Source organism: Eulemur rufifrons, chromosome 5 (genome assembly GCF_041146395.1).
Source record: "Eulemur rufifrons isolate Redbay chromosome 5, OSU_ERuf_1, whole genome shotgun sequence".
Taxonomy (NCBI): domain Eukaryota; kingdom Metazoa; phylum Chordata; class Mammalia; order Primates; family Lemuridae; genus Eulemur; species Eulemur rufifrons.
Window position 1 is genome coordinate 36,013,666 of NC_090987.1, and position 144,179 is coordinate 36,157,844.

A 144,179-nucleotide genomic window follows, 5' to 3' on the forward strand; every position below is an offset into this window, starting at 1 on the left:
AGGATTAATCTCATCCACTCCAACTCTTCAATTACATCTGTCTCCTAGTAACTCCCAAATTTATATTTCCACCCCAGACTTTCATTTCTTCCTTACCTGTATATTGAATTCTATTGAATATCTTCCCTTCTATAGCTTGGGAACACGCACTCACAACATCCCTGAAGATGAATCCTCATCTTTTACTGCAAGCCTGTCTCATTTCCTAAGTTCCCTGTTTCAGAAATGGCCCCAACTTCCATTCAGTTATCCAAGCATGATATTTGGGTGCCCCATTTGATTTTTCCATTCCTTAAATCCTGTCAACACTACTTTCTTAATAGTTCTGAGTATCATTCATTCATCTCCATCAGCATAGCTTCAGATTACGCCATCAATTACTGATTTCTCTCATGAATGAAATATTTTTCTAATAGATGTTCCTCTCTATAGTCTTGTCCTTCTTTAATATCTCCAGTGGATCAGAGTGACACATCTAAATTCAAATCTGATTATGATAGTCACTCTATTAAACCTCTCAATGTTTGGGATATTTCCAAATTCCTTATCATGGCTTTTAAAGCCCTCCATGATCTCTCTCTAGTCTTCCTCATTATACCCCACTTGATATTCTATGCTCCAGCCATACTACTATAAATTACTGGCTATTCTCTAAATTACATGATTAATTTTTCTTTGGAGTCTCTGCACTACTGTTCCCTATGTCTAGAATGTGTTTCTCCCACCCAAGCTTTAACATTCCAGGTTAGATGTTAACACTTCCATAAGACATTTCTGACTCATTTGCCACCCTCTGCTTACAGAATTAAGTGCCCATCTTACGTGCCATTATCATAGCACTTAGTACAATAAATTTTAATTGCCTGTTAATTTTTCTGTCGGCAAGTAAGTTCTTTAAGAGAGAGATGGTGTCTTTTTATAATTTTGTTTCTAGAGCTCACCATAGTGTCTACCTCCAGATAGATGCTCTATCTACAATTGTTGGATGATTGATGTTGGGCAGCTGCCCAGAGAGTTGTGAGATAATAGAAAAAAGACAAGATATCAGGGAAGAATATTAGGCAGGTCAGAACAGCTGCATAATGAAATTAAATATAAATCAAAAAGTATTATTATAAGAGATATATTGCCCATATTTGATGAGAGATTATACTGCAATTATCTAGCTGACTGGGGATTTTTAGCAGTGCCATAACTCATCATCATGTTGATCCCAAAGCCACTACTCCATGTCAAATGGATAACTTCAGTGGCTCCTTCTCCACCTACTTCCAACAGTTTTAAAAGGGGGAAGAAAGTATCACATTTATTTATTGTAGTTTTGATTTTTATTAAACAAGCTAATTGATGAGATAGCTTGGACACATTCTGCTTACATTTGATTTTGCAAGTAAATCTAATAGTGCAAATAAATCCAATAGTAATTCTTAATTAGAGCTGGTGGTACAAAACCCATTTGATTGGTAAAGAGATGTTTCAGAATCATCTCCCAACATCACATTGACAAGGAAACATAGATCCCATCCATCATTATTGAGCCTCTCTGCCACAGAGAGCCGATGTTAGTAAGGGGAAGTGGATCAGATATCTAACACAGACATCTAACTATGCTGAGTGGTTGAGATTTACTGATTTAAATTTTATGGTTAGGTAGCATGTAATTAATTCTAGTTATAAAAAGCAAGGACAAATTAGCTTTTTTTCTTCTAAAAAGTAAAAATTATAGCCTCTAGTTATAAAATTCAGATTTTCACAAAAATTTATCATATAAGATATATTTATAAAATTATTTAATTCTAGTTCTAAGATGTATATTAGAGTTTACTACCTTAACAACTAAATCTAACAAAACACTTACTATGGGCTGATCACCTTTCTAAGTGTTTTTTGTGTATTTGCTCATTTCATTTTGAAAACAGCTAGATTCTATAATTAATTAGCCCCATTTCACACACACAAAGATTAATGCACAGAAAACTTACTCCAGAGTACATACTTAACAAGTAGCAGAGCCAGGATTTGAACCAGGATACTTGGTATCAGCATTTTTGTCTTAACCAGTATTCTATTTTCCCCTATTCACCCATATTTTATATATTAAGAGACTGTATTTCAGAAAGTTTAAACAAATTGCCCAAGAACTTTAATTCTCTATGTTATTCATTTCATATATGTATATCATTGTGCTTATTTGAATGATAAATATTTCTAACTCTAAAAAATGTTGCTACTTTCTTTGTGGGCTCCTTTGGAGAAGGTTTAAAATTACGTGTGCCTTAATAGACTTAAAGAGTTCATTCAACATTAAATTGTAATGTGAAAAATAACAATATCGTCTGATATTTTGAGCTCTTTTCACAATTATGGATAGCAATGGGAGGACTTTGAAAATTCAATTTCTTTATTCAGCTAACCAAGCTTGATAGCCTGCCATTTACATTACAAAGGGAAACATTTCACAGAAAATGTTTTCGCAATTTTATTACAGAAAATCTATGTCAAGTGCTCTAAAACTAGCCAGTCCTCTGTCCTAGACTGAGTAAAATAGGCTACAAGGAGAGGGGACTTGATAAAGTAGAAAGGTCACTGGTCTCAACATGAAGGTCAGGCCAGTAGTATCAGCTCACTTATTAATGAACTCAAACCTGGCTTACATTTTTTGAGTTTGCTGAGTTTTAGTTTCCTTACTGGTGAAACAAGTGAGGCCCCTGGAGTTGTATTAGAAGATTTAATAAACTTCTGACCTTCCTCCTCCGTAATGAGAGGTTAAGAGGCAAACAGCCACCAGCTTGCTCTACCATCCCATGACACACACAGCCCAGTGGAACTCCATATCAGGTCGTAAGACGTAATTCCAGCTTCCAACACAAAGACTAAAAAGAAAATTGAGAAAAGTAATTTCAAGGCTACCCAAAGACTTGAATTGACACTTACGGATATGACTTTTTTCGTAATAAGAGAGAGAGAAAGAGACAGTGTTTGATCCATTGAATGAGTCCAAAGCCCATTCTACAGAAATTCTAACAATGCCCAGGGAAATTCTTTGCTGAAAAACTCTCTGGAGAGTCAGACTGCCTCTGATTGAGGTTCTTTCAGACACAATGGCTGGGATCCCTGCCTCTCCTCATCACCTTCTTCTGTTGTGCTTCTGCAGCCTTGTGTGATCCTAGCAGGGATTTCATTGACCTCCTGATACCTGCCACTTGCCCAACCTGCATTCTGTTTACCTTTGTCCGCTAGGCCTCATCTGATCCATATCTACCTTTGCTTGACTAACTTTGAAGCTCCCCACTCATTTCCACTGGTATATTACCTGGTAGCTACTACAATCACTGCACCTTTCCCAGAGCATCTGGCCCAACTTTATTCTATATCTACACAGCAAAGTATTTCAACTCATTTTGTATTTATGTATGTCAGGGGGAAAACTGGGCATGGATTAAACATATTGTTCATGTGAAGATATGCTATGATTCGTCAGTTCTTTGGGAGCTAAATATGAAATTTAAATATGCATTAGTACATGTGTGCTCTCCTTACTTTTTCTTTCCGAGAGTAATGTGACTCAGCCAGCAATTGTGGCTGTGTGATTGATTGTAACGTGTCTGTGGCTCTCTGGGACCTTCCTGAAAATGAAATCGACCATCTTTGAGTGATAATGTCAGTGGGATAGAATGTGTCACTGGATAATGGTATCCGGCTGCTGCGTAAATGCCAAGGCAAGCCAAAGGTATTTATGGAGAAAAAGTTCATTCTAAGCTAAGATTTTTATTTTCAATTCAAAAGAAACTGACTCTGTGGTTAGCAATTGTTACTGTAGCTTATTATGCCATATACAGACATAAAGAATTCACATAATGGATGTTCAATTCACATGATGGAATTCACATAACTATGATAGTCAAGTCATCAATTCTTATGTGAATCCAGTATTCTGATTGGTTTAAAAACTTGAGTTCTTGTGCATTTAAGCAAACTCTAAATAAAATTAGTGTCTCAGAAATAAAACACTTCCCTAAATATGATTCTTTTACAATTAGCCAGATTCTCTTAGACTATTTTAGGCATTTTTAAAATCCATATTTTTTATAGACTGGAAGAAGTTAGATAAATAATATTCAGACATCTAGAAACTATATTTGCCAAATTATTCCATAATAAAAGGTATAAGATTTTAATAAGTCGATGAACACTACAACCTTTCAAATACAAAATAATTTGTATTATTTAAACTGTATCTTATGATAAATATGTACATATTGCAAATATTTAATAAAACTTTATGATTTATTGAGAAGACATTTCAAAAAAAATCTACTCAGAAGGCATATGTGATATATATTGGGTAGTATAGTGGCATTATCTATTTTTCTTTCCCTGAATCTGGCAGAAAACCTCATACTATTAGTTTTGTATTATACTACAACCTTCTAAGATTGGATTTGCTCTGTAGGGAAACCAGTAAAATGAAATATAGATCCATAACATAGAATATATTGGCCAATGAGAAGCAATGTGTAAGTCTAGGTAACACATTTCCTTAGAACATCCTAGAAGAAATTGCCCTGAAATGTGCCCACACAGAAGCTCATTCTGAATCTTTTGCTGGTGTCAGTCATTAAAGAAGAAATTGATATAATTTGTAACCAAAAATATAAGGCTATATTAAAAAAAACTATTTTTTGAACTGTCTGAAATAGGTTAGTGGAACTTAAAAGTAATATCCATACACATGTACCCGCACCACTGAGATGTCTGATTTTAAAACACCAATATTTCCAGCTTGGAAATAAAAGATAGCTCAAGCATCTATGCTAACCCTGGTGGTTTGAAGGTGGTTAGAAATGTGACAGGGAATGAAAATATCCATTATTGTTTTTGATCTTGTTTTTATTTTTGTGCAAAGGTCATTCTGTATGTGAATGCACTGATATCTGAAAAATCACTAAATTCTCCTGAAAATGATTTATAAATTGGCCTCCACCTATCATCCTAAAGATTTAGTTGGCATTTTAGATACAGACACCTTTCAATTAATAAAGGCAATAAATGGAGGAAGTCCCAAATAATCAAAATTCATAGTTAAAAAAGATTCTCAAACATGAAATGAATTGGAATGAACAAAAGCATATGTATTTAAAACAACATACAATTGTTAAGAGTTCATTTACTGTTCTATTTACCATTTTAGTAAAAACATAAATCTGGCACACTCATTTAAAAATACAAAAATCCTTTGCATTTTTAGGTAAAATGTCAAAAATTCTGTTAAAATAGTGCACTGCCTATTTTTGCATCTTAGCTGAGCTCTCCTTTTATATTACAGGACTTGATTGGGTAGAATCTCAGGCACAGGTGATCTTTGCTCTTGTCTTAACTTTTCTACCACCCATGCATCCTCGATCCTAAGTGTTAGATTTCATAGTCATACACTCTTTGTTATTTGATTGGTTACTACCTTGCTCTCAAAAAGGACTATCAGCATAAGACAATGTACACAAAGCTTGGATCAAATTAGGATCTATAGTCTAGATCTTATTTTAGAGGTTTAAAGGGCATTGTCAAACCCAGAGGTGCCCTTCCCAGAATCATCCCACCGTAACACTTGGCCTTCACCTCTGAAGTGATCATTAACAATCCTAAGAGAGAAATTCTGTGAGGACTACTGTTTTTGCTTAATTTATTTTACTGAAATTTTATTATTCTTAAGTTTGAATGAATAATCATTCATTTGAAATAAAACGTCCAAATAAATGAAAAGAGTAATTATGATTCTTTTGACATTACCTACCCACTTTTATGGCATGGCACTGTTAAATTATGAATCAGAACACTTGCACTATGTCCAATGCATAACTAATAACATAAATCAAGTTCAATAAACGTCTGCAGTCAGATGGAGTTGCACGGGTTTAAAGTGTTCTCCAGTTGTAAAATAAGGTTCTGCAAAGAAATATTGACTCTTTCAAATGAATAGTTGCATTTAAAATAATACTCTAGAAGAATAAGTAGACAAAAAATAAAATGCATCATTGAAATGTACCTGACTTACACTATGGTGACAGCATTGGTACAAGGGCCATCCCTATCCACAGGTAAAACAGCTGCCAATTTGGTGTGATTTGAAAAGTGTAGGAAGGACATCCATTGACCTGTCACTGATAACTGTGATTAATGAATCACTCCTTTAGGTTAAGAGTTTCTTTTTTCTCCAAATCTACTTTTAAAATGTAAATAAACATGTGGGGAATAGTATATTAAGTTACTAACATTTTAAAATCTGTTTATTTTATCAGATGTCTTTCTTCTGGACATTAACTATTGAGGGTGGCCTAGCACCCCTAACCCCTACATGTGGGTGAGGGACTAAGTAAGGGAGTGAGTCAGCAAAAAAAAGCAAAGTAAGTAAAGGATGAAAGGAAGCGCAGAATAGCAAGGTAATAGGGGCAAAGCTAAACCTCACAACTTCACAGTTTTATCATTAGTCCAATTCTCTTGGGTATCTCTGATGTTCATTTTTAAATATGCATATTTTTTAACAATAGCATTCTAAAACTGCATTTAGGAATTCATATGAGTTTTGCCTTTTCTAGGTGTTTTTAATAAGAAAAGTAGCAGAGATAAATATGAAAATAATGAATATAATAAATGTGAAAATATAAAAATAATAACATTATGCAAGACATAATTCCAAAGGCTAGAAGTGATTATTCGGCAATTATTTTAAGACTTTTATTTTGCAAAAAAATGGCTTATTAGGATATATCATACTGAAAAGTTCCTGGTATCTATTAACAGAGTACTTAACGTACAATAGGTTTTTTCTTTCTGGCCTAGATAAAGAAAAATCTAATTAACATTAATAAAAATAATAGTAGCTAATGTTTAATAAGCACTTACTTTGTTCCAATTACCATTTTAAGTTCTTTTTTTTTTTTTTTGTTTTATCTTTCTTGAAGCATAGATGTTTGAAACTGTTAATTTCATATAAAAATTATTTTTTAAAAAAATCCATGCAGGAGTGCCTCAATCCCTTCGTTGATGTAAAGTTGATAGGCCATTTAAATGATAAAGTATTTCTGTTAGTTGTACCTTGTGGATTTCTACACTTAAACTGCATATTCTAACACTTATGCTAAAGTCAAGCTGTTTCCATCTGTTTAGGCTACACATTGCATCACTTAGTAGTATAAAAAGAGCAGTTTTTCTTACACTCCTGGGACAAAATCACACAGAATTCATAAGAGATCCAACACATAAAAATTCATTTCCTGAGTGGAAGCACTGCAATGCCACGTAGCAAAAACTATTACTCTTCCATCGTGTTTATAATAAAGAAGTCAAGCAACCGGACCTTTCAGGGCTGGACACCTCATCACCTCACTTAAAGGCAGTCACAGCACTCAGCCATTGCGTGTGGAATTAATTACTCTGGGCATTGGGACACTGAGCCCCTGAATGACCCTATTTGTGACTCTTTGTACCACGTGCTGGGCTGAAGCAAATCATTTCCCTATCTACGCACTCAGGAACTCAGAATGAGGCAGTGGCTCCAGCATGTTGGAGGATGGTTCAGCTGCCATCTCAGAGGGACACTTCTTTTCCCAGGTAACCATTTGATAGGGACCGACAACAGTCTTCTGTTACTTACTGTCATTCTTCCAGTTCAGCTGGCTTCCCAACCCAAAGGTTATGGCCCCAGAGAGAATTTTAGCATCGTGATAGTTTCTCTAACACCTTGTGGGTTTGTTGTCTATGAAGCTGGGTCATTCCAAGAGCAATTTCTACAAGAATTGTGCAGCCGTGAAAACATGACACTGTGCAGTTCTGTGTGCACAGCAATCCTAGTGACTGTTATCTGCTGAATTGCAGGAGCTCACGCTTATTAAAATTCCCAGGAGTCACTCACTGACTAAAGGCTGCGTTTAACCCTTTCAAAAGTATTTTTCAGACACAGTCTTGTGGTAAAACAATCTTTATGCAGCAACAAAATGAGTGTGTAGGAAGCTGAGGCAAAATGTGAAGTGGATGAAATTTTCATAGGCCCATTCTTCCTTTCTCTTTTCTTACTTCCATCTCATCCCTCTGATAGAACTTTCTATCATCCCTGTGCCCCTGATCACGCAGGAGGAGATAATATGAGGAACCAACTGGTATGCAAATGTTAATGTCTTAATGTACTGTGATGCATTGAGCATCATTATGCAACTCTATTTTTATAATTCTTTTTATTTGTTGTTACAAAGCCTCTACAGTAGCCAATGAATGTTACAGAGAGAGAGAGGAAAGGAGAAGGGGGGGGAACAAAAGAAATGGATAAGGAGGAAAGGAAATACACAATGTACTGTATCAGCGAACCCCAATCTTTTTGGCACCAGGGAACAGTTTCATGAAAGAAAACTTTTCCATGGGACCGGGGGGAAGGGGTATGGTTTCGGGATGATTCAAGTGCATTACATTTATTGTGCAATCAAACCTCTCTGCTAATGATAATATGTATTTGCAGCCGCTCCCCAGCCCTAGCATCACCACCTTGGCTCCACCTCAGATCACCAGGCATTAGATTCTCATAAGGAGCTGCAACCTAGATCCCTGGAATGCAAATTTACAGTGGGGTTCATGCTCTTATGAGAATCTCATACAGCTGCTGATCTGACAGGAGGCAGAGCTTATGCGGTGATGCCAGCGATGGGGAGTGGCTATAAATACAGATGAAGCTTCACTGGCTCTGGCCACTCACCTCCTGCTGTGCCACAGACTGGTACCATTTCTCGGCCTGGATTTGGGGACTGCAGTACTATATGGTGCTGTTAGAATATGAAGCTAAAATGCTGGGTTTGAATTATGCTTTGCTTCTTGACAGTGGGCAAATTATTTAATCTTTAAGACCTCAATTCATGTCCCAGTACCTATAAAGTTAAATGTTTCTTTCAATTCTCTAATACTTGAAAAGCTTTTTGTCATATTCCTTTGGAAAAACGCAGTCAGAAGTACATTTTATCTAGAGAGATAAATCTAATTTTCAAATAGAGAATAGGGTTTATTTGTACATTATTCTAAGTATATAACAAAAGAAAGAAAGAATCTCATGTCTTTATTAGTATGTGATTTGGACAACTATACCAATAATTAGCTAAAATATTCATCAAAATTTGAGAGAATTCAATTGAAAAAGGTAACTTTTTTATTTTCAATTATGGAGAAAGAGAACGACTGCAGAAAAATTAGAAAAGACAAATGTTAATATATTTGTGTTAAAGTTAATACCATACAGAAACATAAAATATTTGATGTATTTTATGACTCAGAATAAGTAGTTATAATAAGCTACTTAAATCAAAGAAGAAATATAATTCAATATCAAATGGATTATGCAGGAGAAATGATGAGCATAGCTTAAAGCAGTTATTAAAAGCATTAATCTGAAGGATAAAGAAGGAAGAAAAGAATAATGTCAAGCAAGGTGATGAGAAAAGAGAAAAATATAGTCATATTTAGAATTTTCATCCCCTTTCAATCAAAATTTTGGAATGTGAATTCATTTATTTGTGGTCAAGTATATTATTATTCATCGACCATTCAGTCTCACTCTACTGATTATGAGTTTGACAATGTGACTTCTTAAGGCCAATAAAATGTATGTGCCAAGTCCAAGGTTAAACATTAAAAAGTGTGGCATCTTTTCATTTCACCTTTTGGGGAAGGGACCTTAATTTTCAAATATTGAGAAAGTTAGAAGATAATTCCCTCTAATGTCAAGTAATACATTCTCATATCTGTATATGTAAGTGATCTGGATAAATAAATCAAAATTATGTTGCAAAATAATCAGGTTAGTTTCAAGGCCGGGAAACCCTGAGTGGGGTATGTGGAAGATCCAATGTGCTGAACGTTTTTCCAAGTTGTGAGGATAGAAAACAAGGACATAGACACAGAATGAGTAATGAAACACATGTATGCTCTGCACTTTACTTAATAGGGTACGTATGTTATGATATGATATATTGGGCCTGAGAGATAAGCTATGTATTAGTTATCTATTGTTGTATAACAAATTACTCCAAAATTTAATGGCTTGGAACAATAAGTTCTAGAAATACTATTGTGTTACACTTTTCAAAATGTTTGTGAGGAAGGATTTATTGTGCTCCGAATCCTGCAAATGGTCCCGAATGATACACCCTTCATTGTTGACTACCATATTTAACATGCACATATATACAGACCTGTGTCAGTCTCATTGGTATGAGCATTGTGTAAAGAATAGCATTTAAAACCCAGGTATGGTCTTGAATGGTTCACAACTGCTATTAGCAAGCCTCTTAAAGGAAAATGAAACTTCAAACAAAAAATTGACAAACAAGAAGAGATCCGGACTTGTTAGTCTCAAGATGTCTTTTGGAAGAGCAGTTTCCATGGGGAAAAGCAGAAAATGGGACCATGTCACTCCCACATAATCCACAGGTCAAGTAACACATACATCAGTAATTAAACTTTTACCTGCTGGTGCTCCAAACCAGATGCATACTAAACAGCGACAATTCTTTCACACGTCCTGGGAAAGCAGTGAGCTGGAGGATGTCATATTCTATTGTGTGGCAGATGTGTTCCCACTCATCAGACGCTCTGTGGAACATTTTTTTCTTAACTTAGCAATTTTTCTATTTACTTCAATTTAAACTTTGCAATACCTCATGAGATTAGCAAGCTTCCTCCAAAGGGAAGAAAATTAACATGCTTACAGAGCTGGTTTTCCTAAGCTATCAGGGAACTAAAAGGCAGCTGCCAAATCCCCTGAAACAAAAGCAGCAGCAGCAGAATGGAGGAAAAATGGCACTTCAGAAAATCCTATATCTGTTAGCACCTTTCCTCCCAAACACAGAAACCTTAAGCATCAGAACAGACAACCATGAAGGTGACACTTTGAGAAAACTAAAAGAGGTGAGATCTCAAATAGTTTCAACTGAATTGTCCATTTAATGCATATTTGACCCAGACTAAAAGGAAAATATCAGGTTACCCTGACACAATTTCCCAAGTTGCTTGAATTTTCATTTAAAGGAATCTGAGAAACATGCATCTCCCTTAAGATGGTGCAGTAAATTTTTTGTGCAATGCTCAGACATTTAAAGGGCATCTGTACTATTAAATTTTTTTAAAAATAATTCTACACTGGTCATATGGAACCAGAGAAGACCTCGTATAGCAAAAGCAATCTTAAGCAAAAAGAACAAATTGAGAAGCATCAATTTACCAAACTTCAAGCTATACTACAAGGCTATAGTAATTAAAACAGCACAGTACTGGCACAAGTACAGAGACATAGACCAACTGAACAGAACTGAGAACCCAGATATAAAACCATCCTCATATAGCCATCTAATCTTTGACAAAGGAGATAAAAACATACACGGGGGAAACGAACCCTTATTCAATAAATGGTGCTGGGAAAATTGGATAGCCACATTAGGATCTACACCTTTCACCTCTCACAAAAATCAACTCACAGTGGATAAAAGACTTAAATCTAAGGCATGAAACTATAGGAATCCTAGAGGAAAATGTTGGAAAAACTCTTACAGACATTGGCCTAGGCAAAAAATTTATGAGGAAGACTCCAAAGGCAATCACAGCAACAACAAAAATAAATAAATAGGACCTGATCAAATTAAAAAGCTCTTGCACAACCAAGGAAACTATCATGAGAGCAAACAGACAACCTACAGAATGGGAGAAAATATTTGCATGCTACATATCCAAAAAAGGGCTGATAACTAGAATCTATATAGAATTCTGGACAATCAGCAAGAAAAAATCAAACAACCCCATTAAAAAGTGGGCAAAGGACATGTACAGAAACTTTTCAAAAGAAGACAGAAGAATAGCCAACAAACGTATGAAAAAATGCTCAACATCTCTAATCATCAGGGAAATGCAGATCAAAACCACAATGAGATATCACTTATCTCCAGTGAGAATGTCCGTTATCAAAAAGTCCCAAAACAATAAATGTTGGTGTGGATGCAAAGAGATAGGAACACTCATACACTACTGGTGAGACTGCAAACTAGTACAACCTCTATGGAAAGTAATATGGAGATACCTCAAAGAGATAAAAGTAGAACTACCGTTTGATCCAGCAATCCCATTATTGGACATCTACCCAAAAGAACAAAAGACATTCTATAAAAAAGACACCTGCACTAGAATGTTTATAGCAGCACAATTCACAATTGCAAAGATGTGGAAACAACCCAAATGCCTATCAATACATGGGTGGATTAATAAAATGTGGTGTATGTATACCATGGACTATTACTCAGCCACAGAAAACAATGGTGATCTAGCACCTCTTGTATCATACTGGATAGAGCTGGAGTATATTCTCCTATGAAGCACCACATGTACTCACCATAAAATTGGTATTAACTGATCAACACTTATGTGCACATACAGTAGTAACATTCATTGGTTGTTGGGCAGGTGGGAGGGGGGAGGAGGGGATGGGTATATTCACACCCAGTGAGTGCAGTGTGCACCGTCTGGGGGATGGACACGCTTGAGGCTCTCACTTGGGTGGGTCAAAGGCAATATATGGAATCTAAATATTTGTATCCCTGTAATATGCTGAAATAAGAAAAATTAATATTTGATATTAAATATATTATTTCCTAGTAATTATCCAAAAAGAAATCTGTATGTTTACAAGTAACATTGCCTTTATTTCTATTCCTCTTCTCAATTTCCCTACCTTAGTTGAGAAAGCTCAAGATTCTTGTCATTCATAACAGAATTTCTCTTTGAGCATTTTTCTGATTCTTTGTTTTCTCACAGTTTACAAACCAAAGCAATTGCCATTAATCTCTCTAGACAGAAGATCTGAAGGTCAGGTATTACTTCTATTAATATTGGTCACTATTTGGAAGAAGAAAAGTGTGTGCTAGAACATTTATACCAATGCATTTGCCACATTAATGACATAAATGGCAGAAGAAAAAGCTTCTACAATATAGAACAGGATTATGAGACAAATCATTCCATGTGTATGGATACAAGAGATAGAAAACTGACCAGTAACCTGTGAAATCCACATTACATTTAGTTAAGGCTCATGTGATGTACACATTATAGTGAATTTTCTGAAATTCTGTGCCAAATGCAAAGATGAGTTTTAAGGGCATGAACTTTCTTCATATAGGGCCCCAAGTTTACTGAAGAAACTAAAATATCCATATTAATATTCTTGTAATGTAAGAAAAAATAAAACTCAAAATTTGAAAAATTTGTCATACAAAAACTATCTCTTAAGATTGTACTCTTGTTTACACATGAACTAGAGTGAAAATGTATTAGCCTGTTTATATGTTTAACAAAGGCTGTGTATATTTTCCTAATATAGATGTGTATTCCATGTAAAAGTTGTGCCTGAGGTCTTAAATTCCTAGAGAAAACTATTTTAGTTTTTCTATATTGGACTATACATGAGAATATTGTTTTTCTTTTCCCATAGGACAGAGTATTTATGCAGGTATTTTTCTGGAAATAAACACATGCAACTTCTTCATAGCCAAAACTGAAACTGACTCCAATTACAAAATTGACTCTGCAATTACTCTACTTTGAATGTTTTGCATGCTTTATTTTGAAGCCAAGAAGCTGAAACTGTCATCCACACTTTGTATGCATATAGTCATAGTCCATGTATATCATACATGTTGAAAATACTGTAAGTCATCATTAAAGTTGAAATACTGTGATTTATAACATGCTCAGATGCCAATATTTAAATTGACACATGAATTTAACCTGATCTTATTGCATGTATGTATGGAACTATTTCAAATATAGAAGAGTTAACTCATCTAGCATGTAATATATACCTGAATGCTGTTATACTTGAAAAAGATTGGCTTTAACTCTGTTCTAGTCATCTATTAATGCATAAAAAACCACCTCAAACTTAGGATCTTAATACAACTAAAAGCACTTTTCTTTGCTCACCAGTCTGCAATTTAGGCAAGGCTTAGTGGGGAAAATTCATCTCTGCTTCATGTGGTATCAACTGGTGTAGCTCAAAGACTGGAAGCAAATTAATGACGGAGGCTAGAATTGTCTAAGGCCGTGATCCCCAACCATGGGGCTGTGGACCAGTAATGGTCCTTGGCCTGTTAGGAACCAGGTTTCAGGAGGAACCACAGCAGGAGGTGAGCAGCAGTGAGAACATGAAACTTCATCTGTATTTACAGCCTCTCCCCATCACTTGCATCACGACCTGAGCTCCTCATCCCAATCCCCACACTCCCGACTGCTCTGGTCCATGGAAAAATCATCTTCCATGAAACTGATCCCTGGTAGTTCGAAAAAGTTTGGGGACCACTGTTCTAAGGTACATGTAGGCAAACCCCAGCCCATAGACCAAATCTGGCCCACTATCTCTTTCTGAAAAAAGAAAATTTATGAGAACACAGCCTTGCTCATTTGATTATGTATTGTCCATAAGCATTTGTTTATATTCATGACTCCTTTTGCATGACAGCAGAATTGAGTAGCTGCAATAAAGACTGTATGGACCACAATGTAAATATGTACCCTCTAGTTCCTTTTATGGGAAAAAAAATTGCTGACCTACCCTCATCTCTTGAAAGGAAAAGTGTCAATGAATTTAGGCTATGTTTTAAAATCACAATGAACTCATCACATTTTAATGATATATATTCAAAATATTTATACCATAGAAATTAAATATTCTTCAATTATTAATATTTACAAAGCCCGTATAATGGAGAATACATCTATAAATAAAATTTATTTATGCACTTAAAGGAGCATATATTTTAGCATGGGTGAAAGATGAATAATCATGTAAATTCCAAAAAGTAAACATAATAATTTTAGAAACTAATAGGTATTACAATGAAGAGTGACTGGAAGGGATGAATGTGGTACTACTTTTCGATGGGGAGAGCTTTGCTCTATTGATGACATTTTAGCTGACAAGAAATAGTCAATCCTTAAAAGACATGATTGCCAAGCACAGCAGGCAGAAAGATTGAAAATGCAAACACCATTAAAAAAAAAAATCAGCTTGGAATATTCAAAGGGCAGAAATAAGACAAGTGTGACTAGAGCATAATTGGTAAGGAACTGAAAAGAGACCCAGTTAGAGAATTAGATGGGAATCAGACGAGACTGTAAAACTCTCACAAATTATGTGGGATTTATTCTAAGCCTAATGGGAAGTCATTGCAGTATTATAAGTGAGTGGCATGCTCTGATGTCTTTTTTAAAACTTACTCTGGCTGCTATGAGGAAAAGATTATGGGGTTGGAGGGGGGGCAGGTGAGGAGGGCAATTACTCTAGGCCATGGTGAAGACAAGAAAAGCAGTGAAACCACTTGAAATATAATTGCTATAATCAAAGCAAAAGATAATGGTGACTTTGGCTTGGGTGCCAACAGATGAGATGAAAATAAATTGAATAATATGAATTTGTCAAATAGAGCCAGCAACACCTAATGTGGGGGGTGTGGAGAAATAAGCAAGATTGTTTGGTGAATTACCTCTGAAACTCAGGTTTGCTTAGCTCTGACCTGGTCTGGGACTGGGGGGTTACTCATTTAGTAGTTGAAAGAGCTGCACCGAAACTGAGCTTCTCACTAGAAGGGACTTCCTTTCTCTACCAGCCAAAATCCAACAAAGCCAAAGGTGGTCCCAGCAGGACTTCTTAGAAAACTTCTTGATCAACAGGCATCTGAACCCAGACTGTGTGAAGTGTGAACTCTGACTCTTATTTCTTGCAAATGAGGCTATTCTCATGTGTGACTCAATGTAAAATGGAAGGACTCAGCGTCTCTTCCCCAGATGAGTGTCCCTAAGCATGTGACAGCAGAATTGTTAGGTAGATAGCCAGGGACCTCTAGCTATCCTAGGGACAAAGGCGGGCACCTGGCATTGGTGCTGCCTTGAGAAATTGCCCCACCTGGGGAAGAAGGACAAGGGCAGGAGCCCTGTTTGGTGCTGCCCCACTTTAATCCTGCCTCAAGCAATTGCCACACCTGGGGGAAGGAGGAAAGCCTTGCTAACAGGTAAAAGGTTGCAGAAAACCCCCCAGCCCACAGACCGTGCAGCCCAGGCACAATAGGATTTGGAAAGTAACCTAGAGTAACGTAAGAGTAATTATCATGTAATTACCTGTCCATCAAAGTGGCTCAGTGGTGACATCTGAATGATGAGGGCCCAATCCAGACACCATAAAACAAGACTCCAGACCAAAACAAGGGCCTCTTATTACGACGGGGGACCCGTCCGTCACCTGTGGCAAATGTGTCTTACTCTTGCTCTATAAAGCTATCTTGCCTTTACTCAATAAACTTTGTTTCATTCTTCCCTTGCTTTTGGTGTGTCCCATCATTCTTTAGTCAAGAGCACACCAAGAACTGAGGACTAATTGCCAACCCTCCAGAATCACAGCACTATGTGGTTGTCCGTGAGATGATAAAAACAAACAAACAAACAAACAAAACAAACAAACAACAACAACAACAAAAAAACGGGGTTTTGTTAAACCTTTGTCTCTAAAGGTCACTTGTAAAATGTATTCTTTAGGCCATACCAAATAATACTACTCTTAGCACAAAAAATGATGGAAAGGGGGTGATCAAGGTGACCCTCTGGTTTTTCTTTCGAGCCAAATGGAAAAGAGCAGCAGGTTCGATGTGTGTCTGTAGAAAGGGGGAAGCATATTGAGAATTAAGAATTTCATTTTGACCACATCAAGTTTGAGTTAGCTGTTACATATTTAAGTTGCAGATGGCAAGTGGAAAGTTATATTGAATCTCAGAAGCTCTCAAAGAGACTTAAAAAGGAACAAATTAAAAATAATCTTAATTCTCTCACAGATATACCAGCCATCAAATATCGTCCATTGACTGTGATGAGACTGAGAACTATTGGAATAGGCAGGGAAAGCCAGGCAAGTGAGCTCACTTCTGGATTTGAGAGTCTCTGATGGTCTTTGCTCTCTATGAGCTCCCACCTGATGGAGAGAAAGGCACAATTCCTATCATGAGCTTTGAAAAGTGGTAGCCTTAGAAATAAAAAAAAAAAAAAAAATTAAAAATAAAAGACTCAAAATACTGAGAATATTTCATAACTCCATTCTGCCACAGAAGCTGGGTTAGAACGATGAAAAATATACAGAAAATGTTCATGAACATTCCATCCAATTTGGTGAAATGCAGACTCACCCGAAGGGAAAAATGCAGATAACTCCTCAAGAGCAGAAGCCATTTCCTGTCACCTCATTTTTTTTCCAGTACTGTGAGGGAAGGCACAATGCTGGAGACCTACTTATCTCCTACAGAATTTAGACTTAGCAAAAGGGAAGACCAACAAGGAATGAAAGAATCTTGTAGTATTAAAATATAGGCAGGGGAAATTACAAAAGGTGCTTTGTAGCCTCTGTTGTGGTTTCCTTCTATCCACTATGAATTGACAATACTTGGGAAAATTCTTGGATTCCCGTGTATTTACCCTTCTTTATTCAGGAAGGAAATAAACCAAGGCCAAGATCTCACAGAATGGCAGGTGGAGATGGGCATATAAGTTCATATCCAGCAGTCTCCAAACTTTTCTGCTAAGAGTGTACTCCTCCCTTGAATTAGGAGAACCACATGGAAGCAAAAGATAAACTCCATGGAATAAGGCACACCCAACTATGATATATAATTCACATGCATGAATATATATCAAGTGATTATATATGAATTAAATAAAAATTCATTAAATAATGAATTATTTAACCTTCATTCACCTGAGTTAATGCACGGTCAAGTGCTTGGAACATTCTTGGGCACGCAGTAAATATGCAATGGGTGTTAGTGAACAATATTATTTCTATTTTAGAATTGCTGATAGGCTTGGCTTCTCTTATCCTTTCTGCTAACATTATTTCTTGACATTGAAGTAGGCATTTACAATGTAAAAACGGATGCTCTGGCTTGTGAGAATTTAGCCTCTCCTTTCCACTAGGAAGTCATTTTAGATCTGGCAAAACAAACCTCTCACATTAAAAAAGAAATGCTTGAAGACAAGAATTTGCACAATAAAAGACAGTTTATACATGTTTGAATTCAGCTTTTCCTCATCTCACTAAAAGTGGACACAACAAGTGCTGAAATAATACATTTGGATGCTTTACCCTGAATGCACTGTGTCAACATTTCAAGCGTTTTCAAAAATACTCTTTTTCTGCGTCAAGATATAGCTCCAAATTTTGATGATGAACAGAGATGCCAGTTCGCTTGCTTAGATTTTGATCTTCACATTTGCTGAACCATAACTAAATGAGTTTAGGAAGACACAATACAAATAGCCTTGCACAAAAGATTTCAAATCAAATGGTGCTGGTTCTATTTCCATCTGTCTACATATGCCTTTTTATAGTTTCATCAACTTCATTCTTCCTTTCTTAAAAAAGGAAGAGAGTCCAGCAGCCCTAATTCATAGTTCCTCAGGCCTCACACCAGCAATTTCTCTGCTCTAACCAAGACTGAAAATGACATTAGGACCTATACCAGTAGAATGTAAGTGAGCTGAAATACTAACCCTGGAGATATCATCTTCAATAGCCCAGGTGCCAGTAGGGCTTGCTTTGTGTGTAAGTGATACAGATCTTGGCCCATATTATGTGATTTCGGAGAAACTAAACATGACTTTTAGAAATTTCTCAAATCTCTTGCACATATTTTTTATGGGTTAAAATCTTTATTGTTTTTAAATTATACATTTTTAAGTAATATTTTGCTATTTAAATGACCTCTGAATAGTTTCTTCTACATGTTTTATGATCACAGAAATTTTACATAAAAGGAACAGAGACTTAGAGCTTACAATTAAAAATTATGATGGGAAATAAGAATGCACTTAAATTCACATTATGTCATATAATGCCATATATACCATATGTGTGTGTGTATGTATGTACAGTATATATCAATGCACATTGTTAGGGAGAGGCCCTATTATGTGTATAGGTAGACATATGATAGAGCCTCTCTCTAATAATGTACATTAGTCGGGGAGAGAAGGAAGCACAGGGGTCCCAAATCTCTGTGGAGAGGACAGCAGATTCCACACTGGGGTCTAAGGAAAGAAAGGGGAGAGGACCAAGAGGAGAGGTCAGGATCATAGAAAAAAAACATGGCCTTTGTACATTTTTTGACTGAAGACAAGGGCATTTAAAACAAAACATTTGTTGAGTAGCAGGTATTTTCATATCATACATGCTTACTACACAATTTTCCAACAATTTTATTTAGACTGAGGCTCAAAGAGATTATTTTTACTATGAGTAATTATAATATTTTCTGTCATTTATTGGGTGCCTTCATAACACCTATGCTTCTCATTATAATCTCAGAAGATTTCTGTGAAGTAGGAGTTATCATTCTCATTTTTCTCATGAGAATACAAAGCCCTAAAATATAAATAATCTGCACAAAAGAAAAGTACTGATAAGTAGTAGGTTTGGATTCATGTTCAAATTTGTGACTCTGAATTGAATGTTTTTTCCACGGTGGGGGAAACTCATTCACACTCATCATACTTCCACAGAGGAGAATGCATTTCCCTTCCAGTGCCCAGAAAGGAAACTTACAGGTGGGCATTTCTAGTTTTTCTCCATCCTCTCCTCACTCTCTTCAGGAATGAAGAAGTGGCTTACATGTTGGGTGATCTAGGCCAGCAATCCTCAACCTTTTTGGCACCAGGGACCAGTTTCATGGAAGATAATTTTTTCATGGACCAGGGTGGGGGGTGGTTTCAGGATGATTCAAGCACATTACATTTATTGTGCACTTTATTTCTATAATTATTACATTTTAATATATAATGAAATAATTATATAACTCACCATAATGCGGAGTCAGTGGGAGTCCTGAGCTTGTTTTTTTTTTTTTTTTTTTTTTTTTTTGTGACTAGATGGTCCCATTTGGGGGTGATAGGAGACAGTGATACCCCAAGCATGTTGCTCATGTCCAGTCTACTCCATAATCTCATTTTGGTTGCTGTTATTGCAGAAAATCCTGCTTCACAAATATAGGATGTTGGAAATGGAAGCACTCTTTTCAGTGCTTTTGTGGCAATCTCAGGGTGTTCCTCCTTGTCTTTAATCCAGAATGTATGCAGATTTGAAGTTGTCTCAAATATACTTGTAAGGCCACAGTCATTTGCAATCTCAAGCAGCTGATCCTTTTCTAGCAAGGACAAAGTTAACTCACCTGTCTTATTCACAAATGTGTTGCAGATGCATTCATTCCCAGTTTAGAGTTCTTTTGTGGTTGGGAAATAATGCTCAAACTCTTTTGAAAGCTGAGACAGGTGATCATGCACCAGCTGGGAGAAAGAAGGCCCTGGCTCAGTCTCTTTCAAAATCTCTGCTAATGTTTGAAACATGTAAAAAATCCCAGTGTTCACTCATGGCCCCCACACTTCCAGTTTGGCTTTGAAAGCAGCCACTTTATCTGCTGACTTGAACACAGTTGTCATTCACCCCTGAAGTGACAGATTGAGTTCATTGAGCAGGTTGAATATGTTACACAAGTAAGCAAGTTTTGCGACCCATTCTGTGTCACTGAAATGTGTTGCCAGTGGTGACTGGTTTTCTAAAAGAAATATCTGGGGTGGCTCTCATAACTCAAAAACCCTGACCAGTGATCTACCTTTAGAAAGTCATCTCACTGCTATGGGTAAGAGAAGACATTTGTGTTCTGCATCCACTTTCTCACAGAGCTTCACGAACAGACAAGAGCTAAAGGCATGTACTCTAATGCAGTTGATAATGTTAATCACATCTTGCAAAGTGTTGTTTAGTTCAGGTGACATTTTTTCAGCTAGCCAGCATTTCTCCATGGATGACACAGTGCGTAGACTCACATTCGGAAGCAACCTCCTTGACTAGAATAGTGAAACCAGAAAGCCATCTAGTCATGGCAGCCACTCTGTCAGTGCATATACCAACACAAAATGACCAGTTCAGTTTTCCTGATATGTAATCATTCAAAGACTTGAATAGTTCTGCAGCTGTGGTGTTGGTTGGCAACAAAAGTGCACTTAACGCATCCTCATGCACATCCTTCTCATGCATGATCACGTATCTCAGCATTCAAAAGAGTTTGAGCATTACATCCCAACCACAAAAGACCCCCAAACTGGGAATGAATGGATCTGCAACCCATTTGTGACTAAGACAGGTGACTTGACTTTGTCCTTGCTAGAAAAGGACCAAAGGGTCTCATTTGCTTGAGTTCGCAAATGACCGTGGCCTTACAAGTATGTTTGAGACAACTTTAAATCTGCATACATTCTGGATTAAAGACAGATGGGGATGAAAAATATATCACACAAATACAAGCATTGTTGCCTTTTTGTCAACACTGGTAGACTTGTCAACCTGGCTTGCATACCATGGTGACTCATTAATCCTCTCTAACAATTGTGCCTCAATATCCTCTGCTATTTCATCAATTCATCTAGTTATGGTGTTAGCCAAAAGAGGAACACATCCCACATTTTGAACTGCAGCCTCTCCTAAAAGGTTGCAGCAAATGTCCTTAGCAGCAGGCAGGATCAACTCTTCACCAGTAATCATAGTAAAGGGCTTCTTAGCTTTAGCAACATGGTTAGCCACTAAGAATGATGCTCTCAGTGCAGACACATTTGATGAAGTGGGGCCCTCACTAATTGCTTCTGTTCTTTGTGTTCATGTTTTTTCTTTTCTTTTCTTTCTTTTTTTTTTTAAACTCCAAAGTCTTGTCTTTCAATTCAGCATGGTTGGTCTCCATGTGGGGAAGCAGTTTTGAAGGTTTCATGGCTTTGCTGGATGGCCAGTCACCACATGTTATATAAAGCAGGCTCAGAAAATGTGAATCACCTGTTATAATGAACCCATAATTTAAGTAGGACTCTTGGTATTTTCCTTTAAACACAGCTTTCATTTTGTTGGCAGTCTTAGAGTCTTTTGCTGTCTCATTATTCCCTCATTCTCCCTTTTTCAAAGGAGCTGTCCAGAGACATTTGTTTTTTATGCATTTTTGCTATGGTTAGCTTGTGGGCTCACCAGAACTGTCACTGAGACAAGTGTACAGTGCAGGAAAGAGATGTAGGCAGAAGTGGTAAATAAAATAATGAGTGGGCCACCCATAGACTGAAATAAGTGTCAGATTCTGACTTAAAGCTTCCCACTATATGCAGCTGTACAATTGAAGTGCATCAACTCACTTGCCACTATAAAGCTTGCCACCAGATACGGCTTTACAAGTGAAGTAAGATGCTCACTTGCCACCATAAAGCCTGTCACAAGATGAAGCTTAATTGTCACTTGCCGCTCACTAATGGGGTTTTGATATGAGTCTGCAAGCAATTGATTTATTATGGTCTCTGTGGAGTCAAACATCTCTGCTAATGATAATCTGTATTTGCAGCTGCTCCCCAGCACTAGCATCACCGCCTCAGCTCCACCTCACATCATCAGGCATTAGATTCTCATAAGGACTGCACAACCTAGACCCATCGTGCACACAGTTTACAATAGGGTTTGCACTTCTATGAGAATCTAATGCCACTGTTGATCTGACAGGAGACGGAGCTCAAGCAGAGATGCAAGTGATGGGGAGCAGCTGTAAATACAAATGAAGAAAATATTTACAAGTTAGCACGAGAGTAGAGGGCTGAAATTTGAGATGTAATTGTGCTCCCGTAACAGGACGAACTCACACAGTTTCCAAGGAACAGATGCAGAGAGAGAGAGAGAGTGAGAGAGAGAGCGCGAGCATGAAACCACACTGAGTTTTGTGAAAATGACTTTTCCTAACATGGTGATGATATTCCTTCTAAGAAAGTCTGAGTGATCATGGGCTATCAAGAAAGCTTGAGCAGAGACAGAAGGCATAATTAGTTCTTTAAAAACAGCAGATGAAGAAACCCCAGGGATTTAGTATCTCTGAAAACCCCACAGAATGGCCCATGAGGGAAAATCAGCTTTAAAACATCCACTGTGGCCAGAATGATTAAAGCAAAATCTATGGCATCGATATTGGAACTTTCCAGCCTCCTAACCTTTCCTTGCTTCCTTGGGTATCCTCCTTTGGTCTTCAGAAATCCAGGTTTGCAAGACAAAATTGTAGAATTCCTGCTGCTGATTGCTGGCCCAAGTTAGTGGAGGCGAAGAATTATGACTGAAATTTAGAGTACTGATCACATTATACTAGACATGATAATTGTTAATCCAGGGCTACAAGGACTTGGAGACAAGTTATTATCTGAAAGTGACCACCGGGCCTGTCCTAGACTTAATCCAAGGGATTCAGGGAAACAAGCCCAACTGCAGAGATGTTAAGTAACTGTTATGAAGACAGAATAAGTTTGCTTTTCCCTCCTCCCTCAGAGTCTAATATTTTTTAACACAGAAGTCCCCGCTAATTCTGTCCCAGGCTTTGTTGCTGACAGTTCATTGCTACTCTTTTCCTGAAGTGGCAAACATGTGACCCATCTGAGGGCAGACTAGACAAGAGAGCTCTCTAAGGGAGAGGCAGCTGTCAGGGTGTGCATGGCTCAGCACCCAGGCTGAAGAGAAGGCCTAGGCATAGGCAGTGGCCTTGTGCAGCAGCTCACTGGGGCTGAGTAACCTCATATGGAAAAAAAAAATGTCTTCTTCACTGTAGCTTAAGGGATGTAGTTCAATGTAGGCTAAGGGAGACAGAGGGAGAAAGGATGGCAATATTAATTCTAAGGGTATCATGGAGAGATTCCACATTCTGAAAGAAACTGTGGAGTTTAATATCTTATCCCATAAAAGGGATATTAAACTGTGGAGTTTAATATCTTATCCCATCTTTGAATTAATGAGGATATTATTATACCATCTTTGAATCCAGCATTTACCACACTTTATCTATTGCAGACAGTTGCTTGGCTAGAAAGGACAAATGGACAGTTCAATGTCAGACGACATTTGCAATGGATCATAATGGAGTAAATGTAAATAGGTAGTTTGACATAAAAGTCAATTCCCATGCATCCCAGGGCAGTGTTCCTTGAAGGACAGAAACAGCCCAGGGAATGCCTTCTCTTCTCCTAAGTTGTAAAACTAAGGCTCTTTGAGTTCTAGAAAAATATCTCTGAAAACTCAACTTTATGAGTATGAGTCCATTATGTCTGCTCCAAGCAAGACAGGCCAATCTTCAGAAGTCAAGGGGCTTTTGCTTACTTTTTTTTTTTTTTTTAATTTGACTTGTCAGTCACGGACTAGCCTGCTGAGACTGAAGTCCCTCATCCAGTCTTCCCTTCCAGCTCAGCTTCTTATAAATCTGTATCCCTGCCTGGCCCACCAATGCTACCCAGTCCATCCTTCTCCAGCTTGTCCTGACCAACCTGGTAAATGCTAATTGCAGAAGTCACTCACACGGCAGCATGAGTCTGACAAGCTCACACTCTGGCCACAACTTCTGTCCCAGCCATGCCTATGAATAGAAGAACTGCCTGTCTATGGCCGTGGGGCCTCTTAGATTTGTACGTGTCTACTATAAAGACCGAACTGAAAAAGTTCAATCCTATGTGATTTCTAGAGGGAAAAAACCTAATCACATTTTTCCTGAACCAATTATCTTTTCACCAAGGCAGGAATCAGATTCATTGCCAGTGGGCCTAACATTTGCTGCCAAAAAGTATATTTTTTGTTCCACATAAATCTTAAAAGCAAACCTTGATTTTTCTGTGCAGACTCAGATTCACTGATCATGTGACATTGTCTATTACTGACAATGCTTTTATGGACAATGACTGATGTGGAACTAATCACTTGATCTCATAGGTGCTGGTCAAATGGGGTGATAACTTATCCTTCTTAGACGTCTACATTTCCATTGCTTTAGCTATGATATGTTATACACTTTACCTAATCAGAAATATAGCCATAGACGCAGCTTGTGGTTTGTGTTGATGTTTTTAAACAGCATTGACTCTTTTCAGGACTTATTCCGAGGGATCAAAAGTTCTTTTAATCAGATGGGGATTCATTTCCTCTCATTGGCACAAAACACAATTGACCTATCTTTAAAATACAACTTGGTCATTTTCTTTCATTTCCTCTTTCTACTTGTAAATATAGATACAACCAGATTATCACCATGACAAAGTTGAAACTACATTAATCTCTTCATCTAGCAAAACATCCCTTAGCGGGAAAATCTGGCTTGTCTCACTCATCTCACTGTCACCTGGTTCTAACATATCCAGCCTGCATATGAGCAAATTCTTGCTCTCGATAATTTCTTAAGGCATAAAAAAATGTACATTTTGAATCAAATGTAGTTAAACACAAACATGCATATAAAATGATGTTTTGATTTTATAGGAATTATTCCATTGACAAAAATAATCAAATCTCAAGATACTATAATAAATTGTAATAAATTAAACTACTGCCAAATTTTTATTCAGATAATTGTTTTTTATCTTAAAAACCTTCCTTAGATTGATTTTCCCAAAGAACAGGGATTTAAGTAATTTTCCATTAATTTAGGTGATATCTAGTGCATATATCTGTGGTTGTATAAACTTGAAAACAGTACATGTGTTAGGTGACAATAATCATGGTCAAATGCAAAACAAAATAGACCAGGTAGTATGCTTTCCATAAACGAGTGAGGAGACAGAGCAGACCAGCCTCAGCTTCAGGGCTGGCTGTCACATGAGTACAATGCCCGATCACATAGAGGGTATGACTTGAAAAGCCATGGGGAGGTGGCCCAGACCTAAAATACATTTTTCACCCATTAGTCACAATCTAAAAATTTTACTCTTTCAGATTAATTTGTTAACACCTATGATTTTTTCATATTCTCTTTTAAAAATGCAAATTTCTCTAAAAAAGATCAAAGATAAAACCTTTTGTCACACTTCAGGAAAAATGAATTTATTTAATATTGTTTCTCTTGACATAAGACACATGGCACAGCATAAGGTCACTAGCTGTCCCAGAGCATAAGTAGATTAGACAATGAAAGACCAGCCAAAGGCTGATGATAAACTTTGCTAGCTTCACAGTTTTTTGCAAGATTGTCCCCTATCCAGCGGACTATGTCTCTAAGGAAATATCACAAACTATAACCTGTCTCAGCCTATTTTTCTTTCTTGCAACCATGTTCTGTCTTGATCGCTGGGAAAGTTTATTCACGATTCTTAAATCCTAGTTGAGTTTTAAAAGTAGCCCCGACTTGTGTCAGACTGGATGGATTTGAATACCAGCTTTGCCACCTGAAGACTGTATGATTTTGAACAAGCTACTCAACCTTGCTGAACTCCAATTTCCTCAGGGATAATACTAGCAATCTCTCTGGACTGTTGTGAGGATTAAATAAAATGATGCCTCTACAGGGCTTAGCAGAGTCCCTGGCTCACGGCAAATGCTCACGAACTGTAGTAATTACGAGCTTTATCAGGGTCATGGACAGAGTGGAGAGCAGGCCAATGACAGAGGTCAGGACAGTGACCCATGAAATAAAGAAAGAAAGAAGGAGAAGGGACCCTGGAAAGAGGAGCAACCACATAGATCAGGCTTGTGATTGTCTTGTCTTAGGTTTGGTTTCAGTATGGAAAATGATCTGCCTGTCTTCCCATATCCAAGAACATCTTTAAAATTTCTTAAGAATAGAGAACATTAAAGAGGCTGACCTGAACATGGCATACAAACTAAAGGACCAAATGGAAGTGATTCTGTTACTGAGATATCTGTAGATACTGAGATGTGGTATTTTCCTCCTCAAGTGTCTCCTCTTCACCATGGAGACAACTGTTCCAAAACAATAATAGATCCTTAGCCCCTGACCTTACATTGCCACTGCAAGTCCCATTTGAAACACGATTGTAAAATAACTTTTTGATGTAATTTAAGAAAAAACCATAAAGACTAAAGTAATGATAAGGCAAATAAGAGTACCATATCAAAATAAAGGCCCCCACCAATTGAATTAATGAGAAATTTAATTCATCCAAATTGCAGGAATTCATATTTAAGGAAATCACGATTAATTTATATTTGCATGAATTTGGAATCTATAGAACAGTTAGGTCTTAAATAATTGCGTGATTATTCTTATCACTCTAAAAATTTCGGTTAAACCACAGCATCATGACTTTTAACGATGCTATTATTTTTCCATCTGTTTTGTTTGTTTTTATGTGGATACAAATGAAAAATATTTAATAGTTTCCACCAATATATTCTTTTCATAAGAAGGATCATCATGAGAATCAATGCCCTATGAATAATTTTGAAATAGAAATTATATAAGCAGTAAACTATGTAGATGGTGTGAAAATGGTGATATCTGGTTTTGGTGACCACAATATACAACACCAGAACAAAAACTTCCTGTTAGAAGGTGGAGAGGAGTTTAGGGGCCCAGGAAGTAGCAATTTCACAGGACAATCAACATCACTCTCATGTATAAATTGGCATTAATTGAAGTTATTATCTTTTCCCTTGATTTTGTAATACAGGCACATCTTGTTTTATTATACTTCACTTTATTGTGCTTTACAGATGTTGCATTTTTTACAAATTGAAGGTTTGTAGCAACCCTGTGTCTAGCAAATCTACAGAACAGCAAGTGCTCACTTCATGTCTCTGTGTCACATTTTTGTAATTTCTGCAATATTTCAAACTTTTTAATTATTATAATATCTGTTTTGGTAATCTGTGACCAGTGACCTTTAATGTTACTATTCTAATTGTTTTGGGGCACCACAACCACATCCATATAAGATGGACAACATGATAAATGTTTCATGCCATTCTGACGGCTTCACCAACCGGCTCTTTCCCCATCTCTTTCCTCCTTGGGTCTCCCTATTCCCTGAAACACAGCAATGTTGAAAAATGAGGCCAATTGATAATCCTACAATGGCCTCTCAGTGTTTAAGTAAAAGGAACAGTCACATATCTCTTACTTTAAATCAAAATCAAGAAACGATTAAGCTTAAGAGAAAGGCATGTTGAAAGCTGACATAGGCTGAAAGCTAGCCCTCTTGCACCAAGTGGTAAGCCAAGCTGTTAATGCAAAGGAAGAGTTCTTGAAGGAAATTAAAAGTGCTACTCCAGTGAACACATGAATGACAAGAAAGTGAAATAGCCATATTGCTGAAATGGAGAAAGTTTTAGTGGTCAGAATAGCAGAAATTTTATTGGGCTGGATAAAAGATTAAACAAGCAGTAACATACCCTTAGGCCAAAGCCTCCTCCAGAGCAAAATCCTAACTCTTTTCAATTCTATGGAGACTAAGAGAGGTGAGGAAGCTATAGGAGAAATGTTTAAAGTGAAAAGAGGTTGGTTCGTGAAATTTAAGGAAAACAACCATTTCTATAACATAAAAGTGCAAAATGAAGCAGCAGTTGCTGATGTAGAGGATGCAGCAATTTATTTAGAAGATCTAGGCCGGGCGCGGTGGCTCACGCCTGTAATCCTAGCACTCTGGGAGGCCGAGGCGGGTGGATTGCTCAAGGTCAGGAGTTCGAGACCAGCCTGAGCGAGACCCCGTCTCTATTAAAAAAAATAGAAAGACATTATATGGACACCTAAAAATCTATATAGAAAAAATTAGCCGGGCATAGTGGCGCATGCCTGTAGTCCCAGCTACTCGGGAGGCTGAGGCAGTAGGATCGCTTGAGCCCAGGAGTTTGAGGTTGCTGTGAGCTAAGCTGACGCCACGGCACTCACTCTAGCCTGGGCAACAAAGTGAGACTCTGTCTCAAAAAAAAAAAAAAAAAAGAAGATCTAGCTAAAATAATTGATGAAGGTGTATACATTAAACAACAGATTTACAACATAGAAGAAACAGAGTTATGTTGGAAGAAGATACCATCTAAGACTTTTTCAGAGAGAAGAAGGCAATGCCTGGCTTCAAAGCGTCAAAGGACTGGCTGACTCTCTTATTAGAGGCTAATGCTGTTGGTAACTTTCAGTTGAAGCCAATGTTTATTTACTATTAAAAAATCCTAAGTTTTTTTTTAAGAATTATGCTAAATCTACTCTGCCTATGCAGTGTAAATGAAACAACAAAGCCTAAATAACAGCAAATCTGTTATAGCATGGTATACTGACTATTTTAAGCCCACTGTTGAGATCTATTGCTCAAAAAGAAAGATTTCTTTCAAAATATTAGTGCACATTGACAATGCACCCAGTCACCCAAGACCTCTGATGGACATGTACAGGGAGACTAATGTTTTTCATCTCTACTAACACAGCACCTATTCTATAGCCCATGGATCAAAGAATAATTTCAACTTTCAAGTCCTATTATTTAAGACTTTTTGTAAGGCTGCCATAGACATGGATTCTTTTGATGGAATCTGGGCTAAGTAAACTGAAAACCTTCTTGAAAAGATTCACCATTCTCGATTCCATTAAGAACATTAGTGATTCAAAGGAGTAGATAAAAATACTAACATTAGCAGGAGTTTGGAAGAAGTTGATTCTGAGCCTCATGGTGATTTTGAGGGGTTCAAAACTTCAGTGGATTAAGTAACTACAGATGTGGTATAAACAGCAAGAGAACTAAAATTAGAAGTGGAGCCTGAAGATGTGATTGAATTGCTACAATCTCATGATAAAACTCATACAGATGAGGAGTTTTCTTATGGATGAGCAAAGAAAGTGTTTTCTTGAGATGGAATCTAATCCTGATGTAGACACTGTGAACATTGTTGAAATATAACAAAAGATTTAGAATATTACATAAACCTAGTGGATAAAGGAGTGGCAAGATTTGAGAGGAATGATTCCAATTTTGAAAGAAGGTCTTCTATGGATAAAATACTGTCAAACAGCATTGCAGGTCACAAAGAAATCTTCGATGAAAGGAAAAGACAATTAATGCAGCAAACTTCACTGTTGTCTTATTTTAAGAAATTGCCACAGCCACCTCAACTATCAGCAACCACCACCCTGATCAGTTAGCAGCTATCCACATCATGGCAAGACCTTCCACCAGCAAAAAGACTATGACTCACTAAAGGCTCAGATGCTTTTTAGCATTTTACAGCAATAAAGTATTTTCCTTAAGGTATGTAGATTGTTTTTTGTAGATGTAATGCTCTTGCACACTTGATAGATTATAGCATAGTGTAAACATAACTTTTATATGCACTGCGAAATCCCAAAATTTATGTGCCTCACTTCATTGAAGTATTTGTTTTATTGCCCTGATCTGTAACCATATTTCTTAGGTATGCCTGTAACTTGTTTTCCTTCCTGTTTCTCTGTTCATTTAATTCCATCTTCACACCAGGATTGCGCTAATTTTACAAATAATACATCTCTAATAATTTTATTTTCTGCTCAAAAATCTTGCACATCACATAAGTAATATGCCTTAATCTAACTACTTGGTTTCAAATATTCAAATATACTAAGTCATCAAATCAATTCAAATGACTTATTTTTCTTCATTGTGCCTGTTTTGCATTCTAGAGTACTCTCTCCACCTCACACTTCCACTAAGTAAAGTTATATGAAAAGACAGTATTAAAAAATAATTAATAGTGTGGTTTCTAGTGTCAGACAAATCTGAGGTCCAATAGAGGTTCTACCTATAATCTTTTAATCCTGGAGAAAGAAATTATACAAAAGGCTCTAGCACTTCTTAGAAGCATGAATTCTGGCAAGTAAAAATCTTTCTATCTATGCATCTGAGAAAATAACTTTGACTATTTATAAAAGTATAGGAAATATTAATGAGCTATGTCATATAAAGCTCTTGGTATAGTGCCTGCACATAGTAAGTTCTTTATAGATATCAGCCATCAATAATATTATTACTATCATAATTTATTTTGAGGCCCAAAAGAATGTCTTCTTAATATTTGACACTTAATTTACCCATCCTCATCTCAAAGTAGACAGGTAGACAAAGAAACATAGTTATCATGTTGAAGAGTTTAAACTTTTTCTTTATTTTGTTGTGAGTAAATAAGATTTTTGTGGTAAAGAGGGCCACAACCAAATCCATAATAATTAAAGACAATCAGAACAGGGAGAGATGGGATGAAGGCATAGCAGGTCATTAGAAAAGTAAAAGTAAATGGTAATTCATATCTCTCTGTTGGCAGTGACAGAGGACACAGTGGAAGTAGACTAGGAGTGAGACAAAGTGAAAAGAATAATATAATTTCTACATCTCAAGCACAAAAAGAAACAAAATGCTGAAGGATAAGGTGAGAGGTGGATAAGGTAAGAGGTTTGTATTTTATTACATTAGATTTCAGGAGCCTCAGATTATTGATAACAGAGATGTGCAGCCAGCGATTAGAAATAGGATTCTACAGCAGAAGAAATAAGACAGTGCTAGAGACAAAATGTCACATGGCCATATTATTTGAAGTTATAGAATTAAATAAACTCATTGAAAGAATACACTATTCCATTGATATGAAGAAGCCAAGGCACTGGTTACGACCATCTGGTTGTGGAAAAAAAAAAAAAAAAGAAGTGCAAAATATAGAAGCCAAGAGAAAATACATTTTTCAAGAAGGCACCGCAGAAACTTGCAGCTGCATCTCTAAAGCTGTGTGTTTCCTCTTCCTGGGCCACCAGCTAGAGTCCATTTCCCAGCCTCACCTTACAGTTAAATGGAGCGGTAGAAGTGATTTCTAGAGGATGGAGTGTGAGCAAACTAATATTCACCACTTCCACACGTGGGCCATAAAACCTCCCACCTGTGATTCTCGGTGTTTATCCAGCTGGATGGCAACTCTTAGAACAATCTTGGCAACTTGCTGAATAAGGTAAATACTGAAGATGGCAAAGCTGCTCTCAACCCAGACCCCAGAATAAAAGTGTGGAGCCACAGCCACCATTGCCATTTAAATGACTTAGGAATTAACTAGCACATCTTTGTGTCTTTGCTGAGCAAGTTTCACTTTCAAAATTTTCTCTGCTTCCACCCCCAATGATCAGCTGTGGAATACTTATTTATTTATTTTTTTTTATCTCCATGAGTCCATTACATGAATGAGAATTAAAATTCCACAGAGTTTAGCTACCACTGAAATTGTAGGGGTTGTTTGTCACAGCAGTGAGCCTTTCTGAACTAATACTAAAATGATATTTATAAGTCCTGGCTGAAGAAGATGAGAACTGAGAGGTCTTGAAATTTAATGTTCTTCAGGGAGCAGTTTAAGGAAAGTGTTGAGAAGAAAGCCATGTTTTTACAAGCTAAAGAATGATTGGGAAGGGCAGAAATGAAGGCAATATAATTTGGCAAGGGGCGGGGAGAGTAGGTTTCCATGCTGAATAGAAATAAAAAAGGGCACAATAACCTTATCAGAAAACAGAATCAAACAAGGCTTTTTATAAGGTTGTTGTTAAAGGCTGGACAGAAGGAAAGAGTCAGTGAAAATGGAGGATTGAAGATTCAAGAAAAAGACAGACTGATTGAGTTAGGTCACAAAAGGAGAAAAGAGAAGAATGAAAAAACTGATAGTGCATTTAGCCTTTTAAAATAAGTAGTGCCTTTCTAATTCTTTAATAGGAAGGAAGGTGATAATTTAAGGAGAAAGAGTGGGTAGACTAGAAGAGAGTTGAGGTTCACTGTGTGAATGTCAAGTGCCATCTAGCTTCTGGGGTTGTGGTGAAGAAAGGTTCTTCTGTGAAAACAATAGCACTGCAGACAGAAGTCATTGATTGTGAAGTCTATTAAAATTTATTTACATAGTACAATTTGACAAGTTTCACCTTGAGAATTCTTGGTTACTCCACAAATATTTTTTGAATGTCTACCACGTGCTAGGACTAGGGACACATTGGAGAAAGAGAAATAGCAAATAAGTGAATAAACAAATAGTTATCGATTATATATGGTATGAATGAAATTACAATTTAAAAGAGACTAAGAGGGGCTGTATGGGAGAAGATAATCTTTCAGTTTACCCACCATCTTGTATCAAGTATTCTACTTGTAAATTGGAAGATTATGAAAAAGGGTAAGGGAAGCTGTAAACATGTTAATATGTCCAACGTTATACCATTTTGACCATCGATCTTAATTTCTGGTCTCATCTTTAAAGCCGATTTAATTTCAGTTAGACCATGTTTGACCCTACATAGTTTCAGAAAACTTTTTTAAAATTCTAAAATAATTAATTTTCAGTATGTGTCTTAATAAGGTATCCTAACAGTATAATATTAAGGTGGTATCCCACTTATACAAGTGATAGTCTTATTTCAAGAATTTTATTTTGATAATGTGTTAAAATTATATGCATACACACATATATGCATTTATAATTTAAGCATGAGTATATGTTAGTATTTGATAGCAAATATAAACAACATATATAACAACAGCATTGTTTGGACTACTGTTTAGCATTCTTTATTTATCCTTGTGAAAAACTTCTTTCAAGAATGTGTGATAACAATAACTTATCTTCAAGTAAACTGCTCTCAATGTATGTGAATTTCTGAGAATATTCTTTAGAGAGCCAGGTTCATAATATATTTTTTACTTCATTTGCTGAAATAAATTATAAGACATAAATCACAACAAAGAAAATGTGAAATAAATAATATTCCATGTGTGATTGATTTACTTCTTATCACTAGAGGCATTATTTTTTCTTTATCTGCTGTGATAAAGCAGTATTATGGCCAGTAATATGAAGTGTTTATGGTTTTCTGTATTGGAATTACAATTTCTTGACCTATCTTATTCAGGCTAGATCCTTGTCACAGTTATTCATTTTAATGAATAGAGAAAACTTGTGTGAATGCTTAGATTCTGATTTCTCTTTTGCACTGGAACCTCAGAGAATTTGAAAAAAAAAAAAAAAATTCCTTTCCCAAACACAACCACAATTTTACATAAATTGTATTCATTTCCGTAAAAGAATAGAATACATTTCAAAGTAGCACTCTGATTCTCAATGGAATAAAATAATAACTTATTTTCAGAATATCTTCAATTTTTAATATCACAGACTTGAACTTCCTTACCCAGTCTTCCAAAATAACATATAAAGAATTGAGTATGTAAACTACTTCATTTGCTCTTTTCTTTTTCCTACAAGAATCTCCTTCTTGTTTTGAAATACTGTGGAGTTATGCACTGCATAACAACGTTTCAGTCCACGACAGACCACCTATATGACAGTGGTCCCATAAGATTATAATGAAGCTGAAAAATTCTTACCACCTAGTGACATTGTAGCCATCATAACATTGTAGGACATATTTCTGAAAATAGTGACACCTCCTCAAGAAGAACCTCAGCCAGGTCCTTCAGGAGGTTTTCCAGAAGAAAGCATTGCTATCAAAGGAGATGGCAGCTCCATGTGGGCTTTTGCCCCTGAAGACCTTCCAGTGAGACAAGATATGGAAGGGAGAGACAGTGATATTGATGATCTTGACCCTGTGTAGGTCTAGGCTAATGTGTATGTTTGCATCTCAGCTTTTAATAAAATGATGTAAAATGTAAAAAAATATATAAAAATAGGAAAATGTTTATAGAATAAGAATATGAAGAAAGAAACTATCTTTGTGTGGCTATACTGTACAATATATTTGTGTTTTAAGCTAAGTGTTATTACAGAAGAGTCAAAAAGTTAAAAAAAAATCAAGAAGTAAAAATGTTACAGTAAGCTAAAGTTAATTTATTATTAAATAATGAAAAATACTTTTATAAATTTAGTGTAGCCTAAGTGTACAGTGTTTATAAAATCTGCAGTGTACAGTAATATCCTAGACCTTCACATTCACTCAGCACTCATTCACTGACTCACCCAGAGCAACTTCTACTCCTGCAAGCCCCAATCATGGTTAGTGACCTATACAGATGTGTCATTTATTATCTTTTATACCAATTTTTACTGTATCTTTTCTATGTTTAGATACACAAATACTTACCACTGTATTCCAATAGCCTACAGTATTCAGTACAGTGATATGCTGTATTGGTTTGTAGTCTAGGAGCAATAGGCTATATCATGCATCCTAGGTGTGTAGTAGGCCACACCATCCAGGTTTGTGTAAATGCATTCTATAACATTAACACAACAACAAAATCTCCTAATGATGCATTTCTTAGAATATGTTCCTGTCGTCAAGTGATGCATGACTGTATTTGAAACAAATTATGCCAGATTTATTTGCTTACTATGTTTTATTATTTTCATTCTAAATGAGTTCTTAAAATAAATCATTTTACTTTGCTATATTTTTTGCTATAATTTCAATCTTGTCCAGTGCTAATTTAATATTCACACAATGACATATAATGAAAAAATCAAATAAACATTTTTACTAAGTCTCAGGTCATAAGAGCATGTGACAAAAACAATGTGCACAATTGTTATTGTACAATAACAAGTAATATGTGTTAATTCTCAATACACTTTGTCTTTTATAGCCCCAAATGTTATTTTTTATAAAATGTTCTTAACTGGGACAAAAAGAATGATTTACCATAGAAGATGGAAGGGAGTTATAAATTTCAATAAATATTGTATTTTTATTAGTAGTATCTTAAATTATTTTGTTTTAATTCTTACTACTCAAGCTGGAAAATATATATTATATACAATATGTGTATACTATATAGAAATGCATACAGTACATATTTTCATATACATTTATTATACCAATAGCAGAAACATAATCAAAACTAGGTAAGTTATGAACACAATTTGGAATCCCTCAATCAGATAAAACATCTGTAAGCTTTTCCTAGGGGAAATTAAGAGTCATTACACATAGAGCCCTCAAAAATGATGGGGAACTGTCTTATTATAACCTCTATAATTTTAGGACCAAAGCTGAATTTGAACTGAGGATTATCACACCTACTGAATTATTTTCACATTTTCCCCATTCACTGACCTGTTAATCATCACTGATGGTTATAAGCTAAAGTTCAAAAACACTTCATTAGCTGCCCAATGTATATGATATATAAATAAAATGCACATTTTGAAATAAAATCTTGGAAGCATTTCAAACTCTTCCATACATCTCAATGACAACTGTAGTAGCCTAGATCACTATTAAGAAATGCTTCCTTTACCCCCTGCACCCCATACTTCCCTGCTTCTCAACTTAGGGCTGGACCATATGATTTGCTTTAGCCAATGAAATATTATTACCAAGACTGAAATAAACTTGCATGGTTGAGCAAGTTTCTCTACAAAAAGACCATACTTCACATAGTTTGCTGGTCCCAGACTATTGAGAGACAGTTAAAATGAACCTGACCTTATTCCATAGCCCCAAGCCAAGTCTAGCCCAATCCAGCTTAGTTCCACTAAATCACAGCCAATCTGCAGAAATACAAGTGAGAAATAAATGCTTTATTTTGTATACCACTGAGAGTTTTGAGATCATTTATTATGCAGCAAGAGCTATTTAAAACAAGAACATTTGGGAAAAGGTGACTGAATCATAAATTTCAAAAAAGAAGAAAATAGCCAAACCTTATTATTGCTGAATTTCTAAGATCAGAAATTTACTTTCAAGTTGCCCATATGAATGTTTTTGTTTTGTATACATGTCACTGCCTCTATGAAGTAGAATATGTTTTTTCCTATGTTATCTCTAATCCTCACAAAAATACTTCACACAAGATGGCTAGACTCCCATTTCATAGAGGAGGATAATAGCTTGGAAAAGCTCAATGAATTGACCCAATGCAGCACTGTTGTCTCGACTGATTCAGATCACAATGGAAATGTATGTTACAAAGTTAAAAAGAGGGATCTAAGTAATATATGACAGTGAGGAAAGAAGAACACACTGGATAATAACTTTAAAACAGTATAGCTCAGACAAGCATCTGTAACCTGGCATTTATATTTTAATCTAGAATAACAAGTGAGAATATTTATTTAAATCACTTTAATGTTGATCATATAATCATTTTTCATAATATTGTCTGCATAATACTTTTTTTGATTTCAGAGAAATAAGAATAATGCAGTGTAGCATAAGAAAAATGATATTATTGCAAAGACACATGGGGGCAGAAAGCCAAAAGCACATAAGGCAGTTCTTATATCCACTGTATAAAATAAGAATATAAAGAAACCATTTCCGCATGGCTATACTGTACAATATGTTTGTGTTTTAAGCTAAGCGTTATTACAGAAGAGTCAAAAAGTTAAAAACATTAAAAAGTTTATAAAGTAAAAATGTTATAGTAAGCTAAAGTTAATTCATTATTAAAAGAGAAAAATATTTTTATAAATTTAGTGCAGTCTAAATTGTCTATCTACTTCTGTAATTGTCTATCTGAAGTTTTGCTCCTTTTTCCCAACTGTACAATCCATCTTGAATTCTGTAGTCTAAATTATGGAGGGATATATTCTGTTTGGTTTAGTAAATTGCTACTGTTTTAGAGATCAGAATTATTGTACTAGGGTATTTTACGAGTGGGATTCCATTCGGTCTAACCAGGTCCAATTAATGGCAACCCTAAGCTGCCTCCCTGAACAGGATGCTATGGGCAATGCAACCGAGAAGGCCTCCTGGACACCATAGATAGATATTGACCTATCTGTTTAGTAGGACCAGTTACAGCTTTACTAAAGAACAGATCAAACTGACAAGGAATAGGTGATGTTTATCCCCTTTCACCTACATGTGTTCAGATCTAAGTAGATTTCTCTAGCCTTGGGTACATTCTATATTTCTAAACACTGAATAGAGAAAATTGGAAAACAAATGCCTACTCCCATTAATTATAAAGAACACATGCAATGTATAAATCTTAGCTCTCGTAAAATTGGGATTTCAGAACAAAATAATTACTGCTCCCTTATGATTTTCAACAGCTTCAAAAGATGTATTTTCTCCAGAATCGAGATATCTTCCTCTACTCTACCAAACAGAACACTTAGATGGGCAGGAATCACCAACTGATAGGGAAGAGACTATGTATAGCAGTGATGTCTATGGTTCTGCCTGTTTCTTTAAGCCTTCTTCTGACAATGGAAGATTAATTTGCCTTCAGAGCAACTGACAAGCATTCATTTACCGATTAATAATTTTCTAAATTCATAATTTATCATGTTATATGATGTCACTAATTAGGTAAAGCTATAATTTACAAGGGTGGAAATTCTTTGCAGCTAATCACTGTCATTGGTTTGAGTAGTTGCAAGGGAAATGAATATTTCCCTATACAATGCAGCCTAGAATTTAGAGACTGGATTAAAAAAAAAAAAGCCAGGGTCCCTTATGTTCTTTCCATCATCATAAAAACTGCATTATAAAGGACTTATTTATAAATATGAGGCCATAAGGAATATTAAGGAAAATATAAATGTGACCCATATGGGTATTGGGAGACAGTACATAAACGTTGTGAAATATGCTCTAAGAAGTCAAGATATATAAGAACAAAAATAATAAAACAAAGAATGTTGTGAAAAGCCAATTCAGAAGAGAAATTGGAGTGGTATTTTATCTAAAAGCATTTTAATATGTCCACAGCTCGTGGTTCATCATATTCATAGTGTACCTTTTAAAACTAGAGAGAAAATGCAGTATGCTAAGAAATCTAATAACCAATTTTTATAAAAGTAAATCTCAACCGAGACTAAGCGTGGCCTTTGCATAGTGAAAAAGTTCTCAGTTTTAGGAACTTTTTTTTTTAATATACTAGTTTTCTGAGAATAAAATCAAAAGATGCCACCTCCAAAGAGCATACGCTGAGTTTACCTTCCTGTCGTCATGGGAAGCGAAGATCATACTAGTACTGATGCTGACTTTCTGATAAAACAGTAAAGCAACACTAAAAGATGTCTGAGAGCATTTTAAAGGCCAAGTGAAAGAATATGATTGATATGTTAACAAAAGAATCTTTTTCTATTTTATTTATATATGCCAATTCCCATTTAAGAGAGGAAAAGACGCTACAGTTTTTCTTCCAATTGCTGGAAAATAGATTATTTTTTGAGCTGCTATGTTAACATTTGTGTCTGTGGACATTTCCTGAATAATAAACTCCAAATCCATGACATTTACCTAAGTATATAGGTAAGGGCAAGCGGGAATTATTTAATTCAATCAAAATATTATATTATCAAATTAATTTGATTCTTTAGAACCAGACGGCTTATATTATTGGTGACATGATTCTGTGGAATAGTTGGTAAATTTTAATCAACCTGTTTAATGGGACTTTAATATGCTGCCAAAAGGTACTTGAGCTTTATATGGCTAGTTCATTCTTCTCTGCAGCCCTGAGCATTTTCAATATGTTTAGAATATAATGCACCCTATGCTGAGAACTATAGTACACTTAAACATATTGGAGATATTTCTCACCTGAAAAAAATGTGTTTACCTTTTATATTCTCTAATTAGTACTAAGAAAACAACACTTTTCCCAAATATGTATCATACTGATAAATTGCAGAAGCTGCACTTATCACTTATATTGTGATATTCTTCTGTTTTCTCCAAGAAGGTTTAACTTCACAGTTGAAAATCACTGCTTGAAGCAATGTGTAATGTGAAAGCTCCATTTGACTGAAGATCATTTATTCATAACACTTCTAGACTCTTGGCCATTTTCTAGAGTCAAATTATATAGCATTGGTGAATCAATTAACTACAAACTGTTCCTGGGTGCACACGCTGCAATAAGTTCTATTCAGAAAGCAAAATGATACTGGGAAGTGCATCATCCACTAAATCTGGTGAGGAAAAGATACCTAAACAAATAATTATAGTGCCACATAATGCATCTTAGAGAAAAGGTGGATATAAATCATTTTAGAACCCAAAGTTGAAAGCTTTTAATTCTATTGAGGTGGAAAGGGGAGATTCTTAGGAAAACTTTACAAAAAAAAAAATGGCATTTTTAGCTGAGTTAGAAAGAGTAGTTGTAGTTTATTAGATAGAAAAGAAGTTTGGAGGAAGAAGAAATTCTGGGAAAAAAGAATAGTGCCTGGAAAGGCACAAAGGCATAGGGGATATGAGCATAGAGTTTGGAGGAGAAAGATTTAAATTTCATTCTAGCCTTGTCCACTTATTCTTTTTGCCACATTGGGCAGCTTATGTAGCCTCTCAAAACTCTATTTTTTTTTTTCATTTTAAAATGAAGATATGATTATACTTCCCTCTTAAAGTTGAGCAAAGATTAAATGAGATAAAAATGTAAAATATTTGATATATCCCCTCATGAATCTAGCATCCAAATACTCTTTTCAGTTCCCATGGAGGTAATGAAGCAAGTAATGTAAACGGAAAACTACGGGATAGTTCAGTATAGCATGGGTCGTGTGAGAAATGAGCTGGTGCTCATTTCATGATAAAATGAATTGGTTGTTTGTGGTAATGAACAGGAATGCCTAGGGAAGCCTTCAGTCAGAGAAGAGATGAGATCAGATTTTTGTTCCAGAAATCTATTAATAACATCACTGGCAGTGTGAAAAAAGAACAAATGGTGAGGGGTAAGTAAAGGCAAGGACACTATCAAAAATAGTGAGAAAAATGAATGAAGGAGATACACATTAGAGTAGAATGAGGTAGAATCTTCATGGGACTTTATGAACAATTGTGTAGGGAAAGAGAAAAGAGTGGGAAGATGTCAGGGAAAGTTAGTCCAAAAGAACTCCCAGATGTTGAATTCTAACAACTCAGTAAAATAGGGAACAAATAATTTTACAAGAAAAAGTATTTTAAACTGCAGACTCTTATGTTGTTCAATCTACTAGGGCTATAGGACTCAGAGCTGAAAGTGGTTCATGAAAACTAGATGACCTCAGAGGAGAAGATGATTCTGAGTTGAGCCTGACATATAAATAAGATGCACATTGATGACTAGTGAAATCCAATTGTAAAATGAACTCACAGCATGAATACGCTAAGCTGGATTAACAAAACTGCGTAGGATATGTCATCAGGTATTTTTTATGTGTTTTTAAAAATATATTTATTTATATTGTGCCAGATTTCACAGAGGACTGAAGACTCCTAGTTGTTTCTGTATACCAAACCACAGTTGGAAAGAGCAAAGGTTAACTTAAAAATACTCTGAGCAAAGTGTGTATTAAAACACAAATTCAAATAATACAATATAGCAGTCCAAAGTTTGCCAACAAGTTGGAAAATAACTTGTTTTTTGCAGATCATTTTGAGCTAAGACACTGGGCAACTTGGAAGCAACAAAGCAGGGCTTTGAACAGATAACAGGTTTTTGAATAACAAATTTACTTAATCAATGAGTTCTATCATACTCAAATTAGAATGATGGAGCTATTATTTCAAATGGAATCATCTATAGACACATTATTTTTCCAAGTGTTTTATTTAGCATGACAGTGGACATTAAATCACCTTTCACAAGGAGTCATGTTTATTATTTTTGCTATTCTTTCCGGTTAAATCTAATTATATTTTCACTAATAGACATCCTGTGTGGAACTACAGTGCTTGTAAGTTAAATGTTAACTGATCAAGTAAACATTCAATCCAGTCAACAGCAATAAAAGTAATATGATTTTAGTCTACATCATGAAAACTGGAAGGAGGAGGGCCTCAAATGCAATATGATGAATCATGAAGCAACTACAGATATTGCACTCAGGCAGAATTTACAAGGGGACATAGTATTACAGTTGTCCTCACATACTCAATATTATTTCATCAGAAATTGAAATTAGATGCTTTCTATGACCCCAAACAGTAAAATAAGTTTGTGTTTGGATGTTATAGATTGGTTTGTTTCAATAAAATATGTAGAAGAATTTTTAAAAAATAATATGGATGGAATGATTTTCATCATGTTATATTCATGTCCACAATCCTGAAAGCTCAAGAAAAATTGAATGGTCCTTTTTGAACTTCTTATTCTTTGTAAAATTGCAATAGTACCACATATCCTGCAGGGGCATTGTGAAGCATATATATGATTAAAAAATCAGAATCTGCCAATACACAATAGTTAACACATAATAGTTGAATGTGAACCTGAAAAATTCAACTGGTTTTACAACAGGCACCACAGTTAGAAGATAGCTCAAGGAATAAAGCAGTCAGGTTTGGAAATATCTATTAACACACTTGCAGATAAAGAAATTCATGTAGGCCTTCTTTTATATCTTTCATCAAACTTTATAGTTATATATACACTTGCAGACACCAATCTATCCCCACCACCACAGAAATATAGAATAGAAAGGGTATTGTACCAGTAAGCATTAGTTCACCTGCATACAGCAACAATAACAAAATAATTAAATAAGGTAGTAGTTTATTTCTCTCTTAGATAAGAAGAAAGCCTGAGAAGAAAATCCATTTCTGGTGTGGCAGCTCCTTGTTTATCAGGGTACCAGCCTCTTTCTCTCTTGTTGTTCTAATCATCTTTAGTGTGCTGTCTCATGGTTCAGTGTTCATTTTCCAGTCATACTTTTTTTGCATTTCAGAAGGAACAACAACAATAGAATTCAAGAAGCTGACACAGTCAGGCATCATTTAACAGTGGGGAGACATTCTGCGAAATGCATCTCTAGGTGATTTTGTCATTGCACAAATGTCGTAGGATGTCCTTACAGTACAAACCTAGACGATACATATGTTTTATTTCTATATATTTTTTCGTACGGAAAACCAAATGTTCCAGCACAATTACTGAATATCAATATTTTCCCTTTTGTAATCAAAATGTGCCTAATACATAATAGTTAACACGTGATAGATGAATGTGAATCTGAAAAATTCAACTGGTTTTATGACAGGGATGTCCTTTTTGTGACATTGATCTGCAGTGCCCATAGCAAATGCCATATATCAGGTTATGTACATGCTCCATTATAATCTTACGGGACCACCGATGTAGATGTATTTCCTTCATTTACTGAAACGTTCTCATGTGGTGCGTGACTGTAGTTTAGAAATTGCATACAATGTTTTCAATTACATCTCATTGGCCAAAACATGGTCATTGATTATGTCTACCTGCAAGTGATGCTGGGAAACAGTCTTTGAGATCCTTGGCAAAATATCCACTTGAAAATTGAGGTCCTTGTTGGAAAGAAGGGACAAAGAATGTTGAATTAGCACTTCCGCCACAGGTGAATACACTCAAATATAGAATTTTCTTAAGAAAGTAACTTTGGACCTGTTTCCATATCTGAGCAAATGTAGGCTTTAATTTCAAGTTTTATGTCATAAAGTATGGCCAAAATTGTTTTCCCCTGGAAAATGTTCAAAAGTTATCACTAGTTCAAGGAGATGGTAGAAAATGTCAAAAGACTCCCAGTCTATCAGATACTTAGAACTATGATTTTCCACCATACCCACCAAGATGAACTAACTTCAAATATCACAGCCTCACCTGAATTGACTTGCTAGTAGGGTTATTAGATATAAATCATTTGGTTCTTGGAAACTATCCATCAAATATAATTCTCTTAGTTTTAGAATAGTGATTTTTTTTCTAGCAGTATTTAATAAATAGGATCAAATATTTACATGTGGTCTATTTCTTATTTTTAAGAAAATCATGTCACCACCTTACAGAACATATTTATTCTTATATATTTGGTTAGAGGATAGTTCATTTTAAAATAATTTCAGGCCGGGCGCGGTGGCTCACGCCTGTAATCCTAGCACTCTGGGAGGCCGAGGCGGGTGGATCGCTGGAGGTCAGGAGTTCGAGACCAGCCTGAGCGAGACCCCGTCTCTACTAAAAATAGAAAGAAATTATATAGACAACTAAAATATATATATACAAAAAAAAAATTAGCCGGGCATGGTGGCGCATGCCTGTAGTCCCAGCTACTCGGGAGGCTGAGGCAGTAGGATCGCTTAAGCCCAGGAGTTTGAGGTTGCTGTGAGCTAGACTGACGCCACGGCACTCACTCTAGCCCGGGCAACAAAGCGAGACTCTGTCTCCAAAAAAAAAAATAAATAAATAAAAAATAAAATAATTTCAATTGAAGTATTTGTAACATGAAGGATGATCCAAGATACAGCACCATTTTATAGGGATCAAGATAGCCATCCTGTATATTTAGGTAATAGTTTTTCTTACTGTGACTCTTCTGCTAAATGTCAAAGTTACAATGAAGTCATATTCATGATTATCAAGTAAAAATTAAATTTTAGCTGTATCCTCCAAAAGTAATGGTTTTTAAACAAAAGAAAACATTTTACTGTATCTGTTTTCAAAAACAGATACAAAAATTTCAAACATTTCAGTTAAAAGGATTTTTTAAAAATAACTCACAAGAATTTAGATGATATCACTCATGTAAAAGTTTATTAATTAAAAAGCTACCAAGTCTTGATTTTTTCTCTAAGCATTACTTCACAATTTATTTTAACAAACAGATTTATGCCATACTACAATTTTTCTTGTCCAATACAATTTAAGAAATATTTATAAAGTACAAAATATCTTATTTAAAATGATAAACATTTTTAACTTCACTCAAACTAATAAGGTAACCATTCACATTGATGAACACATAATTTTAGATTTCTGTCCAGTTATCTCCTTTATTACACACTTATTTTAATTTAATTGGAATACAAATTTTCACAGTGTAGAAAGATAACTTTAGAGGTGCTGAAACATATCCATTATCTGAGATATGGAAATATCTAGGAACAAAAATAAATTTTCGAAGAGGCTTTAGAAACATGCTTAACATAAATGGTTGTTAAATCTATATTGAATTCAGTGTTATCAGCAAATGATAAAACTCTAAAATTAACTATATTGTCATCTGCTTAAAATGTGGGAGAATTCTTAAGCACTCACAGCTCCCATTCTTTGACTTTAATGCAATACAGTGAGAATTTCATTATAATGTAATGTTCAAAACATATCGCTGATTTTAAAAATAAATTCGTTTTACTGTGAAGCTGACATTACAGTTTATAAACAATTTCAGATGGGAATTCTTGAAGTTTTTAATGGTATCCATCTTTAAAATATCTACTGTTTATTTCATTGAAAGTGAATTATGTTTCAAAATCTAAAATTAACCAATTTAAATATTTACAATTAACAACATAAATACACTTCTTCAATCAGAAGCTCATCTTTCAAGACTTTAATAACAGCTCCTAATGGATCTCCTATGCCAAACTCCCTTCACCCACAAAAAAAAGAAAAAGTGTGCTGTTAGGGTACAAATTTAGGACATTCTAATGTAATGTTTATTTGACTATGCCAAGTTAGCCAAAACAATTTTGAGTTATGAAAAAGAAGTCATTTATTCATATGCATCTTTACTTACTACATAGAAATTCTAAGCAGAGAAAATAAAATTGCCATCATTTATTGAGAATATACTAAATTCTGCTTTCTGTATTAATCACTTTGCATACATCATCTCACCTTTTTCTTATAAGATTCATATAAGAAAGTCATTGGTCTTCTGAGACAGAACCCTGGAGAAGTTATTAGCCTGGCCTAAATTTTCACTACCGATAATAATTGTCTGAGCTGTGATTCAAGACTAAATTTATGTTCCAAATGGTATTCTCTTGACCATTATATTCTACTGCTTTGCAGACATTCTTGACAAATACAAAGAATAAAAATCAATTATTTAAATCTATTTGCATATTCTGCTTATAACAAGATTTTTTGGCTTTCTTTTTAATTTTGTATTTAATATTTCCAACCATGAGAAACATGTAAGATATAAGTAAAATGGAGCTAAATCTGAACTTGTTTTGCTTAAAGCAACTAAGTTCCACATGGTTAAGACACATAGATGCTGTCACAAAATGAGAATCACTTGAAAAATATATTAAACCAATTAAGATGATATAAATATTTTGTTAACAAACTGAGTTGTTCTCATTACCATATAGCTTCCTCTGACAGATACATTTTGCACCAATCCTATACCTTTAAGAGGTTGACTGACCAACATATCAAGCAGCTGAGAGCTTATAAAAACAAGACTTGGGTTCCTAGTATGTTGAAAGCAGCATTACTACCTTTCTCTGCTCATATTGTCCCACTGTGAACCATTTGCTGTTTGTTAGTGTCGATAAGTACTGCTGATATTTGCCAAAAAAAACTAGTCATGGCCAAAACTATCCTCCATCTGTATGTCCCCTCATTTGAATTCTTGAGAAAGTAGCACAAGCAAGGAGTAATGACAATTTGGGAGACATATGTACAAAGTTATCACTACTCAAGTACACATAATACTCAATTCACAGCTCTATAATAAAGCTTGATAGAGCATACAACCTGGACTTAAGTGAGGAACATTAAAGCACAATGTAATGAAATTTACCAATAAAGTTACAAACTCCTCTTACTTTTCCCTCTCTCCTCAGCTCCCTCTCTTCTTCTTTCCTTTCTCTTTTCCTCCCTTCCTTCTTTTTACCAGGTGCTTGTAAGATAAGCAGATATTTGAATATTGATCGTGCTGCTTCTTAATGTCATTCTGCTCTTGATACCCTGTTCACTATGCATTTTCCCTTGAAGGTTTCACTTATTTCCTTTATCTAGATAGATCCAATATTTATTTCTCTAGCCCTGAATTCTTTCCTGAGGTATGATCTTGCATTTCCTTTGCCTTCTTGATGTAGCTTCCCTGATGGGTTTACAGTACCCTGAATTTCACATGTTGAAAACTGAAACCATAATTGTCCACCAAAACCAGCTTCTCCAATTAACTTTCTTATTTCTATTGATGTCACTTTTATAATCACTTGCCTATGTTCAAAACATAAGAGTCATTTACTATTCATTGTCTCCTCTTCTCTTGTTGAATCCCACTGATCCAATCCTTTTTCAGGTTTTCTTTATTTTTTTTTCTTGACTAAGATCATCCCTCTTGACTGGCTTCCCTATTCCTATTCCATGTTTCTCTCTTTCTCAGTTCAACTTCCTTATTGTCATACTAATCTTTCCAAAGTTTAGGTCAAAACCTATTATTCAAAAGACTCAAAGACTTTCAGATTTATCTTGCTTTAGTCTTCAGAACATTTCCCTGAGTTCAGACACAAGGGACTGGTTAATGTTCTCCAAATTTCTATAACTCAAGTTTTACCTTTTCTGTTCATGCTGTTTCTTCCCTTCTCCCTCAGTCTTGCTGTCTTCCTTTAAGATCTTTTTCAGAATCATTTCTGCATGATTTTTTTTTTCCATCAGAAACTATAATCTCTATCTTCTCTAAACCCTCATATGCATTTAATAAATGTGTACCTTTATGGTACTTATAGTCTATTCTGTAATTTAGTTATTGAAAAGTTTTTTTAATTTGTTTGTTTGTTTAGAGATGGGATTTCACTTTGTCTCCCAAACTGGAGTGCCAAGAGCTGAGGAAAGGGAAATGGGGAGCTGTTGTTCAGTGGGGATAGAGTTTCAGTTGGAAATTGGTTGTATAACAATGTGAATATACTTAACCCTACTGAACCATACACTTAAAAAATGGTAAGGATTTAAATTTCATGTAATGTGTATTTTACCATACTATTTAAAAAAAAAAAGAAAAAAGAAGGATAGGTGAAAATATATCCTCTGTGAGCCAGAACCAAGACTAGAAAAGAATGTCTGAAAGCAAGAAAGAGGTTGGAAAAATCAAATGTTTAATGACAGAAATAAAAATTCAACAAAAGGCCGGGCACGGTGGCTCATGCCTGTAATCCTAGCACTCTGAGAGGCTGAGGTGGGAGGATCGCTTGAGCTTGGGAGGTCGAGACCAGCCTGAGCAAGAGCAAGACCCCCATTTCTACCAAAAATAGAAAAATTAGCCAGGTGTGGTGGTGTGCACCTGTAGTCCCAGCTACTCGGGAGGCTGAGGCAGGAGGATTGCTTGAGCCCAGGAGTTTGAGGTTGCTGTGAGCTAGGCTGACAACATGGCACTCTACTCAGGGCAACAGAATGAGACTCTGTCTCAAAAAAAAAAAAAAAAAAAAAAAATCAACAAAAGAGTGGGAGGATAGAATTGAGGAAATCTCCCAGAAAGAACAAAAAAGATGAAAAATTAAAAAAATAAAAAAAAAAATCAGTCTAATGTTCAAATTTTCAGAAAACATGAATTGGAGAAAGAGAAAATGGAGAGGAGCAAATTGTTACAAAAATATAATAATTCATGGAATCTTATCAAACTGAAGAATGTGGAACTTCAGAATGAATGTCTCCAAGAAGTAGCTAACAAAATAAGTGGGAAAAGACTCACAATTAGGTGACAGTGTTACAAAACTTTCGAATCCCTGGAATAAAATGAATATCTTAATGGCTTTACAAAAGTGAAGCAGAGAAAAACAGGTAACAGAGAAAGGATCAGGATATGGAATTTCAATGCACTTTGTGTCAGAATCACTGTAATCCATAGTAATGCCTTTAAAATTGTGATGGAAAATGATTCTAACCTCGAATTTTCCATACAGACTGCCAATCAAGTGTGAAGGATGAAGAATGAGATTTTCTGATACATAAAGCTTGAAAAAATTTCCCTTTGATATACTACCGGAGCAACTGGAGCATTGCTGCAGTTAATTTATTTGCAGTTAAAATAATTAAACAAAGGAAGAAGGACACACATGACATAGATAAGATGGAATCCAGTACAGGACATACTCAAAGGGAGCTGAAATGAACTTAGTGAAGGAAAATCTCAAGAGGACGATTGTAAAGCAGGTCTAGAGAACAATCAGTCCAGATAGAACAAGGAGGGCCGTGGCCTCCAAGGGGGATATTGCCAAGAACATAGTGATAATAACAGAGTCACTGATGTGTATCAGTGGCCTTTCTAGATCATCCCTAATGTCAAAGAGCTTGGCGATTGATGAATACAGGAAACAGAACACATAAACAAATCATGGCAGTCATTAATTCACTCCAGGGCAAATAAAACATTGCAGAAGAAAAGGATTTGTAATCAGAGTGCAATACTCCCCTTCACTGTAAATAATGTTTGCAATGTCATGAACTGATGAATATTAAACGTTGACTCAACCAAAAAGACTGATACATCAACAACTTTAGGAGCTTGAAGGGAGGAAAAGTCCTGCCCTCAAAAAGTGATAAACACATATCTTTCATAATAGAAAGTTATTAAATAGTATTTAAAACAGTAAGATCAAGAAATAATAAGAATGGTATTTACAAATATGGAGGCAATTAGCAGAAAGAACAGTTCAAAGGGTTTAAAGTATGGCCTGAATGGATTAGAAATCAATAAAAGGGACAATAGGAAATATTATGTTTTCGTTGTATGCTTCCATAGTAAAACTATTTGATTTTTTAACTTATATACATGTGTAATTTTACTTAAATTAGTAATTAAAGAAAGAAAAGATTCTTTGTGCTTCCAGGAAAAAATAAACAGAACTGGCTGATGGAAGAAAGGCTAAAATCTGCAAAGAATTAAGAAGCAAAAGTGTGACCTAAGACCAGTATACAGCCAAGTCCTGATTTCATTTAAGTAAACAACCGGGCATTTTTAAACATTCCAGCCTTCAGAGAATTCACCATATATAGGAGCTTCTTAGAAAAGTAAATAAATATACTAAAACCATTTGAATATAAAATTTAGCCAATCAAAAGATGAATGTAAAAAAGAAAAAAAAAATGCAGAAATTGTGTTTATGGAACAAAATACAAAGGTATCATATTTGACAGTTAGAATATAAGTCAACTTTTAAAAATTAAAATGCATGGGAGTGAAGGTGGGAGAATATGTAAGGGGGTTAAATGTTTTCCAAAGCCTGTCTAAAATTCAAATAGGTGTTCTAAAAAATAAAAGTGATTACAACCTTTTAGTCTTTCTCATAGTTTTTCCATAAATTTAGAGGGATTTATAGAAAATATTTATCAAAATATTTATCAACATATTTACAATTTCTTCAGATGCTTTCTTTTGATAATCAAGTCAAAATAAATTGAATAACTTTTTAGATTACCACTCATTGTATAGTATCATAGTTACCCTATTTTATAACATTTTTTCTCCCTCTCAAACCATCTTTTTTATCTGTGTACTCTTCTAACTTCATTTGTGCAGAGAAGGACATCTGAATGTTGTTAGCCTAATGTTAACAATAGTTATTTTGGGGGTGTTGTTTATTTCCTTCTTTGTATTCTCATTTATTGTTTTAATTCTTTATAATGAGGCTGAATCATATAAGTGTTTATTTTTTAAAAAATGATAAAAGAAATACAAAAGCTGGTAACCGAAAACTTCTAAGAAAAAGAAGAAACACAAATACTCATCAATGTCAATGAGGAGAGGTCAGTCCAAGTTTTCTATTACACAGGTTGGCAGACGTTTTCCAGAATGTCTGGAATCTGTGACTATCTTGTCTGCTTAGTCTAAAGAAGCCTCACTACCCCAGGTGTTTATCTTCACTTTTACCACCTTGAGTCCCCTCTGCACGTGACAGGGAGCTCTGTAAGTCTGACAGAAGATCATCTCTCCCTCTCTGTATGATTTGATTTTCATTTTCTCAAGATGTTTTAACTTCATTTTCTCCTTAATTGGTTTCTAGCTTTATCCCATGAAGCCAAATCTGATCAGGTGCTTGGAGTGTTCCAGGCACTTTAAATTTATCCATGGCAGTCTCCAATATTTATCCCGACAAGCACACTTCGCCCCTTCCAATTCACTGTATCCTTGTCCTATTCTTTCTGGTATTGTTGTCTGTCAGCCAATAGCCAAATCTGGTCACATTGACCAACCCTAAAGGCCCCCTTTGCTCTAACCAGCAGTGTGATCTGCTTCTTGGCATGTGCCACTGACTTGATTGTGGTGTTTGTCCTATTTCTCTGCACTGGGGAAGCTGGACTGCTCTACATCCCTGCTCACTACGCCCTCTGGCATAAGACACTGGAGGGTAGTTCCTCAGGGGCCTGTGTGCCAGATAAAGATCAAACAAGATGCTATTCAGAAAGCTGTCTGAAGCATTAATAATCAAAGACAAAAGCAGTAGCCAGGAATAAAGCAGGGGGCCAGATGTAAAGATGGCAAACCAACAGAGCGAAAGGAATAAATAGAAGATAAGTGGATAAGTCTCTCCTCTAATGAGGGAGATGGTAAAAAAATAGAATGACAAATGATTTCTAAAGTGGTTAAGATCCAGGTGGTTAAGAATCTAAATTGAGGGATTGTTTTAAGCAGGCCAATCCTAAAAGGAGTTAAATATGTCCTTGTAGGAGTACAGAATCCTTCACATATGCAGGGCTAATAGTGTGAACCAGCTTCACATCCAGCTCCTGTAGCTCTGGGTGTTGCTTAAGGCAGGGGTCCCCAACCTATGGTGAGCTGTATAATTATTTCATTATATATTGCAATGTAATAATAATAGAAATAAAGTGCACAATAAATTATAATATGCTTGAATCATCCTGAAACCACCCCCTTCCTCCCCATTCCATGGAAAAATTGTCTTCCATGAAAACGGTCCCTGGTGCCAAAAAGGTTGGGGACTGCTGGCTTAAGGTACTGGAATCCTTACCTAGAACCAATTCTGACGTCTGATGTAACCTCTAAAATACACAAGATGTCTGCTATAGAAAGAAGCATATTGGAATAAGCATGATGCTTACCCTTCAGTCTTTCTTCCGCTAGTTAGGATCTCAGAGCTCCTATGACATCCAAGATGGGGCAGCCAAGGATCAAATTCTAACTTTTGTGTCTGGCTTATTTTCTTGAGATACACGGCATGCCCATTTAAGGAAATTCTGGAGAAGCACAATGTTCCTCTCAGCCTTATTCTCTCTGTGGATGCTTTAAGGACCAGTGTATGCACCTCTCTGTTGGTTCTGCTCGCGATTGGTTCCTAACACTTAAAGCAGCACACAGAGCTCCTTCTATATAGGAAGAGCTTTATTCAACGTCTATGACATGCCAAGGATACAGTCCAGGAAAGGAGTAGGGACTTCATCTTTCCTTGACACTGCTCCGAATATAGCTCATAGATGCCAAGAACACAAGTAAGTGTACATCTCTCTCCCTCTCTCCCTCTCTTTTCTCTCTATCCTGAATCCAAAATGAGGGAAGGGTCTTCAACTGTCAGGTGACATAAAAACCACTGTCACTAAAACAAATGGAACTTTGTGTGAGCTGGTTTCTAGTTTCTCTGTGTAGATATGACATTCTTGTTCTTTCATTCAAAAGACTGCTGCATCCCACCTGTGGGCTATTTGTGCCATTTACTGCAATTCTTTCTCTGATTTCCAGAAGGTAAAGATGAAAAAAACCCTTCTTGGTGGCAGGGAAGAAAACTCCACAAGGCAGAAGGCTTGAAGGGGACCAGGTAAGTAGGCAGTCAGGAGCAGGGTTTGCCAAGCTGATATAGCTTCCACTTATCTCTGAAGCAAAAAGCAGACCGGATTCTGGGACAGGCAGACCGAGCTTAAGCAGCACACACAAATGCTCATCTTTCTTGACACCACTAACTAACCATACAGTGCATTATTTAGCTTAAGTGGTTAAGAGTACAAGCTCAGAAATGAGACTGACTCTACCACTCACTAGCTGTGTGAACATGAGCTAATTTAAATTTTCTGTGCCTGTTTCCTTGTCGGTAAAATGGAGCTAATTATACTATCAACTTCTGGGTATAAAAGCACGCTAAATTAGAAATTTATGCAAAGACAAATGGAGGTGCAATCAAAAATATTCAGCAGAAGAATCACAGAAAACTCACAAGTATCCTGTAAAAGAGTAGGTTGTATATACCAGCCACTCCCAGAGAGCATGAAGCCAGTACTGAGACAGTAAGAATTATCATAATGTCCTTACTTTTTCCCCTTACCCGAACCAAGGAGTGATCACAAAACAAACTAGGGAGCAGTGGAAATAATTCAGGATCACAGGAACATCCAATTAAACCTCCCTCCCTAAAGGCAGGCAGCTCACCTACAACTGGCCTTAGCTTTAATTGAGGAATGAAGTGTTGATTAACATATTGGAACTGCCATTCCAATTCTAAGAGGGATTTCATTACCTGAAAGTACCAGAAAATGATGGGAGTTGGGAATATTTGTACTTTAAGTGCACAGTGCCTGATAAAATACTGGTGTTTCAATGGTCTAGAAGGCCTAGGGAGAACTGGTCTCCCTGAACTTGTGCTCATTCTTCCCTGGCCACAGAGAAAGATGAAATCACGTCACTTCTGCTCAAAACCTTCCTGTTTTCTTGTCTCATTCTGAATAAAAGTTAAAATTCTTGCAGTGGCCTATGAGACCACAGGATCTGCCTTTGGATAGCATGATCTGCCATTATAATCACTCCATCTACACATGTTCAACTCCTTTTTCCCCCTCCCTCCATGATATTAGACAGGTAAACTTCAACTCCAAGGAAAACCAGCTTTCTGTTGATTCCATGACTGTTCCTAGAAAATTGAACACAGCTGAATAACACCATTACGCTGACTGGAACACAAACCTCAAACAGCTACACCCAACATTCTTAATAGAAGGCCCTAGTCAGTTTTCTTTCCCCTTCTCTATATATCTCCTTGATGTGTCTCATCTCTCCTCAAACCATCAACAACATTTGGCCTCTCATCACTGTCGGTAACCAAAAAGGAACCTCCTTACCCTTCCCACCATCATGTCTACCAGTATGTATCTATAAACATCCATCCGTCTGCCATCCCTTCAGTTATAACAGATGAATTGCTAATGGTCTAAACCCACCTTTCTACTGGATTATATCCCCACTCAGTTTCTCAGGTTCCTCTGCATCATCTCCATAAGAACAAATGTGTACTGCAGTTTCTGCAACGTTAAACAAAAATATCTGATCCCACGTCCCCATCTAGCTCTGAAATAGACCTGCATTCCTACATAGCAAAATGCCTCATAAAAATTGCTTACATAGATAGTTTTCATATTCTCATCTCACTTTCTTCCATGGAACTAATCTAATCAGGATTTTGTCCTCGAAACCCCACAGAAAACCTTTTCCTCAAGGTCACTAATATCTTCATATTGGCAAATATAATAGTCGAGGAGCACAACTGCATGTTTTAAGACCTCCAGGGAGTTACTTTTTCCAAGAAATTTGATGTGAAGGGTGCCCTCAGAATGTTTACAACACAGTGGCCCCTGGTATAATTTTCTAGGACCTAATTTTTATAGTCAATATTATTCTATGTTTTATCAATATTATTGCAGCTAAGCAGGTGTACTTCATCTATTTCACTATTGAATAATATTTTACTATGTGAAAATAGGTGTTATACATTCTTTTATTGATTGCAATTTTCTTAGTTTTCTATCAAAGATATCTCTAATAAACATTCTTGTGCATGACTCCTAGTGTCTATGTGTAATATTTTCTCTTGGGTATATTTAAGGAATTTGATTCTATAATCATTTTTCATGTGAATGATCATCTATATAAGATGTCAAAATACTCTTTAAGTGATTACTTAGAGCAATCTACCATAATTTTTTAAACCACACTTTCTCCAACATTTCATAGCATCAGACTAATCAATTTTCGCAAATGGAATAGGTATGAAATAGTGTCTGTTTACCATCTTTATTTGCATTTCTCTAATTTCAAATGAGGTAGAACATCTCTCTGCCTGTTTACTGGCCTCATGCTATTTACTTTCTGTGAAATGCATGTTCACATCTTTTGCCCGTTTTTCTAGTGAACTGTTGTTTATTTTTTCATTAACTTAAAGACTTCATATTGTATATTCTTGACTTAATGTTTTGTTGATGATATAAATTACAAATATATTATCTCAGCTTATAAATTATCTTTTCACGTTCTTTGAGATGTCATGATAAATAATCCAAAATTTAGAAAAAATGCAAAAATATGGGCAGCATAATCTTCCAATATCACTCAAGGGAAAGACCACTCAATGGTTATCTTGGAGAATATACTCAGTTAAACCCACCACTTACTACTATTTAAAGGTCATAGATGTCAAGAGGTTTGATGTTAACTTGTAGATGTTCATTTTGCAGGGATAAAAATAATTTTATCTTGATATAAGTGATAACTACAAAGGTTACAGTTTATCACCCTCTTGGACATTATTCAATTTTGTAACTAATTCTTCGATTATCCTAACACATCTTTATAAAGTTTCATATTATATTAGTTAGGTTCAACCGGAGAAGAACAATCAGTAGATTATAAATACATATATTTTAATATGTTATATATTAACATTGAATATTTAACATTATATATGCACATATACATTTATAATGTTTACAAGGAATTGTCTTATACAAGTGCACAGGATAGCTAAGTAGGCCTGAAGTCTTTAGGACGTAGTGAACAGAAAACAAAGATCACAATAGGGTTTGACCTCTACAGGCATGGGCTGAAGTTTCTTGTCCACAGGTGTTAGTTATAAAGGAAGTTCCCTGGGGAAGGAAGAGTAACTGCAGATCCAGGTGCTCTTTGAAGGGTCTAAGCTGGGGGAAGGCCTACATCCTCTTATAAAGTTCTTCAAACTGATTGTCAGCCCCACCCAAGATAATTTGTCTTTTAATTAACTTAACGTCAACTGATAGAAAGGATTTTAATTGCATCTGCAAAACACCTTTACAGGAATATCTAGATTACTGTTTGATTGGATAACTAGGAGGAATAAGTGCTACAAAATATTCATGACCTCCCTTGTCCTTCAACTCTCTCAAAGGGATATCCCTTGTAACCCACATTAACAAGAAACACACTATAAAAGAATTCTAGCAACTGAAGTTTACCCTGGTCAATTTAACACCTCAAAAAAATGATCATATAGATGACATATATATTAATATAGATATAGATGGATATGTAGATATATAAACACACAGACATGCATGCACACACATACCTACACATAGACCTATATACAAATACTTGTCTATTTTCTTAAATTCTCTTTTGATTGGTTTTAATGTTGTAATGCTTTCCTCATTATTTAATAAGTTAAATAAAATTTCTGAATTGTAGTTATTTTATAGTGACATAAAAGTCATGATTTTATCATCTAAAAATTGTTCTTTATTCTGTTTTTTTTTTTTTTTTTTTTTTTCAGCTTCCACTGAGATTTGCAAATGAATTCACACCGGGCCAAGATAAGTAAAATCTCTTGCCAAAGAAGTGCATATATGCTAAGACCAGGTAGGCATTTTTTGGCTTCCCATAGTTAACTCCAAGCAGTAAAAGAACTTTAGCTATGTCTTTCTAGTTTTGTTTTTAAGTGGGATCTTGTGTTTTATTTATATTTTTGATTCACATATGCAATAAATTATTCCCCATTTGTGGCAACAATAATTAAGGATTTGGTTTTACAGATGACCATTTGATGATATCTGTTAGATGATTGAAACTGAATTCCCCAAAGCAAGAAATGACAGAGAATCTGTTTAGTCATTTTGTTTGTCTATACATCAATTTATGATCTCAAATCAATTAAAATTTTATGTTCACTTGGAACAACAGTCTTTGAGAAAATTTTTGAGATCTTTGAAGAGTTTTTTTGAGTTTATGTTTACTTTTGTGGCTAAAATTATAGAACTTAAAGTATGAAGTCTTTTCCATAATATAGAGAAGACCATATCTCAGTGTGTGAATATAAAATGATTTTCTCTCTCTGGATAAGATTAATAAAATAGATAATTTATAATGTCTCTTACAATAAAGGTGTTCTTTTGAAATTGCCTTTCAAGTTAAAATATGTATATAAACCCAATAGATCAAAAATCAGAGAAAATACAGGAACTCATCTATTACTGTAAGTGTTGTATTAGTCAGAGTTCTCCAAAACACACACACACACACACACACACACACACAGAACCAATAAGATATATATATATATATAGATATAGATATAGATAGGTAGATATATAAGAGGAGATTTATTATGGGAATTGGCTCACACAATTATGGAAGAAATAAGTTCTACCATCTGCCATCTGCAAGCTGGAGATTTAGGAAGCTGGTGATACATACAATTCAGTCTGAGTCTGAAGTCCTGAAAACCAAGAGAGCTGATGATGTAACTTGCAGGCCAAAGCCCAAGGCCTGAGAACTGAGTTGGTGCCACTAGTGTAAGTGCTGGAGTCCCAATGCCTGAAGCCCTCAATGGATTGGAAGATGCCAGTCTACATTGGTAAGAGTAGATCTTTACTCAGTCTACAAATCCAAGAGTTAATCTCTTCCAGAAACCCCACACAGACACATTCAGAAATAATGTTTTACCAATGATCTGGGTATCCTTTAACCAAGGCAAGTTGAAAAATGAAATTAGCACAAGAGTCCTAGAATTTCAAGGAAAAAAAATCTTTCTTATGGAAACTGGTAGCTTAGAAACATTGTAAGTACCTACGTTCACACAATTAGAGCAAGTCTTTGAACAAATCAGACTCCTTCAATAATTATGGGTTAAAAAAGAAAAAAGCAGCTATATATTTTTTGTCTTATTTATCAGTATTAGCTATAATATAAACATACATTGTATTTTTATAAAATTATGGGCTTGTTTTCTCATGAAGAAACTAATACAAGCTTCCTAAATTCCCTCTATTGGTTTAAAACATATACTCTACATAACACTAAATATTATAGAAATGTAAATTTAGGTTCAACTAAATTAAATCATATTTTCAAAAAATGTTTTTATAAGAGTAATGATGTTTTGTGTCAACTGAAGCATAATTTCTACAATCTTAAACTTAAAAACTTGAATGAATATTAAATCAATTTAATAATGAATAAGCTTTGGATATTTGAATAATTTCTAAGTAAGCTAGAGCAGTGAAATCATGATGGCTAAGCATAATTCCAGCTTTTATAATAGCTCTTTGCTTATACTGCTTACCTGCTGTAGAGTGGTTATGTCTTTGGGTCATATTAATAAACATAATGATAAAATATTAATAAAAACATTCATTTTTATCATTTTAAGAGGATAAAAAATAATGTGGTTGTCCATAGAAAGTTGTGATCTATATAATGAGTTTTGCTAATCTGCAAAACTGCACCCACATATGATATGAGACTGTTTTCTCTGATTCATCTCCTAGTTTTCTCTTTCAAATATAATTTCTTTGATTAAAAATTATGGTTAACACAGGTGTTTTTGACTACACTAGGAACTCCAGTGAGTAGAAATATAATTGTGTGTACAAGGTGATGTGATAAGGTTTTGTTTCTCAAGGGAAAAAGAGAGTAGTAGTAGTACACTGTAGCAAAGGGTCAGTTTCTTCTACGATATGGCTAGTTAGGGACTTTAGGAAACTTTAGAAACTTTAGGAAGTTTTAGAAGGTATTAGGAAAGGGAATTCTATGTGCCTTAGTTTGCATTTGCTGAGTCTGAAAAAAAAGCTATAAAAGACATTAGAAATTCACCAAAATTCATTCCATATTAAGGGTCATTTATAAGATAATTTTTTATGGAGAATCCATAAACCTGTAACGTCAAATAATATTATGATGCAAAACTGGAATTTGGCTTTTTCTTCTTAAAAGAATAAATTGGTTTTAGAGCTCTTAATGAAGAATACTAAAGGTTTATATTTTAACCTTCTATATAATTTGGCTCAGAGAATAGAGATTCCATATTTCACAAGAATAATCTTTACTGCTTTTTGTTGACTGTATCATGTACTTGGTTAATTAAAAAGAAATAGCTCCTTACTTATGTAAGAGCTAAAGTTCCTTACAATTGTGTTTTCTTCTTCTGTGTTTAATTTTAAAATTTACTGATTTTAATTAATCATTAACTATAGTATTGTTTCTCTGGCATTTGTAAACTTGACCTCATCAAGTGACCAAGTCAATGGGCAACTCTTTAGATTTTGCTTTCCAAGAGTGGATTGAAGAAAAATAAAATTTTAGAATAACTTTCGTGCTTCAAACTATTTTTGAGATTTCCCATAACAATCACAGAAAAAGAATCATGCTAGAAATATTAGAAAAATTTCTCCATATTTTTTTTAATTAGCTTCATATTATTATATATGATGCATGGGAAGATTTTGTTTTAAAGACATACTCAAACTTCCTAGGTTAAGTTTGTATACTCCATGGGAAGGCCTTGGAGATTCATTGAGATTTGTTAAACTCTATTGTCCATAATATGTCGTCATCTTCAGGATATACATTGATCAAACTATTATGAAATAGTTATGTCTTGTACCCAAATAGAAATTTTACTCTCCTCAATTCTAGGATTATTGTTTACTGTAGAAATTAACTGGATTTTCAGTCTCATTATAAAATGTATCTGCTTCCCTCTGATATTTGCCTGAAGGATCTGCAAAAAGCTATAGGCTAGAATTGTGTCTCAAAACTTGTGAAAAGTATCATACCAGGTACTGTGAATTATTGATACTTCAAAAAAAAATAGACTCTTGGGTAGAAACTTACCAGCTGTCATCCCTTAGACAACTTTTAGATCAAACCAGTGGATTGATTAAAAATTTTCAGTATTCTTTTTAGTCTATGACAGATCTAATTCATGAACGTATATTGTTAACTTGAAATCCAGCAGAAAAATATGAATTGCATAGGATTAAATAAACTGATGCAGGAAGTTTAACTGTGAATTTATTTGAATAACATTGATATTTTTAATTTTTTTATTAATAGCTTTATTGAAGTAGAATTCACATATGATAAACTACATAAATTTAATTTGTATTTACCTAATAATCAACTAATGATTTTGGGAAAGTGTTCATGTACTTATTTGCCATCCACGTATGATATTTGAAGTGTTAATCCAAATTTTCTGCCTATTTTTTAATTGTATTTTTTCTTATTGGGTTTTGAAATTTCTATACATATTACATATAGAAGTCATTTATCAAATGCTTTGGAAATATCATCTTAAAATCTGGGGCTTGTCTTTTCATTCTCATAACACTGATTTCAAAAACCAAAACTGTTTCATTTGATGAAGTTCAATTTATTATTTCTTTCTTTTATAGATTTTGCTGTTGGTGTCATATGTAAAAATCCTTAGCTGGATGTGATGATGGTATAACAGCTGAATTCTAAAAGACCTACAAAGAAGAACTGGCACCTATCCTATTGAAACTGTTCCATAACATTGAGAAGGAAGGGATCCTTGCTAACTCATTCTATGAAGCCAGTAGTACCCTGATACTAAAGCTGGGGAAAAAAATACAACAAAAAAAGAAAATTACAGACCAATATCCCTTATGAACATAGATGCAAATATACTCAACAAAATACTAGTAAATCAAATCCAACAGCACATCAAAAAGATAATTCATCTTATCAAGTGGGTTTCATCCTAGGGATACAGGGATGGTTCAACATATGTAAATAAATAAATGTGATTCACTACATAAACCAAATTAAAAACAAAAACTGTATGATCATCTCAATAGATGAAGTAAAAGTATTTGATAAAATCCATCACCCTTTCATGATAAAAACCCTCAACAAACTAAGCATAGAAGGAACATACCACAAAATAATAAAAGCCATATGTGACAAACCCATAGCCAACATCATATCGAATGTGGGAAAGTTAAAATCTTTCCCCCTGGAATTTTTAAAGGTTTAAGTTTTACATCCAGGTCTATAATCCATTTTGAATAAATTTTTATATTGTGCATGATGGATCAAATATCTTTTTTTTTGCACATGGATGTTTAATTATTCCAGGAGCGTTTATGGAAGAGTGACCTTCTCCAATGAATTGGCTTTGCATTTTGTTATATTATAATTTGTCCATATATTTTTGAACAAATGTGGGCCCTATTTCTGTACTGTCTCTTCTGTTCTACTGATGTATTTACCTACCTTTATGCCAATACTACACTGACATAATTATCTTATAATAAATTTTGAATCATCAGGTGGTGTTTTCCCTTCAACTTTGTTTATCTTTTCAAAGTTGTCTTGGTTATTCTAGGTACTTTGCCTTTCTATATGAAGTTTAAACACAGCTTGTGAGTTTGTACAAAAAACAAAACAAAACAGAAAACCTGTGAGGATTTAGACTGAGATTATTTGAGTCTGTAGATTCATTTGGGAAGAACTGACATTTTAACAATATTTAGCCCTAAAATCCATAACAATCATCCATCTCTCCATTTATGTAAGTCCTTTTGAATGTCTCTCAGTGATGATTTGTAGTTTTCAGTATACAGGACATGTGTATCTTTTGTCAGATTTATCTCTAGGTATTTGATATTGTTTCAGGCTATGTAAATGATATTGCTTTTTAATTTCACTTTCCAGTAATTCATTGCTAGAAATGCAATGAATAAAATGCAAAAATGCAATTGTTTCTTTTAGTATGTTGTTAAACTCGCTTATTTGATCTAGTGGCTTTCCTATAGATTCCACGAGATTTTCTTTTTTTTTTTTTTTTTTTTGAGACAGAGTCTCACTCTGTTGCCCAGGATAGAGTGAGTGCCGTGGCGTCAGCCTAGCTCACAGCAACCTCAAACTCCTGAGCTCAAGGGATCCTCCTGTCTCAGCCTCCCGAGTAGCTGGGACTACAGGCATGCGCCACCATGCCCGGCTTATTTTTTCAATATATATTTTTAGCTGTCCATATAATTTCTTTCTATTTTTAGTAGAGGTGGGGTCTCGCTCTTGCTCAGGCTGGTCTCGAACTCCTGAGCTCAAACGATCCGTCCACCTCGGCCTCCCAGAGTGCTAGGATTACAGGCGTGAGCCACCGCGCCCGGCCGAGATTTTCTATATAAGTGAATATTCATCTGTGAATAAATACAGTTTTACTTCTTCCTTTAATATCTGGATGCCTTTTAGTTCTTTACCTCACCTCATTCTACTGGATTCAGAACAATGGGAGGTAGAAGTGTTAAGAGTGGACTTTGTTTCACTCATGATCTTAAAGGTAAATTATTCATTCTTTCACTGGTGAATATAATGTTCACTGTAAGTTTCCCATAGATCTCTTTTATCAGGATTAGGACATTTTATTTAATTAAACAATTCTTTCAGTCTCATATGTAAGTCATGTCTGACACAGATGGGCAGCACATGGGCATGGAACATCTAACTCTAAAATCTTTACCACATTGGATTTAATCCAGTGTTTTTCTCTATCTATTGAAATGATCATATGGTTTTTCTTTTATTTTTTACTTTGTTAATTGGTGAATTATATTGATTTTTTAAATGTTGACCAACTTTTAATTCTGAGGATAGACCTCACTTTGTGATGATGTTTTATCCTTTTTATATATTCCTGTGTTTGACTTGAGGTTAGTTTATAATTTTTGTATAAGTGTTTATGAGGGACATCAACCTGCAGATTTATGTTTTTCTAAAGCTTTTAACTGGTATTATATCAAGGTAATGCTGGCCTCATAACATGAGCTAGAAAGTATTCCCTTTTCCATTTTCTGGAACAGTTTTTATAGTATCAGAATTATCTCTTCCTTAAGTATACTGTAGAATTCACTAATAATGGCATCTGGACCTATAGCTTACTTTTTACAATGGTTTTCCATTTATTTGATAGATATAGGGTTATTCAGGTTATATATTTCCTCTGGAGAGAGGTTTGTTAATTGTGTCTTTTGTGAAACTTGTTAATTTCATATATATTTTCAAATTTGTTGGTATAAAATTGTTAATAATTTGCCTTTATTACCATTTTCTTAATTTACTGAATCTTTTATTTACAAAAGCCACATAACATTTTGAGAGCCAATAAAATAAACTTTTGGTACTATTTTTGTGTTAAAATGACCACAAACATACTTAGAGGAAAAGACATTTATTGAAATTTAATTAATAAAAAAAGTTTTCTTTTCTTGACAGTAGTGCAATAAGTCCTCACTTAATTTCATCAATAGATTCTTGGAAAGTGCAACTTTAAGTAAAATGATGTACAAGGAAACCATTTTTTTTGTCATCAACATTATAACAAAACGATATTGAACAAAACAATGTTATTTGAGGATCTGCTATACCTCGTTTTGCTTAAAGTTGTAGTTTCCAAGAACCTATCAAAGATGTTAAATGGGGACTTACTGTACTTATTTCTTAACACAGTTACTTATGTATGCATGTGTAATACATAATCCTTATATATTCAGTACTTGTTGCATAAGAAATTAAAAGAATAAATTAGATAAGAAATTAAATGCTAAGTCTATTCTCTGTGCACACTCCTCTACATTCCACTCCACAAGTGCATGTCTCAATATTGATGAGAACATCTTAGCATGCTGAAGATTAATCTAGTGTATAAAAATGCACATTTTTTATAAAGCATGACCCCTACACATCACCCACCTTTTTTTGGTGCTCAGCTAATGAGTCGTGATTGACTCTCCAACAGGACTTTCAAAAGAATCATCAAGAGGACTGGATGGCTCCTAGCATAGCTCAGACTGGTTACTCAGCTTTCTCTGAGATCCCATGGACATAGTTAACAAGGCTCCTGCACAAGCTCCAATTCTAGGGTCACCAAAGTGTCCCCATGCTCCCACAGAGGAACTTACAGAAAATTGTTCAGTCTCTTCAAATTGTATTTTTTGTCTTTAAGTATGCTTTGTAATTTTTTGTTGACAGTGGAAAAGATGCACTAGGTAAAAAGAATTATAGTAAACAGACCTTTGGTGACATAATGGTAAGACATGGGGGGAAGGGAAGCATTCTAGAGCCCAGTGATTGGGTCTCAGATTTTTGTGAGCCTGTACCCCTGGACTGTGAACTTCACTGGTAATTCTACCTCCTCCTCCCTCTCATTAGATGGCATAGCATGGCTGGCGGGGGACTGAAATCATGTGTTTCCCTTCTCCCAGGTAAGTTAGACTGTGATAAAACCTCTGGTAAAATAGTATCTCCTAGGACAGGCCTTGTTAAAAACAGAATGTTCTGGTATATTTCAAAATGATTTCTTTTTTTTTTTTTTTTCATTCCCCTGCTGAAAGCATGAGGGGATATTTCCTAATATCCACTGTAAGGACCTGGTAGAGCTCCTAGAGGTAGAATTCAAAAAGGTATAGGGGCCTCCCTATGACTGGGTCCCACAGGGCATTTTAACTCACAGAGTTGCTCATTCTGAGCCTCTAGAAACTTGTCAATTAGAGTTCAGGTTTTCATACCCCAGCACTTGTTCCCTCAGAGTCTTGTGCTTGTGGGTTTATGCTTCCCTAAATTGAGATTCTCTGTAATCAGCCTCTTTCTCTGTCCAATTTGGCAGGCAGTGGTTTGCCCTGTGACCTTACTTCTCTGATATGTCTAAGCAGAGCTATTGATTTTTCAGTCTGTTCATATTTTTACTTGTTAGGATGAAATGACAACTTCTAAGCTTCTTACATACCGAACTAAAAACTGGAAGTTTTTATTATAATTTTAATATCTGTATTATCTGTAGTGATGCCACCTCTCTTATTTTTGGCACTGGTAATTTGTGTGTGTGTGCATGAACTTTCCTTTTTAATTTCAGAATGTCACAGGGGTGCAGATGTTTTGGTTGCATGAATTGTTTCCGTACTCCTTGAGACAAAGTTTTAAGTGTGCCCATCACCCAAATAGTGTACATTGTACCATTAGGTATGATTTCACCCAATTCCTCCTACCCCTTCCCACCTGTTTGACTTCCATTGAGTTTGACTTCTATCTGTGCACATGAGTGCTGTTCAGTTAGTTCCAATTTAATAGTGAATACATGTGGTGTTTGTTTTTCCATTCTTGCAATACTTCACTTAGGAGAATGGTTTCCATTTCCAGCCAGATTGTTACAAAAGATAATAATTCATTCTATTTATGGCTGAGTAGTACTCTATGCTATTTACCCAAAGGAAAAAAAAGTCATTCTATGAAAAAGACACTTGCACTCGAATGTTTATAGCAGCACAATTTACTGTCTCAAAGATGTGGAATCAACCCAAGTGCCCATCGATACATGAGTGGATTAATGAAATGTGGTATAGGGTACTGATCATTTTTGTCTTACCGCTTTTCTTCCTAATCAGAATAGTTAGATATTTTCCTATTTTATCAATTTTCTTAAAGAACTAGCTTGTGTTTTCATTAATTTTCTCCACTTTTTTTTTTTTCCTGTTTCATTGATTTCTACTCTGATCTTTATTATTTCCATTTCTCTGATTACATTGGGTTTAGTTTGCTCTTTTTTTCTATTTGTTTAAGGCAGGTCCTATCCACTTTCACAGAACACCACTTAGCCAAACGGCCATTCTACATTTGGATAAGGCTATGTCCATGATAGTATTCTTTAGATTTTTTAAACCAATGTAGAACTAACTTGAAAGCAAACTAATTCCTAAGTGAAGTCTATGGCTTCTCAGTTTGAAAAGTAAACCTTGCCCTCCTGTGAGTATAGGTAAAATCTTAGACAAAATTTAAAGCATCCCTGCTTAGAACTGGAATGAGATACGTTTGCCCACTATCTCCACTTCTATTCAACATAGTGCTGGAAATCTTGCCAGAACAATCAGACAAGAGTGGGGAATCAAGGATGTCCAAATGCGGGCAGAAGAGGTCAAACTCTCACTGTTTGCTGACAATATGCTCTTGTATCTAGAAAGCACCAAAGATTCAACCAAGTGGATCCTGGAATTGATAAATGAATTCAGTAAAGTCTCAGGATACAAAATCAATGCACACAAATCAGTGGCATTCATATACGCCAATAACAGTCAAGCTAAAAATCAAATCAAAGTCGCAACTCCTTTCACAATAGCATCAAAGAAAATTAAATATTTAGGAAAATATTTAGCTAAGGAAGTGAAAGACCTATATAAGGAGAAATATGAGTAAACTCAGAAATAATGGGTGTGGCGTGCACTGTATGGGGGATTGACATGCTTGTAGTTCTGGCTTGGGCGATGCAAAGGCATTATATATAACCAAAATATTTGTACCCCCGTAATATTCTGAAATTTAATTAATTAATTAACTAATTGGGTGAAAAATAAACACCTTAGACAAATTTCTTCCCAACTGAAATGAAGGTGAAACAAAATGTTAAATACCTTCTAACAGGCCGGGCGTGGTGGCTCACGCCTGTAATCCTAGCACTCTGGGAGGCCGAGGCGGGTGGATCGCTCAAGGTCAGGAGTTCGAGACCAGCCTTAGCAAGAGCGAGACCCCGTCTCTACTAAAAATAGAAAAGTTAAAAATAATGATTGTGTTAAGACCAGAAAGCTAATTCCTCAATGTTCCACAAAGAATATCTATGGAGAACAGGTACTCTAGGGAATTATTTTCTCCCAAACATATTTATACTTATTTTAATATTCTATGCAGATGATTCTCTTTCAAAATACAGGCCATTAGATTCTAAAATTTCTAGGGAGTTTACAGTTTATTACTTGTGCCTTCCATCTACCCAAGTCTTCTTCTTTACACGAAGAACTCAATAAATGTAGGCCATGGTACCTAGTTTCCAATCATAGCTCCCAACAATTCTTCCCCATCTTATGTGTGCAAACCACTCCTGACATCAAGCAGTCCAGCTTGTTTCTCCTCTCCTTGATTCCGGGCTGGCCTCAAAACTTGCTTTGGTAACTAGAATGCAGTGAAAGTAATGTTTTGATAGTTCCAAGTCTAGGCCTTAAGAGAACTGGAATTTTGCATTTTCTGCTTTTTGGAAGCTGATCGACAACTGCAAGAAGCCCAGGTCACAGGGAAATGCCACAAGGAGGAGAATCAAAGCACTCCTGTTGACAGATCCCACTGAGCACCCAGCACCAATTGCACCCCATGTGAAGAGCCGTCTTTGACCTTTTAACTCAATTGATTCCCCAGATGACTTGAAGCAGAAGAACCATCCAGCTGAGTTCAGTCAACCCGCAGAATTAGAAAAGACACAAAAATAGATGTTACTTTAAGCCACTTGAATGACTAGGATTATTATGTAGCTCAAGGAAATTAAAATATAAACTGACAATATGTGATTTTAAATTTTCTTATTATCAGGGGGGCTTGAAATAGACATTCTGAAAATTCTGTTTCCCCCATAAAATAAATATAAAACTATTTTGATATTTTTGACAGGTCAAAACTGGGAGATTATTTATGAACAGTTTATTATTTGTTATGATTATCTGTGCTTTGCAAGGACTGTAGGACCAAGATGAAAGAAGAGAGAAAGTTCCATAAAATAAGACAAAAACTTTTGGCTGCTGTGAAAGTAGTTTTGTTGCCCAGGAAAGTAGATAATATATTTTCATGTATACAGTAGCAAAATATGTTTAGGGCTTTTGGTGTCTTTTCTAATATAATCATCACACTTATTACTAAGATGAATCAAAGTTATATGTCAAAATTTAGAATTATTTCATCTATTTTAGTCAAGGAATAATGAGCAGGAAATAAACCTCAAATATTAGAATGGACTGAGTTTTTGCAAAAATATTACATACTAATAAAGTATTCAAAATTTATAATACTTATTATAGTTAAAATTGGCAATTTACTGGAAGAACTTGAGCAAGAAGAAGTCATGCCATGTGGAACATAGAACATTTTGGATAACACCAGGAAATTATAAAATAGCCCAACATTAACTAAATAGAACTGAAAACATCCATCTAATTCTGTTACACTGTTCATAATATTATAAAATAACGTGACTTTGAAAATTCTAGTGTGATTTTTAAGAGATAGTCAATATTAAGTTAATATCAAGTCCACAGAAAGGAAACAGGGTCAAAATTGACTTATGATCATTTCCTTTAGACTTGCTGTATACACCAAATTTACTTAGTTAAACAATTCGTCACCCTCATGTGTAAGTCGTTTCTGACATAGACTAGCAGAACATGGGCATGAAACATCCGATCCTAAAATCTTTTGGCTCATAGTTCAGGTGGGGAGATAAGTGAAGGTTACCAAAGCAGTAAATTATCATTAAGCTAGAGGGGATATGAATCTAAACAACAAAAAAGGCAGATTCATAGTGAGCACAGTGAAGTGCTGTATGGCATAGATGAGAAATGTTAGAATAAACAAACAGCATGCCCATCCATTTGGGCAGTGCTATATTTGGAGAAAATTATCAAAGAGCTTGTGAGAAAAATTGGCAGAGCTGTGCAAAGGGCCTCCAAACCACTGTTCAGTGTAAATCGAAGATAAAAGATTGTGTTTAGCTTAGCTAATCAAAATTTTTTAAATGTACAAACATTTTGACGCACATCTTCTATTTCAAGAAATTTACCCCAAAGGTATACAGGCAAAAACTTTTCAGGATGTCTGGATAAAGATATTTATTGCAACATTTTTGTAATAATATTTTTTAAAAATCATAACAAAGTGTCCATCAGTAAGGAAGTTTAAAAATAAATTATAGTGTGTATATATAAAATGGAAAAATATAGATCATAAAATAATGAGGTAGAGTTATGTGTGTTAATATGGAAAGATATCTGAAATATTAATTTCAAGGGGAAAAGCAAGAGACATAGAATATAATCCTTTGTGAGGAGAATGAGGGAAATGCAAATTAAAACCACAATGAGATATCACCTTACCCTTGTTAGAATGGCTTTTATTAAAAAGTCCAAATGCAATAGATGCAGGCAAGGATACAGAGAGAAAGGAACACTTATATACTGTTGGGGAGACTGCAAATTAGTACAACCTCTATGGAAAAGAGTATGAAAATTTATCAAAGAACTAAAAATAGACCTACTATTCTATCCAGCAATCCCACTACTGGGTATTTACCCAAAGGAAAAGAAGTCATTTTATCAAAAAGACACTGCACTCAGAAGTTTATTGCAATGCAATTCACAATTGCAAAGATGTGGAATCAACCTAAGTACTCATTAATTCATGTGTGAATTAACAAAATGTGATACACAAACACACACACACACACGCACACCATGGAATACTACTCAGCCATAAAAAGAAATGAATCAATGTCTTTTGCAGCAATTTGGATGTAACTGGATGATTATCCTAAGTGAAGTATTTAAAGAATGGGAAAACAAATACCACGTGTACTCTCTAATAATTTGGAACTAATTGATGGGCACACATGGGTATAGAAAGAAGTAAGAATGGTTAGAAATCCAGAAGGGAAGAGAGGGAGGAAGGAAGGAAGGAGTAAAACCTACCTAACAGGTACAATGAACACTGTGTGATGGGCACACTTACAGCCCTGACTAAAGCATTATAAAAGCTACCCATGTAACAAAAATATGTGTGCCCCTTAATATTTTGAAATACAAATAAATAAAAGTACATGAACAGATGCATATATTTGGGCATACATATTAATTTTATAAATGGAAAGTAAAAATTTCCTAATGGTGGTTACCCTTGGGGAGGAGAAATAGACAAGATTAAGGAGACAGGTGGAATAGAAAAGTCATCACTTTTCATTTTATACTTGCATATATTGGTTCAGTATTTTAACTTTTTACTTTGTTAGTTTTTTAATCAGTAAAAGCTATCTGGTGGGGAATAGGGACCTCGTTTCTTGTTTTAAATTAACTATATTAAAAATACTGTGTTAAATTAAATATACAAATAATGCTTCATATTTTAAAAGTTGTCTCAAAATAATTTTGTAGTCTTAATTGTGATTTTTCCTATGAAAGTATAATACCATATATTTTAATTAGGCTGGCTTCAGAATATATGATTTCCTTAAGTAGGCTTCATTTGACATGACTCTCTATGGAGATGTTGAGCAAGGCTTCAATAAAAAGTTTCTCCCATCTTTTCAAACATTTATTAAATATCTACTATGGATAAAGCACTAAGTAAGCATTAGATAAAACATTTCATCAAGGTTTTTAAGACACAAGTGCATTTTCTAGGAGGTAAATGTGAGGGAGATCATTCTAAGCAAAATCAGTGTCATGAAAGGGCATTCCAGCTTCAAGGAACAATGCAGTTGGTATAATTATACAGGGTGTGTGGTCATGAGTGAGGAAACCAATAAGGTAGCTTAAGATCACATTGTTAAGTGTTGGCAATGCAATTTTTAAAACCTTTGGACTTCTTCATTTTGTTATTGATTCATTCATTCAATAAATATGTATTAATATTTTGTACTTATCTCAGTTTTGGTTTCCCAGAACATAGACTTTGAGACAAAGTAGTTTATTAGAATATGATTCCAGGGGATACTTCAAAGAAGTGAGGAAATGAAACAGTGAAGAGTGGAGAGCCAACAAAGCATGTGATGATCTCTGGTGACCTCGTCGGTGATGGCTGTGAACAACTGGGCTCAATTTCTCTTAGGAACCCTTAAACAGACCATATGTGGAGCACACCCAGAACTGTCCCACTGAAAGAGTAGAAAGCTGTGGAACTTAAATATTTGTAGTTTGAAAAAAGAAAATATAAATGGGTGTAGTGAACAATAAATAATAAGTAAATACATGGGAATGATTTTTATTTTGAGAGAGAAAGGAGAATAAAAAATAGGAGAACGAGTAATAAAATTACAGAGAATGCTAAAATGTAAGGGGTACACTGAGGACACAGTGCCTGTAAAGAAGATAAAGAAGATCATAAACATGGAAGAACATGGAGAATGCAGTGTTAGGGAAGTCTGGAGGGATTTCAAGAAGAATGTGATCAATAACAATTGACATTAATGTAACAAACATTTGTTAAATGGTCACTATGTTTTAGGCATTGTTGCAGCGATTATGAATATAATTAAAAGCAAGTCATGGTTCCCTCTTTATAGATTTTACTGGGAGGATGTACCAGATATACAGGCATATGAGGGAACACAGACCTTGAAGTAGAGCATCTCAGAAGACCAAATAGTGAATCCGGCTGCTCTAGGGAAAGTTAATAATCAGAAAGGAGCCAATAATTTGAAGAAAAAGGAGGGACCACAGTTCTGGATATCTTTATAAGATCAAAGACCCGTTGGATTTCTAATGTTGAGATAGTTGAAAGACCACAAGCAGTAACGGAATTTATTCATTCATTTTTTGTTCACATAATTGACTATCTTCTATTAACCAGGAACCATACTAAACAGAGCTGTTTAGATTCTTTGCTGTTGAGAAAAATAACAGCAAAGAACCTCACAGACTCAATTTCTCCCTAAGAATGTTTTCAGAAACAAATTATGAGAATTATCAGCATTAATCAGGATATGATGATCATTAACCTGTTCAAAAAATCCTTAATACTTACTTAGCACCTGGAGTATAATTTTCAAATGATTTAGCATAAATTTTATTGATTAGTATAGCCTTCTCCATTAATACCTCAAGCTAATCATTCTCCTGTATTCTACATTTCTGTAGAATGCACTGTAATCCACATCCCATGGATTCCATATGATCAAATGTGATGTCATTCTGTTTAAAATAATAACAATTATCTTACAAAATAATTGTTGAATAACTATTGTGTGCCCCAAAGTGTGCTAAGCATTGAAGCTTACAAGCAAACCAAATAAAATTTATTCTTCAAGGTGTTTAGACATTGATCTGTAACAGACATCTTCAGACCTCAAAATATCTTTTAACCTGGCTCTTTACATATGAAATTACCTCCACCAGAAATGTTAGAGACTGTCTTTCAAATGTTTAGATAAGTAGGAGAAAAGAAGGAAAAGGAGAAAGGGGGTGGCGGGAAGGCAGGCAGACAGGCAGGCAGAAAGGAAAGGAAGAAGAAAGGGAGGGATAATGAAGTAAGATCTTTGTGAAACTACAAAGCTATGAGAACGAGAAGATTTTAAGATTTGCAAATAATAATGTTTAGGCAGACTGTGGAGTTTTAAATGAAGCAATGAAAGCCAGAAGATAAAGAATCCTTTCTAAAATATGTTGGGGCAAAATAAGTTTCAATCTAAAACTGTATATACTGTGATAATATCTTTCAGGATCAAAGTTAAATAAAGACATTTCAGACCTAGAAAAACTGCATTTACTACCAAGAGATTTCTAAAATTCTACTTCAGAAAGATAAAAAATGGACATAAAATAAAGTCTGAGATACAATGACTAGTAAACAGGTTTGTGAGCCTAAAGTACATGGACTGTATAAAACAAGACTAATCACACAAAATTAGGTTGGTTTGCTGTCAAGAGGGAGCCAAAACGCTAGGATACAAGAGAATGTATGATGGCAAGAGGCGATTACAATAGTGTTGTTCTAAGATCCCCGAATTCTTTGAAAAATGAGTAGTAGTTTGGATTATGTCATAATTTAAGACAATTGTGCATTTTACAATGTAACCAATAAAAGGATATAAATAGAATATTTGTCATACAAAAACAAAGAAAATTGCATGAAAGATATTCCATTTGTACAAAAGTATGTAAAAAGGGAGTAAAGAAGCATAACAAACAAATACAAAATAGAAAGTACAAAACAAGAGTGTCCAATGGTTGGCCGGGCGCGGTGGCTCACGCCTGTAATCCTAGCACTCTGGGAGGCCGAGGTGGGCGGATCGTTTCAGCTCAGGAGTTCGAGACCAGCCTGAGCAAGAGTGAGACCCCATCTCTACTAAAAATAGAAAGAAGTTATATGGACAGTTAAAAATATATATAGAAAAAATTAGCCGGGCATGGTGGCGCATGCCTGTAGTCCCAGCTACTCGGGAGGCTGAGACAGGAGGATCGCTTGAGCTCAGGAGTTTGAGGTTGCTGTGAGCTAGGCTAACGCCACGGCACTCACTCTAGCCTGGGCAACAGAGTGAGACTCTGTCTCAAAAAAAAACAAAAAAAACAAAAAAAAAAAAAAAAAGAGTGTCCAATGGTGTCAATTCTTGTTATGCTGCCTTTACTGTTACTAGTCACAGTAAAGATAGTGTAACTGCATTCATCAATTAGACAGAGGTTTGTAGGCCAGATTAAAATTAAAGCAAAACTTTATTCTTATGCTATTCACAAAAGACATCTAAAAAGGAAATACAAAGAAAGATTAAAAGTAAGTGGATACAAAAGAAATGAAAAGCAGATACCAATAAACTGGTTAATAAATGCTGGGCCAAATAGACTTCAAGAATACAGGTATTATTGGAGATAAAGAATGTTATTACATAATGATAAAAGTTTCAGTTCTCCATAAAGACATAACCATTCTAAATGTAAACATAGCCTTCAAATATATAAAGTAAAACTTTAACAAAAGTAAAGTCATTATAAAGATGTACATAAGACCAAAAACATAATTTTCAGGACCTAGTACAAAATGAAATTGTGTGGCACCTCATTCAAAATTTTTAAGAATTTCAATTTTGGTGAGCGGTGAGAAGTATGCATTCTGTTTCAGTCTTCTACATGTGGCTGTCCAATTTTCCCAGCATTATGTATTGAATAGGGATTCTTTGCCCCAGTGTATATTGTTGTATATACACTGTTGTGTACTATCATATATACGTTGTTGTATAGTGTGTGTATGTATATGTCTGTGTCTATATGTATGTTTTACCACAAAACTATCTCAAAATTGTTGATCAGTTTTCATGATTAAGGTCATATTGAGTACATACTACCTTCCTGGCATTACTTAAATTATTTCTCATTTCTAACTCACAACATCATGTGAATAGGAACTATTAAATACTTGTATCAATGGAAAAACTGAGGCCCAGAGAGTGGAATAACTTGCTCAAGGTTACTCAGTACATTGTTTGTATTTATTAAAGGTCTTTCTGACTTCAGTGTCCAATATTTTAAATACCAGAGAGACTTCTGGTTAAAAATATAAATTCACAAAATGATTTTAATTTGATATGTTTTAAATTATTGTTTGTTACTTGGTGGATTCTACATCTGGATAATCCTATCATCTGTCGTGAAAAATTATCTGTAATTTTATTGATCACAATTTGGCAGTTAACCAAGATAACATTATGTAAATAGCAAACATTTAGCAATCAAAGTACTAAATAAAATGTTAAGAACCCAAAAATAGAATTAAGAAAATGTGTTTTGAGTTTCAAGGTAAAGCTGTGGATCATCGAAAACTAACATTATATTTTGATCTTTCAGTGAAGCATTTACAATAACGTATGACATGATATCATTAAGAAATACACATAGAGTTACTTATTTTACTATTTGTAGGGTTACTAGAGTAGGGTTATAGTAGGTTACTATTGCAGGGTTCTATTTTTCCCTAGATGGTGAATTATCTTCTTTTCTCATTCACATTCAAACAGTTCTTTCTTCAACATCCTTTTGACAAAAATTCCTATGTTGTTAGTTCATACTCTCAGTTTCTTCACTGCCAGAGATATCTTACAAATCATAGTGGAAGTCGGATTTATTCACTTGTGCAATACTGCACAGCACAGCTTTGAATCTAAGAAGCTATTCACCAGTTGTGTGACAGTAGCGTTCATCTCCCAGTATTTCTCATGTGTTTATTTGGGTTTCCTCCAAGATCCTGCTGCCCACGCTGCACTCTGCAGCATCCAGGGCCGCCTAGGTCTAGGCCATTGCCTTGCACTCTCCAGTCTAGGAGCAGAGCACCCATGCAAAATACTAATTCATCTTCTGGGGAATTCACTTCTATATGTGTCTTCAGCATCATCATGGGCTATATATATATTTTTTAAGTGTTCATGGTGATTTTTAAAAAAAATTTCCATGTTATACTATTCCCAAGGCATGCTATTTACTTTATAAAATTCTATGTAAATTGTAAGATATTTTTAGGTTAAACAGTTAAGAGGAGAGCCAGATTTGAACTGTGACCTAGCGACCTTACCTTAATGCACGGATTATTGTGTGGCCAAATGAGTTATTTTGCCTACCTCCGCAAGCAGCCTAAGGTCCCTCATGGTTATTTTGCCCTTAGAGACTGAAATTGATTGTGAAAACAGCTGAAGTTTTTCAGTCATTCTGCCTGCAAACTAGCCTATGACTTATTACTGTAGTCATAAATGCTGTAGGTCCTAACAGTTCACGAATAATCAACTGTTTCTCCAGCAGCAAATATGTATGATGGTTAGATAGTGAGACTATCTAGTGTCTAAGTGCCTGTGTTGTATAGAACACCAGACAGGACACTACTATGCAAATCTTAAAAAGGTGAGTAAGAAAAATATAAAGACAGATAAAGACACAATACCTATCTTTCAGTGTCATCTCATTGACAGCTAGCTGTATCAGTCTATTTTACCAAGTAGCCCGAAAACAACTTATCTATCTCTATATAATTTCCCATGATTCTGAAGCTTCACCTGTTACTTTTATCTAAATAAAAAGTGTCAATAACTGGAGTCTTTATGCATTCTGTATGTGTGTTTACATAGGGCCCACACTATCATAAATGATGTGTGGTTATACTAATTTCATTTTTTCTATTTTTTGAAATTTTGAGTTGAAGAGTTCATATCATGCAGTGGAAAATTAGACTGAATCAGATATAAATAAGGAACACTTACTTTTTGCTTTTGTGTTTTTGTTAGTCAAATTTAATAAAGCCTGCTTTCACAATGGAGACTTTCAGGAAACTCAACTTAAATAATTAAATAAAATATGTGTACAATTAAAGTTACTGGCTGATTAATCCTGTGGGACAACAGGCTAATAATATTTTTATGGCAAATATCAGATGAGCAATGAGGTTGGAGTTGTTTGGTAAACCTTTAAGCCTTACCAATTTACCTATTATTATGTGGCAAATATTTAGAGCAAACACATTTTTAAAAATAATAATAATTCACATATGGACTGAAACAGAGGCTCCAGTAGATTGCATTTGGCTGAGAATCACATGTTGATTGCAAATCTAGGGCTTATGGACATTACTTAAGTTTTGTTAATTTATAGATTGGCTGCTTCTATTAATATATTTTTTGTTTCAATTACAACTTTGTTCAAAACAAGAGCCAAGGTACAAAAAGGATAAAAAGGAGGATGTTCAAAGTCGATTTCCTCCCCATTGATTCTACAATAAATAGGTAGGATAAATTAAGGGAAAGTAATTTGCAATAATCTATATATTTGCATTATTCAAGCCATTTCCTTAGTCTCCAACACAGGAGATAATTACGTATAGAGCATTATAAATTCCACCTCCATAAGTAGCCTCTCCTATTTTTTTTTTTCTACTGAAACAGAAGATTCATCCAAACAAGGTAGGATGACACCACTGCCCAGGGACTGACTCTGTCTCTGAGATCTTAGGGCCTAAAAGATACTAAGGATGCTGCATAGTATTACTATGTCTCATTGATTTCTTGACTACAAGATCTGTCAATACTGATAGAGGGGTGTTGAAGTCTCCAACTACAATAGTGGATTCATCGGTTTCTCTTTGTGGTTCTACTGGTTTTTGCCTCATGTATTTTGACATTTCTGCTGTTTGGGGAACACATGTTAATAATTGTTATATCTTCTTGGAGAATTAAGTCTTTTATCATTAAGCAATTTCCCTATTTATTCATGATAGGTTTTCTTGCTCTGAAGTTGACTTTGTCTGAAATTCATATAGCTACTTCAACTTTCTTTTTATTTAGTATCTCTTTTCCATTTATTGCCTTCTCTGATCTTAATTGAATATTTTATATGATCCTATTTTCTCTCAGTATATCAAATAGATTCTTTTTTAGTTTTGGTTTTTTTTTTTTTAGTGGTTTCCCTAGAATTTTCAATATACATTTGCAATTAATGTATGATTGTCTTGATGTACCATTTCACAGGTAATGCAGGTACTTTATGACGTCCCAACCTCTAAAATAGTGCTGTCACCCATTTCACATGTCCATATGTTATAATTCCCCAACATATTCTGCTTTGAATAGTCACCTAGTAGATCAGGTAAGACTAAGAAAAATAAAAATTTTATATTATCTTTATTTATTTATTCTCTGATATTCTCCCTTTATGTAGATCCTTATTTATGATTTATTTCATTTTCCTTCTCTCAGAACTTATTTTAACATTTCTTTCAAAGCAGGTCTGCTGGCAACAAATTACCTTAGTTTCTGTTTGAGAAAATCTTTATATTTCTATTCACTTTGAAGGATAATTTCAATGAATAAAATTTGAAGTTGGTGGATTTCTTCTTTTAACGCTTTAAATGTTTTATTCCAATCTCTTCTGCTTTTATGTTTTCTATCAAGAAATCTGATATCATTCTTATTCTCATTCCTCTAGGGGTAAGGTGTTTTATCCTCTTGATTTTTAAAGGATTTGTTTTTGGTTTGGTTTCCATCATTAATTTTGGAGAACTCTCAGACATTATTACTTTAAATGTTTTTTTCTGCTCCTTTCTCTTTTGCTTCACCTTCTGGTATTCTCATTATGGGTATGTTGCATCCTCTGTAATTGTTTCATGCTGCTTCTGTTTTTTTTCCCCATTCCTTTTTCTCTTTATTATTTCAGTTTGGGAAGCTTTTATTTACATATTTTCAAGCTCCTTGATTCTTTGGCTATGACCACTCTACTAATGAGCCCACCAAAGTCATTCTTCATGTCTGTCGGTGTTTTTGATTTTCAGCTACTTCTTCTGATTCTTTATTAGAGTTTCATCTCTCTTTGTATTACCCATCAGTTTTTGCATAGTGTCCATTTTGTCAATTAAATACCTTAACATAGTAACCATAGTTGTTTTGAAATTCCTAGTCTGATCATTCCAATATATCTGCCATGTCTGAATCTAGTTTTATTGTTTGCTGTGTCTCGTCAGATTGTGTTTTTCTTGCCTTTTATCATGTTCATACTTTTTGTTGAAAATTGGACATATTGTATTGAGTAATAGGAACTAAAGTAGCTAGGCTGTTGGTGTGAGGTGTTAAGTTTATCTGGCTAGAAATCAGGCTGGGTTTACTGTGAGCTGTGAGCTGTGAGCTGTATCTGTCAGAGGCTTCATTTTCTCTAATGTCCTTATTTTTGTCTTCACTGTCATCTTTGGGGCTTTCCCTAAATAGAATCTGAGACTTTCAGTTCTTTCAGATATAAATCTATTGTTATTTTACAGAAGCTCTATTGACATGGGAGTAAAGCGTGGTGAGATATTAGATGTCAGTCTTTTAGTGGGTGTGTGTACCTGGGCTGTGACTTTCCTAAGTGCTTCCCAGAATCCTCCTCTCCTCCTTGGGTAAGACAAGAAGACTAACAGAGGCTGGAATTGGATAATTTACCTTCTTTCATGTCAGAAGTCATCAGGCTCTAATAAAGTCTTTTGCCTTGCTTGGTGGGCCTTTGTTGTAGACAATGCTCTAAGATTTTGACAAAATTCTTATGTTTTTCTCTCTCTGGTCAAACATGACTGAGTTTTTCTCTGATCTTGACCTGAGAATCTAGAGGGGCTCCTAGAGACAAAATTTAGGAAAATCCAAGAGTATCCCTAGACTGGGCCTCTCGGGGAGATTTAAACTCTCAAGTTAATTCATACACACCCTCCAGAAGTCTTTGATGTTACTGTTTAAGTGTTCCAATGACTTCTGCTTCTGGTAAGCCAATCTGTATTTGACACATTCACCTGTTTCTTCAGTTTTCAGAGACACATTTGCCCTATGGCCTCAATTTTCTAACGGACCTAAGAACAATCATCATTTTGGGCTTGTTCAGATATTTTCGTGTTATGAAGATGGGAGTGATGACTTGCAAGCTCTTCATGGATTAGAGTGGAAATTGGAAGTTGTATTATTGTGTCTGAAAGTTATCTTCTCCAAAATGTCATGCTCTTCCATTCTACCCACATCAATGATTATTTACCATGGGTTGAGAATTTGCAATCTATTTAATGAATGAAGAACAATCTTGACTACTTCATTCATTATAATAACTCAAAATTGAGGTTATTATTCATCATAATAACTCATAATAACTCTGAATACTCGCATAGAATAAAAATACGTACACATAAGATCAGTTCAAGAGTGAGGTCCAGCATATAGTTTACACTGGCCTAAATAAAGAGACTCAGAACACTGAACATAATGATCAGAATTAATTAAAACATATCAAATATATTTTAAAAGTTATAAAGTTATCAATAAAAAAGAAAGATGGATGAAAAAAATTGGTGGGGAATAAGGGGAAAGAGAAGGGAAAGAGAGAAAAGAAAAACTCAGTTGGAGATTACTAGGGACACCAACAGATAATCCTGAAAATTTATAAGAAAACGAATATATATAAGCCTCTATGTTGCCTTTGCAGGATTAATAATATTTTAGGCTAACCAAATAGCCTTAGTAGATGGAAGAAATTTCTCCTATGTATTAGTAGCATATTCCAAGAAAATAAATAAAAATAAAGAAAAGAATTAAAAAAGTGTCACTTTGCAATTTCTAATAAAATAACTGCCTCAAGGACCCAAGCAATGGTCATCAATGGATGGCACACCACTGGGGGAAAGTTGGCGGGAAACAACAGCAAAGCTGTCTTAAGCACAAAACCATGTGGAGTAATACTTTTGATGGTTTTAAGTATGGTGATAAAATTGCTTCTACCTGGTATAAATTCCAGAGCAGTATACTCAGATGCTTCTAAGACAAATAAATTGCATCATCAGATGCAGCAAGGGTTTTATGTCACCTCACTACTTTGGTGCCAGTGTAGCTCTTTGAGAAGCACAGCTGCAGCATACTCCATATGTACCCAACCTCCATCATTACATCTTTTAAAAAAACCATTTTTAGCTATATTGTTAAGAAACTAAATGTAAAAATATGAATTAATTTGGTAGGATTTGTGCTTTATGCTATTACAAAACTATACCTTGATATCTTTGAGATATTTTCAAAATACTTTCATAATCATGTTAAACGATACAGTTCTCAGTATAAAATTTAAGTGGGCAGATTTTTTTCTCTGCCTGGTCACTACTATTATTCTGCTACTATGATGGTCCTTTTTCAAATTGCAAGATCAAGTATGAGATTGGAACAGACTGATAGAGATATCCCAAGATTTGCAGGGAGAAAATTACTTTACCTAAAATTTTATAACTTATTTTGCTCATAAAATTCAGTGAAATTTTGATTAAAAATGGTGTCCCATTTACCTTCCTATAAGAAAAGGTCTCCTTTAAAATATTAATTTAGCAAATATTTATTGAGTAACCAGTAGCCTTTCTTTAACAGTGATGATGAGTAATATGTTCATATAAATGGCACATCAGCCCTCCTACTTTAGAGAAATATTACTATACTGCTCAAATAAATAAATATTTCCATTTCATTGAAAGGGCATTGGAGTTAGAAAAACTATAGTTTATTTTGATCATTTAAATGATGAAATTATTCTTAATTAAAATTATAATTATTTAAGATAAGACATTACCTAGTAGATCTTGCCATTAAAGTTGTTGCCCTGTTAGTTCATTGATTAAAAGCATGGACCTTCTTTTAATCTAGGTATAGTAAAATTTTTTAAATTTTGTTATTTAAGTGGATGGTCTAATTGACTGGAACTAGTTCAATGTAAATAGCTTTAAAGTAGCTTACCAAGACAGTTATTATTTAAAAAAATAATCTAATGTGGAAGAACAGAATTTCCCCAAAGAATGCCATAATATTTTCATTTCAACTCAAAATATGTATAACCAATTGATTATGTGGCTCATTAGAACTTTTAATAAACAATACAATAATTAGTGAGTGCTGTAGAAATTTCAGTCACATATTTATATAATATTAGCATATAATGGTTTAATGGTGCTCCGTGAGCTGAGTATCAGATACCTATTTTTAAATGGTGTAATCACAGTTTTATAAAACAGAGTCTAATGACACTAATCAATTGTGTGCATGCTGGTTGGATTACTTTAAGAGCTATTATAAATACACATATACTGATAATTCAGGCAAAGGAAGTTTGATAACATAAAAGGCCTAGAAAATCTCAAAAAAGACAGGTTATTATGACATGAAGTTAAAATTCTCAGTACTTCTCTATTTGCAACTCCTCTGATATTATTTTGAATTGGACTTATAATGGCATGAAGTAGAAAATTATTTTTATCCAATCATATTTTTTATGAAATATTTGCCATATCACTTAGATGTTATATTCTGTGGCTTTATATTTAAAAACTGTACACCATCAATCAATACAGCTTACTCAATTTACCTGAGACACAAATGGAAATGTCTTACTGACTGATGGATGTAGATTTGTCAAATCTTCTTTCTTCTATTTATAGAGGGATCCAAAAAATCAAAATTTGAGTTTCACCAATTTTTATATAATTTGGACAATGAATAGTTAGAGTTCATGTCGTGGGACATGAATCAAGTATGGCTCAAGAAATTTTAACCATAAAAATGGCATAAGGAACCCACATATTTCAACAAACTTAGCAGCTATTAATTGAACACTTTTACTGGGAAATGCCTCTGCTAAAAAGGTACAATAAATTTTATTTTCATGATTTTAAAATAATTAAATTCAGTTCTATAAATAATATAGCAGAATTCCCTGGTAGATAATACTCAGGTTTTGGAATCAGCCAAACACACAGGTTTTGATAATTAGTAGCTCCTAACCTTGCAAATAATAAATCTCTTTCAGACTCAGTTTCTTGATCAGAAATTTGGGTTATTAATAGTCTCTAACTGGTATGGCTGTCATGAGGATTACTTACATGTGCTTAAAGCATATAAAGTACTTATCACAGTTACTGGCATAGTAAACCCTCAGAGATATTATTGCCTATTATATGATTTGATGCTGTTATCTTTATGCACTTTCTAAAGAGCAGGACAAATAAGGTGTGAAGAAAATTCATAATATAATTTTTTCTATCAAGCATTAGTAGCCTTATATAAAAATGGCACAAGTGAGAAAATCCACAATTGAATTTTCACCCACTTAGTTTATTGTGCCCTCATGTGGACTGGTTATTTAACCCTGAAGTGGCACCAGCCAAATGACTGAATTCATGCCCAGGTTCCAAGAGGGGAAGAATGCATCGTTACTAAGAACTATGACACGCAGCTGCTTATCCCAACTCTTGCTATCTCTTTGCTGTTCCATACAATGGAACACCAGTCGCTTCGAGGTTTAAACCTCCCTCCCCCCTGAGGATCTTATTCATCATTCCTGGGGAGAAATACTGTGGAACTAACTGTGCTGGGGGAACATGCTTGGAAGAGAGAGATTAATCCCGACTGGTTAGATTGGGAAATGCTGCCTAAAGACGTGACTCATGTCACATCTTGAACAAGGGCAGGATTTCAAAAGAAGATAATAGGTGGGAAAAGAAAAAAATCACATTAGGGAGAGTATTTTGAGTAAAGGAAAGAAGACAATATGTATGCAGAATGGGGAAAGAACTTTAGTGTAGCTAAACGATGGAAATGATGAGAGAGTGGAGAAACAAAGGCTAGAAAATTAAGTTTAAGGAGATTTGAGAATTTCTGTATTTGATTAATAGTAGAGTATGTTGGAAAGATTTCCATCAGCAATGGTAAGTCCCTCAGAGAGTAGGAGACCTGTGGTCACCTGTTCTCCACCAGAATGTATGCTCCAAAATAATATAAAATGGTTAATTTATACCCCAGAGTGAATTAACTCACTATATTACTTTAATTGGGAGATGAAAGCTCCATTTGCCTGTTAGGGTAAAAGCATTATGAGAAGAATTTTTGTTTAATCAAAGACTTTCACAAACTAATAGCTAATATTTCTGAGATTTGTATGCAATTTGTGAATTGTGTTAAGATTTTTTTATGCATATTGTCTTATTTAGTTCTTACAATAACCCCATGAAGTATTATTTTTATTCTATCATCAGCTGAAAAAACTGAGGTTTAGAGAGGTAATCTAACTTTCCGAAAGTTATCAGCTAATAGTGGCAAAACCATACCTCAAACTTGACCTTGTCAGAGGCCAGAGTCATTTACTCATTATGTTTTCTACTTAGTAGAGATTTTTCATTAGAAGTTTGTTTACAAGTGGGTTAAGTAGTTTGGGTTTAGAATATTTGTAAGCTCCTGTAATCAGAACTGAGAGTGTGGTAATTTTCACCAATTGACATTTGCTACTTAATACCTAATACAAGAGTTTGGTGGTATTAATTCTAAAGCTTTATATACCTTTTCTCAATGTACTATAAAATAAGCAACATACATTATTTTTAAATAAATTATTTTAAAGAAGTAATAATTTAAAGAAAAGTTGAAACACTAGAAAGAGTTTTATCAACATCACCTAGATTCCCCCACTGGCAATATTTCACTTAATTTGTTCTTTCCCTCTCCCAACTCTATTATTAGTATTATTATTAGAACCAAATGAAAGCAAGCCATGGATATGATGCATGATGCACTGTTCAAATATTCCTCTGTATATTTTCCAGAGACAAAGACACTCTTTTCTTAACCCTCTATAACCTTCAAGCTAGAAAGTCAACACTCATACAACATCGCTATCCAAACCATAGACTCCATTTAAATTTCAACAACTTTGACAAAAATGTCTGTCTTTCTTTTCTGTTCTGGGATCCCATCCAAGAAATTGCATATCATGTTGATTGTGTTTCCTCTAATCTGGCACAGTTTAACCATCTTTCCCCTGTTTCCTATCCTTGACAGTTGTAAAGAGTACGGCCCATACATTTTGTAGGATGACCTTTTATATCTTTCTCATCATTCCAAAAATGCAGTCATTCTCAACTGTGACAAATTTCTTCAAAGGAGTCATTTGGCTTGTCTGGAGACATTTCTGGGCTATCATAACTGTGGGTGCAGGAGGAGGTGCTGCTGACATTTAGTGAGTAGAAGCCAAGGATGCTGCTAAACAGGACAGCCCCAACAACAAAAAATTATCTGGTCCGCATGGCCAATAACACTGAGGTTGAGAAACCCTTCCTAGCATCATATTCATACACAAATCTGCAAGGAGAGTAAGAGAAAGAAAAATTATAATACAATTGCATTATAAACATAGATACGAAATTTAAAGTATAATGTCAGTAAATCAAATCCAAGGATAAATAAGACTTCATGACCAAGTTGAGTTTCTCCTAGAAGACCAAAGTTAATTTAACTTTAAGAAATCTATAACTTCATAATTAGTAAAAAATATTTGGATGGCATTAACAACAGATTAGACACATTTAAAGAACATAGTAATGAACTGTAAAATAATTTGGGAGAAATTATCCAGAATAAAGCCCACACAGAGAGGAAAAAGGAGCTGGAAAACATTGAAAGATGTTAAGGAATATAGATATAGAGGATGAAATGACAAGGCTTCACACGTCTAATCAAAGTTTTAGAAAGAGAGAAAAGTTTTTGTGTGAAAATATCGTGGTTGAAAAATGTCCAGAAATGATGAAAGACACTTACATTTAAGAAGCCAAACAAATCCCAGAAAGGTTAAGTGAAAAGTAATTCACAACTAACCACTGCAGAACACCAAATAAAAGATCCCTAATAGCATCCTGAGAGAAAAAAGAGATAACCTTTCAAGGAGCGGCAATTAGACTGACTGCTGACTTTTTAACAACAACAATGGAACCTTCAGTGGACTAAAAGAAAATGATTGTCAACCAAGAATTCAATAGCTGGAAAGAAATCTTGTAAGTACACGGGCAAATGGGGACAGTTTCAGTCAAACAAAAAAACACTTCCCTGAAGAAGAAACTGAAATGGTAAATAAACATATGAAAAGATGCTCAGCCTCATGGGTAATCGGGAAAATATAAACCAAGAACAATGTGAGATACCTTGGTATATGCACTGGTTTAAGATAAATAAAAACTATCTGACCATGTATCAATGAAGATATAAAGAAAAAAAAAACAGGACGTTTATGCTCATCTGGTGAAGGATGAATATATGTAAACACTTGGGAAAAATTTAGCATTATTTTATATAAGTGAAGATGCATATACTGCATGAGCCTATGATTAACTATGTTGATAAAATAGAAAAAATCTTGCATATGAGCAAAAGTGGAAAAGTATAAATGTTTGTAAATATGCTAAGAGCAAAAAAATAGAAACATCCAAATTAAACATGAATAATAGAATGAATAAATGAATTCTGAGCTCTTCCTTAATGAAATAACAAACAATGATGAAAATGAATGAATTATAGCTACACATAACATCACTGAATTACAGAAAAATTTTATTGAGAAAAAATAAACATGTAGAAAAATACCTGAGTATGCATGATTCCATTTAAATAAACTTCAAAATAATTCAAAAAAATTACTCAATACATTACTATGGAATGTAAACATATGTGGAAAAACTATAAAGAAAAGCAAAAATATAATAAAGACAAAATTCAGGATAGTAGTTATCTCTGAGCAGAATGAGGGGCAAGGTATGGGATCGGGGATGGTACAAGTGATGATTTCAAATTGAAGGGTAGCATTCCTTGTTCTTAGATGTGTGTATGTAGGCATTCATTATATTTTGGTACTTTATACTATGCAAATATAGTATAAACTTTATTTATATCCATTTAATTTCTGATTTATGTATAAAATAGGTGGTATTTATTAAGCAATCCCTGGGCAAGGCTTTGTATACGTAGCACTCCACTTGATTTTTATAATCCTGTCATTGTTCTCTCTTCTCAAAACTCTCTTGGCTGAATTGTTTTTCTAATCCATACAAATATGAAAACTATCTTCTGAAATATCATTAAAAATTTTGCTTACATCACAATTCACATTTCATTAACAAAATTGATTTAGGGGGAATTGACATTCTTACAGGATAAGTCTTCTCGTGTTTCTGTCAGAAAATGTCTGATTTTTTCTTGCCATTTAAATAAATGCATTGATACCTGTCCCTTTGATAAGCTTGTCATTCCTCAGCTCCAATTCTAAAATAGCTAGATAGAAAAGACAAGGAGTCCTCCTATAGTTTGGCTGCTTGCATCAAATAAGATGCTGCAACTTAATATTTCTGACCAAAAGTCTCTTGTTTGATCTTATGGAACTCTCACTTATGAGAAACAAATTCTTTGATCCTGTTGGAGCATGGAAAAATAGTTGGAATTGTCTCTTTGTGGGGGATCCCAAAGATTTTTCACGCTGAGAGTAATGCCCCAGAGGGAGATTCAGAGTGAGAAAGAACCTTGGTTTCCGGAGCCAGTTCCTCCTGGCTCACCAATTGTTCAATTTTCAGAAATTTTGCAAGGCAATCATTGAATACAGCCATTACTAAAAAATTAAATTATGTTATGCTATAATTAAATAAAGTATAAGTAAGGCAATAATTATTTAAAACTATCCTTTTTCATTATTTTACTCATTACTATCTACTTGAGGTTATTCATGCTTATTGTGTCTCTGTAGAAGAAATGCTATATAATACTTGCCACTGTGCTTCTCTTCCCCACTCTCTGTTCAGTGACTTCATTATGTTTGTAATAAACTTGTGTGCTTTTTAATCTCTCTCTACCATTAATCATTTTTTTAGTCTACCGAATGTGTCAGATTCTGAAAGATGTCTTGAATTTCCTCAATATCACTATTATCACATTTTTCTTACATTATCAGTCTTTGCTTCATATATTTTGATGCTGTGTTGTTTTGTAAATAATGATTAATGACAAGTAAAACTTTTGCTAAATTATAATAATTATTAGTGTGACTATAACTCTTTGTCTTCTTTGATATTTTCACTTTAAATTTTACTTTCTCTAATATTAATATTTTGATTTGATATCTCTCTTAAATATTATGTGGCATACATTGTCTTTTATAAATGACATACAGCTAGATTTACTTTTTCTTAGTATAAAGAATCTCCATCCTTTAATAGAAAATGTACTTTTACATATATTTTCCTTCCTAATATGTTTGATTTAATTTCTGCATCTATAATTTTGCTGCACTATGTTTTCAAATTATTATTTTGAAGTCCTTTTCAAGCTCTCTCTCCAGTAGATGTTGTCAAACTAGAATAAGTTTCCTCATTATACATTAATTATTATTGTGAACCATCAAGAAGCAAAACAGATATTTTCTCATCTTGAAAACACATCTTGAAATAGAACGACATTTTTAATTAACAGCAGAGCCCAAGTATCAATAATCCTGCAGAAAGCCTTCAGTCCCAACAATGATTGCCACCAAGGGATTAACTACTACTGCTTAGGTCAATTCCGAAACTCTGGCAGTCTGAAATCTGGCAATCTTGAAAGTAAAAAGAACTCTTTCTTCACCAATGCAAACCTTTCAGAGACATGTCATCAAATACAGTTTCCACAGCACCATTAAAGCAGTAATGTCCCTATCATTTGAACTGCAATAGCTCATATATGTTTTGAGGATATTGTCACTCCTTTGAGCTTTCCCGTAGTTTAATATGTAATCTATATTCTGAGTCTTGTCAAAGACACTTTTTTCTATAAACACGAGGTTAATCTCACTGCTCTCTGTGGATGTATTATAACGGGCAGCATGAATTATATATTTAATCCTGTGAGCCAATAGTATTAATTAGCATTACATTTTAATTCACACATCGAGAAAATACCTGTGCTGAGAAAAGCTTTCATGCCTAGGGTGCAGAAGGCTATCCTTCATAAACTAAAATTAAAGCTAGTTTAACACTGAAAGATTGTTTTTCCTTCTCATGCTATAAATGTATTGTTATGCATACAGTTTATTACTGCTGCATTTCCATAGGCCCTTTGTGTTAGGAATATATATTGTTCAACAATAAACTGACTAGCAGAAATCCTGGCATATACTCCCACTGGGTTATTGGATAACAATGTGACACCAGGAAATCACAAATTGAAAACACCACACCCACATCTCCAAAATGTATTGATTCTTCAAGGGATACTAAGGTTTTCAGGACTCAAAGCACTTTCTCTCTCCCAAACTTTCACATATGCTTCTCTCTGCACCTGGCAAAACCTCCACCTCTTCACTTATCTAGATGATTCCCATTGATCTCTGGAGCCTCTACACAAATATTTACCTCCTCTCTGAAGCCTTTCCTTGCTCATACAGAAAGTGCTTGATTGACAGCCTGTTTCTTGTGTAAAGCTGGTAGCTCCTCCCAGATAGGTAGAGGATTCTCACTTTGACAGACTTGGGGTCTAGCCTAATGCTTCAAATAGAGAGGACACTTAAAAGTATGTATTTAATGATATATCACTGAATCAATGTATATACACATATACATGAATACCTTGCATTAGGAGCATGTGACTAGGAAATAATTTTGGTTTGATCTCTTTTTTTCTACATACAGAAAAAGTCACTCAGTGGGCAATCAGAGTTCATTTTACATTTATGTAGGTTTGAGAGAACATACAGCTGTGATGCCCACACACTGGGTTTAGAATTACTACCTAAACACTAAACTTGTGCTGAAGAGAAAGGAAATATTTTTCTTTAAATTAACATGGCGTAGGACTCAGCCTTTAGAGAAATGGAAAGACAATTACGCTTGGATCCATGCATTCTGAGCTTCTTCTCTTGTTCTGTAGGAAACATAATGATTGGCCAATTTTTTGCCAATCTCTGATAAAATGCAAAGAGAAAACTAAGTTCTTTAGTGCAAAGAGATTAAGAAAGTATTTACATTTTAATTAGCAAAATGACCTAAAGCCTTCAGTATAAAAAGAAAAGGCACTTTAATGGAGAAATGACAGCTACTAGGTTATCATTTTGCATCCAGGAACTTGCCAGAAACACCTCACAACTGAACACATAGTCTGGCTGACTCAGTGCAGTGTGGCTTCTAACCCAGACACAGGTGGTCATTCTCCGTATCCTGGGAACGCTTCAGGGACAAAAATATCCCATGCATTATTTGACAACAATATGATGTACTGAATTACCTTGAGACTATGTCTATGTCTATAACAAGGGATAAATGTCCAAAGAAAAATATTTTATCCAAATAAAATATTTTTGTTATAGTTTTGTTATTTTTGTTATTGATGTGATCTCTCTTAATGAGCTATACCACAACTAAATCATAACATGGGTAATTAAAATAATTTTAAAAGCATCTCATTTTTGTGATAACTTTTAGTTCAAGTATGCAGAACAATTTTAATTAGTAGAGATGGATTCAACTTACTTGATATTTATAAGACATGTTAAAAGATAAAAGTGATATGTTGAGAGTAGTATTTCTGATTATTTTATGATCTTTTTGCATAGTAAAGAGGCTCATTAAATATATGTAACAATTTTAAATGTATATCAATGAACACATTGATAAAATGAGAAAAATACGTAACATACAAAGAAACTGTGATTATCAATGTTGACAGATCCAATATAGATCTTCCTATGTATGGTAATATCATTATGAATTCTGATTTTTATTCCAAGGCATATTAATATTGTTATTAGAATTAACAATTTTACAGCCCCACAGGAGATGAGAAAATTATACAGACTAACAATATGTAATAGAAAACACTATTGTCATGTTGATATCAATGGCAATATCAAATTAAAGTTACTTCTGGAATTTGTAATTAATATATTGTTCACATTTTTGGCAATTAGAATTCCAATTAACTGATGTTAATAATTTAACATTGAAATAATCAACACAGTTTACTAATTACAACCTGAAAACTTGATTGAGGGGCATATTAAGAAAAGAAAATTAACTTTTTTTTAATTTGGAAAGCATAAAATTGGTGTTTTACAGGAATCTTCATTCCCAAATTGTTATTGCTATCTTCAGAAGTTTTTCTTCAAATACTAGCACGGTATTTGAGTAGCTAGAGGACAAACAAGTTAAAGGATAAACACCAAGTGATTCTGTGTTATCCTCCATATATTGGGATTGTGGGTTATTTTTATGTCCTTTACTTATTTTTGGAAAGTCGTATTTTTCTACAATGACCATGTATCATCTTCTCTTATAAACAAAGCATCTTAAAATAGCTTTTAGAAATCTTGAAAGGCTAAGTGCTCTTGAATTTTTTTCCCCTAGTTTCATTGTGCCTGGGAAGTTGTGGAGGATGTTTCTTCTTAGGCCACCTCTGGCCTAAGTTGATATAACCCCACTGAAGATTCCACGATTCTGGTCATCTCTTTCTGCACTCACTTCATATTACATTTTAATTATAATTATTTTAAATATGTACTAATCTAGCAAAGTTGTTCCTTATAACTCATTAGCTGCTCAGAGTCCCATGATCAGACACCAATTAAAAAAAAAAAAACCAAAACATAGAGTTAATTCCCATTGCTGTTTTTACTAGCTAGTAGGTATTCATTCACCCAACCAAGCCAGCAGTTTCATTTGATCACAAGCAGGAACAGCAAAAATGAGGAGTAACCATTTTTTCCAGGAACTGGGCCAAATCTAGCAGAAGCACTGTGCTTCTGGCTTGTCAAAAAGAAACCTTAGAGAAACACCCACAACCACCAGAGGTGGGATCTTAAGTCATTGTGCTAGTCATGTATGCTGCGCTAAGTCGAGAACAGGAGACACTTGGTTTGGATTACATTTTCCCCACAGTTGAGTATAAACCCTTCTCTCTTCCACTGTAATTACTGCACCACTGTTTATAGCTCTTAGTTACAAAGATTATTTGTGGCAAGTGTATATGCAACAACATGATGCAGGTGTACTCTCTTTGTTTGCTGTGATTTCATTTGCTTTAGGGACAAAATAGATATGATTAAACGCCTGCTTCAAACCAACACAGATTGTATCCTCACAGAGCCAATTTTGGTGAGTCTGACCTAAGCTTCTGCATAAATAAATAAAAATGTAATCTATTTTCTTGCTATTTATTACTCACTAATATGATCACAAGTGAAATAAAATGCCTCAGCATTTCTCACATTGGGATTTTTTTTAAAGTTGCCATTTACTCAATTATGAGATTGAGACCCGAGCACGATCAGTCTGATATTCTTTTCTCAGAAGGGTTTTGTTTTCCTCCCATCTTTGGTAATAACTTCTGATTCTATTTCATAATGGAATTGAAAGGAAGCAACTATATAAGCTGAGAGCGAATAATTGTATTATTCTTTAAATGAGCCCATTGAAATGGCAAGGAAGGGATATTATAAATCTTTTTTACTGGGATATATATTGAGTTTTTATAGGCCTAAGTTTGTGAAATGCTACACCATATTACCATTTTCAGGATCCCACTGAGGGATACCACAGTAATAGTAATCACAATAATTATAAACGCAGATAGCAACTATTTTCTAATCAGTCAGCTGTCTCCAAGCAACCAGGTTTAACAAGGCTAACAATTGCCACCTCATATATTCACGTAAAAGTGAAACTCTCAGAATTTAGTCATTACACAACTGATGCTCTAAGCCACCCCTGCACCGCCCCCCCCCCCCCGACCTCTAATGGATTTGTCATTTATCTGCAATGTCTGGAATCTAAACTAGCTCTTCTAACTCATAGTGATGATCATTTGTTTCCTTTGTACCAAATACTTGATGGTTAATCCGAATGTAACTTTTTCTAAAATCAGATGCAGGGCTTATTAGCTTCATAACAAATTATTCTTACCAATCTCAAGATTTTTATCGGGAGTTAGAATTTATATAGCCATATATCATAGCATGGATGTCATCTGACACAAGTCACACCTTAGGATTTTAAGCCATAGGGATCTAGTCTTTATGTCATGTTTCTGTATAACTCCTTCAGCAGTTTTGACTAAATTAACAGGACAGTTAACCAAAAATTTTAAAAGAATGCCATTTTAGACAAAGTCTGTGAGGAAGTTGTTAGCATATCGCTGACCAAGTACCTTCTGTTCTTTAAAATCCGGGATCAGAGCAATTAACCCCAGAAACTATAAGCATATTCTTTAATATCAGCTGACCTTGCATTTGTATAATGCTTTATTTCTTTTTCTAGCTTTTTCACATGCAGAATCTCATCTGATTTTTAATCAACCCCCGAAATTAAACAGGGCAAGATCTTTAATCTGAATTTTCAGGTAAGAAAAATGAGACACTAAGAGGTCATTTAGTATACCCAAGGTCAGCGTGGCAGGACTAGGACAAGCATCCAGGCACATTCCTTTTCTGGAAATATCCCATTGATTTATCTGCTGTACAGCCAGGGGTCATCAGCAGGGATAGGGGGGGAGGGAAGGGAGCAGAGTCTATGCTCTTTGAATTCACTAGGAAGTATTGCTTTTATTATTCAATGCTCATGCATAATCTCACTTGGTCTCAGCAGCCTGTATATCTGATAGGAAAACTCACGATTTGCTAGTACTGTGCCTGTAAGAGCCCTCCCTTTCAGCTACAAGAAGTCTACCTGGTATTGTATTAGGTAGTGTCTATGAAATTTTTCATTGTTTAGTTAATTTGGACAAGTCTGTAGAGACCTCGCTTCTCATTACAACGCTCACTCACTGGGAAACTAAGTCTTTCCAATTGTGCTGCACTGTTCATGGTCTATTTAAGTAATAGTGACATTTGGTGGAAAGAAAAGCTGTCCTTTGGATCACTCTTCCCTCTACCAATACAACTGTATATACACAAAGGAAGCAAAAACGTGGGATTTATGCTGTCCTCTACCCTCCCTTTTTACTGTTGAACCATCTCAAATATAATAGCTGCAGTGGTCACAGCCGCAGGCATGTCCCACTGTTGTCTATATAATTAAATCTATTCAGACTGAGTACACCAGGAAATGTGCTGATGGTCCACTTTATGTTCGCAGATCTACAATAGGTCCCAGGCCACGCCCGACTGTTAGAGAGACGCAGCCTGTCTGCAGTGCTCCTTTTGTGAACCTTCTACTCTGCCCAAACAGGGCTTCACTGGTGGCCAGTGCTTTTGGATTTCTCCTACCCTATAATGGCAAATAGAGGACTTTTAAGGGATTTATTACACTCTGCTACCTTACCTCATCCTCACTGAAGTATTAATGATATTTTCAGTGAAATAGTAGAGGTTTGGGAGCTTAATCCTAAAATATGATCCCCGATGATAGAAATTTTCATTCATGACGCTACAAATGTCACATAGGTTGGGGCACAGTTGGACTTTCATCCCTCACACGTAATATCAGGGAGGTAGCTCCTTAATGCACCTATGCTAAGAATAATATTAAACCTCTATATTGTTATAAAACAAAAGTTTCTCGATGACATGGAAGAGAAGCATATACATTCTAGCTGAGTATAGAATCAGAGAATGGTAAACTATTACTTCTCTAAAGAAACTTTCTTTAAAGTTGTTTACCTGCTTCCTAATCCACTTGTTCTTGTATAGATATTATGGGCTTCAAAATTTTGGCCAAGTTAACCCACCATCCATTTTCCTACCCCTCTTTTATTTCTCTTTCATAGCTGTATTCAGTAGTTAAGGCAATTTCCTTTGAAGTGACAATTAAGGTAGTCAAATGCCTCCCCCAGCATCACCCAACTATCAAAGAATATCGCATATACACACCTAACAGAATCCTGGATCACATTTGGGGTCCTCAGATACACATACTATTGTGGTATAGAAGCAGCCTGAGTTTTTCTTTCAAGCGAAAAGTTTTGCATATCCTCAGCTTCGTTGCTGAGTCTTGCCTTTAATCTCATTCCATTGCACTGTCTCCAAGGTAGTGAATTCAGCAATTAATCATTTATTTAGTAACCATGGGAGGTACTTTTGTGTGTTAGGTCCTTTGGGTATAAAATATGTGCAAAATATGTACCTGGCCTCCTAATAACATTGAGCACTCACAGTGAGCATCCATAGGAAAATATGACAAGTGAATTATGAGTCCCTTTGTCCTAGATTATGGACAAGAGGAACTTGGCACAGAAGAATATCTATAATTTCACCATACAGAGAAAATAAATGAGAAAAACAGGCGGAGGGAATAAGGTAAGGAAAAGCATAGATATGCGGAAGTGCATTAAAAGTGAAATGGCTCCCAAACCTGGAATCCATTAAAATTACCCAGGGAGCTTTTTTAAATTTATATTTTTGGGCTCTACCCCAAAAGCACTGAATCAGAAACTTAGAAATACAGGGTTCACAAATCCATATTTAATGGAAATTATACTGCTGTCCTGGCCAGTTTTGGGAACTAATGATCTGGTTTGTTGAGCACATTCATTCTTTCACAAATTATTTTTTCACCCCTAATATGTATCAAACATAGTTTTAGACAAAGTAGACAAAGACCCTATTTTTGTGTTATTTGCATTCTGGTAGTGTGAGATACCATTCTGAGTGTAATACATGGATTAACCAAATGCTTCTGTACTAAAACCCTATCAGGTCTTCATTTCCCATATGAGGAAAGCTAAGGCACAAAGAGTTTAAATAATTAATCTAAGGTTACATAAGAAGCAGGAGGGGGACTTGGAATTCTCAAATGCAATCTGACTCCAGAACTCTCATGCATGGTTGGCAACATAATTTGCAAGGCTCAATGTAAAATGAAAATGCAACACCACTTGTTCAATCGGCAAGAAAGAGTACTGTTAAAGGAATTAAAATATAAAGTATTTTCCTTTCTTCTATGGTCTTTCTATCAACTTGTGATGTTTTTATTTGCTACAAGATGTCATTCTAAGGAAGAAAAAATGAATTTTAAATGATTAGCATGGCTTTTGCCATTTGCCCTTATATTGTACAATACTGAGTTTAAATGCAAATATAAGAGCATTTAGCTCAAATACAGGATTGATGAAGTTACACAATTTGTATTTCATAGCTTGCACATGCATATGTATTTCATTCTTACCAAACAATAGAAGAAACACTTCACAAAACCAACTCGATTGTTTTTATTTTACTTCTTGATAGACACACATAGTCTCTCAACACTCTCTACCTTCTACTTACAGATGAGCAAGAAGAACTTAAAGAAAAAGAAACTCTGTTTTGCCTTTTCATTCCCTTACTTTCTACATCATCATTTGTAGTGTCAGTGTTTGGCTAATACAGGGCAAGTAATATGAATAAGAAAGGCTATGACAAGTTGTTTTGTCATCTTGTGTCTTGAAATCATTGCCTTCTTTCTGTAATTGAAGAAAGTTCTGGTTCACGTGGAAAGTATATCCTCTCTTACATGACAGCATTTGCACACATACAGTTGTGGACATAAGTGACATGCTTATCTTTTACTCACTTTGAGCGTGCCTGAAATTTCATGTCTCGTAAGTTTACCAGATTTCTGAGCTCATGGCACATTACAAATGCCACGTGGAAAGGATCAGTGGACATGTGTATTTTACATGTCTTCTTTCCTCACACACAGGCTGTTTTCCCACAGGACTTTAATAAAAACACCAGTACAAAGATGGAATTATTTAGAGTTTCACAATGGCCACAGAAGAGCAGAAAATCAAGCATGGTGTGCTCATGAGTCCTACCAGAGAACTGCATGGGTCACATGACCATGTCAGTTCTGTCCTAGTACTTAACCATTACTCTATACTGCATCTGATATGAGGTGGCTTCATCTGACCCTCCATCCTTGTCATTCTTGCCTAGGTTCATTCCTGTGTGTAAATGTAGTGTAATGATTGTGATTGATCATAATACTCTAGATTTGGTGTTCTCTGAACAGAGAGCATTATTTCCTCACTGAGACACTCATACTGCATGTATCCTAAGCTTCCTAGTTTGCACATTTGCAGTGTTCCAACTCATTCTCCTTCTTTCACTATTTATCTCCTCTACTTACCATAATACCATGGCATTACTATGTGCCAGGTACTCTTCAAAGTGCTTTACAGAATGCTTCCTTTAATCCCCACAGCAATGCTATGATGTATACAATATACCGTTTGTGGTACTATCAGGTCCAGCTTCTTGGCAGACTATTGTCCTTGTTCTTTGTCTCCTCGCTTGGCAAATTCACAAGCAGGGCCAGTGCGACAGATAGACCACAGACAGGAAGCAATTCCACACAAACAGCTTTTATTGCTGAAAAGAAGGGAGCTATACAAAGCAAAAGTCTGGTCCAGAGAGGAACAGGTCAGTCTCCATGAGTGGAGAAAGACGATGAGGACGCCCAGGTGATTTCCTTTTATTGGCCTGGTCCAGGGGAGGGCTTACGGGAGGTGTGGGATGTTACCAGATGATTGACATACATGATTGACAGGTGTTCTTATAAGAAAAGTTGCAGCTCTACAGATGTGTATGCCTCAAAACCTCAAGTTCCTGCCTGGTCTTTGCGGTTGTTAGCTGCATTTTCTTGTAGCCCCTTCCCCGGCTTCTCTGCCCCTAGGAACTGCCCTCCTGGCCTGTATCTGTCACCTGCACATTTGGTCCCTAAGAGTAGGAAGAATAATGGCCCCTTAAAATGTTCACGTCTTAATCTCTGGAACCTGTGAATATATTACATTACATAGCAAGGGGGAATTAAGGTTGCAGATGGAATTAAAGTTGCTAATTAGATGATCTGAAAATAGGAAGATTTACTCTAGATTATCTGGGTGGGCTCAATGTAATCACAAGGAACTTTAAAAGTGAAAGAGAGAGACAGAAGAAGTGGTTGGAGAGATTCCTTGCTACCAATACTCAACCCATCATAGCTGGTTTGGAAGATGGAAGGGAGCCATGAGCCAAGGAGTATTGGCAGCCTCTAGAAGCTGGAAAGACAAATACATAGATTCTGCCCTAGAGCCTGCAGAAAGTAATGCAGCCCTGCCAATACCCAGATTTTAGCCCAGTGAGTCCTGCATCCGACTTCTGCCTCCTGAACAAATGCCTTACATTTATGGTTCGTGTTATATTTCTATTGTATACAGCTGATACAGCACATTGCTTTACAAATAGTCATTTAATAAATGTTTTAAAATAAATATACCTTCAGAAAATAATAGTCTCTTCTGTGAAGTGTTTGTAATGTGATGATCTCAATATTTAACACACACCCCTGTTTCCACTAAGGAAAAGTAACTAGAGAGCATGAACCAAATCATATTTTTGTAAAAAGTAAAGAACCTAGCAGTAACCTCAGACAAACAGCTTTCTTGGACATTTTGCATTCCCCATCTGTCATTTTTTTTTTTTTGTAAATTGTGCTCCAAGAAGATGTTGCATTTATCATTCTAAAATGTGAAAAATATATGTCAAAGCTTGTCTCTGTCAAGAGACCACATACGTCTTGAAGACATTTATTTGCCAACATTCCATACATTATTGCCTTTCTGATGCATTGCTGGCAATTTTTTTAAAGAAAGAAAATAGAGGATCTAAGTAAGCCTTTTTATTGCTTGTAAAGAAAACATCAACTAAGAGCTGTTAACTTTATTGTGGACCAAGCAATTAGCTGAAGTTGTTAATTATTTAAGAAGCTTCCTATTATACCTGCCAACATAGTAGCCCAGATCCCAGGTTAAAGGAAATGTATGTCTTCTCTAAATTTCACTCTCAGGCTGCAGGTTTATATTTTGCAGTCTTCCATTATCCTGTGCAATACACATGATTTTTTACGTCTCTTGTTTCTTCATTGCGTGCTCGCTAATTCCTCTCAGCACAGCTCTCACCTCTGCCAGGCCCTGGAAGCGAATACGCAGTTTTCACTACAAAGAAGCTACCAATCCAATATTCCCTGCATAATTTATGTGTGCAGCAGGGGAAAATTACCAACATAATTCCACTGTGTCATTTACACAGTTATACTCACAGTTATACTCATGAACCGCCATTTTTTTTCAAACATTACCTTTTCTGCCCATGTCTTTCATCCTCTCCTTATGTATTGAGTTATATCCCCATACCAAGGAGGTCCATCTGAAAGCCTTTTTGAACTGGTCCTTGATGTTTGGTCTTAGTTTGTTGGGATATCACAGGCTCATATGAAACACAAAAGAAAACATGCTTTTCTTACCTTTAATCTTTGCTTTGTATGAAAAATCACAAAATATGTAGGCTCTAAATTGTATTCTGAAAGATAGTTTTATTTTTATCCATCATCAATAGCTTTGACTTTAGACATTCATTTTAAAAATAAATCCCTTTAGCTAATTTTCATTTTATAATTAAATTTAAATGAAATTCGATCTACACATAACTGATTCCATTGCCCCTGTCTGTTAAAATCCTTCCAATCTAAACACTCTTCTCTGTGTAATCTTTCTGGTACCCCCAAACCTCATCACCTTCCGTCTCTCCACCTTCCCATTTTCCTTCAGGTTTCCTTATTCTACTTCAAACACAGTCGTAAGTGTACTTAGGTAATTATTTTGTTTGGAAGGCTCAATATTTTTATTCATATACATGAAGTTGTATTATTTCTTCCTGTAGTTCAACCAAACTTCCCTCTATCCAATTCCCCTTTCTCATTAATTAGTGGGTCTGTTAATTATCTTTTGCAAGATGCCATATGTTTTTAGTTACTGTCATTACAGCAGCAGAGGCTTATTGTGGTATTCAAGACTCAATTCTGTTTGTTTATTTAATAAAAACTTCTACCTATAACAATAGTCAAGTTCAAATCCTCCTTCCCACAACACAGGCTGATGCACTGAGCCCCACTTCCTGGTGAAGAGGAAGAGACAGGCATGGCTTGGCTCTGAGCAAACTCCTCCCCCTTTCCTCTCTCTGGCAGTAATCCCTCTAGGGTCAGAGACCTGAAATCAGTATGGTGGCAGCAGAGGTGCACTTACTTGACCACAGGGACTGGCTGAAGGGAGTGTCCCTGGCCTCACTCTACTTCTGGCAAGTTTAACCTCATACTGGTGAGTTGTGCTGATGTGGACTTCTCTGGCAGGTGCAGCGTCATGGAAAAGCTACCTGTGCAGTTGCATAGGATCCATGCTTACAAAGGCGCTGCACTTGATTAAGTGTTCTGCTGTCACCATCTTGAAATTCTTAATTTTTGAACAAAGGGCCCCACATTTTCATTTTACCCTGGGATGAATGAATTATGTAGCTGTTCCTGGTTTTTGGGTAGGTAGTAGCTTTTCCCGAATGCTATTCAAGTCCATAAGACACCATGCTTTATTAAGGTTTCCCCTTAGAGGGGAAATGCTCTCTCATTGCCTGTGCAGCCATAGCACCCCATCACTCCCCCTGGGCCGGGCATTCCATCGCTCAGCCTGGGTAGCCATGAGGTTATTGCACCCTATGAAGGTTTCTTCACAGCCACTGAAACTGACCAGATCATTTTCCATTATTTCTAAGAATCACGAAGAACTAGAATGGATGCGGGTTGCCACTATCCTCTTTCCAGACACAATATAATGTAATTCCTTCATTTTAATAAGAAATAAGAAACTTAATCAACATAGACAAGTATTTAGGGGTTGAAAGAATTATATTATGGCAATTTCACCAAATTATTTTTATTCCTTGCTAGTTTTGTGCCAAAAAATCATACCAATGTTCTATCAGCCACAATTATTTAATAATCTATCAAATGACAACTGGTTATAAGTTCTCCTTTCATTTAGTTGAAAGTGAAGAATTGGAAACAATTTCACTTGGAAACAGATGTTAGCTGTTTATTAGATTCATTCCCTTTTTAAAAGTTTTTCAATAATATTTCAGTTTGTTTCTTTGGTACCACAGAGAAATTTGGTACCCAAAACAATACGCCTAAGATGCACAATACGTAAAAGATAGGCTGTAAATTTGAGAAGGATGATTGTAAAGAGATAAAAGGCTAGAATAATATTAACTTAGGAAAGAATACAGTTGGCATATTGCTGAATCAATCCCCTTCCGCCATATAAAACAAAAATGAGGTCAATAAAGAGGAAGGTACTTCTGAAGATTCCATAACTACTTGAACTCGTCCAACATGAAATTAATATTTAGTGAACTCCTAACACATCAGGAGATGGGGATTCAGAGATGAACAAGATACATTTCCTGCATCCATAGAACTTATAGTCTAACACTAGATGTTGATTCCTTAACCCAGACTTTTATTTTGCCATGAAGGTCAAAGAGAAATTATGGTCTATGATCTGAGGCTCTTTGAAGCAATTGGTAATACAAAATGGAGAGGCGGACTGGAAACAGAATAGAATCAGAGTAATAAAATCATAGCACCAGAAGAAATTTTTGTTAGCTTTCTACTTATTGTTCTCAATGTATCAATTTTTATTTGGAATAAATGAAAGAAAAATGAACAGATGTAAATGAATAAGATAATAAGATGAGAAAAAAAACAATGTGGCTTTTTAATTCATTAACAAGTGAACAAGATAATAAGATGAGAGAAAAAAACCACAATACACTGTGGGTCTGATCCTTCTTCCAGAAGGGATGATCCTTATTCTAAACATGCTGGGAAGGATATTTGACTTGGGCTGGCTTGCATCATTATCTGAAAAATTATTCCTTATATTTGTACAAAATATTTATTTTGCCGTCATAAACATACTACAGAGAGAAACCTGTGGAATAATCTCCAGAGAAGTGAGAATCCAAATTTCTGGTTATCCTTACTTAAAATAGTTGTACTCATTCTTTTCAGCTAAAAACCTACCACTAAGTTGGTATTAGAGATTTCCTAATTTCTTGCTATAGTTGTTGATGGACAGGGAAAACACTATAGCTGTTGATGGATAGAGAAATCACCTGATGTGTTTGCATGTGACATGCAAATGAAGAGTAGGGGTTAGATGCAATTGCTTAAATGATCAAAGCCCCAGTATTTTAAGATAAAGTGACTTACCAAAAGTGGCTTATGGGGCTTAAAAGCAACCAAGAGAAATTTATAACCCATGTTTCTAACATAATAACCAAAGCCTTTCTTGTCATTTTGTAAGATTCCAGCTATTCACTGTTTAAAATGATTTACGAAATAAAGAACATGGTTAAAGTCCATAATGCAAATATAGGCTGTACATATTTATATCTCTCATTTCCCATATGTGTTTTGTCCCTTAGATTTCATAAGCTATATTCACCCTTTTTCTCACTGAAATGCTAGTTTTATTTAAGATCCTCATGGGCTAAACTTCCTGTGTACACTGTAACCCTATTTTCCTGAGATGCTATCTTTTTTACCATACATGCACTTCATGTCTAGCCATTATGGTGAAATGTAGCATGCATTCTAGGTCTAATCCCACAAACCTGCAAGCCCTGAAAAGAACTTCTGCAATTTAACACACAATTGATATGCCCCAAACAGAATCTCCCTGGATCTGACACCACTGATAGCTGCAAAATCATTTTAGTTTTTTAATCAATTACTGCTTCTGTGCCATGGATCATCACAGTTAGTCTCTCTTCCTCTAATTGATTCCCTGGTAGCTAATTCGACACATCACAGATTCAAGACATTAAAGAACATCTTAAGTTTTGGACTTAAAAGTAAGAGATAACTTGGGATACAGAAAAAATCTGTCAAAATACTCTTTAAAACTATCCTCTCTGTATCCTCAAATTTGTTGTAAAATTGGGAGTAGATATTTTGTAATATCCTGGAATATCCCCCAAATTCCAAACCCAATGCAATTTGAGTTGGCAGGAGTATAAAATAAAATGAATGAAACCATTGAATTCACAAGAAGAGAGAAGAATTAAAAATGGGTAGTATATAGTTAACATATTTAGATAACCTAAATACATTTTCTATCACTGGGCTTAGACATTTACAATTTTTTTTAACTTTTAAAGATTTCAAATATTAAAGATAGTCATAGCTAATGAAAAATAAATACCTTTGAAGAGACCCATGAGCTACATCAAATGTTAACATTTTTTCAAATTTGCTTCAGACTTTCAAGTCATAAAATACTACATGAGAAATTTAAGTCCCTGAATCACTCTCCCTGATCTCATGCAATTTCCGTCCTGCACATGGTAACCATTCCCCTAAAATTTTATGGAAACAATTCCCTTGCTTTTATTTCACTCCTATTGTTTAAAAAATCATGCAAAAAATATTTACTGAGTACTTATGGAATGATGCTTTATGTCCTCAGCAGTAAACAAAACATTTGACTACCAATGAAAATGTAATATTTTAATGTTTTTGATGTTAACATTTTGAGCATGTAATTTCATGACTTTCTGTTTCCACTCAGCATTATGTTTTTGAGATTAATATATGCCAATAACTACTCCTCTGCTTCATTTATATGAATGGCTGTACAGTATGCTACTCTGTAAATATATGACAATTTATATATTCTCCCGCTGACAAGTCATTTCCAAAGTTTCATTATAAAAAAATGCTTTGAATGTTTACATTTCTCCTTGCACACATGTGCAAAAGAAGATATATACCTTAAATCAGAGTCTTTGAAATGAAGATTATTTATATCTTGAAATCTAATAGGCACTGCTGATTCATTCTCCAGAGTAGATGTAAGAATTTACCCTACAAAGCTAGCATTTGAGCATTCAATTTGCTATAGTTGAGACTATTTGCCTAATAATGGCGAAATGGTATCCATTATTTGAACTTACATTTTTCTTATTACTACCAACGGTGAGCATAGATTATACATAAAATATATTATTGCCTATTCAGTTTTCTTCTTTTTAAATTTCTTTGTGACTACTTTGCCATTTTCTTTAGCTGTGTTAGAATTTGTTTTTTTGTTTGTTTTTCTCATTGATTGTATAAGTTTATAAGTATTGATTATATAATTTAAATATAATTTCTCTTGTGGTAATATATATGGAAAATATCTTCTCCTTATTGGATTTGATTATCTATTAAATTCTGCTTATTGTATATTTTGTTGAATAGAAAATTTAATATTAATTTAGCCAAATCTATCAAACTATTTCCTTCTGCTTCTTGTAGTTTGTTTAATATATTTTTCCATATCTGAAGCTTATTAACAAATGATCCCAAATTTTCTCCTAAGGTTTTTACATTTGAATTTTCATATGTGAATCTTCAATGCACCTGAAATCTGTTTTTGTAAAGGATGCTGACCCATCATGGTTTATTATTAAGCATTCCATTTTTCCCAGCAACATTTAAGTGTTCCTCTTACATGTCAAGTTTCCATAGATGTGGAAATGTCATTTGTCATTTTCTGATCTCCCTAACCAGTTTGGTAAGGCTATGTGTCTATCAGTATCATATCATCTTCATTAGATTCACTTTTTAATGAGTCTTAATATCTGTTTGAATCCTCTGGCCTTATTCTTGTTCAATTTTTCTAGTACCTGTCCTTTGTTCTTACATAGTAAATTTAGAATAAGCTGGTCATATTTAGAAAGCAATTAGTTAACAATGTTGATTAAAACTTACCAAGTTTAAAAATTAATTTTGGAAATTTGCTATTTTGAAAATATTGTCATCTTTTCCATGAACATTGCATTGTTCATCTCATTTTATTCAGGCATTCCTTAATGTCTCAGAAAAGGGCTTTGTAGTGTTCTTATAAGGAGTTTGCACATCTATTACTACATTTATTCCTGAGTATACTACAGTTTTAATTGATATGGTTGCTTTTGTTGCACTGTCATAGAAGCACTAATTATTTTATTATCTTGTGTAGGCAATCATGTATTACTTGCACTTAAAAATAATTTTACCTTTTTCTTTTTAATTCATATCACTCTACTCCTTTTTATTATTTTACTTTGCTGGCTAAGACCTCCAGAGCAATGCAGAATAAAAAGCAATATCAGAGAATCTTCCTGTATTTTTCCTAAATTTATGAGACAGCTTCTAATGTTATTCCATGAGTTTTATTTGCATATAATATTTCTAAAAATTGATATTTTTATCAGAGTATGGAGAATTCCTTCTTTCCCAGTTTTCTAAGTATTATTACATTTTTTAATCTTCCTTTATATCTATACATGTATCTATATATGTTATGCTCCCATTCTATCATTAAATGTTGCATTAAGTGAGCCATGACACCAGCTCAATGCTGATGTTCTCTATGAAAACACTGGTCCCAGAAACTATAATTACTACTGAGTATATAAAGAGGCCTAATCCTAGCAATTTGTTACCCACATCAATGGTAAGCATGTTGCTAACTGACCCAAAGAAAGGCCTTAATAATCTGTAGAGGTAAATAAATATGATCCTTAGCATTAGTAATGCAGTTTTGTTTTCCTCAGCATTATCAGGGAAGTTTTGTGATATATTCTATTTCCAGGAACTTTTCTAAGCTTATGTGAAACAAAAAGCAATTTTTTTTCCAGCTTAGAATTCATGTCCAAGTTAGAAAATGTTGAAGCAATAATGACTTAAAACTTAATCCACTGGGTCAAAACTATATGCATATAATCATCAAAGGAACTTAGAATTAGCAAGCTAGCATCATCTAATAACTATAATTTATTATATAAGTAACTCAAAGAATATAATTATTGGCCTTATTAAAAAAACTGGTGAAAACAACACACTAGTAGGCTGTCATTATGGAATTATTGCTTATGTTCTTGCAAATACTATTGACAATACAGGAGTCTTTTATCTCAGTCAAGCAAAGATGTTAATTTATATTTTATTAATGAAAGGGGTAATTTGATTCCTTGGATTAATAAAGGGATTCAGTATTTCAGGTTAATATCAGTCTGCAATATTTCTTTGAGAAAACTCTCTGCAGACTGCCAAGAGAACCTCATTTGAGTAAACTGAGTATGTGAATGCCCTACAGAGCCATTATGGGGAAAGAGGTAATTTCCCTTTGCCCTTTTCCACTACTCTTTTTATTATAGCTTTATGGAATGTTATAATATTCCTAAAGACAGAGAAAGATGGTCTGCATAGCTTGAATTACTGGGCACATAAAGATTTAAAGGTTATCCTTGAGGGACATTATTATACTTTGGGTCAATAAGACCTACTAACCTTTCGCATATCTATTGGAAATAAATAAAAGTTCCACAATACTGAATTTTGCTCTAACTAAAAGTTTCTGGAAAGTCTGCTTTGAGGTTCAGAGCTTGGGAAAGTGTTCCCAGGAGGATTTTATATAAGAAGACCAAGAGCATATGGGAAGCCAGCAGTTTCCCTTACAATGTCTCTGGCTTCAATTTAGAAAGAAGGTGCTGATAAGGCTTTTTTCTCCCAGTGAAATTTTCAAGGATAACTAAGCTGCCAGACTCGTTCCTGTCGCCTTTTAAAGCGGTCTGTTTTGGAATAGGCTGTTGATAAAACTGCTCATTTTATGGCTTTTTTGAAAGATAGTTTTAATAAAAAGGGATGTTATGGTAGCTCTGATGAGCTCTTCTCTCCTCTGTTCCAAGAAGCTAGCAAACAAGCCATGTCCTGTCTAACAACAATGTGAATTACTTTAATAATTATGAAGTCACGTCAGCCTCAACACAAGCTGTGAAAGCTACACCAAGCAGAGGGTCTCAGTGCTGCCCAAAGGCAACAGCATTGATTAGGCGGAAGAGTTAAGGACTCTGTTCCTCCTTCAATTGGTCACCAGCTCTGGGCCATGTAGGGCCTTAATTTCCTCCTTGGTAAAGCATGATTGCAGATAAAAGAATTCATACAGCATCCTTTCACTTAAATAAAGTATAAAAACATACAAAACTAAATGGTGCATTGTATAAAAAGACATTCATTGTGTTTGAAATAAAAAATGAAAAACAAAATTATAAGCAAAAAAGGATTATGGTTACCTCCAGGGATGATAGAGGATGAGGGATTCGGAGAGAAAAACACACAAGGGTTCCCAAGGGATGACTACCAATCTATCAGAACCTTTATATATAATTTGCAATGGACTATAAATAAATAAATGGACAATAAATTGATTATAGGTGGACAGATGAAAGGTGGTTGACTCCAAATCTAATGCAGTCACCATTACATTGGATTGATTTTATAGCATGTTAGATTTTATACAGATTATTAAAATGAAAAATATTTTCTTTCTTTAAAACCACAATAATAATGTTATATTCCCCTTTCTTGAGTGTTATATACCATTCAGGATGGAAAGGACATTATAAGCATCAACTCTAATCTTAACATCAAAACTGCAAGGCAGGTATTGCAAGTCAGTTAGAATTTGCTCCAGATATCACAGATAGTAAGTGGCTTGATTGATTGTCTTTCATATACCTAAATTTATCAGTTCTAAATAATATGTCATTTCAAATGTACAATTTTAGTGTATTTTAAGACATAAGTGCCAGATTTGCATAATACTTGAAATCCTTAATTTTTTTGAAATATCAATCAAACTATATTCATGGGCTACAGGGATTTATAAAAACAAAAAGGATTGACATTGGAGTTCAACACTTGGCTGCATTTGTTCTGATCTAGTCTCCGTTCTGTTCATTATAAAGGAACTCTTAATTATCTCTACTAGTTCAGGTGAAAAACTGCAAACAATCTAAAATAATTAATATTTGGTTGTAGAATGTAACCTTGATTTGGAGTCATGTCAGCCTCTCAATGAATTCTTCTTAACTCCCAACTGAAATCTGAAATGTAGCTGAGGCCAGGCGCGGTGGCTCACGCCTGTAATCCTAGCACTCTGGGAGGCCGAGGCTGGTGGATTGTTTGAGCGCAGGAGTTTGAAACCAACCTGAGCAAGAGCAAGACCCCCTACCCATCTCTACTAAAAATATGGACAGCTAAAAATATATATAGAAAAATTAGACAGGCATGGTGGCACATGCTTGTAGTCCCAGCTACTCAGGAGGCTGAGGCAGGAGGATCGCTTGAGCCCAGGAGTTTGAGGTTGCTGTGAGCTAGGCTGATGCCATGGCACTCTAGCCTGGGCAACAGAGTGAGACTCTGTCTCAGAAAAATAAATAAATAAATGAAATGAAGCTGAGAAAGTGTGTCATTTCGGCATTCACACAATCACTCGGCCAATCATGGAGCTCTGAACCACAGTATAAATTCAGAAATACAAAATTTGTGAAGCTAAATGTGGCTTCTTCTCAAGCCTTTCTTGGAGAAGTTTTGGTGGTTAAGCTTTTGGGCTCCAAAGGACATCCCTGTGGGAACACAGTCTGTAAGCAAAAGAGGGAAAAAGAGAGAAAGAATGCACTTACCAATTCTCTTCTTGTGAATTCCTCCTGTGTGTCAGGTAATCAGCCAGAAGTTTCCCAGCCGATGCCTAACTCATCCTTCCCAACTCGTTGGGTTAAGTAATATTACACATGTGAGACAAGAGTCGGGTGAAGTTATTGTGCAGTATGCTTTGGATGGCAAGTGGTAGAGCCAGGGCTCAAATAAATCTCGCACTTTTGATCTTATATTGTACCACGACTGCATTTTTAAACCTTGTAGAGTAGTGTGGTGGCTACTGTAGTAGTGGCAATACCATAGCCACTAGCCACTAGTTATTTGTGGCTCCTGAACACTTGAGATGGGACTAAACCAAACTGAGTTGTGCTATAAATATCTAATGAACACTAGAATTCAAAGACTTAATAAGAAAAACTACTGTAAAATATGTAAAATGTAAAACAAAATGTAAAAACATGTTGAAGTGATACTTTTAGGATATATCGGATTAAGTTAAAAATTATGGAAATTCATTTCATGGATTTCTCTATACATTTTACAAATAGGGTTACTAGAAAATTTTAAATTACGTATGTAGCTTATATTTCTTTTGGACAATGCTGATGTAGACCCTTCTATAAAGAGCCAGAAAAAGTTGGTTTTGGAAGCCACTGTGCCCCTTACTGGCTGTAATACCTTAAACCAAATCTTAGTTTAACTGAGCTGTGTTTTTGCATCAAACAAATGTGGATAATAAAAACTGCCTTGCAGGGTTTACATTAGGGCTAGAGGCAGAGTATGTAAGATATTCTCCAAACATCTGTATCACTTGAGACAGGGTAATGGTAATGATCTGTACGGAACTTTAAATTCTACATTTTGAAGCCTATTGGACTTCAAAAACTATACATTTACCACTTACTATACTGTTTCTGTACACAAAAGGTTTATAGTACCTTCAGCATCATGAGATCTCAAGAGGAAGTAGGGAAGTGAGGATATTAATGTTTCAAATAAGCAAATGAGTATGCAGTGTGAGCCCTTAAAGATGAAAATAAAGCAAACTTTGTGTTGGTTTATAATGTGTTTTTATTGTTAGCAGTAAAGCTTTTAGCACTATTTGCCATGCATGGATAATCTGCCCATGGATAGTCACTATTGAATGTTTTCCTGCAAGTCTGCTTTATTTAATTAATTACATGCAAAATCACTCAAAGGTTAAGCTCTTAGCTGTTACTAATGAAATATGTGACTATATGTTAGATGCCAATTTGGAGTCCACCTACCAGAACTGCACAAAAATCTTGGTTGTGAGAGTTAACTGAGGCTATAAACCATTCCTGTAGAGGTGCTTGTAGTTTAAGGTTTCTTGTAAATATTTAAACCCTTATTCTATGAGGATGACTATATGTACATTTTAGCATACATCGTTATGGTATTTATATTATAAAACTTATACTGTGGGTTCTAATATTAATCTGCAATTTCTTCTCACCAAACCGTTGATGATAGTGTTAAACCAGAGTGTAGGTGAGAAAATACTTCTGATCTATTCTGGGTCCTCTTCTGCAGTCACATATCATTCTCCTTCTGTACAGAATTCCTACTTAGGATCCTTGGTATTAATTGCAGGCAATCTCTACCTTCCAGCAACAATTTTTAAGGACAAGTCCTCATCAAGGGATGGCTGCTATGGAAGCCTTTGCTTCCCACCCATAAACTGCCCTAAATGCTATTTACATGATTTTCTCATTATCCAAAAGCACTGTGGGGTTCTCCAAGACAATTTCTTTGATCTTCTCATTGTCTATCTGCGTTCTTTCAAATGAGAGACCAGCATGTGGTGCTGCCATGATGATCAGAGAGAGATTTTAAGCAACTTTTGGGATGGAAAGTCACTCCTGGATTCAAATCTGAGCTGAAAGGGATACACCAGTGCAGAAATGAGGACCCTGTGACACTTTCTGTGCGACATCATGATATGTCACCCTTGAAGCTGTTCAGGGATATTAACATCTAATTACTTTCTGCCCCAAATGGTGAATATTACGATTGCAAACAAGCTATTTTCTAAGAACTCATAATGGTTATTTGTATCAAAAATCATCTCTGTGTTCTTTATTTTCTCTGAGCTTTTTCTGAGAGCGTTGTCCTCCATACCTTGAACAACGGTCGGTATACAAAGAGTGCAAAATAAAGGAGTGTCAAAGAAACTAGCAGCAAATTTGATGCATTGCCTGTTAAGCCAGTTTTTTCTTATTAGAAATGGATGACTTAATATGTATGTTTTATGTGTGTGTATATTTTAACCACATATGTTATTTAACTACACATGTGCATATATATACATTTACATATATATTAACTATATGTATCGCCTGAAGGAAGATTCAGTCCTCCCAGAAACTCTCATGACAGCAGATAGCTCAGCTGCTTTGGCACGCTCTCTTCTTGCTCAATGAAAAGCAGGGATGATTCTCTCTGATTTGACACGAATTCCCAAGTCTAATACCACAGTGTGCTCTGTTTCCTGCCTGTGGATACAAGGTTCCATTGCAGAACGACAAAGATTTAACAATAGTTAATCTCTTCAAAGAAGCAAGTGGCCCTTGCCGCCACCACTTCTATTATTGCCCAAGTTCCCCGAGTCTCTGCCAGGGGCTTGCCTGTCGGATTTGGCAGAAGCCCAGAGTTTGACTAACTTCTTGTTACCCCTCACGATTCTTTCTTAGTGCCCATCTTTTCTCATGTTGTTTTTTCATTGTCAGTGTCCAAAAAAACCCTCGAATGTGAGTTCAATTTTGAAAAACATATGTTTCATGGCTTTATTTTTTCCTAGACTAACTCCATCCCAGTGCCTGAATTTTCTCTCTCATGTACAGTGGAAATACCAACAGGAGAGTCAGGCCAGCATCATCTCCAAATCTGCACACAGCCACCCTCTGCTGTATTTTTATCTACATTCTAAGTCAAACAATCACACTGACCATGCCATACAAAATCTACAGTTTTTGTATTTTCATTTGAGTTGAGAATATATTATGATGCAGAAGCATATTCAATTTCAAAGCTTAAGAAATTGTCTTTGTATGTGATTGAAAATACCATGCACGTTCCAAAAATAATGGTAGGAACCTGCTTTATCCAACATTCCTTAACTATCATAAAAAAGTACTAAAATTGGCATCTATTCTTCCTTCTGCTTCAGCTTCTGGTTGTAAACTCTACCTGAATGCATACAGTCATAATCTATAGCTTTCTTCCAGAGCTTATTTTAAACAGGCAGCACAGCAGGGACTATAATTTTCCACAAGGAAAAGGCACTGTAGGAGATCTACCTAGTTCTCATTTGACTTCAGAAACATTAGTAAATACCCAACACCCTGCAGAAATTGATTCACTGTTTTGAGAATAAGTAGCAATTGAATAAATCATTTCATATGCACCCATTTATTCCATTTATATCTAGAAAAACTTTGGAATAGCAGAATCAAGTAAAAGGGGAAAGATTTTGCTAAAGAATGTGAATTGTACTGTCAGATGTCCTGGATTCATTTTAGAAACAATGTCTCAAGAGGGTAATATTGAATGGTTATGTATATACTTCTTTACTTATATGGCTTTTGTATTTATTGTTAACCTGTTTCTTTATTGGGTAATGTATGTTTTTTAAAGATGTGACTAGGAAAAATTGCACGGAAGTTATACAAGAATCTAATTTGGTGATAATCACTTGGAAAATTTATAGCTGTAAATCAATATGCATTGCCTTGATCCCTATTTTTCATTAGGCTACTCAAACTTAGAGACTGTTTCTCATTCTTTTGCAAAATCTAAGAGACCACCAAGCACGAAGTGGGTGTCCAAAAAATGTTTCTAAATGCCACACAAAATAATTGCCATTGGAAAGCTTTTCAAGTTGTATGTAAGACAGATAAAAGAGACATGTTCTAAGAACTAAATAAATAACAATATTTTTAAGTTTAAACCTTTGAATTATATGTGTAGGAGACTAGACAAAATGCACTGAGAGGGCCTAGAAGGAATACACCGACATGCTATTTTTGTTTTTATTATAATGTTATAGATAAATTTCAAATATCACTGTTCCCCCCCACCCAGTTCAATTTTCTTTCTTGTGGTTGCTTAAAGTTGTGGTGGCTTTGGCAATTTTTAAAATAGGACAAAAACTAAATTTGCCACATCTATGGACTGTTCTTTTCACCAAAGATTTCTCTGTAGCATGTGATGCTGTTTGACAGCATTTTACCTGCAGTAGAACTTCTTGCAAATTGCAGCCAATCCTCTCAAACCCTGCTGCTAATTTATCAACTACGTTTATTTCATATTCTAAATCTTTTTTGTTGTCATTTCAATGATGCTTACAGTATCTTCACCAGGAGTAGATCCCATCTCAAGAACTCAAGAAACAATTTCATTCCTCAACTAAAGAAAAGCAACTCCTCATCCATTCAAGCTTTATCATGAGATTACAGCACTTTAGTCACATCTTCAAGATCAACTTCTAATTCTAGTTCTCTTGCTATTTCTGACACATCTGCTGTTAATTTCTGAAGTCTTGAATCCCTCAGAGTCATCTATGAGGGTTGGAATCAACTTCTTCCAAACTCCTGTTTACACTGATATTTTGAGCAATTCCCATGAATCACAAATGCTTTTAAAGGCATCTTAAGTGCTGACTCCTTTCCAGAAGATTTTCAGTTCACTTTGCTCAAATCCACCAGAAGAATCATTATCTATGGCAACTATACTGCCTTACAAAATGTATTTTTTAAATAATAAGACCTGAAAGTTAAAATTATTCCTTGACCCATGGCTGCAGAATGAATTTTGTGTTATCAGGCATGAAAACAACATTAATTGCCTTGTATATCTCCACCAGAGCTCTTGAGTGACCAAATGAACTGTCAGTAAGCAGTAATATTTTGAAAGGAATCTTTTTTTCTGAGCAGTGGTTCTCAACAGTGGACTTAAAATACTCAGGAAACCATGCTGTTAACAGATGTGCTGTCATCAAAGCTTTGTTGTTCCACTGATAGGACACAGGTGGAGAAGATTTAGCATAATTTTTAAGGGCCCTAGACTTTTTGGAATGGTAAACGAGCGTTGCATTTAATTTAAAGTCACCAGCTACGTTCGCCCCTAACAAGAGTGTCAGCCTGTCTTTTGAAGCTTTTTTGTTTGTTTTGAGACAGAGTCTTGTTCTGTTGCTGGGGCTAGAGTTCCATGGAATCAGCCTAGCTCATGGCAACTTCAGACTCCTTGGTTCAAGCAATCCTCCTGCCTCAGCCTCCCAGGTAGCTGGGGCTATAGGTATGCATCACCACACCCACCTAATTTTTTTTCTATTTTTAGTAGAAATGGGGTCTCACTCTTGCTCAGGCTTGTATCAAACTCCTGACCTCACCACTGTACCTGGCTCCTTTGAAGCTTTGAAGCCAGGCATTGACTTCTCTCTAGTGATAAAAGTTCTAAATGACATCTTCTTCATATATATGGCTGCTTCATCTATACTGAAAATCTGTTGTTTAGTGTAGACACCAGGTTTGGATCATAATCCTGAAAGACACAATCCCAAACAGCATAATCCTGTATGTTAAAATGCCAAAAGATCAAAATCCCTAAAGTCTAAAATCTCTAATATCCAAAATCCCAAAAATCACAATCACAGGATAGTTGCAGCATATTAAGTGGAACTATTACCTTGTTATTGTCTTTATTTGGAAATTATTAAATTGGATTAGACTTTGGCTTAAGGGAACCATTCCAGCTGGTTTGATCTATTCTGACCACTAAACCTTTCTCCATATCAGCAATAAGGCTGTCTTGCTTTCTTATCATTCACATGTGCACTAGAGTAGCACTTTTAATTTCCGTCAATAACGTTTTCTTTGCATTCACAACTTGGCTAACTGTTTTGCACAAAAGGCTTAACTTTCAGCCTACCTAGGATTTCAACATGCCTTTCTCACTAAGCTTAGTTATTTCTAGCTTTGATTTAGAATGAGAGATGTGCGACTCTTCCTTTCACTTGAACACTTAGAGGCCATTGTAGGGTTATTAATTTGCCTAATTTCAATATAGCTGTGCCTTAGGGAATAGGGAGGCCTGAAAAGAGAGAGAAAGATGAGGGAATGTCTGATCGGTGGAGCAGTCAGAACACATGCAATATTTTTTATTAAGCTCACCATCTTATTAATATATGGGTTCAATTCATAATACCCCAAAACAATTACAGTAGTAACATCAAAGATCACTGATCACAGGTCACCATAACAGATACAATAATAATGAAAAATTTAAAATGTTATGAGAATTACAAAAATGTGACACAAAGACATGAAGTAAGCACATGCTGTTGGAAAAATGGTGCCAATAGATCTGTTTCACACAGGGTTGCCACAAACCTTCAATTTATAAAATATGCAACATCTATGAAGAGCAATAAAGCAAAGCGCAATAAAATGAGGTAAGCCCGTGTAAACGTTTTCTAGATATTGCCAATAGATAACTGACCAGACTTGCACTCCCACAAAGCTTTCTTTATGTCTTTACCCTCAGTTAATTTTGTCGGTCTTTTAAATGTTTGTCAATAGAGTGGGTCTAAATGATATCTCATTGTTGATAGTTATTGTATTTTTGACAGTTGCATTATTAATAAGGTTTTTTTTTGTTTGTTTGTTTGTTTTGAGACAGAGTCTCACTCTGTTACCCAGGCTAGAGTGCCATGGCGTCAGCCTAGCTCACAGCAACCTCAAACTCCTGGGCTCAAGCGATCCTCCTGCCTCAGCCTCCCGAGTAGCTGGGACTACAGGCATGCGCCACCATGCCTGGCTAATTTTTTCTGTATATATTTTTAGTTGTCCATATAATTTATTTCTGTGTGTAGTAGAGACAGGGTCTCGCTCTTGCTCAGGCTGGTCTCAAACTCCTAAGCTCAAACAATCCACCCACCTCGGCCTCCCAGAGTGCTAGGATTACAGGCGTGAGCCACCATGGCTGGCCAATAAGGTGTTTTTATTTCCTTCCTTCTTTTATGTGTTTTTCTAACTTTAATTAACATATATCTATTTTGAAAAATTTTACAACTAATTTATAAATATTTTCCTTTTTTTGTTCTTTCATTTCAATTCAATAATCATTTATTTTAGCATTGTGTTGATTGCTATGAATATATGAAAACAGTGATAAATTGTTTTTTTTACAAAAGACATACCTGTGGCTCTTGCTATCACAGGCAGAACTTGCAGTCTAACCAAGCAGACAAATATGTCAAAAAAAATAAAAATAAAAACCTACATTATTGCTTGGTAACTACAAAAGTAAAAGTATGTGGAAGCAGAGACTAGCAGAGAATCAGGAAATCAGAATCGATTAACTCTAAGGGAGGCATTTCCAGAGAATCCTTCTAGAGATGTGATGGATGAATTCATCTTAATTTTCTTTTGAGGATGTTGTAGACTTCAGCCTAGAATCTAGGTTATAGAATTGTTAGTAAGAATAATATACAAACATAAATTATGTGGAATATGGCAGAATGATCTGAAGATGAATGGACATTAAGATTCATTATAAGAGAGAGTGTTAGACTAAATTAGTGTGGACAGGTTGAATCAGGATGCTTCCGGCTTCAAGACCTCACACATGACTGACTGTTAAGTCCCTGGGCAGTTTCTGGGACTGTGAGGTAGAAACGGAGCACAGTGGAAAAGGAAGCTGACAGTGATAGGTATTACAAGTTCCCCACACTGCTGACCCGGGAGTCACGTTGCAGAAGGTTGCAATGACAAATGCCAGTCCCATAACTCTATGGATGAGCCGATTCTTTCTTATTCACCAAGCACTTTCAAGTTATTATTTTATTTATGATTCTATATTCTCCATTAATGATATAAGTTATTCTCAGAAAAACTTGAGTTGTCCAAAATCACAGGACTAAGATATGATTCAATGGAAATGAAAATATAGGATTTTGAACTCTAAATTCATCCTGTATAGAAGCTCTTCCAATTTTCCTTTTCTAGAAATTACCTCTAAATGCAGATATTTGCCCATAAATTTTATATAATAAGTAGATAGATAGATAAATGCCATTAGTAAGGGATTCTTGAGTACTCATACTATGGTAAGCATTTTGATTAATATGAAGATCATACAGCTTCAGTAATACATCCTTACACGTGCCCTTCTATCCCTTAAATTTTGTATTTTTCTTTGCAACTTGGAATTCGTGGGTATTTACCTAGAGCTTAGAATCACAAGTGTGTTCAATGATGTTGAAGATTGAATAAAAACATTTCAGCTACCAAGGAGTTATAGTCAAATTAATCAATGTGACCTAGGAGGAAAAAATGTCATTTTCCTTTTTCCTTTTCATAAAAAGTGATTTAATGATGCGATCTGACAAAAAGATTCATCCACGCACCCATTCAACAAATATTTTTTGAGCAGTCACTATGTGCCTGTCAGGGTTAAGTATTTTACACGAATTATCTCCTGTAAATCCCTATAACAGCTCTATGATATTGGAATTATTAACTTTATTTTAAGATAATGAAACTGGAAGGAAGGAGATTAAGTAATTTAATCAAGGTCACACATCTTTTAAATAGTAGAGCTAACCCCAAAGCTTATTTCTAATCTACTATGCTGTATTGTAAATAAGTTTTGTTATACTCTAACGATTATTTTCTGGCCTATAGACTTCACAGCAATAGTTCTCCATGGAATAACAAAATATTTTCAAATTTCTACATTTGCAAAACATAAAACCCTAACTTATCTCATTAATAGATAATTACTAATAATTTAAATATTCTTTAAAATATAAGTTAGAGACTTTGGAATGAAGGCATGACTTTTGTATGCATGATAATGTTTATTGTCAACTTATGAATCACATTATTTTGTGTTTTCCAAAAAGCCAAAGCAATTGTGATTTCATAAGGGAAATAAAATAGTACTGACATGGAAATGTGGTATAACTGTTAACTTATGTCTATTTCCATGAAATCAGTCCAACTTATATATGATGAAATAGAAATATGTTGTAAAACTGCAGGTTTACATCCTAAAATAGTATTTACTTGACCTCTTTGTTCATTTGAAATGTTTCACATATGCAGCTTTACAATTTTTGCATTGAAAAAAAATAAAGTCACTGGTTATTATAAAAGGTCACCTTTCTAATTGGTATAATAACGCCCAGCTGGTGAGCCAATCTCCAGAATAACTCGGGACTAGCACAGCAAGGGCAGAGTGAAGAACGTATTTGGTAAGAGGAAAGTGATTTAGCATATGTCCTTTATTGCTCATATTTGTGGCTGCAGTCACCAATATCTAATTTTATTTAAGGTATAGCATCTTTGAATGTTCAAATGATTTAGACTGGAAACTGTGTCCTCATGCTAAACAAAAAAAGGCTAGGCTTATCATGATGAATATAGAAAAGGAAGTAATTGATTCTTTGGTCTGAATTTTCCTCTGGGTTAATAGATTTCCCCGTTAGCAACAACAAGGCAAAATAATAAGGAAGCATACAAGATAACTTAAGTACAGCTAGCTTTGGCACTGCCAGTCACTAAGAGCTTATCTGGCATTTCCAGCACTCTTCGTGAACGCTCCTTCTGCTATGCGTGCAGAATAATAAAACCTTGTAGCTTTCCAAATGTTAACTTTGTCTTGGAGAAAAAAATAATAAATATAAATTTCCCATAATGCAGAATTCTTTGTTTTGCTTCTTGACATTTAAGAAAATTGTTTTAAGGAAATCTATTCTGAGATAGCTGTGCTACTTACTTCTAAACTGTGATAATATTTAACAATTATAAATATAATTAAGTATCCATATCAAACAGAATTTAGGATTTTTCTGGCCAGAATATGTTTTAAAAAATACCTCAAGGAATCCTAGTGATGTCATCAACCGTGAAAATAATATCGATGTGTTTGGACCATATAAAAAATGCTTTAAGATGACATCACAATCTTCTTATGCAAATATTTGACTTTTTTAGGCTTTTAAAGCTTTTTCACTGCTCCAGTGCTGTTGACAAAATGAGTATGTATATAAGTACATTGAATGCCTATAAAACTGCAAATATAAATTTAAATGGAGGTGTGAAGATAGGCCTTCAGACAAAATTTCTTTCATCCATTGCATATTGGCTATCCTGTTTGTCAATTTGTACAAAACTATTTGCTGAATTATACCACAAAGATAATTAAGTTGCATAGAAATCTAGTTCACTGTATTACTGTCATGAGAAGTAGACACTACAAGATTAATTTCCAAATTATTTTCATCCTCTTGAACATCTCAGTTATAATTGTTCTCTATTTCTCTACTCTTAATCAAAATTATAAATAATGATTTCATTTACTAACTATATGGCATCTCTATTCTAATTCATTTTCACATCAACTATATTTTTAATATAGATGAATGACTACACAAAGAAGATGAGGTAGCTATTTACTACAATATCCATATCAAATGGGTATACGATACAGTATAGCTACATGATGGAATCCTACATAAGTGAATACAAGCATATACATAAGTATATCTGTATTTGGCATATAGGAACAAACACTTCTTAAAAGTCCATGGAATCTATCAAGCCAGAGAAACCTTGCTGTACATACTGGGCATTAAGGCAATAGAAAGACCAAACTTCAGGAGTAACTGATTATTCTAGCTCTAGAGGAAGGGCTATTATTGATTCCTTCTGACAAAAGTCTGAAAACATCTTGATGAGATAAAATTGATCTAACAGTAAGATAAATGCCTGCCCAAACAAAACTCAATAGTCTTTAAAGGAAATAAAGGGAGTCCTCCACAATGAAACATTATAATATCTAGCATTCGTTCCAAAATTTCTAGACATGTGCAATAGTTAGCCTCTAAGTTGGCCCCCAGTGCTGTCTGTCTTCTGGTATTCACACCATATGTAGTCACCTTGAGTAGTGTGGGCTAGGCTGAGTGACTTGCTTTTAATAAGTAGAATATTGCAGAAGTAATGGTATGTCACATCTGAAATTATTTCATAAAAAATTGTAGCTTCCATCTTGTGTTCTCTCTCTGTCTCTCTCTCTCATCATTAGCTCTGAGGACACACAGATGCCACATCATGTTAGTAGATGTAGAGGGTCACACAGCAAGTAACTGAAGCCTCCTGCTAATGAACAAATGAGTGAGCTTGGAAGTGGTTCTTTAGCCCCTGTAGATGTCTGCAGCCCTGACTGACAACCTGATTGCAACCACACCAGACACCCTGAGCCACAACTACCCAGCCAAACCATACCCAGATTCCTGAACCTTAAAAACTGTGTAAAATAATAAATATTTACTGTTTTCAGCTGCTAAGTTTTGGGGTAATTTTTATCTAATAGAAAATTAACATGACATATAAGGAAACAAGAAAATGTGACCCATATCTAGGAGAAAATTAATAGAAAAAGATGCAAAGATAACATAGATTTTGGAATTAGTAAACAAATACTGTTAAAGGCTATTGTGAATGCATAAAGCATACAGGGATCTAATGAATATAATACAATAGAAATGGATATATGAAAGAATAGAATCAATTTCAGAAGAAAAATGGAAATGATAAATAAAAACCAACTCTTTGACCACCACTCCTGTGGGGAGGTGAAGAAAAACCTTTAATAAATGTTAATTATGCTTTTATCTGGATAATAACATTTTAGTGATTTCTTTACTTTCTTTGAACTATTTGATAATTTTTATAATTCTTATATTTTAGTATAATATTTTAAAAATCAATTCAAATCAAACAAGAACATACACCAAGGAAAAGAATCTTTTTTCAGTAAATGGTGCTGGGAAAACTGGATAGCCACATGTAGAAGACTGAAACAGGATCCACACCTCTCACCTCTCACAAAAATCAATTCACAGTGGATAACAGACTTAAACCTAAGGCATGAAACTATAAGAATTGTAGAAGAAAATGTTGGAGGAACTCTTATAGATATTGGCCTAGGGAAAGAATTTATGAAGAAGACCCCAAAGGCAATCACAGCAACAACAAAAATAAATAAATGGGACCTGATCAAATTAAAAAGCTTCTGCACAGCCAAGGAAACTATCATGAGAGCAAACAGACAACCTACAGAATGGGAGAAAATATTCACTTACTACACATCCAATAAAGGGCTGATAACTAGAATCTATACAGAATTCTGGAAAATCAGCAAGGAAAAATCAAACAACCCCATTAAAAAGTGGGCAAAGGACACAAACAGAAACTTTTCAAAAGAAGACAGACTAATAGCCAACAAACATATGAAAAAATGCTCAGCATCTCTAATTATCAGGGAAATGGAAATCAAAACTACAATAAGATATCATTTAACTCCAGTGAGAATGGCTTTTATCAAAAAGTCGCAAAACAATAAATGTTGGCGTGGATGAAGAGAGATAGGAACACTTTTTAAAAATTTTATTTCAATATCTACCCAATATACCAAGACTTCAAAAATGATAGCTTTTGAATGCTGCAATAATAGTAGTGGGAAATTTCAAAAAGTAATTTTTATTATGGAAGAGCTTATATAATACCTTACTGTTTAATTAAATACAAATAGCAGGTATTTTTAAATATCAAGAATTATAGCATATACTTAAGTGAGTGAAAAACAAAGAACAATATTCCAAATGAAACTGGAATATATTCTAGTCAGTTAGAGCCATATTTTATGAATCTGTTATTATGCCTTATATTAAGTTATAAGACTTACATCTATAATGAATATCTATGTAACCATGATTGCAAATCTACTTGTAATATATTCAGGGATAGGTTGAAGAAAGAATTATGTTCTGTGTTTCTTGGCAGGCAGGGCAAGTTCAGGAAAAACTGTGGAGGAGTCAGTTGATCTTTGCAGAACACAACCTCTCTTTCATACTCATTCACTCCCACGTATTCATAGACTTTTCTATTGAATGATTAAGAGAGTCATTTTTCTCTATCACCCCTAAATATGCATTCATAATGTGATCATAGAAGACTGTGCTATGATATGTTGTAGAATAATGAATATAAGAGTCTTGGTGTCTTTATAAATATTTTCACAATGTTAGGATGTAGAATGATAAAGATAATTTCTTCATCAAAGTAAAAATTATATAACATTCTGGTGAATTTCCTATGAAGAAAATCAATGGCGGAGAACTCACTGATATGGGCCCTAAACTGCAGGTTACAGAAAGTCCCATTCTATGACTGCCGGGGGCAGGGGGCATGTCCTCCCTTCATTTCCATAGCTGCCCTCCTAAGTTATTTCCTGTCTGTTCCTTCCTTATACCTACACAAGACCCAAAGAAATGTCATCTACTTTCAAGAAATGTGATACATATTATTATCTCTATAAGATATTTCTCTAAAATCATATTCCTGTGCTCTCGGAATTTCTTAACAGGTGAAAAAACAAACAAAAAAATTCTTCATTTTATCTGAAAATTTTACACTTTTAAATTTTATGCTATTTATTAACAATAGTAAAAATGGTAAAGGGGGCAGAAATGATAGAGCAAAGCTAACTGTGGTCCTGAAAATTTCTATTCCCACAATTATGTAATTATAAAATCAGTATCAGTCTATTGCATTTTTCATGTATGTAATCATTCATGAAAATAAGTAAATTGGAACAACCTAAATCAAGAGATTATATGACATATCCCAATGAATGAAGTGTTCTGGAATATGTAATAACAGTAGCTACAGTATAGTTGATAAAACAATGATAGATAAAGGAAGCAAGGGGGAAGTGGAGGAAGAGTGCTGGATTCATCCCTTTGGTAACAGTTGCTAAAGGTGTGAAATTGTTGACAGATGAGAAATTTCCTCCCCAACTGCAGCATATATGCTTTGAATTTTGACAGTCAGTATCTGATGGTTTCATTGACTTCAGACAAGCAGGTCTGACACATAATACATATTCAATAAATTTCATTATTAAAGGTGAGCAGTGTAGAGTAACAGAAAGGTTATTAGCTGCAGATTCATAGAGCCCTGTATTCAAAACCCAGCTCTCTGTTTACTCTAGATCTTTAAATGTACTGAATTATAATTATACCCTATGTAAAAGATGAATAATACAGATTTTTCAGTTGCTTCTGTAAAATTTTAGTAAAATGCATAGCCCTGTGCTTAGCACAAAGAAAACTTTTAGTAAATAATCCAATATTATCATTGTTGTTGTTATCTTGGTGACTATGTAGTCAATTCTCATTATTCTCAGTAGTTATGTTCCATAAAGTCACCATATACAATGAATTTGTGAATACTAATTATTACTCCCATGAGAAATACAGGGTTAGGTTCCTGTAAGCCATTGATCACAACATTCTTGTCAATAAAAATGCCATTTGCATTATATAGGTTCATTTGCCAATATCCTTGTAAAACAAGCCATCAACATCAGTGTTGAAGTCATGTTCTTCCACATAATGTTTTTCCTGCACAACATGTAGCATGTACAGTCTAACCTTATTATTTGTGGATTCCATATTGGCAAATTCACCTACACACTAAAATTTATCCATAACCCCCAAATCAATAATCTCAGCACATTCACAATCATTTGAAAATATGTGTAGGGTGGCCAAAAACTTGCATCATCTGATGTGCAGGTTCCCAGCTGAAGCTGAACAAGGTAACTCTCTGGCTTCTTGTTTTAGTTCTCGAGCTGTAAACAAGTATCCTTCGCATGGTCTATTTAGTGTCATCTTTTTTGTGTTTTTATGCTTTTTGTTGGTGATTTTGATATTTAACATGGGTTCCAAGCATAGAGGCAAAGTGCTTCCTAGTGTTCCCAGATGCAAGAAGGCTATGAAGTGCCTCACTGAGAAAATATGTATATTAGGTTCTCCCCTTGGGCTGCGTGCTTCTGGTTGCTCTAGGCATGTACTTTACCTGATTCCATCAGAAACCAGGGAGAGCACACACAGGTCCATTCTGGGAATTTATAAGAAATTTGAGGAAATTTATAAGAAATTTGAGAAAATTTAAATTGATTCCATCTTCTTAAAAGACCTGTAGTGAATGTCATTTTCTCCATTTTACAGTGGAAGAAAATGAGAATTTGAACTGATGTGTTCAAAGTGATGTTAATCTCACTCTTTGGATAAAGGCTTTTCTGATTATAAAGGGAAGAAAAACATCAATGACTTCACTGCACAAAGTCTGCCTACAACCAGCCAAGACTTCAAATATTAGACGTTAGGTGTGTGTCAGATTGTAAAAGATTTTGGTAACCGCCTTGCTCAACTTCCTATCCCAATCAAGATTGTTTCTATTAATACATCTTCACTGATAGATGCTCCCTGTTTTTACTTGAATATCTATATTATTACAAATATTCTTTCTCAAAAGGAAAACCAGTTTAATTTTAAATCATTTATGAATTTATAAAGCTATTTTAAGGTAAACTGGAAAATATTAATGCCAACCATTCATCCCAGTTTAATTTTTATAGAGAAAATACAACTTTGTCTTTCTTTTCACCTGAAAGTTCCTCCTCTAATGTGGTAGAAGCTGTCAAATGCTTTCCTCCTTCATACCCAGACAATGCTAATCACTAAAAATAAAAGTGGAATGGAATTTAATAACTTTGATAAATTTAACAAATATAGTTGTGGAAATCTTAGTAGTTGTCACTACTGCTGAATCTACTTTAGGTTTCAGCAATAATCCAGATGATTCAATAAAATATTTTGTTAGTGGAAACAATCTCAACATTACTTTCACTTTTATTCTGTGAAAATTAACCTGTACTATAAGCCTAATATATGAATTAAAATATAGGAATTAAAGTCTAGAGGGATCACTAAAAATAGTTGACCATGTAAAAACAGAAAAAAAAAATTGAGAGACAGAGAAAGAAAAAGATAAAAGAAAGAAAAAAGGAATGAAAGAAGGAAAGGAAGGGGAAGGAAAGAAGAAAAGAAGGAAGGAAATTTAAAAGGTACATTTTGAAGTGGGAAAACTATGTAATATATGACAGTCATATAAGGACCTTAATATATAAATACTTCTTCCATGTTAATAAAAAGACAGAAAACTGAGCAAGATATGTGGCAAGCAGCCTCTGAGATGTCTCCCAATGATCTTATCTTCTGTTATTCATGTCCTTCTATAATCCTTTCCCCTTGAGTATGAACTTTACAAAAAGACTTGCTTCTAATGAATAAAATATAGCGAAAGTGATGATATGTCATTGCCAAGATTACATTAAAACATCTGCTTTGAGCACTTTCTCTTACTAACTTTCTCACTCTTGAGGAAACCAGCTGCTGTGTCACATGTACGTCTGGGGAGTCACCCACGTAGCAATGGACTGAGGCTGACAATAGCCATGTGAGTGAGCTGTAGAGTGGATTTCCTCCCTCAACAATTGAATCTTTGGATTAGACCGTAGCCTTCATGAAAACTTGGCTGTGTCGGAATCCTCAGTTTGGACACCAAAGATGTCCAGGTGGGAGTCTGCCCTTGGTTCTCAGTGTGCTCTTGGCTAAAGAATGACCAGATACACCAAAGTGTTAAGTACAGATTATTATCCAGGTCCTCTGACTTCTTTCTTGGAAAAATCACCAGAAAGGCCAATAGGATGGAGTAACCTCCGGCAGGGAGCAGTTTCAGAAGAGCAGCTCTTTATTGTAGAATAAAAATGGGTCTGTCTCATCGAGTGAGGAGAAATAAGCCAACTCACTCGCGAACTGACCCACTCATTACTTCCTCACTTCTCAGATTGTTTCCTTTTATTAGCTCAGTCTGGAGGCTGGCTCTTGGGAGGTGTAGGATGTTATCAAATGATCAACAGGTGTCCTCAAAATTCCATCCACATGTATAACTTCCCTTGAAGAAAGCCCACCTGGGGGTGGTGAACCACAATGCAGATTCAAGCTAATGGCATATTAATTACCCTGAGTTTACTTTAGTTCACTTTCTAAATCTTATTATGCCTGGGCTGGGGAATTCCTAGATTGATAAAGCATTCCCTCCTTCCCCTGGTGTAGCAGTTGCTTGGGCATAGGATTAAGGGTGGGGCAACTCCAAAATTGAGCGCCCGCCCTTATCCTTCTTCCCAGGTGGAGCAATTGCTCAAAACAGGGAACACTTGCCTGGAGAAGAGCCGGAGATCCTCTCTGCCTGACAGCTGCAACCTCATGAGGAACCTTGAGCTAAAGCACCCAAATAAGGTATGCCCAGAACTTTGACCCACAAAAACACTGAAATCATAAATGCTTCTTTTTAAGTTGCTAAATTTGGGGATAGTTTGTTATAGGGTAACTATTACAGGATTATAATTATGATTTATACTACTATTATACTTGATAAGTATTAAAGAGGTGATTTATGAAAAAAAGTAACTCACCAAAGATTTATAAAATTATCTTCAACTTCTTTAGGAATTTAATAAAAACAAAATAAAAGAGCAGTGACATTTATGTTTCAAATTGAAAAGACAGAATTGAATATTTTTATTTATTGAATTTCTAAAATAGTGTTTGTGTTTATGTGTCTGTTTCTGAGATCTACAGATATAAAACTTTAAAATTCTGCTTTATTGCAATTCTAAAGAGAAGAAGAGTATGAGTATATGTTTATGTGTGTGCATTTGTGTTGGGCATTGTGTGTATGCTGCAATAGAAATTCATTATGCCTCATAAAAATAACTCCGAAATGTTTCAAGATTTACTCATTTATCATTCATTACTTTGGGTTCTATCTGTTCCATGTGATATTCAAGAGTTAAAAATTAATAGTCTTGGGTTCGAGCTTCATCTCTGCCACTCATTAGCTTTATGAGCTTGTATATAATTTTTTTCCTCTGAGCCTTAGCTCCTTCTTCTGTAAAGTGAACATAGTATTTACAACTTTCTGCACAAGGTAGTAAAAATGATTGAGATAATGTATGTGAAAATGCATTGTAAATAGCAAAGAGATATGTACTTCTAAGGTGTTGTCTTGTAAATTCTCATCCTGTAAACTGTAGGTGGCTCTAGGATAAAATCATAATCAGTGAAAGTAAATTGCCTGATTTTAACCTCCATTGAGGTTCTAACATTACTCAACTACTGTTCTTGTTTCTAATGTTGAATGAGCAGAGAACCCTACAAGTTATTAAAGCTTAAAGGCCACAGAATCCTATTTCTTCACAATAAACCTCTTCCTATATGGATTATCCTTGAGATTTATCCTGGAGATAAAAATATGTGTTTCAGTAAATTACAATTTTAACATGTAGTCACATACAACTACATATTTGACCTTCACCACAACCCTGTTAAACGCAAGGGTTATTATTCTTATTTGAAAATTGATGTAATTAAGGGGATTAAGTGAATTGTCTAATGTTACAGTCCCATAAGATAATTAGAATTTAAGAATTAGGAATTCTAGGGAAGTATTCTTTTTGGTGTTTTTCATATTATAAATACAACAGTACTTACGAATAATTGGAAGCAACTCTATAACCAAAAATGGGGAGTTTGGTAAATAAATTGTGATACATCAATAAAGTAGTATATTGTATAGCCATATAAAATGAAAATAGAGAATGACACAGTCACTTGCAGGTTAGGTGCATCCATATGTATTTTATGATACTTGTGATTATTTCTCCAGGAAACCAGCTGCAGGTCAAAAGAGATCTAAAAAAAAAACAAAAAAACAAAAAAAAAAAACCAAAAACCACAAAAAAAACTGCTCCTATAACATTTTCATTTTTTCTTTTCCTTTTTTCTATTTCCCAGAATTATTGGAATAGCTCTAATATCTACACCCATAAGTTTTGAAATTAGATATTTTTTTTAAAAAATGCCTATTCTTGGATAACTTTAAATTTTAGTAAACCATCTATATATTCCACCTGTGCTTTGGCATTTAGAGAGAAAATACTTTGCAGAAGAATCTTTGCAGGAAATATTTCTCTAAGTCAGCACAGTTCCCAGCAAAATGATTTGACATTAGTCTTCTGAGAAAATGTATATGGAAAGATAATATTAGAGGGGAAAGGTTCCTTGTATGGTTAATCCAGTTGTTTCAATAGCTGAATTCAATGCAGATTTCACTGACGAAATCTGAAATCTTGTTCTTAAACATCTATTATTTGATTTCACCACAGCTTGTTCTTAACGGGTCTATATTTTCCAAAGAAAGGTTATTCTATTCACAGCTAGGTATATTCTGAATATGTCTAATTAGGAGATAGTTTTTCTTCTTTGACCTTTGTCATCCTTTCTATTCTGAATGTGTGTTTTCTCCACCTAAAATTTTACAGTTGACAGTAATAAATAGTTGATAGTAATAAATAGCTTTGAACCCTAAAATGGGGTTGACTGGTGCAATAGTTTCTAGACTGAAAATAAATAAAGAGAGAGAGAGAGAAAGGAAGGAAGAAAGGAAGGAAGAGAGAGAGAGAAGAAAGAAAAGAAAAGAAAAGAAAAGAAGAGAGAAACAAAGAGAGAGGAGAGAGAGAGTGAAGAGAGAAAAAAAGGGAAGGAAGGAAGGAAGGACAGAAGGAAGGAAGGAAAAATTAATTTTGAGTGAGTACAGAGGGAGGTTCTAGCTGTAGTCTATATTTGAGATGTTCATTTCATTAGATTTCCTTTGCTTTTAAAACATCCATTTGTAAGCAAAAATAAGGAGGACTCAAGTAGAGACAGCTTCATGTGCCCTTGAAATAGATATTACTTGATTTTGCAGCTCACATCACTCATAGCAGAGAACACTATGGTTTTGAATTAAAATAAGAAAAATGCAGCAAGTCCTTTTAAAAACTCTGAATATAAACTGTTCATCCAATTAAGAAAGTGCATTCCCTTTCAGCTGACCATGTAGTAAGGGATAGATAATTGCAGCTGTCTATATCAACCTTGTAAAGAGCTTTCCAAAATCATTAAGCATTTGGAAATTTTATTCAGCCCACAAAATTTTCCTTAACTGCACTCACCTCACACTTATTAAAACCACTCCCTGACCATTTTCACCCACTCTTAGAGCCCTCCATATCATTAAGTTAAGGCCTAGCAACCATTTTCCACAAAAGATAATGATTTTCTTCTCACCAACAAAAATCTCCATCAAAATCAAAATGAAGGACACTAGAAAGCTGTATCAGAGAATGTTACATTTCCCTCAGGACTGTACCAAGATGATATTAAAGTAGCCATCCTTTTAATATATTTTTTTCATTTTGTACTACATTTGCCATGCAACTTATTTTATACAAACTTTCACAGAAATGAACATCTGCTTTGGTGTCATGTAAATGCAATGCACTTTTAATATCAGATTTTTTTAAGTTCTGTTCTGCCCCTGCTATATCTTGTCCAAGTGGTCTAAAGTTTATTTTTCATGGTTAAGCCATATATAAGATGCACTAGGAAGAAGTCATAAATAAATAACTAACGAAACAAATAGCTTCTCATATTGCCTGGTGTGTTCTTTCCTCTCTATCCTGACATCCCACACTCACTAGAGAGTTTCTGTAGTGGTAGCCTTTGTATGTAGGGTCAGTTCCTCTTTATTTTGTATTTGCTATGCTGGGGGGTTTACTCATCATGGGAATTTCATGTATTTTCCCCCTCTGGCAATGCTGCTATAGTGAAGCTGAAAAACATCTATTGTTAAAATCAGAAGCTGTAGACTTCAGTTCAATGTCAGCAGTTATTCCGAAAGCCATTTCCCTCCTAATACTGGTAGCCTCATTTGTATTTCCCACATCAATTTGGTAATTAAACTGAGCCAGAAAACATTCGAATTCCTCTTACTGAAAATTATAAACTTTAAAAACAACCAGGACATATCCCAGTGGCCCCAACACTGCTCTGGGTTCAGTTGTCACTGTGTGCAGCTTTATCCTCCAACACCCAGTGCCAAGCAGGCTCCCGCTGGGGCTCGACTGAATCCTGTGGGTGTCCCTGTTAGCAGCAACGTTTAAAATTCACACTCTGTACTACCCAGCATTGGCCATTCCAGGAGACTCTGTTTTCAGACCCGAGAATGCAGCACACTAGAATAATGGACCATTTTCTCCTCCTACTGAACTGAAAATCAAATCTGAAAGGAACTTTGTTTCTCATTGTCCAATGAGATTTTTAAAAACAGGTCATTTCTAAGATATCTTAGCAATTCATTTAATTAGAGGCAAAGCTCTGACAACAAAGTCAAACTTCTGGCAGATGCCATTGGGAGACATAGTCAAAGACTACCCCACAGCAGCATCTTAGGTAATTTCTGAGATAATGATGTAATAAAGGGAGTGACGGTGATAATGGTGTTTGAAGTGTTTATTAATATTTTTTTCTGGAGATAGCAGTTAAGCAAAGTGAGCAACTCAATTTAACATATGCACAGAATTCTCTCTGTAAATGGTTTTCAGAGAAAAATAATGCATTCTACTGCTTTTTTCTTTTAAGTTAGTCTATTTTGACGTAGGAGAAGTTTTCACTAGTCACTTTCCATAGTGGTTGTGTAGTATCTTGTAAAATGACTTATAGACCTAATACCATACAGAGATCACAATCTGAGACAGTCTAAAATGAAAAGTGTCCATTGTGTTTTAAAGATAATAAACCAAAGGCCTTTGGTATCTTTTATGGGAAACCCTATTGACTAAATTCCCATTTGAAATGCAGATCAATATGGTGGATCCATAGAGTTACATTACAGTGTAATGACCAGTCAAAAGATTTTAAACAACAAAGCAAACAAAATAAAACAACTCACCTCCATTCCCAAAAACAGGAACATTCATTTTAAGAATTCTCTATTGTTTATCTGGAGATCAGCAAAAATTATAATTCCTTAGCAAGATTTCATCTTCACCAGAGTTCAAAGCAATTTTTATAGGTGAATTGTGGTGTTCAATAACACGTCCTGGGGCCAAGAAGAGTTCAGAAATTGTTCTGAGGGCGAGTTTCAGTTGCTTGGGCTGTTTTACAGGATAACCTACCCTACTCCTGCATAATCAGGAGCTGCCAAAAGGATGTCTTCTACCTGCAGGATAGATGTCACATTGCAAGATCATCAGCAATCCTGTTCCTTAGAAACCAGCTGTTGAGTGGGCTATTTCTAGTAGCAGCACAGAACAGGAGGCAGGCAGTGCCAGAGATGATTAAAGAAAGGAACTGCCAAGAGAAGCAACATACAACAGCTGGAACATCTGCCAGAGGTCTTTAGACACGGTACACAAGTCTTCAGAGAAGGGGTCTTGATTTAACAAAAAAAAAAACAAAAAAAAAAAAATGAAGGCATAAAGGACATGACAACTATTAATATTAAAAACCCCATTACAGGTGTTATGTCAAAGAAGTCTATCAGGAAATAGAATATATTCAAAGAGATTGGTTTTTTTTTTTCTTCTTACATACAAGTCTTCCTACAACTTTAAACTTAATGTTTTCGCACTGTTGTAGGAGAACGTAATTCCTTCCCTCCAGCAGGAGAGAAGTCTGCCGCCTTTAGAGCGTAAAAGCAGCAGGCAGCCTAGAACCTCAGAAAAAGGAACTGGTGAAGGGTCACACAGTGCACACATGTGCACACGGGAAGTGTGAAATGCAGTGGGACATCTCCAAGAGTGCCCCCAAGTTGCCAGTGAGGTCAGGATACCAATGCATTTGGGGATCTCAGCCTGGGGTGGGGGAGGCATTCCTACAGAGACACGGGGAAAAAGAAAAAAAAAATCTTAAAACACTTTAATATAGCTCTAGTTTGCTTTTTAAATTTATTCATTTATTTATTTATTTTTTTGCTAGAAATTTAGATTTGACATTTTCAAGTGGGAGATGGTTTTTCAGCTTTTTGTTGCTACATGACTGTGCCTTCAGTGTCGCTTAATGGACTGGCAGATCGTACTGATAGTCAACTCTGAACAGCAACTGTAGCCAGAAGTAAACACCTCAGGACACCTAATGTTCACAGCAGGTAAAATGTAATCTGGTTTCTAACCCATAGGTGCAAACATTAGAAGTTTGTGAACAAAATCTACTTGTAGTTGAATGGTTTACTGTCCGGTCCCATGTACCTCAAGTACTGGTGTGTATGTCTGGATGCTTCTTTCTGCCTGGCACCCTCGCTGTCAAATCTGTCTTCAGTGGAAAGTGTGATGTTACACCTTGTGCAACTAATCTCATCTAGTTGGCTGGCATCAATTTGGAGCCCATAGTAATTGTTAGTTGTGGAATGATTAAAGCCTGTACTGTTTTGATTTCTAGATCAAGAGACTCACCCAGTGGGCCGCTGTTTGCAGGGTTGCCCCAGCCAGGTAGAGGGGTGGAAATGCAAATCTCCTCAATCAGAAAAGATTAGTGTGATTACTCAAGAGAAAGAAAACTAAGGATAGGTTCTGCAACCCAGGTGACATCCCCTGAGTTACAGACATCTCACCCTATTCATAATACAAATAATAACAGATTTTTTTTTTATTTTTATAACAAGCCAGCTTACTGTTGATTAAGGAGCTTAGGATGTCTTTCAGTTGCATGACAGAAATCCTCCTTGTTAAATTTTGCTCATAACCAAAACATTTGGGACATTAAAATGTGGAAATATCATCTACCGTGGAGGTTGAACTCTGGAAAAGCATTGCTTCAGTCTTTCCTTTTTGTGTGTGCAGTGATTTTTCATTAAAAGTGATCACAAGTACCCTGAGCTAACAATTATAGGTGATAGCTTTTTGTCTTTATCATTTCTGATAACAGGAAATTTTCAATTCCTGGAAACAAAGGGACCCTACAAAGCAGTAAGAAACAGAAAGACAGATAAGGGGCACTGGGCAATATTGTGCTATGTTTCTTTTTCTTCAGTAATGGAGGTAACAAAGGCAGGTACTCAGGGCATAATCTAGCTGGTGTTCAAAAGAAAGAAAGGTGGCCTGTGACAATAGTCTACAGGAGTGGAAAACCAAGCCCTAGCCTTCATTTCTTATGTGTATATGACTGTTTATATATAATAAAAGTTGATTTTAGCCATTATCTCATCTTCAGTATTGCAGTTAATGTAATTTCTGCCTACTCATGAAAATCAGAAGTCCAGGACATTTTGTGATGTTAATCTAAGCAGAGATTTTACTGACTACTTTGACTCAATGAAATCAAAAGTTTCCAGTGTCCCAGCCAATCAACACATATACTATATGCCATGCTCCTCAAATATGATGAAACTGAGCCACATGGGGTTAATAACTTTAACTCTTTAAGCTTGGGCATTCAATGACCTCATAGTGTTCAAACTAGTCTTAATTGGAAATAGTCAAATCAAATCTAAATTCTGGATTAAAAAAATTCTCAATAGAATGGGAAATTTCAACAGTGGCAATCTTAGTTTAATATAGAGGGGAAGAAAAACATCTTCCCTTTGAAGACATAAGGAATCAAAGCAAAGTTCTAAAATTCCTGAAGTAAAAATGTTGCTTACATATACTGTCATATATTGCCCATAAAATTAGTCATGTGTTATTATGCAAAATATTATGTTCTTTCTGAGAAGATTCTTCAGTAAGCTTGATCAAGAACATTAAATATGAAAATAAGGAAAAAAAACATTTAACATTGTTGAAAAGTAATTAAAAATACATTTCACCATATGTTCCTCTGTCGTTAGTTCATTTCAGCAAAACAAATTCCTAAAGCATTTATTATCCCCCATCATTTTTTAAAGATGCCTAATGTTCACATATGGCACTAAAGCCATGTTGATAAAATGAATCAGCTCTGAAAAGAATTACAGGAAATTCATTTGTCTGAATTCAAAAGATGATATGAAATGAGTCAATGTGGAAAGTCCTTTCCGCTTCTATAAGAAAATTGTTGGAAAGGTTCATCTCCATATACAGAGCACTCAGACTACACTGGTCATTGTTATGGATTGCATATATGTGTCTCCCCCAAATTCAAAATCCCTAACCCCAATGTGATGGCATTTGGAGGAGAAGCCTTTGCCAGATGCTTCGAGTTAAATAAGGTCAGGAACATGGGAAGAGACCAGAGCTGTCTTTCTTTCCACCATGTGAGAATACAATGAGAAGTTGGCAGTCTAGAACCCAGAAGAGGGCCCTCACCAAGAAACCAACCATGCTGGCACCCTGATCTCAGACTTCCATTATTCAGAATTGTGAGAAATAAATGCTGTTGTTTCAGTCACAAGTCTATGGTAATTTACTATAGGAGCACAAGCTGACTACGGCCGTCATTTAGAAGACAGCACAATCTGTATTACTCCTTTAATGGTGTGAAACTAATATTAGAGTTTTCTGTTCACATAAAAATGGTAAATCAAATGCATAGGTTTTCACATAAAATCCTATACAGTGCCTCTAAAAATATGTTCATTGAGGAGTTTAATCAACATGATTTTTTAATTCATTGAGAATATTCAAAAGAAACATTTTTCTTTAAGTGACAATGAAGCTTCACACTGGTAGAATATAATGTTTGCCAAATAAATCACTTAACAAGAAGAAATATGAATTGAATAATTCTTTTACAAATAATAACATAATACAAAAGTTTACAAATGGAAATAACATCTCCCATATTATAAGGACCAACACTTTATAATTAAAGGAGAGAACGTGTGCTCTACTTCCGGGACAGCATTTTGGTTTTCACACTGCTGTGGCTCTTGTCCAACTTGCCTTCTGTTCTAAAACTTGATTCCTGGACTTAGGTTCCAAGAAGATAGAGTCCAAATTCAGATCCTACATGTATTCTGATCATGTATTAAGCTCTCGGGTCAATAGACATGACTTAGAAGGGGAAAAGCTTCTTGTAGAAGTCTGGGCAGAGTGGCCACTTCCCTCAAGGAGTACCTACAAATAAAGAATTCAAAACTTAAAAAAATATATTTAATAAATTCATAAAAATCCTAATGCAGATTAATGCTGTTTTTGAAATAAAATACTAAGGTGTACAATCAGTTTGATACTATCCTTTATAACTTTATAAATTTTTCTTATAAATTTAAAAAGCTTTTTAAGAAAACCTGTATCTTCATCTCTTTCTCTTCAAGAGTTTTTCTTTTGAAACTCTATTTTCCCAGGTTCTAAAAAAGAAATTTAAACAGGTAGCACCATGGTGCAAAGGAAAAAATCTTTTTCCTCCTGGTAGATTCTGGCTCACAGCTTGGCACGGATTTTGGGATGAGTTTCAGCATTTCTTACTCCCTCCGTAGAGAAGGTTTGGTTTGTTTTTTGTTTTCTCTGCATGTGTTGTTGTTTGTTGTTGTTGTTGTAATACACAATTCTGTGTAGCAGCATTGGAAGAATAGATGGATACATGGATAGATGGATAGATAATAAACAGACAGATAGGTAGATTCATATATAATTATGCATATTTTAAAGGAAAAAATTTCTTCCAGAAGGAAAACTCTTTAGAGATAGAGGGGAGAATATGAATTTGAAGATATATATGGGAGTATTTCAAACATTCCAATGAAAATTGTTTGCTCTCATATAAACTCCAGTTACTCTTTGTTTTCCAACTGAAGAAAAAAACAAAATAAAAATAAAATAGAAAATCTGAGCAAGTAAGGGGACAGGGACCAACAATGAAGTTCTAATTGAATTGAGACGACAATCTGAAAACTAGAAATTATTTTTTAAGTCAAGCCCCACTTACAATGAGCATTGTTGAAAATCCCATCTCCACCATATTCATGTCTTATGTATGAAGTGAACTGCAGAAATGGACCCTCCCATAAAGTTTTCATTTTACTCAGCTATGGGGAAAAACTGGTTTTATTCTTCACTTCTCAGTATCCTCTCAATCAAGGTTACATGAGAAAGAATACTGAATATCCATTTTTCTCCACCTGTATTCAGTTTAAAGAAAATTCTACATTTTATCAAAACTGTTACAAAGAAATCTGAGTCCAGAGTTCAATCACTTTCTTCAGCATTTTATTAACAAATTCCTCCCTCTTCAACCCTGCACATTTAATAAAAAGTTTATTTCCTGAGTAAGAAATTTTGATGTGATCTTAAAAGGTTATGATCTACAAAAAGCAATCAACTTTAACTCTAAGTAACATACACACACACATACACACACACACACAATAATGTATCTGACTCCATCCTGAGCCTCTCTTCATTTCTATATTAGTCAGGTATTACTAAGCTATGCTGCAGTATAAAATGTCTTCAAATCACACTGACTTAACACACATAGAATTATCAAAATGGGTCGATGGATGGCTTTCCTTTTCCCAGTCAGTCTGAGGCCAAGGTTTATGGAGCCTCCATACTGTTGAAGATGAACACTCTGGACCCATAATCTCTGTGTTAAGGAAAAGAGAACTGGATAGTTATACCAGTTCTTATTAATAATATACAGAGAACTGGATATCTGTTCCTCTCACTGCCAAAACAAATTACCACACACTAGATGGCTTGAAACAACAGAAATTTATACTCTCACAGTTCAGATTATTAGAAATATAAAATTAAGGTGTTGACAGAATTGGTTCCTTCTGGAATCTCTGAGGGAGAACTCATTCCATGTCTTTCTCTTAGCCTCTTAGCCTCTGGTGGTAGCTAGTAATCCCTGGCATTCTTGACTTGTAGCTGCATAACTCCAAAATCTGCCCCTGTGTTCACACGGATATCCCCCTCCACTTCTCTGTAAAGTAAATAAAATATTTCTTTTATTTTATGCATACATATATATATTGATATCTAATATTTATTTCATTATATTATGGCATTATATGTTATTTAAATATGTCTGTGTGTATGTATGTGTGTGTATGTGTGTATATATATACAAGTATAAATCCAGAATGATCTCATTGTGAGATTCCTAAGCTAATTATATCTGCAAGCACCTTATTTTTCAATAAGGTCACCTTGATAGATACAGGGGTGAGAACTTGGACATAGTTTTTAGGAGACACTATTCAACCAACTACAATGACACACATCACTTCCACTTAGTTAATTAGCCCTAAGTTAACTTCAAAGGAGGCAGAAAGTCTTCCCATGTACTCAACAAATAGAGAAAAATTGAACACAATGAACACAAATAATCTTTTCTGAAATTATTGGTCCACAACTCAGAGAGCCTGGAGTAGTGTTTGGCTCAGAAGAGAGAGTTGAGAGATGAGAATTGGGTAAGAGGCAAAGTTCACTGAAGTAAAAAATAGAGTAATTATTATGAGTATCTGTTTTGCACATTATTGTTAAAAAAAAGAATAATGTCTTTAATTTTGATATTCACATTGATATAGTTCTAACAAAATAACTTAAAAAAATCAATGTGGTCAAATATTGTTCTCATTTCCCTGTTATGCACTATTATAAATTTGAATTGTGTCCTCTCAAAATTCATATGTTGAAGACATAACCTCCAAAGTCACTGTATTTAAAGACAGCGCCTTTAAGGAGAATTAAATTATTAAAATGGGGTCCTAATCTAATAGGATTGATGTCCTTGTAAAAATAGAGAAAGAGACCAGAACTGTCTTTTACTTTGTGAGTGTGTGTATGCATAGAAAAAGAAAAACAGAAAAAAGAAGAAGAAGAAAATTCTAACTAGAAAGCAATCCAACTGGAACCCTGATGTTGGACTTCCAGCCATCATAACTGTAAGAAAAATTAATACCTTCTGTTCAAGCCACCCAGTCTGTGATATTTCATTAGGCAGCCCAAGTAGACTAATATAAGTACTCCAATATCACACCCCATATATGTCCATAAAAATTTTAAAATCTGGCTTAGCTGAGATTCTGCAATAAATCCTACAATTGCCATATGTCTCAAAACTTATTCAAACCTTACTAAAAATAGTGATGTTGCTTTGAAAAAAAGAATATATATCTTTATATATATATATATATATAAAATAATACATATATATAATATTTCGGTTTAATAGGTAGACTTTTTAAAATATAATTTTTAAATTAAATTTTACACTTTACTCTTAAATGAGATTTCTTACAAATTCTATTTTGTTAGCTTTATAGAGGTATCTTTAAAGTGTACTGAACTGCACATACTTAAAATGTACCATTTGGTCATTGTTGAATATAAATGTATTATAAAGCAACTGCCACAATCAAAAAAATAAGCATTTCCATTATCTTCAAGTATTTTCTTGTAACCATTTATAATCAATTCAGCCCTATAAACCCATCCCTAGACAAACAGTGACCTGTTTCCTATCACTATAGATTAGTTTACCTTTATAGAACTTAAATAAAAGGAATCATATAATATGCACTCTTCATTGTCTAGCTTCTTTCCCTAGGTATTATACAAAAGCACACAAAGAAACCCATTTATAGAAATAAAATAAAATTACAGAAATCCCTCATGAGAAAGCCTAGATATCAGAATTATCAGAAAAAGATTGAAACAATTGTTTTAAATTTGCTCAGTTAAAGAAAAACTTGGACAAAGAATTAAAGAAAATTTTGAAAAAAGACTTATGAACAAAATTATACTATTGATGAAGAAATAGAAATTATCTTTAAAAAACTAAATAGAAATTCTAGAGCTGAAAAATGCAATTATTAGAATGAAAAGTTCACCAAAGGAATTAAAAGTATATTTGAACAGGCAGAAGAAAGAACAAGCAAACTTAAAGGTAGACAATAAATATTACTGAGTCCAAGATACAGAAGAAAAAAGAATGAAGAAAAGTGAACAGAGCCTAAAGGATCTATAGTACCCAGCAAGGAGACCAGCATATGCACTATGGGAAGCTCAGAAGGAGAAAAGAGGAAAAAAAGACAGAAAGAATATTGAAAAAATAATGATTAAAAACTTCCCAAATTTGTTGAAAGACATGAATCTACAAATCCAAAATCTCACCAATCCAGATAGGATAAACTCAAAGAGACACATACTGAGGGACATTATAATCAAGCTGTCAAAAGACAAAGAAAGAGAATCTTCAAAGCTGCAAGGGAGAAGTGTGTCTCATCACATACAAGGGATCTTTAAAAGATTAGCAGCCAATTTCTCATCAGAAACCATGGAGGAAAGAAGAGAATGGGACAACATATTTCAAATGCTGAAAGAAAAAAAGGAACATCCACTAAGAATTCTATAACAAATCTGTCCTTCAAAAAGGAAAAAGAAAGTAATATACTTCCAAATAAACAAAAGGTGAGGGAATTTATTGCCATGAGACCTGCCCTACAATAAAAAAAAAGACTTTATGAGAAAAGTATACACCAATATCCCTTATGAATATAGATGAAAAAATTCTCAAAAAATAATAAATTCAATGGCATAGTAAAAGGATTATACACAATGACCAGGTGGGAACCATCTCAGGAATATGGTTCAACATAAGAAAATCAACCAGTATAATACATACCATCACAGAATGAAGGGGAAAAAAGCTCATGATCATCTCAATTGAGACAGAAAAAGCATTTAACAAAAATCAAACACCCTTTCATGATAAAAAACGCTCAGAAAAGTGGGAATGGTCACCTATAGATAGATTCAACAAAATCCCTATAAAAATCCACAGCCTTTTTTGTTTTTGTTTTTGTAGACGTAGAAAAAGCCAATGTTCAAATTCATATGAAATTGCAAGGAACTCCAAATAGCCAAAGCAATCTTAAAAAAGAAGACCAAAATTGGAGGAGTCACACTTCCTAATTTCAAAACTTACTGTAAATTACAGTAACCAATAAGCATAGTAATTAATTTAATCTAAAAACTTAAAAAAATTGTGCATCAACGGACATTATAAAGAAAGTAGAAAGACAACCTACATAATGGAAAACATATTTGCAAATAACTGATAAGGGCCTAGTATTAGAATATATGAAGTATTATAACTCAACAAAAAGATAATTCAGTTAAAAATTGGGTAAATTATCAGGAGAGACATTTCTCCATAGAAGATATCAAATGCCCATTAAGCATATGAAAAAATGCTCAACATCATCAGACATTCAGGAAATGCAAATTAAACCCACAGTGATATACCACTCCATACCAACTAGAGTTAATATGATCAAAAAATCAGAAAATTACAAGTGTTGATGAGGATGTGGAGAAACTGGAACATTTGCACATTGCTGTTGGGAATGTAAAATAGTTCAGTGCTTTGTTAGTTTTTTGAAAAACTAACCATAGAAATGCTATAAGACCCTGTAATTCTACTCCTAGGTAAATACTCAAAAGAACTGAAAATCGGTCTTAAATGCTTCAATGCCAATGTTAATTTCAGTATTATTTATTATAGCCAAAAGGTAGAAATAACCCAATTTTTATCAACAGGTAAATGGATAAGCAAAATGTGGTAGATAAATACAATGGAATATTGTTCAGTCATGAAAAGGAATGAAGTCTAATTCATGCTACAACATGGATGAACCTTGAAAACATTATGCTAAATGAAATAAGCATGAAAAATATTGTATGGTTGTACTTATATGAAATATCTATAATAGGCAAATTCACAAAGACAGAAAGATAAGAGATTATCAGAGACTGAGGAGATAACAAATGGAGAGTTATTGCTTCATGGCTATAGAGTTTCTACTTGGTGTAATGAAAAGGCTTTACAAATAAATAGTGGTGATAGTTGTACAACATTGTAAATGTAATTAACCCCACTGAATTGTACACATAAAAATGATTAATATGACAAATTTTATATTTTATCAAATTAAAAATAAATTTAAAAATTTAAAAAGGTCAATATTTTATACTTTCACATCCTTACTTCTTTGAAACATTCTCATAATAGGCTTAGCATCAGAAACGAAATTTTAACTAATAATGTCATTGAAATATAACATTACATAGCTCCAAAATTGTATTTTTTCTATTTCTACGGCAGATGAACAGTAATATGTGCATTATGACAACATCCACAATGTATGAAGTAAAGGAATTTTGCAGTACACAAAAAGGAAAATCAGTAGTCAAAGAAATACTTGTATTTTTGGCCAATGCATTCTCAGCTTCTCATCTTTTAACAAATAGAAATATAGAGCAGAACAAGGTGTCTATAATGCATTGATTACTTTGGAGCATATATTTTTGTGATTACACTTATTTTATTATATACTTTTATATACAAATGGTATCTACCTGCATTCTCATTGTACAAAATTGGAACATTAGAGGAAGCAACTACTCTCTCCCTATAACCACACCTGCCCAATGCCATTTCTAAAAGAAAAATAGTGTTTTTAATCAGTTGTTTACCTTCCATGCAGCAAAGCAGAATGCCATATTGGGCAAGGGAGGGCATTCTTCCAATATTGTGTTTATGTAAAAACTTTATACGAAGGTATGAAAAAACAGCTAGAAGGACCTATTATTAATATATTTTGGAGGCCTGCTACAGATCCTGGATATTTGACATATATCATCTTATTTAACATGGCAAAAGTTCAAGTATAGATTGCTTTTCCTATTTAGATATGTGGAAATTAAGAGGGAAATCAAGTGAAGATCTTATGATCATACAGCTAGTAAGTGTCAAATTAAACCCTTCTGATTGCAAACCCTCTGCTTGTCAAACTGCCCCTATGATAATCTGAGCAAGCAGCTTATTACTGAGAACCTACTCTGCCATATAAAGAACAAAACAGAGGAGAAATCAGTTCTAGCTATTTGATAATCTCCTCCAGACAAAACAAAATGTAGAGTTACTTTCCACTTGACCAGAGGTGGCTAAGGAATTTAATCATGCTCATTTAACAAAGAAGATAGTATCTTAGCTAGTCAATGAGAACATACAAAAGGTTTAAACCAAATTGATTACACTGCGATTCCCCAGATCTACACCACTGCTTCCTGCATGATAGAAGCTTTTGACCTTGGCTTTGAATGCTAGAAACGGTGATCCAGGACAGTCAGCGCAGCCTGACTTCAGCACTCAATGGAAACAGATCTGCCTTTTGATTTTTAAAAATGTCACCAATTGGACCAGCATAGCAGTGTCTTTTTGATCTTCAAAAAAATGATTCATCTCCAGCAGAGTCATATTGAATCTCCTAATTAAAAAAATTATTTCACTGAGATGTGAAGCAACAGTGTTCTCTCTTCTAACAATGCCCCCAAATACGTACAGTTTACCACTTATCTCCATTGAATGTCCTTGTATGTTTCACTGGACAAGGGCTTTTTCGTAGATGGTATTAGACTGAGTGGGCTAGTGTAGCTTACACAGTGGCAAATGCTGGGAGTGCACTGCGTACTTCCAGAAAGACCATATTAGGGAGATTTAGTTATTATATTAACCAGAGTGAATTTATTTGGATTTCAGATTAAACTTCACCCAAGAGGTTAGCAAGGCCAGGGTTCCCTTGCATCTGTAGTGCTCAATTAACGTATATTTTTAAAACGAGTACAGTTTACTAAGAGGAAAACAAACTTGCAGTCTGCAGCAGTTCCTAAAGAGTATTCACTAATATTAAAGGTATTTCCTTATTTGTTTGTTTTGTTTCATTTTGTTTGTAAGCATGCTGTCATTTTCAGTAGCTTAAAGACAGAAGCCCCCCAAATTCCATATTCCCACAATAGAATGTCTAACTCAGTGGGCTTCCAAGCCTCTGAGATGTCAGATGCTAAGAGAGAACCAAACTTTTGCTTTCAAAAATTTCTTTGTAAAGGTGAAACCATACATTTCTTCTGCATGTCTGATCCTAGTCTGCAATTCTAATACAATAGGACACACCTATCACTTTATTATTGTTAATTATTGCAGAGACATTTCTTTTGAAAAAAGAAAAGCTTATATTTTCATTTATTATATATTAGAAGAGAATGTTAGCTTCCCCATTTGACTGTAGTAGCCAGCAATCACATAGCTAAATTTAATACTTAATTATAGAAATTATTGTAGCCTATATCATTATACTTACGAATTTTTATATTTCACTAAATTCTCTTATTTTGACTTGAGTGATGTCACTATATTTGTATTATAATATTGTATTTTCTGTTATGTCACTTCAAAGATATTTTTGAGACAGTTGGATTATAAGTAATAAATACAGTAGATATCTTAACATACGTAGTTTCTAAAATAAAAAAATCATTAGTGATATTTAATAATCTGCATAATATAGAAACTTTACAATAGTAGATCATTAAGAGTAGATTAAATAATTAATGTCACTTTGATCAGCATACCCACAAATGTCTTATCTGACTTAGAATAAGATACATTTCAACTCATTATCACTTTCCTGCCCTGTGACCGACCACCTTTCAGTTTTCTATGTTGCGTGGTTCAAACCAAAGAACAAGACGATAGGCAGTGCCATGCCAGAGAGCAAAACTGGGCAGGGCATTCTGAGAAAAAAAAAAAAATGTTTATTAGAAGGAGGAGTTTGTCTTCATGAATGGCAATTATCATAAAATAAGTCACAGTAATAAAAATATCCCAATGACAATTTAATGTGGTAACTAATCCAGTACTCTAATCTTTTAGCTGTTATTTGGATACTTAGTTCAAAAAAATGAATACAAACAAAAACTGTACCATAAAAAAAGATTTCTTCATAAAAACTCAAAATGTTATATCACTCAAGTGATTATTCTAGAATAGATTAAAAAGAGTTCGTTCCATATTATCGAGGTATCCTTTTTGATAGAGTTATTTATTGTATTTTCCTTAAGAGATCATGGCTGTCTGTCTTCTCTTCTGTCTCCCAATTTTTGGGAGTAAGGAGGAAAGGAAAGAGCTGACCTCTGGTTTCTGGCCTTAGTGCTGTATCCAGGAATCTTTATTTTCACTTTAATGCAAGCTACACACAACGCCAAGAAAGCCCCCATTCACTTAGGTCCTTATTCATTGCTCCTTCCTCTAGCAGCAGACAGTCATCAGCCATTCACAGTCTCATTATGTGCAAAGTCCAGACTGCTGCTCCTAACATAAGGAAGAAGAGCCCATTTGAAAAAAGCTTTCCGATGACAGGGCTTTATTTCCTCACACCATCATTTAAAAACCTTTTAAAGAGCAGTCTGGGCCTCTGATGGTAATGCCTTGCCTAGCAATTAGTGGTGGAGGTGCTGCACTTTAAAAGGCTTTTAAATTATGTTATGAACATCGTCCTACAATAGGCTTTCATTATGCAGGGTGAAGTCCACATACTTCACCCATTTCTGGGGCACAACTACTAAGGTCATCTTAGGGAGTCACTCACAAAGACTGACAGCTTGAAATGTGCTAGGCACAAGATGTGCAGTACAGCACGGCTGCAAAACGATACCCAATTTAATATGGAAATTGTCTTTTTTCTTTTTCCTTCGAGTGGACTAACAAGCAAACTTCAAAAGTTTTTTAGATTTTATTCCTGCTTATCTGAAGTATATCCAAGGGCATCCATAAGACTTTGAACCGAAAAGAAAGCTGGATCTTTTTCTTCAGTAATAGGCCCAAAGGGCTGGAAACCTCAGAACTTGTCCAAATGTTTTCCGGGCAGTGAGGCGGCTAGAACAGAGACTCCCCTCAACTCTGAGCTGCCCCAGCACATGAATAAAAAGAGAAGGTACCTTGTGCACTGCACCCAAGTTGGGAAGCAGCTAAAAATGGCTAAATACTTCCTGAGCAAAACCAGTTCTTTTATGGAATGTCAGAGATTCTCAGTCACACTGAAAGAGGTGCCTTTTTTTTTTTTTTTTTTTTGAAGCAGAGTCTTGCTCTGTTGCCCTGGCTAGAGTGCCATGGCATCAGCCTAGCTCACAGCAACCTCAAACTCCTGGGCTCAAGCAATCCTTCTGCCTCAGCCTCCCAAGTAGCTGGGACTACAGGCATGTGCCACCATGCCCGGCTGATTTTTTCTATATATTTTTAGTTGTCCAGCTAATTTCTTTCTATTTTTTAGTAGAGACGGAGTCTTGCTCTTGCTCAGGCTGGTCTCGAACTCCTGAGCTCAAACTCCTGAGCCTCGGCCTCCCAAGTGCTAGGATTACAGGTGTGAGCCACAGCACCCGGCCTGAGGTGCCTTTTTAATGCAGTAACACTGATAAGAAATCAGCGAAACTTCAGGTAGCTGGGAAGGGCAACAGACAGGGCTGGATTACAAACTTGAATCATAGCTCTTCTCTGCCTCTCTTATTTTCTCCAGGGCGTTTTCATTCTGCTATTTAGAAGAATAAGTAAACAATATTCTGAGTACAGTCATGAGTCTCTTAACAAGGGTACATTCTGAGAAATGAGTTTGTTAGGCAATTTTGTCATTGTGTGAACATCATAGAGTGTTGTTCCACAAACCTAGATTTTATAGCCTACCACACACCTAGGCTATCTAGTATAGCTTATTGCTGCTAGGCTACACACCTGAATAGCATGTCACTGTACTAAATACTGTAGGCAATTGTAACACAGTAGGAGTGTTTATGAATGTAAACATATCTAAACATGGACAAGGTGCAGTTTTATAATCCTATGGAACAATTGTTTTATAGGCGGTCCATCTTTGACTGAAATGTCCTTATGCAGCACAGGACTGTAATTGGAACTGTTAAAAGCAGATATGGCAACTGGTTTTGCAGTCTAAATGCAATGCCCTTTATTCTCTTATATTTGTTAATGACTGTGAACTTGGGTGCAAAGAGAAATACAACACGCCCAGACTGATCCTGACTTCTCAGCTGAGCAGCCTCGAAAAGAAATGTTAAAAAGCTAAAGGCTCCAGGCTGTTGGGACCAAAGTGGTTTTGTTTTGTTTTTCAGGTTGACCAATCACAGAATCCAATGTCTTCATCCAACAACAGACTCTTAAAATCAAACTCAAATGGTCATCATGCTCTTTCACTCAGAAGACCTTCTAGTGCTCAATACAGAACCATCTCTCTTTCCACTATCAGCCTCCCAAACTACGGCATCATTGCTTCTTCTGACTGCTTTATTTCAGGAGAACTTTTCGAGGCAGAACTGATTTTCTAGACCTGCTAGCAAATTTCTGAGATTTACTTGCTTTGTTAGGTTTATACTTAGGGCCCAGTGAACATTCTTCATTAACATTTCAGAAAATGAATTTTTCCTTCTTAGTGAGAATGAATTAGGAGTCAGTGATACCAAAAGTTTTTTTCCCCACATTCATTACTGACTAATTTGATAGCTTGGTATGTTCTGAAACTCTCTGTTTCAGTTTTCACTTACGATTAGATCAAAATTATTACCGTGTTTTTATGTTCTACTAATCTAATTTTGATAATGGACATTATTGTCCAGGTGGGAAAACATCATATAGAAAGGAAAGATAACACCATATATTTTCAAAACAAAGGCTTAAACATCTTACCAAATGAACTCTAAATCAGTTTTTTCTTTCCTCATGTGTTTTAAATATACACAGGCATCAACACCTACTCTCCTCTCATTGTCTTTTAACACAGCTGAGTAAAATAATTATCAAAAGAATCCTTATAATTTGAATAGAAATATCAGAAAGCCAATAATGTTGGTTGTTCCCAGAGGAGTTTTGTTTAACTGTTGATCTTCTAGATGGCTTTGCTTCTAGAGCATTAAAATG